General features: G+C 42.4%; 1 protein-coding gene across 1 annotated transcript; it reads right to left on the bottom strand.

Moving 5' to 3' along the window:
- Window positions 1–4,060: 4,060 nt before the first annotated feature.
- Window positions 4,061–114,090, bottom strand: GREB1L (GREB1 like retinoic acid receptor coactivator). Its single transcript, XM_056854721.1, has 33 exons — window positions 114,059–114,090; window positions 109,655–109,826; window positions 108,038–108,235; window positions 99,444–99,620; window positions 95,126–95,302; window positions 89,707–89,829; window positions 79,485–79,619; window positions 78,017–78,154; window positions 74,585–74,704; window positions 72,271–72,408; window positions 68,911–69,096; window positions 59,521–59,847; window positions 57,082–57,210; window positions 54,857–54,991; window positions 53,943–54,140; window positions 53,317–53,497; window positions 50,733–50,925; window positions 50,071–50,204; window positions 46,504–46,843; window positions 41,569–41,684; window positions 39,923–40,167; window positions 37,121–37,674; window positions 34,179–34,281; window positions 29,105–29,260; window positions 27,828–27,967; window positions 25,701–25,862; window positions 24,203–24,407; window positions 13,829–13,994; window positions 12,806–13,033; window positions 11,453–11,594; window positions 7,706–7,906; window positions 5,194–5,332; window positions 4,061–4,259 (listed from the first exon to the last, which is right to left on the bottom strand). The coding sequence occupies exons 1-33, from the start codon at window positions 114,059–114,061 to the stop codon at window positions 4,096–4,098; spliced, it is 5,925 nt and encodes a 1,974-aa protein (XP_056710699.1). The 5' UTR covers window positions 114,062–114,090; the 3' UTR covers window positions 4,061–4,095.
- Between the last annotated feature and the right edge of the window lie 30,089 nt (window positions 114,091–144,179).

Raw genomic sequence — 144,179 nt, forward strand, 5'->3', positions numbered from 1 at the left:
AAAAACATGAGCAGCTCACAGAATGGTCCATCAAGTAAGGGGTAAGGACTGAGTGAAGGAATTGTGCAGCTTTCAGAAATTATATCACAGCTTAATTTTATGCTTGTGATATACCTGCAACCACATATTTACAAAAAGTAAACATGCACAATTCAGAAGATGCATTACATTTTTCTATGTACAGAATATAGTGCTTGCTCAAAAACTGATTCAAAAGCATTCGCTTGAGGGAAGATGTGCAACTGTCTGCTACAAAGTTTTCCTTCCCAAACCCATGATTGTGTGAAAAGGACCTTAGTTTAGTACATAGCCTATCACTATTTTTGTACCTTTTTGCCAAGGGTCTATACAAGTCTCAGCACCTGAAATTTTAAGAACTTAGTGCAAACATCAAATATACACAATTTTGAAAGCTTTATATCTGCAATAAAATGGCAACTCTTTGGAAACTTTCATAGATTAAAATCATGTTAATTCAGGTATTAAGTTAAGCCAACATAATTAGGGAAAAAACCCTAGTTATCCCTAGAACACCAGCATTCATTATGCATCTTGTAGACTGCACAATGAATACCCAGGCCTTATAACTCCTAACTGTAGCTCTTACACAAGCTTCTACCCAATAAAAATTAAGGTATTCTTTAAAGTATAAGGCAGATTCTGTATGGTACAAAAAACCCCAAATAACCTACACTAAAGTAAACAATTGTTCATTTGAAATATGCTACATTTACAGCATTATACTTAAGCTATAATTAAACCAACAGGTATGAAAACCATTATTTTCCTTTTCAACGTCAATCAATATATTATGTTTTTCATTATTTGTAAACAGCTCTTTCAGAAAGTAAAAAAGTTTGCATGATTAACACTTTGTTCTAAAATGCAGTTTTGGCAGGTGCTTAAGTTGCAGGTATACAATTTCTGTATAGATCATAATAAATGCAATGCAGTGGATGAATAACCACTTTCACAATCTTTTGAAACAGTTTGCACACTTTAAATATTTGTAGAAGAAAAAAATAGTGTATGTATGTGTAGGGAAGAACTATTAATAAAGAATAGGATAAGCATGAGAGAACCTGGAAAGATCTGATTAATAGGGAGTGGAGGGAAGCAAGTGAACACTATCTAATTATTAACTAGTATGAAGGCCTGATTGTACTTAATTAATTGCAACTCAGTGTATTTTTCCACCAAATACTGGTGTAGATGAACAAAAAGTATTACATGGCTTCTGGTTTTTGGTGCAAAGAAGTTCATTCTGGAACAATTCAATGGTTGATTAAGATACATGACATCTTTATGAATTATATGACTACAGAGAAGAAATGAACTTAAAATAGAAATTTGATTAGAATAGAAATTTGATTGTTAAGAAAAAAGCAAGAATGGAGAAGACCTGTCCTGGACGCTAACCCAATAAGACAAGTTAAGAAAAATTTTCCTTACCCCCTTTTCCCCTTCCTTCTATGTATTACCCAAAAACCTAACAAAATATTTTTTTTTAAAAAAATACATGACATTAAAATTATCTAATTCTGAACCAGGCCATGGAACGTGGATCAAAAAAAATCTGCAAAATGGAGTCGGACAAACCAGCAGGATTTCTCTACAAACCAAAAGGAAGCCCCGGGTTTGCAGAAAAATCTGAAATCTTTTTTTTTTAAGATTATGAAGAAGATTAGAAATCCTCAAAATAACAGAAAAAACACCTCTAGCTTTAAGAAAAATGCCTATTGAGACTAGGTTTTGAGATCTCAGTGGTCATTTGGGAGTGCTAGGCAATTACAACAATATTGTCTAACCTCCCAAGTTTCTTTAAAGCAAAGCTGGAAGGGTTCTGGATTGGGGTCTGGATAATATCCCACCCCCCTTCCCTATCATGTCCCCTGATGGGGGGAAACTCACTGGGGACAGGCTTGGAGGCAACCACCAAAAACACTACCACGCAACTTGGCTGTTGACTGGTGGCTGATGACTGTGCAAACTGGCCAGACATTTCCCCAGGGAGAGGCTGCCACAGGAAAAGATGGAAGGAAAGAGGAAGTTGAGGGAGCAGATAAAGATAGGTGGCTGGATGGGAAAGGAGGAGGAACAGGGGAGATGCTTCGAGGGCTACTGAGAGAGAGAAAGAGGAAACAGTGGGGGAAGGACATTCAGGGGGAAATGAAATGCCCCCTACAAGTCCTAGCAGGTTCCCTACTTGTATTTCTACAATGCAAATAAAATTCAAGCTCTTGATTTACTGGAACATAAGCATACTGCTGACATGCAAAAGAGTCCTACTAAGACCAATAAAGTCCTGTTTTCTCCATTCCCCCACTCCTGCACCCATGCAAGCATGTGCAGGTATCATAAGAGGGCACTGCAGGGGTCTATGCATGTCTTTGACATGCACATTGATTCCTAGTCTGTGTGCAATGCAATTTACTTGTGCTCCAGACTATTCCCTACAATGCCATGTTGTCCTATCTCCATGAACGCCTGTAAGTTGGTGAAAGATGAGAAAAGCGGAAACCTATTGAGCCCAGTAAACTCCACACAGAGGTTTCTGTGCCTATGGACTGAACCCTAGAGAGCCAGCGTGGTGTAGTGGTTAAGAGTGGCGGAGGCTAATCTGGTGAAGCGGAGTGGTTTCCCTACTCCTACACATGAAGCCAGCTGGGTGACCTTGGGCTAGTCACACTCTTTCAGCCCCACCTACCTCACAGGTCTGTTGTGGGGAGGGGAAGGTGAATGTAAGCCAGTTTGATTCTTCCTTAAGTGGTAGAGAAAGTCGGCATATAAAAACCAACTCTTCTTAAAATGGCCAACTTTTTTCTGGTGTATGAAACACTTTTATAAAACAAGAGTTCCTGAGGTGAGCTCCGATTCACACAGAATTGATTTCCAATGATGTTTATTAACTCTCATTGCTTGGGGCTTCATTTGGACTATTCTATAGTCCTTTTTTCCCCATGGGACAGGAACAGCTCAATGAAAGTACAAAACAACACTATCTACTTTGAGAAATAGAGAATGTTGAGGCAAATGAAAGGCACCCACTGCAAAAAAGAATTCAGGCAGTTTCTGGTGTAAAACAAACTAGAAGATTGATTACTTTTAAGAAATCTCTGCTAGTACTAAGGGCTGGAATAGTTTTAGTGAAGTGTAAATACACTGAGGAGACTATGCATATTTAGGCTGGCTGATCAGAGCTGCAACAAGGATGATCCATGTGCAGGAACAGGTATCTGCATGGTGTTCAGTTTGTTGTTGAATCCAATTTCATATGTGTCACAAAAAAGAGGGGGAACCGTTCTCCCGTTGAGGACAGAAACAGCCCCTTCCACCCAAGTGTGCACTATCTGAATATGTGAATCTGTGGATTCAGACCAATACCTGAAACCCAAGTGGGTGAAATAAACATTTTCCAACAAACCTGCATGTGTGCGCGATGCCTACCATACATTCATTAATTTGTTCAGACGTATGTAGTAAACTTTTCAACTTCTGTGGAAATTTTGCCAAAACAGTGTCAACATATATAAAATTACAAACCTTAAGCTAACACTGAACAGAAAGTGAACAAAGATTACTCTTTTAAACACAAATATCTATGTTTGTCATTTCAAACCCCTGAGTTACACCGTACCAAAAATACAGATATGAAGAGTAATGGACAGCATTCCTCCGCATATTATCTTCAGATAATTCCACATCCTCAGTTTGAATTTCATGTAACACATTCAAGCTGATTGATGCCGAAAGTCATTTTTCTCCTGTTTAGCATGGTACAAAGAGACCAGGAGAGCTTGTCATCCGCCAAAATGTTGTTCTCCACACCATGGGTCACAGCATGTATGCCTCTGTGTCAGCTTCTGTAACAGTGCCCCATTAGGAATTAACTTGAATCAACATGTTCTTTCAATCACAAAAGAACAGAAAAACATGTAAAGGTGGGATCAGAATTTTGGGAAATCTTTAGAGTAGTGAAGATAAATATTGGTTGCACTTTGCTCCACAGTGATTGTACTTTAAAAGAAAGAAGGAGAACGACACAATAAAACTTGTCAGGCTCTCTTCTCCTCTTCTTTTGTCATTTTTGTTTCCTTATATATGGCGTCCAGTAAGAAAATAGAGTGGTTTATCGTCACTGCTGTTAGCAGTTTGAAATTCATCTCTAAGACGAAACTGCCATTCATCTTCCAGCTCTAAACGGACTATTGTTTGACGCAACGAGCTCCTGTCTTGGCAAATTACACACAGGGTTGCACCTTAGGTTAAAGAACAAAACACAAAAGTTTAGACTGCCATGGGCCTTTCAGGCTGTTGATTTGCTGAGATCTCTGCCCATTGCTTAGAAAAACTGCCCATACTAAGTTAAGGTAGTGCTCAACTTTGCACTACTGCAACATGCTATTGGTATTGCTCATAAACACAGAATCCACTTTCATCCCAAGCCTACTTGATGGACTACTTTGTCTAACGCTAAACTATTGTTTTCTATATCTCCCTCTAGAAAACATGGTTTTCATGTTAATATAGGAACAGATAAAAGTACATGGAAGAGGCATACAAGTCATCTGTCACATGAACACATGAAGCTGCCTTATCTTAAGTCAGACCCTCAGTCCATCAAAGTCAGGATTGTCTTCTCAGACTGGCAGTGGATCTCCAGGGTCTCAGGCAGAGGTCTTTCACATCAACTTCTTGCCTAATCCCTTTAACTGAAGATGCCGGGGATTGAACCTGGGACCTTCTGCATGCCAAGCAGATGCTCTGCCACTGAGCCACGGCCCCTTCCTCAGCATTACAGTGAGCAAGATAACCCATAAACAGTGAATGAGGAAGTAGAAGTGAACTGCTAATAAACGGTCTACCATAGTAGGCTGTGACATCATGACATTTTATTATTTATTTATGTATTTGGGAAATTTCTGTGCTGCCTTTCTGGGGAACCTTTCTGAGGCTGCTTACAAAATAAATCATCATAAAAGTTATTAAAACCCAGCATTCAAAAACTCAGCCAGAGCATAAAACTACATAATGGTGAACAGGTTTTCTAGTGGCAACCAAAATTTAATGCCCATTGTTAAAGGGAACTAATACTATTTCTATATCTACTGCCCATACTAGCCTAGTCCACCCTTTTAGAAAACCATTTTATAAAAAGAAAGCACAAAAGGTTGAGTACAAAAACCACATTACCTTTCAGGAATTTGAACTTCTTAAGAAAGTCTGCGCCTACAAATGAGTCACAAAGGTATAGGAGAAGTCCACTAAAAAACACCCCTTCACAGTTGACATTGACAGAATGTGGTCGCGAACTGATGTAGCAGAGAGCTACCTAAACAAACAGTAAGGGGGTGAAAATACCTTATTTACATTGTAGATTTTTTGTCTTTAAAAGTTCAGTATTATAATTTCACCAAATAGACTTTTAAGACTCACAACTAAAAAAGACTGTTCATAATGTCTATTCATTGAAAAAAAATCACTCATTTTCCTAACATCAGTAAATTTGCCCTATACATTAACTGTACAATCCTGAAGGGGGGCCTGGAGCCACATAGAAGCCAACGTGACCCCTAAGTTGGTGTCCGTGCCACTTGTTCCGTCCAAAGTGGCACAGACGCCAGCGCAGGGAGACGCCAATCAACACAGCAACGTGGGTAGAGGGCGCTAGCGCTGCCTCTCCGGCAGCCTTTTCCCGGCATAGGTGTCCGCGCCGGAGTCCGGGGGGGGGGGTCTTCCCAGGACATTGCTGGGGGTAGAGCAGCCTTTAGGCAGCTTCCAAAGCCCTTTCACCCCAGGAATGCGCTATTTTGCAGGCATGGAGTTACGCCTGCAAAATAGCTGGCGTAGCCCCATGAAATGGTAGAAGAAAAAAGAGGGGAATAAAATCCAACCTAGAAAACAGAAGCTGGGTACCCAAGGTTGGGTAGAATAAAAAAGATGTATATAAATAATTAATGAAAATATAATTTATTGGAAACGCTATGTCTAGATTAAAATTATTAAAAAACACATTGCTTTACTAGGTTGATAACTGTACACATTGTATAAGGGAGACATATGTAATTACAACTAGTCAATCTTATCAGATGTTTGAATAATTGGTAATATTGGTAATAATACAACCTATATACAGTTTGATTTAAACTGTTTGTATATGTATATATTTCTGTAAATGTGTGCAGGGATTACATGGGTTTTAATTGACCACTGATGAAGGCCAAATAGGACGAAATGCATCCGGCATGTGGTTAGAGACATCAACCTCAGGAAATGCCATTGTGCTATTTTAACGTTTTTTAATAATTTTAATCTAGACATAGCGCTTCCAATAAATTATATTTTCATTAATTATTTATATATATCTTGTTTATTCTACCCAACCTTATGTAGCCCCATGAAACCCAATGGGGGAGTTTCACGGGGCTTTGTTAGAAAAAGATTTTTTTTCCTTGTTTTTTTCTGGCCAGGAATGCCTCTCAAGAGGCGGCACAGCTGCGCCATTCCTGGCAATCACCTATCTTCCCCCCCCCCGGCCGCCGCCCCCGACTCAGGAATGGGCTGTAAATGTCCGAGCTATGGAAGGAGCAATTAATAATAGTGAATTAATTAATTGTAGGAACCTAAACAAGAATATGAATGTGACTTTAAAAACTGAGGGGGAAATTAATTACAATAGATACATTCAACAAAAGCAGTGCTAGTAATAATATAGAAGGCTTATACAAATTGAGAAAAATCAAAAGGAAGGAAATGTATAAGTATCCAGGGAAGTATCAACAGAACATTTATATATCTAATAGTGACGTGTGAACCCCATCTGTGAACACCTAAATTGGCAGATTGAGACCGCTCTGAGACTAAAGCGATTCTTCTGCAAACCCCGCCCCCCCAGGTTTGCAGAAAAATCTGAAAAGTTAAACAAATACATTGGGGGTTTAAATTCCGCCCATTTAAAAAATAGTGTTGTCGATTACCTTTTGAACTGGTGGCAGTGGTGACTGCCACATGGATCCACTCCGGGCCTGGGTCCTACCACGGCAGACACTGTGAGCAGTTCTGGACCCAATCCCGGGAGTGGTGGATGCCGGGAGTGGCTCTGGGCCCAGCAGCGACAGCAAGGGTGCCTGGGAACAGCTCTGAGGCCAGAGCAGCTCCCGGTGTCCTCCACCACGGCAGCCAGGGGCAGAGCTTAAGGTGAGTAGTGGGGCCTGGAGCCACGATGGGTGGAGATGGGATTCCCCACCCCCATGAATCTCGCGAGCCTCTCACTTGTTCACATAAAAATGATAGAAGAAACCAAAATTCAAGTCAAGTAAAAAAAAAAAAAGTATTCAAGTAAAGTTATCAGCAATTAATAACTAGCTAAGAGAGAAATACATAAAGATTGTGGAAAAACAAATCTGGGTAGAAAATATGAGAATGAAGGAAAGTTTTAAAGAATATTGTCACAGATAATTACTTACACAGGAAACCCAAAGAAAGTATTAAAAAAACGAATAAATGTTATGAGAGGTGGGAGAAAGAATTCATGTGTGACTAATCAAAGTTTTCATGGATAAGAAAAATAATTCTTCACCATAAACGGAAACTAAGGACTCATGTAAAATATACAGTTGTCTTGCCATGTCCAATGGAAAGGGAGAAAACAGGGTTTTGTTTTTTTAAGAAGAACTGGTTATTTGTAAGAATTCTAGGTATGTACCTCTGGCCCAATGTTCAGGTAGCAGTCAATAGCAAGAACAGGGTTCTTGAAGTTATGGATGGCCTTTGGGAAAAGCTTATAAGTGGCGTGTTGAAGGAATTTCTCTAAGAGGAACTGAGCAGGAGCTGCCAAGAGTGTGTGCTCACTGTCTGGAGCACAAACATATTGAAGAGGCATTATTGGAGTCAAGCTCTCTGACACCTGCAGAGAAAATGACAGGCAAAAGTACAATGTAAGAAGTAACGTTTAAGTCACGACAAAGCAATCAAAACACAATGACAACAGTAAGAAAAACCATAAAATTTCAGGAAAAAAAGAGTGTAAGTCTTTTGAAGGCTTCCTTTGTTTCAAGAAAAACAGGTGGACCTCTCCCCATGTTGTATAGCCGAAGTACGTCTCAAAAGCAGATATTTAGGCGTTGTAGGAAAACTGTACACAAGGGATGTGTGGCCTGCAGCAAGAGTACCAGCCAAATAGAACAACTATTGGGGCTAGGGCCAGGTATTCTTGTGAGCCCAGGCAAGTGAGCAGAGACCAGAATCAATACTGGGAAGACTCGAGAAGGGGTCTTAGCATTTTTTGCCACCCTTCCGCACAAAGGCTGCATATGAATGCCAGGCAGATGGGGAGGTCTAATGAAAACACACTGTTGTGTGTTGCCATTTATGCATGGGAGGTTTTGTCTTGGATTTGCCATTCTCTATTTTTTTTTTTAATTATTTTTATTATTTTCTACAATTCAACTAAAATAAACATATCTCAACAATATATTCAGTTGTAACTGCTTGTAACAAAAAAAGTTCATTGCTATTACTGAGAATATGTTATCTATAATATTCTATGCTATCTACTATATGTGACTTCCCCGCATCTTCTTCAGTCACTAATTCTACTGGTTAACACTTTTGCATTTCAAATTAATTTCTAATCCTTATTTTCTCTCATACAGACTTGCTTTAAGCTATCTATACTACTTCTATAAGCAATTTCAAGTCCTACCTAGTTATAATATTATCATCATTGTCTCTATATAACATTCTATTATTCTAAATTAAAGGGATTAGATCAATACATAAACAAATTTTCCCATTAAAAATTCATCAAAGTAAATCCACCGTGGCTCCCTTACACCCCCAAAATAAGCATCATTTTAGCCATTATCTTGTTTTGGGAGGGGATCTGCCAGTCCTTCTTTATTTCCCAATCCCCACCCCCCGTTTTTCAATATAGTAGCTGCAATTCTGGCCTCTGAAGATGTAAAAGAAGATCCCGGTGATTGTATCCATTGGCTTCTTGTTAAAATTTCCAGCATCTTCTTGGTAAAATCCTTCATCATGTCTCCCTCCATCGCTGGCTGCCAGGAAGTGTTTTCTTGGGATAATAATGCTCCTCCTGTCAGCAGTGACTCAGACAAGTAAATTGTAGAGGTATTGAGTTCTCTCATGTTGCTCTCTCTCCTTGCCAGCTGGTCACTTGCAGCTACCTCTTTAAAATCTTGGGTCTTCATATTGTGGATCTCCTCAATAATTGTGTCCAGTTTTCCATTAATTGATTTAAATAGGATATTCATCACCTCAGCTAGTTGAAATGCTTGATGTGAGAGCGCTTGTTGTTTTTCAAAGACTAAATCTTGTTGCACTGCAAACATGTCCATTTGTTTGAGTAACATCTCTTCCATCCTCTTGTTTGACATATCTGCTTGTATTCTTATATAGAAGCAGGCTTTGTAATTTTCAAGATATCCTCAATTATGCTTCAAAGCAGCACAGATAAAGAAAAGAAAGTAGACAGGAAACTGCAGTATCATAGACCCTGCGTCGTCTCCTCTCGGTGGTTAAGTAGTAGGAACGATTTGATGGTTACACCGGGGAGATTAACTTCAAGTCTTCCAATCTGCCCTGTCTTTTTGATGGTAACAAAGCCCTTCTTGTTATCTTCCGGTCTTAAGAGGCGACGTGGCTGGACATTGAATCAAAGAAGCCGGAAGTGGGGGGGGGGAGGTTTTCGTCTCCCTCCCTCCCCTCAAAGCATTTAATTGGTAGTTGTAAAGTCATTCAAAAGTCCCTTTTATTGCGTCTACTCACTGATCAAGTTGATAAGGTCTTAGTCAGTTCATTTAATGGCATTTGTTTATTTTAAAAGTCTCGTTACGCTGGGCAGGGAGTCGCCGGTTTTCGTAGGTGTTTTTATCGTCATTCAGGTCTTCTCAATCAAGATAAAGGCAAAAAGTGTCTTTTTACTCAGTCTGACTTCCAAAGGTGAGGCTTCTTGTTCTTTTCATAGATTATTTGATGTTAATGTATAGAGGAGGTCAAAGCCTATAATCCAAAGAGTCGTCCATGGCAATGGTAACCCCTATGCCGGCGGGGACAACTTCCAACTCTACGGGAGGCTTAAAAAAGCTCTCTCAGAGAATATGGGAGTCCAAACCGCTCTTGAAGGCTGCAGGGGAATTTCCTGCTTCCCGATTCACTATTTAGGACCGAGTTCGAGTGCTTTTTGCACTCCAAATCTAAACGACTCTTGGTGTTTCCTGGGAGCCCCCAGGAAACAATGGCGCTCGGACCAAACGCTCTACAGGAAGTCCGGATTTGCCATTCTCTAGATGCTCATTTTCCCCAACTGAATTCTCAAAACTCTGCATGGGGGCTTATTTTTGAGTTTTGAGAATTTGGATGGGGAAAATGAGCATCTAGAGAGTGGGAAATCAAAAGCAAATCCTCCCATGCATAAATGGCATAAAGAGAAGTTAGCAAACCCAGAGATACAGATTTTGATAATATTGTGGGTGGGACTGAGATCATGATTTGGATTGGGAAGGGAGAACAGGCCTCCCAAATCATCCCAATCTCAAATGAAAATTAATCTCTTCTTCCTTCCCAATGTTCTCCAATATTTAGTAGATCATAAACCTTTGGACAGTTCTATCTAGTCTTTTAATCATTGTTAAGTGCCTAGTTTGTAAATAATAAATAGTTACATAAATAATAGAGTGAGCTCCCACTAGTAAATAAAACCGAGTTCTACAAAGCCTAATGTTACTACTGATTAAAAAGAAAACCTAAAAAATAACAATAATCCTCAAACAAACTTGGTTTCTGAACATCATCCTCAAACTAACTTGTGCATTGACACACTTTTTGCCACCCACATGACATCAAAAGGGAATGTGTAGGATGCCATTAGTCCAAGAGACAATAAATTATTTCTCCCAAGAGGCATCAACCTCATCTAACTTTCAGCACCGTTAACGAGTACACATGAAAAAAGCACACAGCCACTCGAGAATCAGAGTTTGGGAAGGGGTAACCATACCCTCCATCTTAAGACAAAATGCCAGAACAAAAGCAAGACGACTCAGGTTCACATGTTGGTGTGTATATACGTGTCGACATGTACACACATGCAAATCTTTATATTCCATGATTGATAGAAAACCCGTTCACAGTCAAACAGAACTGGCACGCACACCTGAATTTTCTTTTCAAATATTGACAGTTCTGTACAATCAAATATTTCTTTGTATCCACAGTAAAGTTTAAAATATGAAATAGCGGATTTAAATGACTGCAGTTCATGGGACATAACACATTGAAATTGTTTTCAGTTCTCCAGTGAGCATTTTTAGGAGATGGTTGTTGCAAACTGTATGCCCTGGAGAGATTTATACATTCAATCATAAGAATGGCGCAATAGTCAGCCTTCATTATTAAGGCCACAAGACAACGTTATTAATACGATACTCACCATTATTTTAGGCTTAACAGCAAAATCCTTTTGCCCTCCAACCTGGATGTGTTTCTTCATGAGACTGAAGTTGTTAAAGCAACAGATAAGCAGGCCACTGCTGTTTGTCCTCAGATTAAAATCTACATCTTCACAGAAATACCTAAACAATTTGAACATTTAACTCATCAAGTGTTTGGTGAAGGCAAAAATCTGTATCTTGCACTATGCCCTTTGACTTCTCATAATAAATGTTGAATAATCACACTGCAACCAAAAAAAACCTACAACCCTAGAATAAGGAAACAAAAAGCTGTGCAGCTGTCACTTGTTCTTTGCAAATGATATGTATATATATTCATACAGTTTGTTCACACATGTTGATTGCTCACCTGATTGCTGACTTGGCAAAAGCCTTTAAAAGAAGCATTAAGCAATGAAGTATTAGGGGCAGTCTGAAATGGGCAAGGATGCCTATGGGAAGAAGGAAGGACCCTCTCTCTATTCAACTGCAGATATGACCATGGTTTGCGAGTTGGTTCTAAATGGGAGGTGGGTGTATTTTTTAATTTGAAAATGTATACCCTGCCCTTCCTGTGCTCATGGTGGCTTACAATCAGTCATAAAGGACATTAAAATAGAATCAAATACAAGGAAAAAAATCCAGTATCAATTAATCTGTAAATGCCCATCCCTTATCCGGAAGGGCTTGCACAAAGAAAGGCCCCAGTGGAGAAGGCATGAGCCCTTTGGGACTAGTCAACTGAGGGTATCATCAGCAGAGTGTACTGAGAGGATCTAAGATGGAGAAAATGCTCCTACAGGGAGAGATGCTCTTGTAGTAATTTGACCCTAGATTGTGAAGGACTTTATAGATCAAATTAAACACCTTTGAATGAATACGCTTGCTCTTTGGACCAACCATGTCCATCTCCTTTCACAGTCCAAACTGACCAAGTTATTCCCTAATGCAACCATAAATCACATGTGCAAACTGACCTCGATTCAATAACGAAATGCTATTCACAATCTGTGCTGTTCCAGAACTCCTTTCATTTCACTGAAGGTTTTGCTAGGAAAAGTTCTCAAGAGCTAAGCCTTCCTTCAAGTTACACTCAAATGTCAGTCTCTCTTATTAGCAATATTTTTCTTTCCTTTGTAAAAAAAAACTATGATTTTCAGCTGATATTGCAAAACAGCCAAATTGTACGTGGCAGAACTGTGTTATCAGGAGTAATTTGGATTGCTCTCTTGATGGTGCCTTTCTTACAGATTTGCTTGTAAGCTTCATCCTTATTTTTTTAAAAGAATCGGTTTAGATCTCTAAATTCTAGCCATTTGTATAACTAGAAGCAAAAGACTTGAATTGCTTACCTGTTTAGATCATATTGCACATTTTGAGTCAGATCTACGTTGAGCAGAATGAAGTCATGGATGTGGCACCTGGAGAAAAAAGCCTTTGGTGGCCTGGAATTCAGTTTGCTGTTCCACTTCTGAATGCCTAGTATTGCATAGTGGACGATTTTTGGTGTGGCTTCAATGTGCTGCAGGACACTCTTCAGAGACACATTTTTACTGGTTGTTCCTTGATCCATGGACTGACTATGAAAAGGAAAAGAAATACTGTACTAGATCATCACTGCATTCAGAAGTAGAAAGGTGTGGTTATATTAAAGCTCTTACGAGTGTAAAACTATTAACATCATTTTAAGTTATGCATGGTCAAATCATTAGTTTTCAAATGGCAGTTTTGAACTATTACTGAACAGTACTGACTCCAACTACCAATGGGCCTTTTCTAGAGCCCGATTTAAGCCCTGCTCAGCGGAAGATTTCAACGCTGTCCCATGAAGGCACAGTTATGCCCCTGCAACGCTAATGAGATTGAGTCAATCGAGCATATATTATTGAATTGTAAATTTTACAGAGATATTAGGAATCGCCTAATTCTACCTTTGCTGGCCAGGTTTCATGATTACTCTAGTTCTTTTAGATATGCTAGTACTTTGATGGCAAATTTTCTGCTTGAAGATAAGAACACCACTGTCTCATACACAGTGGCAAAGTTCTGTTACATTGCCATGAAAACACGGAGATAATTTTTGGCCCGAGAGGCAGCCCAATAAATGTTGGGGTAAATGTATTGTATTACTGCAATTGTTATGCTGGTCATTGATTGTATCCAATAAATGATGATGATAGTACAGACAACATTTCAGGTTATACTAGATATTGTTTTCCTTTTGTCTTGTAAAACCTCTCTTTATTGTCAAACATCAGAAGTGTAACAAAAGTGCATGCCAGTGCACCGAATCAATTTTCCAAAGCTTGCATTGATCCAAAATTCTGCTGGAGGCCCCAATTGATGCACCTCTCTGGTTAGGAGATATTGATTACCTGGATTGTTCTTGGACAGTATGGCTGTTCCATAAAACACAAGAATCATCCATAACAACGATGAAAGGCCAGACGCACTGACGCTTGACCCCTAGCTCTTCTAGTCGGTTTCTCTCCAATTCCAAGTTATGGTAAGAAAGCTCCTTAATAAGGAATCTTGCAGCACCTAAAACATGTAAAAAGATTATTTGAAAGAGAGGAGGCTAAAGCTCATCCATAGGCCCCTAATCCTCTTTATTTAACACAAAACAGTTGGACTTTGCTACGTATAACATAGAAACTGACTGTTATAAGCGTCTGGCAGTAGGATGACAGGGATATGTTTGCTGAAAAGGTGCCAAAGAACAATACATTCTGAAGCCAATACCAGTTGGACACTGGCAGATTGCCCAGTGAGTGTTCATTGCAGAGTCAATCATTTCTCTGAATCCATCCTGAGAAGATTCAATATAATGAAAATGTTTTAAGGATTATGTGGAGTGTTACTTGTAGTTTTCATTCTGGCTCTCCAGAAGGATATTAAAGTATAGCTCGAGCCATGAGCTGGGGCATCGTTTGTGCCTGGGTGAGGGGGAGAACAAGGATGACTTTGGGCTGCTGAGCCCAGCACTGGCTGTCAGCCAATGAGCTCTCAGGCAGCTTCCTGCAGCTTGCCCCAGAGGTCAGCCCATCATGGGATGGGTAGGTCATGGGGACCTGCAGGTGTCTCTCTGGTACACAGCTCAGACATTCAGCAACTCTCCCTCAGCAAAGGAATTTGACCCAGAGCTAATAGGCTGATAGGCCTTGGGGGTTTTGCCTTCCCCGTAGAAAAGAATATATTTACTGTGTATACTTCTGTTAAAAAGAGCACAACCGTCACAACTGGCTGCTGGCATTCAGACGTTGGCTGGAGAAGACAATGCAGGCTGTGCAGGATGGGCTCCTTGTATGACCAAAAGGAGAGTCCCCTTAAGGGGCTATGGGGAGGCAGCCAACCTCGGGGCTGGCGCACTGGCTTTGCCCCAGGTGGGTGGTCATGGCTAGGAATAGCGGTTTCCACCACTTCCAGCCCTAATACCAGTCCTCTGCCTTAGGTTACCCCAACAGGCAGGCTGAGAAAGATGCTGACAGCAAGTTGGGCTGTCAACTGCACCCACTGGCCCCAGCCGACGCTGCGCCAAGACCTGAGGAATCTGCAGTCAATAAAGTTGTAGCCTGATTCCTCCCTGCTAGCATCACCTGTTTAATTCTATTAGTTTCCTTTGGGACTTTGGGGAGGGGTCATGGCTTAGTGGTAGAGCATCTGCTTGGCATGCAGAAGGTCCCAGGTTCAATTCCTGGCATTTCCAGTTAAAGGACGAGGCAAGTAGGTGATATGAAAGACCTCTGCCTGAGATCCTGGAGAGTTGCTGCTGGTCTAAGCAGACAATAATGACTTTGATGGACCAAGGGTCTGATTCAGTATAAGGAAGCTTCATGTGTTTGACTTTATATTTTTACCTGGTTTTGAAAAGATTATGAGGTTTGGAGATGAGGTGAAAACTTTACAAGATCATCAAGCCATGTTTTGTTACAAAGGATTTATAATTATAACCAAAGATAGGAACCAACATAGGGCAAAAAGGCCCAGAGATAAGCGCAAAGAACACACAGAGCACTCTGCTTGAAGTTCCTTCGCCAGGTCCAGTAAAATTCAAGTGAATGTTCAAGCTGGAGTTTTAAAATAACATTTGTAAAATAAATTGAATTGTACAGCACTTACTTGAATGCAAGGCGACCCTGAATGAACCCCCCTTACAATTTTTTTTACTAGACATAACTGTAACTTGTATGCAAATGTAAAATGTTCCCCTCTTTTCTTTTCTTTTTCTGGAGGGGGGACGGCATACTTGAAAAAGAACCTAGTTTTGCATGGGAATAAATACTGTATTGAGGTACATGCTAGGAAGACCTAACAGACACAAGGTAACAGCTAGTGAGATGCACTGCTAAAATAGCAGAGTGGGGCTGGGGAGATATTGATTCAAATCCCTACTCAGCCATGACATGCATTGGGTGACCTTAGGCTTCAATCCGAAACACACTTTCCTGGGAGTAAGCCCCATTGCTCCCTCAGATCTCTCTTAGCCTAACCTAATTCATAGGGTTAAAGTGAGGATAAAATGGATGGCGGCAAAGAACCATGCAAACCTGCCGGAGTTCCTCGGAGAAATGGCAGGATAAAAACGTCGAGAGATCGAGTGTACGCATGCGCTAAATCAAGACGGTTGCTGTACTCCGAGCTCTCCTTTGAACTAAAGAATTTATAGCTCAAAAAGAATGTAAATAAGGGAGTCCTAGCATATACAACGAGATAAGAGGGGGGGGGGGAAACTAAGAGAAGCAGAGGAGATAAAGTTTGAAATTTCAACACCGGTAAGACTGCTTTATTTATTACACTCCTGGGGGAACGTCTTGAGGCCGAAAAAAGCCTACTCATTAACTCCCCTAATCAGCTTCTAAAGACGGCAAAGAATATTAAGGAATTATCAGAACAAATATCTGCTCTTCAAAACAGTGATAGCATTTCAAAATAAAATGAGCGAAGAAATTAAGTCTATAGAAGACGAGATCGGCAAAGTGGGAAAAGAGCTGGTAGGGATTAAGCAAATAGCTACTTCCGCAAAAGAACTGGCAACAGAAAACGTGCAGAAGATTGATCATTTAAACCGGCAAATTACTGAACTCTCTGACCGCAACAGAAGGGCTAATTTAATTTTGGCAGGGATTTCTGAAGAGGTTTCTGCCAAGAATTTAGAAGGGACTCTTAAGGAATGGCTTGCAGATAATGGAGTCAAGCTTCAACCAGACGAGATAGAACGAGCACACCGCTTGCAAGGGAGAGGGAGGGGTGGAGCCCCCTGTGATGTTATACCGTACATACTCAACGTATAAGCCGAGTTTTTCAGCCCAAAAAAAGGGCTGAAAAAGCCGGCCTCGGCTTATACGCAGGTCAATATGGTAGGGGAGGGGGGAGGGGGAGGGGGCAACTTACTGCCGCCGCCATGGCCGCCACTGCTGCCGGGCCCGCGCAGCTTCCCCCAGCCAGGAGCGCCCTGTGAGGGCCTCCTGTGGCCGCGGGAAGGCCATGCCGCCGCCGGGAGCGCCTGGCTCCCTCCGCCCAGGACGGGCCTGGGGAAGCCTCCTGCGGTTGCGGGAAGGTAAGCCTGCTGGGGGGGGAAGGGTTATAAGCCGACCCTCGGCTTATACGCGGGTGCCTAATTTCCCCCCATTTTTGGGGAGAAATTAGGCACCTCAGCTTATACGCGGGTCGGCTTATACATGGGTATATACGGTAATCAAATTTACAAGAGAAAAGCTTCAACAACAAGTATATAAAGAACTGAAAAAGAGGAAGGACCTGAGCTTCAGAGGAAAAAGAGTGTGGGTGAGACAAGACTTTTGCCAAGAAACTCTCAAGAAAAAGAATTTAATGCATCCCGATGCCCAAAAATTGCATGCAAATAATGTAAAATTTACATGGGGTTACCCATCCTCAATAATTATTTTCCAAGATGGAAAGAGTCTTATGGCATGAAATACCTCAGAAGCGACAGAACTACTAAAACAGTTGGGAATAAATACAAAAGATATGGGAGAGCAAGAAATGGAAGAAGCAGCAGAATCTGAACAGGACCCTGAGGAAGGAGGGTCAGGAAGAGCTGAAAAACGTCCTAGGACAGACCCACACAGTGAAACTACCTAAAAGGGAAGTATACAAATGTTAATTGAGCTAATGTATAATATGTAAGAGAGCTCAGGAGAGGAAGGGGATGCATGCACTCCAAGAAGTGGAGAGAGGGGATGCCTTTTTATCCCCAGTTGACTTCTTTTCCACAGGGTGGGAAGGGAAAGGGAAGGGGTGGGTTAGCAAACTATATAAAATATCCTCAGCCACGGTACCTTAAGACTCACAGTAATAAGGAATATGGATAGGTTAATAAGATTACTTACACTGAATGTCAATGGTTTAAATTCGGATCTTAAGAGATATAGGATATCTAAACTCGCAAGAGACCAAAAGACCGATGTAATGTGCCTCCAAGAAACACATAAGAAAAAAAATGATAAGAAGCCACCTTTAAAGGATATGGCCTGGGTGACATTAGCAGAAGCTAGAAGTGATTCTAAGGCAAAAGGGGTCGCAGTCTTGATTCACAAGAAATATAAAGTGGAGGAAGTGGGAAAAATAGTAGATAGAGACGGTAGATACTTATTAGTTAAATTTAAATTGGAAGGTAAGCGGTATACAATAGTAAATATTTACGCCCCGAACAAAGGACAAAAGAAGTTTTTATGTAGAATCTTTAAAAAAAAAAAAAACAATTTTCAGAAGGGGAAATCATTATAGCAGGAGATCTTAATATCGATATTACAAAAGATAAAACAATAAATTTGGGAAAATGGGGTCTGAAAGAGGCACATGAATATATGGGCTTATATCCCAAACCCACTCACATATCTAGTAGACATAAAACAGCATCAAGCATAGATTATATAATCCTAGGGAAGAGCAGCAATATGAACATAAAAGGAATTATAACTCACCCAATTTTGATATCTGACCATGCCCCAATAAGTATTGAAATAGCGATAAACCAAGAACAAAAAAAAAGTCACTGGAGGTACAACAATCTAATAAAGGAAGAAGATAGACAATATATGAAAGAGCAGATAAAGCTGTATTTTGAGGAAAACAGAGGGTCAGTCACTACTAATATCTTATGGGATGCTGCAAAGGCGGTGATAAGGGGATATTGCATAAAAAAAGAATTATAAAAAGAGAGTGGTACTCAAAAAGACAACTTAAAATCCAGGAATTGGAAAGGTTACAGAGTAAACAAACAAACAAATATAACCCTAATGTACTGAGACAAATTACGGAACTTAAAAAACAGATAGTGGCTTTAGATTTGGCAACAATATGGAAAAGGGATGTTATGGTGAGGAATGAATTCCAAAGAAATAGCATAAACTCAGCAAAAAGACTGGCTAATTATCTGAAAAATAGAAAGGAAAAACAAAGGGTCAAAAGTATAAAAGTTAATAACCAAACATCACAAAACCCTAAAGTAATTACGGAGGCGTTTGAGTCCTTTTACAAAAATTTATATAAGAAAAGAGACACAGTAGGTTTTGAAGAAGACATTAACTTAATATTGAAGGAGACCGAGAAAGTTAAATTGGAAGAGGATATCACATTGCAAGAGATAAGAGACGTAATTAAAGAACTAAAAAAAGGCAAATCACCAGGTCTAGATGGGTTTACAGGCGAATTCTACAAGGAAATGGCAGAAATCCTAGCTCCAGAACTTCAGGCGGTGTTTAATGAAGTCTTGAAGGGCAAGAAAGCTCCAGACTCGTGGAGACAAACAGAAATAATAGTGTCGAAGGCTTTCACGGTCAGAGTTCATTGGTTCTTGTAGGTTATCCGGGCTGTGTAACCGTGGTCTTGGAATTTTCTTTCCTGACGTTTCGCCAGCAACTGTGGCAGGCATCTTCAGAGTAGTAACACTCTGGAGAGACACTGTCCTTCAGTGTTACTACTCTGAAGATGCCTGCCACAGTTGCTGGCGAAACGTCAGGAAAGAAAATTCCAAGACCACGGTTACACAGCCCGGATAACCTACAAGAACCAAAGAAATAATAGTGATTTTAAAACCACAGAAAGACCCCGAAGAGGTAGGATCATATAGACCAGGGGTGGGGAACGTCAGGCCCGGGGGCCGTATAAGGCCCGCAAAAGCATTTGGTCTGGCCCTTCGTGGGTCCTGGCAGATCTCTAGCTCAGAAAGATCTAAGACTGGTGATCTGCCCCCTCCCGCAGACAGCAATACCCTTTATTCAAGGTGGATGTGAGTTTATTTTGCCAAGAAAAGGAACCTTTTTTCTGCCTTGAAGAAGAGTCATTAGCTATGGAGCTGCTAGGACTGCCCAAGAATATAGCAGGCTAATTTTAAGTTGATAATTCTGTATGGCCCGCAAATGATATTATAAATATCTACCGTATTTTCCCGCGTACAAGACGACTGGGCGTATAAGACGACCCCCCATTTTTACAGTTAAAATATAGAGTTTGGGATTGTCCCGAGTCCGCGGCTTGGGGCCGGCCCTCGGGACTGTGCCCCAACCCCGCGGCCACCCCTGGTCCTCCTGGGGCGGCTCAACCCCCGGGGAAACAACACCACTTACCGGGGCGGGAGAAAGAGGGGGCGAGGGCGGCTGGACGAGCTGGCAGCGCTCCGGGAGGGGGGCGAACAGGAGGAGGCTGGGGGCCGACCTCCCGGCATGGAAGAGTGTGTGCCGACACGGAGCGGTGGGACGTGGCTCTCAGGGGGAGTCGGCGAGGGGAGAAGGGAGCGGGGAAGAAGAGGGGGACGGGGGCGAGAGTAAGGGCCCTCGAGAAGGGCGAGGCTAAAGGCGAGGGGAGGACTGAGCCTACGGCCCATGGAGGGCGGGGCTAAAGGAGGGTTTGGAGGGGAGGGAAGCCCATAAAGACAGAAGCTGAAGCGGAGGCTGGGGAGGAAAGGGGGCATGTTGGGTGTGCTAGGCGGCAGCCAAAACACCCTGTGCCGGGAGAAGAGAGTGGCCACCCCAGCCCCGGCCAGCCGGCCAGCGAGCCGCATGCCTGCCTTGCGCTGCCGCTGGAGCACAGCCGAGCACTTCCCTCCGTGCACCCCGGCGCACCTGGCTCCGACTCCAAGCTGGGCAGTGAGCGCCCTCGCCTGGCTCGCCTCCCCTCCCTCCTCTGCCGGACATGGACAGAGCGGAGGCGGCTCCCCAGGCAGATTCTCCAGTCCGGCTCGGAATTCAGCATCCGGCGTATAAGACGACCCCCGGCGTATAAGACGACCCCCGACTTTTGAGAAGATTTTCCTGGGTTAAAAAGTAGTCTTATACGCCAGAAAATGGCCCTTGGCAGAAAAAAGGTTCCCCACCTCTGATATAGACCTATAAGCCTTCTCAACCAAGACTATAAGATATTCGCAAAAATATTAGCAAATAGATTAAAGAGGGTTATCCCAAATATAATAAAAGAGGACCAGTATGGATTTGTAAAAGACAGGAATATAGCACACCCTATTAGAAATATAATTAACGTCCTGCAACATGGCCAAAAACAAAAATTGGGCCTCCTGAAACTGGATGTATTCAAAGCCTTTGACACTCTTTCCCAAGAATACCTGTGGCAGGTTATGCGCAAATACGGAATAGGAAGTAATTATTTAAATGCAATTCAGGAGATATATAGGGATGGAACAGCAGTGGTGAAGGTTAACAATGATCACTCGCAAGTTTTTCAGATTCAGAGAGGAGTTTGCCAAGGCTGTCCGCTTTCGCCGCTCTTATTTATCATAGCGATAGAACAACTAGCAGAAAGGATAAGAAATAGCGCAAGGATAGAAGGCTATAAGATTAAGGAAGAAGAAATGAAAATTAATTTATTTGCTGATGACATTATGGTTATTATGACAAACCCTAAAGAATGAATAAAAGAAATAAAGATTATATTAGAAGACTTTGAAAGGTGTTCAGGGTTAAGAGTCAGTATGGCTAAATCAGAAATTATATATGTCAATGTGAACAGGGACGAAAAAAAAATACAAATATAGGATTGGGAGCTAAAAAGTTTAAATACTTAGGTATAGTATTACAAAAGAATATTAATAGAATATCAGAGGTCAATTATAATGACGTATGGAGAAAGATAGAGAAGGATATGAAAAGATGGAGAAATAAAACTTTAGGAATCTCCTCTAGAATCAGAAGTACTAAAATGTTTTGGGTGCCTAAGTTAACATATTTATTTCAGACGATACCACTAGGAATTAGTACAAAAAAAATAGAACACTGGAATAGAATGATAAGAGGGTGGATATTCGATAGCAAAAAATGTAGAATTCAAAAAAGGTTGGTATATAGCCTTAGATCAGAATTGGGTTGGGGTGTCCCAGATTTGAATAGCTATTACGCCGCTTTTCAATTAAAGTCATTATTAGAGATAGGAGAAGAAAGTGACAAAATGGGTTAGATTTGAAAATAAGATTAACAGTGACATAGGAAGATTTGGCATTTTCTCAAAGGCCATAAGTAAAGATTTAAAATTAACCATAGGGCCCAGACGCACAGCACTAGAGGTATGGAATAAATGGCAACCTTTATGGTTAGGAAGGACCTCAAGATGGGCACTGCTAGAGTCTATGCACACCGAAATGAGGGAATGTAAATGGTGGGAAACCCTAAGGTCAAAAGGATACTATAGACTGGGTGATATGTACAGAGGAGGAACCCTAAAACCTCTACAGGAGATAGTAGAAGAGATAGGCAAGCAACATTGGTTAAAAACAACAGGCCTTTATAGAAGGGTTAAAATGATTAAGGAAAAAGGGGAAATATGGTCAGAGGAACCAATGGAAGCAATATATAAAGAAATGCAAAAATCAAAACAAGGATTAGCAGGAAAAATCTACAGGAAAATGATATCAAATAAAGACAAGACAATAACATATTTACAAAAAACTTGGAGTAAGGAAGGTCAGATATCAGAAAACACAGCAGATAAAATTATGAAAGGATTAGAGGAAATTAAAGTGATTAAATTTAATGAATTGGAACACAAATTTTTCACAAAATGGTACAAAACACCAGCGCAATTAGCGAATATGTTTCCAGGTCTAAGCCCCATGTGCTGGCACTGTAGACAATCTAAGGGATGGTTCTCCCACATGTGGTGGGAATGCCCAGAGGTTAGAGACTTTTGGACACAAATACTAAAAATAATAAGAATATGTAAAGTATCCTTAACCGTAGATTTTAAGCTAATGTTAATGAGTACAACAGGGAACTCGGGGGTAAACAAGAGGGACCAGGCCACATTCAAGCCTATGTTATTAGCAAGCAAAGCAGTAATAGCTCTGGGTTGGAAGGATAAAAGTAAATGGACTATAGAAATCTGGCACAACTATCGTATATACCCATGTATAAGCCGACCCGCATATAAGCCAAGGTGCCTAATTTCTCCCCCAAAATGGGGAAAAATTAGGCACCCGCGTATAAGTCGAGGGTCGGCTTATAAACCACCCCCCCCCCCGCGCGCAGGCTTACCGGTACCTTCTGGGCTCCTGGCAGCGGCCTCCCTGCAGCCGCAGGGGGCCTCTGGAGGCCGCTCCCGGCCGGGAGAAGGCGGCGGGGCGGCTGGGCGGCCTCCCCGCGGCCGCAGAGGGCCTCTAAAGGCCGCTCCCGGCCTGGAAAAGGCGGCAGGGGCGGCTGGACGGCCTCCCTGCGGCCGCAGGGGGCCTCTAAAGGCCGCTCCCGGCCTGGAAAAGGCGGCGGGGGCGGCTGGGCGGCCTCCCCGCGGCCGCAGAGGGCCTCTAAAGGCCGCTCCCGGCAGGGAGAAGGCAGCGGGGGCGACTGGGCGGCCTCCCCGCGGCTGCAGGGGGCCTCTAAAGGCCGCTCCCGTCCGGGAGAAGGTGGCGTGGGCGGCTGGGCGGCCTTCCCGCGGCCGCAGAGGACCTCTAAAGGCCTCTCCCGGCCGGGAGAAGGCGGCGGGGGCGGCTGGGCGGCCTCCCCGCGGCCGCAGAGGGCCTCTAAAGGCCGCTCCCGGCCTGGAAAAGGCGTCGGGGGCGGCTGGGCGGCCTCCCCGCGGCCGCAGAGGGCCTCTAGAGGCCACTCCCAGCCGGGAGAAGGCAGAGGGGGCGGCTGGGCGGCCTCCACGCGGCCACAGGGGGCCTCTGGAGGCTGCTCCCAGCCAGGAAAAGATGGCGGAGGTAAGTTCCCCCCTCCCTCCTCCCTCCCCCCTCTACCGTATTGACCCGCGTATAAGCCGAGTTCGGCTTTTTCAGCTCTTTTTTTGGGCTGAAAAACTCGGCTTATACGCGAGTATATACGGTATCTGTTTGAATTTATACAGTCGGATATCGTCGAGATGATGCGTCAGAAGACTTCATGGGAAGATAAGAACAGGGAAATCACGAGTAAGTGGAAGACCTATTTAGAATGGATATCACTGGAAGGAAGAAAAGACATTCGGTGGAAGATTCAGACTTTGTGCCCGTGGCTGGGGTTAAGAGACTAAAAATTATAAGGAGAAGGAATGGGGTTAGGGAGGGGGATGGGTAGGATGGAAGGGAATGAGAAAAGTACGTCATACAAACAATGTATGTAGAAAAAGAAATATATATTTGAAACTTGTATAAAAAGAAATAATAATAATAAAAGAATTGGAGCCACCACACACAAAAAAAAAAAAGTCGAGAGATCTTGACCAGTTTCTCTGTCCATCTTACTCTCTTCCCTCCCCAGCAGAAATGAGAGAAAAGTCTGCACTTTGGCTTCTTATTTTGCCTCACTTACCAACGCCAGCATTGTTGAACACGCCTGGCAAAACCAGCATGATGTGGTTGGGCCAATACTTGCGATAAAGTGGCATTTCATATTCCTTCACCACTAGGAGATGAAGATGGCTGACACCTTCCATAGCATGGTACAGATTCAAGAGGCCATGTTCATGGCGTCCACTTGAAGGAGTGAAAATAGGACTTTTTACTGCATTCACATTCTGTTGGAAGAACAAGAAAAAGGAGATTACTCGCTTGGTTAGTTATGGAATACACCCATCTCTCCTAAAGGGGCACATGTACACCAGTAAGACAAGTATCCTGCCAAGGGGAGGCAATGCCCTCTTTTTGTATTTCACAGGTGTTTGAACTTGCCTCTCTCTTTCCCATAAAAATCAATGACTCCAACTGACTTTTAGAGGAAAAATATATGACTGCTATCCAAAAGGCTAAATGAATACTCGGGATTTCTTACTCATTACAGGTGTTAACCATCTTAGCACCCCTCCTCAAGTTAAATATATAATGAAATATTATGCAACAGAGTCTTCCCATGTTTCAGCCATCTGATTGGTAGTTTTTAAAATGTTTCCATATGACACTGTCCTCTGATTGTGTACACACCATTAATAGCATGTTCTTTCCACCCCCACACACAAATATGCTTTACTTTAAACTTGTAAAAAATGCTATTTCCTGGGCAGGATGCTACCTGGTGCGAGCAGTTTCTTATGTCTGAGGGGGAAACAGCTCGGTTGCAGGACTTTAGTGACGTGCTAGTCGATTACTCTGCCTTTTACACAGAGGGAAAGCTCTGCAAATATGAGTTTTTTTAATGTTGATAAAGTTTTGCATTATTCCTATCCATGCTACTCATGCTTGCTTTTTAAAAACAGAAGAGAATCATCTACAGCTCAGCGAACCTTTTAGGGAGGAGGGAGGGAATAGTTAGAAGTGTCTGTAAATACGTGTAGGGTGTTGTTTTTTTTACAGTTATCATGTTACTTCTATGCAGTGATTCATTACTCATGCTCCTCAAAATAAAAAATAAAATAAAATAGGGTGGGCAGAAAATCTTAAGGGTCAAGTGAGGGAGGCCTGTCAGGTGCATATCAGGTGTGTAAGTGTAACCACTGCTAAAAATGGAGAGAAAATAGATTGCCCTGGGCTGTCTTATTTGTACATTTATAACATTTTTTATGCCACCTCCAGGAACCTGCTCGAGGAGATTAAAAAATAAAAATAATAAAAACAAGACATTAGAAATTATTTAAAATCTAGAATTGAAAAAGTCCCAACCCAGCATAAAAACATATATCATAAAAAAAACCCACAGACGAACCACAGGCTAAAATAGCATCAAAAAACCAACCCCTTAATTAAAAGGAATCTCCACTGCAGGGGCAATTTCACACAGAATTGCATCAAAATTGCAACCAGACTACCATGGAAAATCACCCTGGTGTGAAAGCAGCCAGTATCTGTTTTATGCAGGCCGAACAGATTTAACCCACCTTATCAGATACAAGAGGAAGACGCATGCTTTCCAGATGCTTGCCCTGCTTGCTGAAGACAAAATAGCTCTCTTTGGATTTAGGGATTATAAAATGAAGCTGAATCTCTTCTCCTAACATTGAGGACGAGAATGTAAATGCATGTAGCGTGGAGTCGGACATCTGTATGCAAGGGAGAGAAAGAAACTGTAACCCACTAAGGAGGCATAGTTTGGTTTCTGATGGTTAAATGTGTCAACAACACCACTGGATTAACTACTGCAAAGAGTAATCAGCAGTTTAGAGGCATACCCACATTGGTCCAGTTTCCATACATCTGTTCTCTGAAAGCTCTTCAATTAATTTACTTTTCCTGCTTCTTATACCAGGCCCACAGTTTATAACAAGGGCAATTCTCTTTACATTGCTAGAAATACAGTAGCATATCAAATATGTAGCTATGGCCAATAGCCTTTTCAGAATGCTAAACTCTATGTATTGGGGAAAATATCTGGTGATTCTGAAAACTGCCAAGGGTTCAGGTTCAGTTTTATTGTATGAGGCCAAAGGATTGACAGTAAATAGTAAAATACTATAAAACTAGATTAAAGCACTCTAAACATTACAGTTTTTAAGACAGTTTTAAAACTCAATTCATTAGAGAATGAGAGACTCCAATAAATATCTGTCAGGTGGCTAATAAAGATTAGGTCTTTAAGTGGCCTATGCTGACACTAGTGTGGCTGGGATTTTCTTTGCAGCTAGAGCAAAAAGGGCAAACTTGTATGAAACCTCTGACTCCACATCTGCAAGGAGGAATAAAACTTTATCCATCATAGTGCCTTGGGGCTGAATAAAGTGGCCAAGGGAAAGGAATGTTTCAGAAGGCCAAACTACAAATTCCATTGGGGATCCATGACTGGATTCCATAACATATTATTTAGCTGAGGAAAGCAGCCATGAGACACAGAGATGTAGATTGGGGCCATCATATTGGGGAAGAAGTAGCTAACTCTTCCCCTCCCTGCATTACTCCTCCAATCAGAAATCCCCGCCCATACTGCTTTAAGCTCTAATAGGAAAAAAAGGCAGGACCAAGTACTGTGCTTTTGTTTTCCCCATAATGAGGTCTGAGTCAGCCATGACTGCATTTTGTAGCTAAATTATATGTCTGGAATATGATCACTGTTTTTTGCTTTCTCGTGTCGTTTGGCCCCGAGTGGGTATCCTTGCAAATTAATGTTTGAACAGAATAATATGTCTGTAAAGGTTCAGAGATTCATGAACACTGGAACATAATGAAGTATACCCATTGTCCTTTGAAGTCAAATGAACAGTATAAACTCTAAGCCAGTTTAACAATCATTGTTTCTCCAGTCCCGGAAGCTGAAGTTTGGTGAAGGCATGGACATATCCCTTATCCCTAGGTTGTTTATGCATGGGTACTTTCACTCACTTTCATCCCGGTCTGTCTTGGTTGTTCCTTGGAGTTATGCATGAGTTTTCCGTCCATTAGAGATGACCTCGCTGCCAGCCCTCACAAATCCTTCCATCTCCCTTGAGTTCAGCTCACTTGAAATCCCCATGCATAAGGCAAAGTGCAGGACAAGGAAGCTTGGGGGAGGGATGTTTCTCTCACAGAAAGAACTACAGCCAATTACAAAATGTGTCAAAAGGCAGGGATTCAAATGCTTCCTGCTTCCTGGGAGTTCTTTCTAAGCAGAAGAGAGGCATTTAGAAACAACACTTGGATTTCTCCCCCACCCCCATTTACTTTTAGGGAGCTCTGTTTTGTTTTTGTTTTTTAAAATGCTTTTTGACCCTGCACTTGGGTTTAGGGGAGGGGGGACTTCTAAGCACTACAGCCATTTACAAAGTGGCATTTCAAGGAGCTGGGACTTACAAGCTTCTTGTATTGAGCTTGGAGACTGCTGGTGCATTGCTTTGTGAGAAGAAATTGTGGTTCCAGCGAGCAAAGAACCTCAGGTAAAACTCCCATGCATAAGTGACCCTAGTCTTCATCACAGAACAACACAGTCTGAAGATCACAGGTGAAAGGAATGGCTATTAAATGAACTTAACTCTGAAATGAAAAAAAATGCCCTGAAAAAAACCTCTGTAAATTGTAATTGTTTTTGAAGGATGTACCTGGACTGAAGGATTTATATCCATGTACTGATGGCATTGTTCACAGTGATGAAATGTATTGTAAGCTGCATACTTAGTCAACATCATAGACACAGTATTCCTTTTCCTGGATTCATCAGTTTTGGTTTCTTTGTTTGGCTCTACAGACAAAGTTAAAGAAGGAAAGCAGCTAACGGATGTGAAATTTTACTTTTTATTTTAAAGTATGCAGAACATACCATAAGGAAAGATGGATTCGATTTAGACTAAAATGGACTGAAAACAATTTGAGATATACTGATGATACTACATTACTGGCAGGAAATAGCGAAAACTTGAAACAACTACTATTGAAAGTTAAAGTTCCAAAGCAGGACTACAGCTGAACATCAAGAACACAAAAGTAATGACTACTGGAAAATTACTCAACTATGGTGGACAATGAGAAAATTGAAATTATTCAAGATTTTCTATTCCTTGACTCCATCATCAACCAAAAGGGAGACTGCCACCAAGAAATCAAAAGGAGATTGAAACTGGGAAGGGTAGCCATGAAGGAGCTAGAAAAGATTCTTCAGGGTAAGGATATGTCACTGGCAACCAAGCTCAAATTAATGTATGCTACAGCCTGATCTCGTCGGATCTCAGAAGCTAAGCAGGGTCAGCCCTGGTTAGTATTTGGATGGGAGACCACCAAGGAATACCAGGGTTGCTGTGCAGAGGAAGGCACTGGCAAACCACCTCTGTTAGCCTCTTGCCATGAAAACCCCAAAAAAGGGGTCGCCATAAGTCGGCTGCGACTTGAAGGCACTTTACACACACACACACAGTATTCCCTATTACTATGTCTGGGTGTGAAAGTTGGGCAGTGAAGAACGCTGACAGGAAGAAAGTAGATTCCTTTGAAATGTGGTGATGGAAGAGAGTGTTACAGATACCATGGACCGCCAAAAAAACAAATAAGTGGGTTCTAGAACAAATCAAGCCTGAACTGTCCCTAGAAGCTAAAATGACTGAACTGAGGTGATCGTATTTAGGTCACATTATGAGAAGAAGAAGTCATTGGAAAAGACAATAATGTTAGGAAAATTTGAAGGCAGCAGGAAAAGAAGAAGACCCAACATGAGATGGATTGCCTCTATAAAGGAAGCCACAGCCTTCAGTTTGCAAGACTGAGCAAGGCTGTTAACGATAGGATGTTTTGGAGGACACTGAGTCATAGGGTCACCATTAGTCGGAAGCGACTTGATGGCACTTAACACACACACACAGCAGTAATAAAATCAGTTTTCACTTACCTTGCTTGATTCTTTGCAACTGCTCCGTATACACTGGGCTCATGAAGACATATTTTGGATCATGTACGCTGAGGTCAAAAGCAGTTTTACTGATGATTTCAACATCAGGCCACTGATCAGTGCTGGACTGTGCAATTTCATTGTCCTCAGTATGATCTCAAAAATTAAGATTTGTGAATAAAAAAACATAGTATTTATTAGTGTTTTTCTAACGAACTTTGTGAATATCACATTTATACTTTCAGTAATTACAACAGATATGGACAGTAAAGGATCCAGCAATTCTATTCTTACAAGAAAAAATGCCAACAACATGATTGGTATACAATCCAGATTCCACTAGGACAGTAACAATAATGGCTGTATGCATTTCTAATCTCCCAGATTATGTCCTAAATAGTCATAGATAGAATAACTTTTCAGATATACACTAGCAGTGGATAGTTTTCATTCAGTCATTTAAATATTTATACACCACTTATCCCCATGGCTCAAGTTGGCTTACAACCCCAAATTTAAAACATATAAAACACAATTAAAGCCCAAATAACTCATCTCCACCCTAAAAAACATGCTTACAACCTACACCCATTTAAAGTCCTAGCAAGTAAAATGGCCTTGATGTGTCTCCTAAACACTTCTAGAGATGGTGCTTAGCTCTTCCAGGATCCTGTTCCGTAGGGTGGGAGGTAAAATAGGAAAAGCACACGCTCTGGTCAATGCCAGGAAGGCTACCTTAAGGGGGGCAACAGCCAGCAGGTGGCAGCCTGAGGAGCATAGTTGGCACACTGGGACAAATATGTCAAGACTTAGAATCTTTTCAAAAGCCCACAGCATGGACTGGTCATCTCAGCTTCCATGGAGTATCTTCACAAATGCCCCTTGCTGTTGCTTTTTATATATCAAGGAGAATTTAGTTTTAACGTACATACCGAGGAGAACTGGTTTCAGCTTACATCTTTAGCGTAATATATAACTTATGTATGTATTTCAACTTTACTATATCCATGTTATTATTCCCAAATAACAGTCTTGATAAAAGGGTTCAGACATTGGTTCCTTGTCAATGAGTGTATGTTCATGGGGGGAAAAACATTATCTGTACGTAACTGTTACAGTTTCCACTGCAGAGAACTACAGATCTATTCATACTTTATTTTGCATACCTCATAGATCCTTTATTCAGTAAAGGTATTCGTATTCTCAAAAATCCTAAAGTTCAGGGCTGTTCTGACTGCTTTTTAAGGGGTGCCTTGACAAACTTGATTTAGGAAAAGCTGACAAGTTGTCAAGAGAATCAGCCCTAAGAGCACGACTCTCAGGCAGACATCTACAAAACCTGGAGGTCAGTGGACCCCCCAGGCAGAATATAGGGGGCAATGTGGGGGTCTGCAGTGGGAGGGGAAAACCAAAATCACTGGCTCCTCTTAAGAAAACTTTAATCTCCTTAAGTCTTGAGACTGTATTCCTCGCAGGTAATGGTCCACAATGAGCACAGAAGCTTCACTAGGGTGGGTTGCCAAAGCTATTTGCTATCCCCATTGAGGATTTCAAAGATGGATAAGGAGTAGAAGTTTGGTAACAAAGGGTGGGTAAGGCTGGGGGACGATGACTATTTGGTATACTTATATGAAGTGCTTTTCTTCCCCCCCCCCCCAGCCCCAGATTCTCGCAAAACATAATCACCATGCTGAGACAAAATCAGCACAACCTACTCTGCAAAACAAAGATCACACTCCTTATGTTTACCCCGGAGTGCATCCTCACAGCCCTTACCAGAATGATCCAGACCAATGTGCTACAATCAGGAACCAACCTGTCATGCTGCAGAGCAACAGAGCTTTGGTCCCTTTATCTACTCAGATACGTGCTGGCAACAATGAGCATCTGTTTGACCTACAGCCTGCCCACTCGCCTGACAGACACAGCTCATGCAATGCTTTGCTTTTTTTTCTCCAGCCCATCCTTATCTCTCACTCAAGGAAGATAAGAATGGCACTACAACTTTTCCATGAACCCGTAACAAAAGTTGCACAAACTCCAATGACTCTGGCTTTTTTCCTGCTTGTCATCACAGACAGAGAATGAAGGCTGGCTTTGACACCCCCCACCCCAAAAATAGGATGTTCAAAACTGAATTTCTTTCCACTCCCCAAGCAGGTGTTTACAATAGCAAGAGACTGCCAAAGTGAGACCCCCAGTGAGGAACGAGTGCCAGATCACCACAGGAAGTCATAATAGTGCCATGGAGCAGAGATGGGAAGCTTTGCAAACATCACTCAGTAGTTGCTTCCATTCCAGAAGTGGCAGAAGATGACCAAGTGTAGCCTATCTAAACTTGTGCTGCCACCAACCAATGTTAAGGGACTTAGATGTAGTGAAATTTGGGGTTTGGTTGGCCAGCATGAAGCAGGCCAGCACCCCAGCTAAGTCTCTAGCGAAGAGGAAGGGGGAAAGCAAAGGCGTTGAAACCCAGGACTGACCAATATAAGCCAGGATACACTGGGTGTCTGAGGGCTGAATCCTAGTTTCACAACCTAACCACAGTTAAAATAAACCACGGTTTTGCTTTGTATCTGAATCACTAGATGACACTATGAAACTCTGTACAAGGAATCTGGATATTTATAAACATTGGCCATTACAGCAAAGTATTATTGTCATTTAAAGTGAGTGCTAAAGTAACTGTGGATCAGATTAGCCACAGGAAATTCATATTAAACATCACATCAAAACACAATTATCTTAAGAACATAAGGGAATCTGAAGCAGATGAGCGAACCTGCAAATTGTATATGTCTAACACAGGAGTCCTTAACCTTTTTCAGCCTGTGGGCACCTTTAGAATTCTGACAGAGGGTGGCGACAGGAGGTGGAGCCAACAACAGAATGTCATGGAGTGAGGTTATACATAAGTCAACATTTCAAGTAGAAGCTCTGTTTAACGGGATGCCTTTTAATCTGCACAGTGAATCAGAAGCCCTGCTGGACAATGCCCCACCTAGCCCCTTCCCACTTTCTAAAAGCACTTGGCAGGCAACAGGCACCCACGGGACCACATTCAGGACCCCTGGTCTAAAGTATATGAGAATCATTAATATATCTCATTCTCCTTGTAGCTAAATCTGTTGCTACTTAACTCTAAAGATTGGAGCCATGAACAAACCAGACATATTTCTATAAACCGGAAAAACTCCCCAGATTACCCCCCTACACACACACCAAAATCATAGAATCAGCATCTGTTGCTCTAAGAAATAGATGCCCTCAGTGGCTGTAGCTAAGAAACCAAAAAGTATTGCCAGTCTTCAAGCCTTGGCTTTTTCAGTAAAAAAAACAGGAAGAGGGCAGGTCTTGTTTCCAGGGTTGTTTTTGCCTTTGAGGGAGGATTCATCAAGGCCAGGTTCACCAGCAAGCATTGGGTGACTTGCTACCACACAACTTTCATGACTAACCCAGGCCTGGTTGCTTGCTACTATTCAACAGCAGTCACCCCATGACAGCCAGTGTGGTGTAGTAAGTTAGTGTTCACACCAGGATTTGGGAGGTCCAAGCTCAAATCACCATTCTGTCATGCTGACCTTGGGCCATTGGGTGACCTTCAGCCAGTTACACATTCTCAGCCTAACTTAACTCACAGGGTTGTTGTGAGGATAAAATAGAGGAGAGGAGAATGAAGTAAGCTGCTTTGGGCCCCACTGTGGAGAAAGGCAGAGTACAAAAGAAAAAATAAATATAGCTGAAGATAGGTGGCAATTAAAAGGCAGGCAGGTGGGAGGGTGGAAGAAAAAGAAGCAGGGAAATGTGAAGATATGGGGATTGCCAGGTGGGAAATAGTAAATAATAAGCGGAAGGGGATACAGTGGAAGATGTCATGCCTCTCGCAAGTACTTATGGGTTCCTCATTGCACAACTGGGCCATAGTTTTCCGCCGGCAGGGGCCACTAGGGGGAGGGAAGGAGGAAAAGCTAAAGTCAGTAGGGTAAATAAAAGTAGGATGGCTGATGGATTGGAAGGAAAGAAGGAAGCAGGAAAAGGGGAGAGGCTATAGGGGATTTCAGGTAAGGAAAAGATGAAACAGTGGGGGAGGGGGAAATGAGATACCCCCATAAGGCATAAGAACATAAGAAATCCATGCTGGATCACACCAAGGCCCATCAAGTCCTGCAGTTTGTTCACACAGTGGCCAACCAGGTGCCTCTAGGAAGCTCACAAACAGGACGACTGCAGCAGCATTATCCTGCCTGTGTTCCACAGCACCTAATATAATAAGATGCTCCTCTGACACTGAAGGGAATAGGTATGCATCGTGACTAGTATTCATTTTGACTAGTAGCCATGGATAACCCTATCCTCCATGAACATGTCCACTCCTCTCTTCAAGGTTGGCAGCCATCAGCACATCCTGGGGCAGGGAGTTCCACAATTTAACTATATGTTGTGTGAAGAAATACTTCCTTTTATCTGTTTTTAATTTCTCACCCTCCAGCTTCAGCAGATGACCCCACGTTCTAGTATTATGAGAGAGGGAGAAAAGCGTCTCCCTGTCCACCCTCTCCAAACCGTGCATGATTTTATAAACCTCTATCATATCTCCCCTTAACTGCCTTCTTTCTAAGCTAAAAAGCCTTAAGCATTTTAACAGCTCCTCATAGAGGAGTTGCTCTAATCCCCTGATCATTTTCATTGCTCTTTTCTGCACCATCTCAAGTTCTGCAACATCCTTTTTTAGGTGTGGTGTACACAGTATTCCAAGTGTGATCTCACCATAGATTTGTACAAGGGCAGAAAGATAGCAGCACTTTTATTTTTTATTCCATGTCTAATTATGGCCAGCATGGAATTTGCCTTTTTCACAGCAGCTGCACACTGGGTTGACATCTTCAGCGAGCTATCTACTACCACCCCAAGATCCCTTTCTTGGTCTGTTGCTGCCAGCACAGATCCCATCAGTATATATGTGAAGCTGGGATTTTTTGCCCCAATATTCATCACTTTACACTTGCTCACACTGAATCTCATTTGCCATTTTAATGCCCATTCCTCCAATTTGGAGATATTCTTTAGTACTTACTGGTATTAATGGCCTCTTCATCATACACATCCACCTCCAGTAACCTGATCAGCATGCGAAAGAGTATTCGCAGGAACTGCAAGTAGGAGCCAGTTTTTCCCACCTAATCCAGAGGTGAAAAAACTCTCTTAAAAATCTGTATCATAAAAAGCAACCCTGCAATATCAGATACATTTTTGTTCACTGTTGAATCATTTCAATACAGGACCTTGAGGAAAATATGTCAATATACTTAATGGAAAACAGCTATATTTGAAGAAAATGATACGAAGATACCACACGATAATACTGGAAAGCCACAATAGTTCATCATCAATAAGCAGTAACTAGTTCACTGGGGTTTGTATCCATCAAACTTTTCCATTGTTAAAAGATGGTGGAGTGTACGCTTTTTGACTAACATAAAATATATGATGAAGATTGTAAGTCCTGCATGGGCAAAAGCAATGTGGGATGGGGGATGTATTCAAGACCGGAATTGTTAAGGTTGAATGAAAAAGTTGGCTGGAACCAACCCTGGGAGGCTACCTTCTTTTGTCCACAATTATTGTGGCACTCATAATTTATGACACACACACCCTCGGGGTAAGAACCCAGTTCAGGATTAGGGTCCATAGTATTCCAGAAATCTTCATGTCCTTTCATAAGGGTAGAAACAAACACCTCTTCATGTAGTTACAAAACCTCTGTTCTTTATTTAACAGCCATTGTGCCTGCTCTGCTCACTCTATGACCTTCTGGGCAGCAAAACTGGTACTTTACAGTTGGCTTTGAGATGTCACACTGGAAAGTAGAAAGCCACTTTGTTCCAGTAACTGTCAAGCAGAGCATAGGTGCCACTCTCAGGAACTGCCCTTTGGCTAGCCTCATTCCCCATCACTAGCCACTATGCACATAACAATTCTATTTTCTATTGCGGAATGATCTTCATAACCCAAAAGGGATTTGTAAGTAGGGTACCGTATATACTCGAGTATAAGCCGAGTTTTTTAGCCATGGTTTTTGGCTTAAAAAACTCACCTCGGCTTATACTCGGGTCAATACGGTAATTCGCCTGCCGGGCCCTCTCCTAGCGCGCTCCCGCCGGCCAGCTGATGGGCGGGCTGTCCCACCTTCTCCCCCCCACCCCAACCGATCGCGCCTACTGTACGGCGGCGACGGTTTCTTACCCCCCACCCGATCGCGCCTTCTGCGCGGCGGCAGCGGTTTCTTCCCCCCACACCCCACCCCACCCGATCGCGTGCGCAATTGCGCCTTCTGCGCGGTGGCGGCAGTTTCTTCACCCCGCACCCCACTCCACCCCGCCTTCTGCTGGGCGGCGGCGGTTTCTTCCCCTCACCCGGGCCGGTCCTCCCGTTTGCCAGCTGACCCTGCGGGGCCTCCTGCGCGCAGGGAGGGGGCCGCCACCACCTGCCCGCGTGCCTTCCCTGCGGGCCAGGAGCGGCCTGCGGGGCCTCCTGCTTGCCACCGCCACCTGCACGCCTGGAGCCCGGTCAGGTAAGCCTGCGGGGGGGGGAGGGGGTGCATTTCCCCCTCGGCTTATAAGTGGGTGCCTAATTTTTCCCCATTTTTGGGGTGAAATTAGGCACCTTGGCTTATACTCGGGTCGGCTTATACCAAAGTATATACGGTATTATTTATTCTTAGGGTCAGAAAATCCTACCCTATTAAAGCAGAGATGGTAATATGTACCTTCCAGCTACACAGCAATTGAGTAGTATCAGGCTCTTGAGTAATTCCACCTTTTTACCAGTTAGCAGAAATAATGAAATAAATATATTAATAACAGCATAAACATGTATTAAATTTTATTCTCTGCTGTGCCCAATATTCTAATCAGTCAATATAGAAGCAATTCATTTACATGAACCTATACAAATGAGCACAGGACTGCAAAAGGTTCCTTTCAACTGTCATAGTAACACAGCAGCACAGTGTAAGAAATCAACCCACAACATTTCACTGAGCTACCCATTTACTGGTAGTTAGATCTCTCTTTTTGTTTTTGTTTTTAATGTTGGTAGTGATAGCCTTCTTTATTGTCAAGGACATTTCTGCCTACACACGGATTTCTGGATAATACCTAAAATGTAACAGGCAGTTCACAGAGGCAAGATCAGAACTAGATAACACAGGGCAGCAGCTCTTCACGACAGAACAGGAAACGGAGAGGAGGTTGTAAAGGCACACTGAACACCTAAGGTAGGAAATGCATGGAGTTGGCAAAGTAACGACAATGCAATCATCACTGTAGTCTCCAGTCCAGATCCCAAGGCCGTTGTGTCCTGGCTCATAATGAACTGACCCAACACTGGTTAATGATGCATTAGTAGCTGCTGTTACATCACCCCACAAATTTGCTCCAGCTTTTCAAAATTGTCTGCATAGTGCATTATGGGGTGATGGAACCACATGTGTACAGAAGGCTGGAAGAAAATCATTCCAAGGCATTTTCACTGTTATCACGGATTCCTGCATCTTCACTTATATTTGTGCACCCTAAATCTAGGCCTTCAGTTTCAGCCAAGTTAAACATTCAATTACTCAATTAAAGAAACAGCATGAAGGTTCAATTCAAAGCTTAAGCAAAGTGTCTAATAAACACAATAATAATCCAAATAATACAAGCAGCCTCAAGTAACAACATGTCAACTTTAGACACAGACACCCAACACCAAATTCATAATGTAACCCTGGAGGGTCCTTAAACATTCAGGCTTGGAGACAGTGAACTGTGAGCAGAGTCTGGCATGTGGAACATGGCTTTCCTGTCTCCTGTTTCCCACAGCACCTCCTCACAAAAAGCACACCTTTGGCAACAGTGTGGATGTGGCATGGGAGGAGAAAAATCAGCCAATGGAATTCCCCTTTATTCGTGTAGAAGTGGAGGTTGGGTTTCAAGCCTGCTGCCATAGCCCCCCAAAAGCAAGTGATTCTTTTACCTGAGGAGGTCCTGTCAGAAGCAGCCGCCGTGGGTGAAAGCTCCTCCCACTGGCCGTTTCACTCTGATTTCCGTAGTCCGCATGGTGCTGTCGAGCTGTAGTCCATTGCCTGCAGTACAAAGATTGCTCTTCGCTGGTCATGTCCTTGTGCAGCAAAGGCCTCAGAGAGCTTGTCCAAGACACATCAGCATGAGGCAGGAGAGAGGAGGAAGAAGGCTGCTGCCCACTTTTCGGTGAGCCAAGGAGGCAATAGGCTGCTTTAGATAAGATCACAACCCGAGGCAAGGCCACACGCAAGCCCTTGCACTCCTTCACAGACTGGTTAGGCCACTGGAATGTCTGGCTGATGGAGAAGGATGATGTTGACAGTTTAGAAGTCGTACTGCTTGCTATCTGGTTGCCAAGAGAGTCACATTCTTGCTTCAAGGTCTCGCTAGTAGTGAGGCCTTCATCGACTGAGCTGTTGACCACATTCTGGAAGTTAAGGGATGCTGGTGGCTTCTGAGACTTGTCTGTGGCACTGGAGGAGCTCACACCATTTTCAGCTATAGAACCTGAAAGGTGTGTGTGTGGGGAGGGGGGACAAAGATGAAGAACAGTCGGCAAATTCCACTAACAATGCCAAATTCTTCCCACCAGCTGGCACCACCCCACCCATGGTTAACACTAACCAGGTTTTGCTGTTACGCAGGGTTCTAACTACTGCTCCTAACTACTATTAAAAGGATCAAGAGCTTTATACAGCATGTTTGCATCAGCTCTAACAGATGCACAGAAGGGGAAATACTACCAGACGCAGCATCTTGCTGTTTGTACCACTGGCAAAAAAAAGTGAGAGTGAAAAAAGACACACTTGGAGAAATTCTTGCTTTTGTGAACGGACTCTCTCTCAAGGCCTGGAAATCATACGGCGGCCACACATCCCAATACACAGTGAAGACAGGAGATTAATTTCACAAACTGGTTTAAATTTACCAGCCAAATCTACTCTAGAAGGAAGAAGATAAAGCAAACCCTGAGCCAAATCTGGCTTGAGTTGCTCTGTGGGGCATAAGAGACTGGCATGGCAGGCCGAGGCACCAGTCTCCACTTCCTTAACTTTATCCAGGTCCTCTCACAGGTGCAGAGAGGCCATTTCCAGCTTTTTTTAAAAAAAGTTTTATTATTGTATAAAGGAAGGGTACAAAAGGAAAAAAAGGGGCAAGGGAAAAGATAAAGATGTCCAACATACAGTTACAAAAAAATTAACTACAAGAATAGGTCAGGCAGACTACGTTGTCCTGCAATTCTACACCATTTTATGATCAAATATTCACTCTTATTATAAAATGAAAAAGATATTTAAGTGTATAATATAATCTAAAGATGATCATTTTATGAGCTATTAAATGTATTGGATATCTCTGTTATATCTCTACCATCTGTTATATTTCTACCATCAGGATTATTTCTTTACAATTCTCTGCTATTTTGTCTCAACAATCAAGATTCTTCACTGGGTGTAAAACTAGGTTAAATATCATTAGCCATTTCCAGCTTTTGAAACTGCTAGCTGTAATAAAAACCAAAAGTGATGGCACATTACAACAAATTCAGGCATCAAAACAAGTCAGACAAGTCGCAAAGCTTATTAAATGTCAAGAAATCACCACATGTCTAAATTTGAGGCTTCCCTTGGGCTTGAGGCCCAGGCCAAATGCCCCCTCCTCGCCCTGCCTCCATCCAGTAGCTTCGCCTTCTATGAGACACAAAGGAGACTGAAATGCAGTGAAGGAATCTTGGCCCACCACACTTCCTTTCTTTTTTTTTTGGGTTGCCATCCACAAACCACAACTGTGGGTCAGACCACAAACCAGAGGAAATGACGGCTCAGAAAATAAGTAGTTTTTGTGATGGCAAATTAGAAAGACATTTAATCCTCCCCTCCTACATTCAAGGTTAGATCTTGGAGTGCGGCTGTTCTAGTGAAGAAGCAGACATCCAGTACTAATAATACCTTGCAGTTGCCTTCCCTTGTCTGTTCAGTAGCAGTTATATGGCTTGCTATATTTAGACAGAAACCAAGCTGGCCAAAGGCCAAGCCCCAAAGAAACTGCTACACTCCTCCCCCTTTCCCATGGGCATGGCTTCAAAATCAACTTTCTCCCTAACCATTAAGTCATACTTGGTTGCTACAGTTTGTAATAGGTTTCAACCTCACAATTGCCAACATGTGCAGTTGAGGCTTTTGTTTGCAGTTATTTGCCCAAGTAGCAGAGCTGAGCCTAGGCATTTTTTAATGTCCTGGACAGGACCTACATAATTTCTCTCCTACTTCTTCAGTACCTTACCCTTCCCTCTCCTGAAACAAGCTATCCTATTTGCATTTCTTCCTCTTCCAATAAACAATGCATTACCTCCTTCTACGTGGTGTAGTGGTTAAGAGCAGTGGTTTGGAGCGGTGGACTCTGGAGAACCGGGTTTGATTACCCACTCCTCCACATGTGCAGCGGACTCTAAGCTGGTGAACTGGATTTGTTTCCCCACTCCTCCACATGAAGCCAGCTGGGTGACCTTGGGCTGGTCACACCCTCTCAGCCCCACCTACCTCACAGGGTGTCTGTTGTGGGGAGGGGGAAGAAAAGGTGATTGTATGCCGGTTTGATTATTCCTTAAGTGGTAGAGAAAGTCGGCATATTAAAACCAACTCTTCTTCTTCTTTTTGCTTAACAGCTGGCTATTGACCCTCTTTAGCCCAACATCCAGTTTTAAAGGGGCATTAGTTGAAAGGGGCAGCACTGGAGGGTAAGATGAAAAACCAACCTGAGGTTCCGGTTATGGCACTACTGTTACTCTGGGGTCTCTCCAGGTCAATTAACAGCTCATCGGCATCATTCTCAATAACATTGGCCTTCTCCTGATCTTTCTCACTTAGATCAAGAGCCACAATGGGCCCTCGGATCGACTCCTTCGAAACATAGCAGCAAGCCAGGCCCACTTCTTGCTCCAAGGCAGTACGAGTTAAATAGCTTGAGTCAATCAGTCGAAGGTCGCAATATTTCAAGGACCTAGAAAATCAATGTATAAATATATATAAAGAGTTCTGAAAATAATTTACATTTTTGCCATTTAAATGTGAACTTCTCATCTGCTATTCTGGAAATGCAATGGCAAGGATTGGCTTGCCTGTAACAGAAAAGGACACTTTGTTAGTAGTTGAGACAGGCCTTTTCTATCAACCCACACAGCCTCTTGTGATTTTGGGGGACCGGGTTTGTTTTGAACTGTAAATCCTCCCCTTGGTTGCCAGATGTTCTTAAAGGAGCAAGTATAAAGGCAAGTATTGGGGTCACTGCTGTGAGGTAAGTTTTGTGATGAGCAAATAGAACACAGAGATCACTGAGGCAGGAGTTCTATATAAATAACAAAGATTTATTTATTTACAGGCTGTTTTTAAGGAACAGATCAGCAGCACAGGTCACCAGGTAGACAAAGGAGAAAACTGGCTGAAGCACATAAATTTAAACTAGTTTAGAGAGTAGTCAGAATCTTCTTTAATGCTTGCAGGTACAAACAGGCTTTCACTGACTAGCCCCTAGGTTGGATCCTCTCACACATGTAGGATTCCACCCACACCTGCCTACCCTATCGCAAGAGTCAGGCTAAATGGTACAAGGTCTGCTTATTACCAGAGACAGACCTAACAATCAGGTACTCTATTCTCTCCAAGCGGTGAAGTTAAACCACTCTGCCACACTACCTGGCAGAACTACCTTTCTAACTGTCTGCTCTTTTGCTGAACCAGACCTGAGCTATCACTGCTCTCTCCTTGAGGCAGACCTGAACTCACTACTCCTGCGCTTCCCTCCAAGATTCCATCCCCCCTCTGAAAGGTGATTGGATGCTGCAGCAGCACTCCCATAGGCTCAGCTGAGAGTCTGTTTTCCCCTTCAGGGGCAGGACAGCCTCCTGTCAGTAACAAGTAATCTCTTTGGATGAGAAGTGCAGTCAAGGTGCAGCCAACTCAGATCGACCCTGTAGAGTTTTCAAGGCAAGAAGACATTACCATTCGTTGCCTCTGCATAACGACCTCGGACTCCCTTAGTAGGCTCCCATCCAAGTACTAACCATGACTGACCTTGCTTAGCTTCCAAGATCTGAGGCAATCAGGCTAGCCTGGACCATCCAGGGCAGTAATCTCTCTGCTACCTCCCAATTGCAATGAGACACAGCATATAGCATATGACACTGACTCATATGGAATTTGAGGGTAACAATCTCTTTGTTACCTTCAAATTCCATATAAGCCAGTGTCACACCCTATATGTTGTATCACATGGCAACTGGGAGAGACAGACTATCATCCAATATAAGGATAACAGTGAGGGTTCACAGGTAAGCCAAATGTTATTGCTTTAATTATGGGGGTACAGAACACAATGTCCAATATTGTTACATCTTGAGCATACCTGGGAAAGGTTTCCCCAAGTGGGTCCTTGCCAGTTAAAACAACGATACAAGGTAGACCTTCTAAATCCTGGTAAGTATGAGGAAACCAATCCTCCTGGTCATTCCCTCTCCATGCCTGTAAGAAAAGAACATCAGGAAGGTTTGGAATTCATTTTCCAAAATTATATCTTTTATATCTTTGGACTACAAATGCTCCTTCACATAGGCACCCAAACCAAGCCATCTTCTGTAGCTAACAGCTTCCCAATCAATATTTGGGGGTTATGCTCAGGTATTGGGATGATATTCCTGGTAACAGAAGTATCCAGGTCCCAAATATTTCTGGAAATATGAAAGATATTCAGGAATATCCAAGGCTAACGTTTTAAGGGCCATAGGCCTGTTCTCCCCCTCCTTCCCTCATTTAATAGGTTTCTCCAGGCATCCCTCCCAGGAAAAAGGGATCATGTGTGAGGGAGAGCTCTAACTATCTGCAAAATCATGATAATTCTCTCACAGCCCACAGTTTTTTTACCTTTGACAAAGACGATAAAAAGAAGGCCTGGCTGCAAACTGCCTCTATTTCAGGGTGGAATTTTTTGAGTGTTGCTAATGTGCTTCTGGCTACTATGGTATATCTGTGCCTTGGATTAATTCTTCTGGTTGCTGCTGTCTGCCTGGAAATACCCTTTTCTTGTTTTATACTAGGATTGGTTTGCACTTAGTTTAAAACATTATTTAAATTATTATTTCTGTATTTTTCAGTGTATTTTTATTTTTTTCCTGGTGGGTTGTTGTAGGGGGAGGGAGTCTTTCTTTCTTTCTTTCTGGTTCTTTTTAAAAAATAGTTTTACTGGTTTTGTTTTTGTGCTGTTTGGGTTTAAAAGGATTGTGCTGTTTTGTAGGGGTCTCTTGGCTTGTTTTATAATTTTGAGGTAGGTGCTGGTACTGGGCAGGGGTCTGCTGCTCCGGCTGCCCCCTCCTCCTCCAACTGTTGTAACTCAGCAGGATGAGCAACCTGAGCTGAACCTGGGGGACAAGAGTCTTCTGCCTCTCGCATTCACCCCAGGGCAGAGAGGCTGCCCTTGCTGCTCTCCAACCATCCAACCCTGGACTTTGAGAATGAGTGAAGTAAGAACGTACCCTCGCAGTCTGTGTTAGGGAGTCACAGAAAAACACCAACCCCAAATCTTAAAACTCAGAAGCAGAAAGAAACTGCTGGGAAGTTATCCAATTTGATTGGCACTCTCTGAAATCCAAATTCCAAACTGTGTTCTAAAAAACCTACCCCACCAAAAACAAAACCTGCAATTGAACCCCAGCATCTCTTGGCACAACTCTGTACAGAAAATAAATAAATACAGTGCCAAAAATATTGCTCTTGCAACTCGGGTGCCCCAAACTCCCTCTCCTCTTGCTTTTTGAGGCCTTCCTTGAAGGAGTGATGTTAGTATGTGTGTGTTCCCTGGTCTGGTTATCTCTCTTGGTTGGCTTTCCAGGTTGATTTGGAGAGGATTCTCTGGTTTGATATTGGTTCTGTTGGGCTTGCAGAACTTGGGTTCTGCTTGGCTTCTGTGATTTGACTCTGGTTCTGTTGCGCTTGCTACAGTGTCCCTTGCTTTAGGTGGTTTAGCTGGGGTTCTCTGGTTTGATGCTAGTTCTGTTAGTCTTGTTGGTTTTATTAGCAAAGGCCAGTGGTTGCTTGCTGTTCTATGTCTGGCTATTGGCTTTGCCCTGGAGAAAGCATGGAATTTTCCCCTACAGGAAACAATGGAGACAAGTAGGATGGGAGGAGGCACCTTGTGCAGGGGGCCATAGAATTGGACCCCTTAGTCCAATTAGCTTGAAACTTAGGAGGTCTTTAGTAAACAGGAAATACTAGGTCCCCCTACCATGTTGGTGTCATTTGGTTGAAAACAAGCTACTACTCCCCCCAAAAAAAGTCCCCTGTAGAGAATACTGAAATTTGAATAGTTCCAGAACCCAAACATGAATGCCAAAATGATATTGGAAGAACCCAAATTTATTTATGAACTTTCCAAAATCCTCATCCAAAAATGCTTTTTTTTAAAAAAAGGACACACCCCTAGTCATTATCCCTCAGCGCTCAGTTAAATACCTGAGATATGAGGGAATAAATGTGAAGTCCTGTGAAGATAAATGAAGAATAAAAACTTGTTACTTGCTTGGGATTAAAAGTGATAAATAAAACAAAAAACACAAATATAAGCAAAACAAGGTCAATGTTAAACTTGTACAAGAAGGGCGATAAAACCTGTGCAATGTATACACTGTTAACTACAGCAAAGGCTAAAGATAATCCATCAGATATCAATGTATGTATTGTGCTGGGAAGTGACACAAGAAACCACTTAGGAGGGGGACATTTTTACACAGACAGAGACAAACTGACATGAAAGAGACACAGCAGCATGATTTAATAAGAAAGCCAGGGGTGTTAGTCTCAACACATTTTACAGTGCAGTCCTAAGCAGAGTTAGAAGGGTGTAAATCTGCTGAGGACGGCACTAACAGTTATTCAGAATAAAAAGCACCAAGTACCACTAGAAGTAAAATTATCTTGCCTTTGCAAACTCTAAACGTCAATCTACAGCAGACGGCATATAATAAACTGTTTTCCTAGCAATCTAAGGAGTTGCTTAAAGAGAGTCAGCCTTACTCCCCTCAGTGATTCCTTATTAGAACAAAAATTAAACTATTGTTCCTAAAGAACTAAGTGTTCTACCCCAAAAGCAAAAACCAGTGAGCACAAGTATAGCCAGTGTTGACAAGTGGGACATTTTCTGTCATGTAAATGAAAAAAACATTCAGTCACCAAACTGTACATTGTACAACTACACATTAAGCCAAGGGAAGCTTTCTGGTTCTACACAGGAAGTAGCACATACTGAAAAGAACAAGAAGGGCTGGGCAGACTGCGATCAGTAGGACAAGCAGAAGGATGTCGAGCCCACGCGAAGCCCCTCAGCGACTATAATGGACCCAGAACCCTGTAACAGCTGGCTATTGTAGCTGAAGTACAAACTATAAAATGGTCATCTGAACAAAGAGGACAATGCATGTTTTATGAAAAACTGAAGAGCACAAAGGAGCCAGCAACGTGACCAATAGAAAGTGCTACTTTACAACTGGAACTAGAGCCTTGGTACTCCATGAGGTAATAATGTCCTCTTCCAAGCACATTAACAAGAGCTCCCTGAAATATGGGATGTACAATCCAGAGGAAACTTCCAGTGATTGTTTCCTCTTAGCTCTTCGCTCCTCTCCATCTGCCCATTTTCTCTTTCACCCCGAGACAGATGCTGCGTATTATGAATCATTTCTTTTGAGGCAAAAATAAACGGTCTGTAAATGGAACACTTAACAGTGGATCGATGAGTCAATATGCTGCCCTGCTTTTCAGAAATTTCCACTGTGAAGAGGCCTATGACTAATCCCTCTCCTAGGATTGGGAGCAGAACTCATCTATTAAAGATCTGCTTCCCTTCATCACTCAGTCTGCCTACAGTTTCCAGCACTTTCAGTGCAGCATATTTTTGAAAGCAGTACAAGTTGCACCAAGCACATAGGATAAACTCACACAGTCCTTTCCTCCAAACGGGAAAGAAAGCTTCTCTCATCCTTCTCTATAGAATCAACACAGATGCATGAAGCCAAATACCACCATCCTGATGGGAACGTATGCAACATTCTGATTACTGGAAAAGCAGATTTGACCAGCATTGAGAAGACAGATATTGAACAAGATTTTTTGGGCTTCGGCAATCGTGGCAAACCTCAGATACAATTTGTTTCCCTTCAGAGTGTGTCCCTCAAGTGCTTCCTGCTCTTATAAGGGCCATCCTAGCCACCCAGCTTATATCATAAACAGTGAATGCAGTGTTTTTTCTCCAAGTGAAATATGTTTCCAACATTGTTTCATGCTATTGTTTTATGCTGGATAGAAAGTCACAAAGTGTAACCTCTTCATACACAAGGGCCTCAAGAAGGTAGTAGTGGCCACTATCTTAGAAGGCGCTAAAAGAGGGTTATACCAGTTCCTGGTATATCTATCGGTAGCTTTAAGCCATAATGGCTGAATGGGGCCTGCATGTATAGAGAGGGTACACCTCTAAATGCAGTTGTTAGGGAGAGAGCAGCAGCAAGGGAAGGTTTGGCCTCTACAAACTATGGCACTTTGTCAGCAGTTGCAGGAAGCAGCATGCTAGACTAAATGGACCACTGCTACGATCCCACAGGGCTCTTCTTATATGCTATACTGTCCTACAGAGGTCATGTTGCACCAACGCAAGCTGATCAGTATCTTACTCCTCATCAGCATACTGTGATAAGGGCTATGGTCCTTATCACTTGGGTCTCATGAATCAAATACTCAAATGTTAATAAATGTTGTGGTTGCTGTATGAGTAGAAAACCAGGGTCTGTAATCATGAATAAGATTATTTAACATTGCCTCTCTGCCTCCATATCCTCACCACAACTTGCTTGTGTATTATTTCTACAAGACTTTCCACGCCTTTGCTGGAGCAGTTGAACCTGTCTCCAAAACTATCCTCTTCTGCGAAATTCTAGGTAGTTTCCTATGGCGGTATACCCCCAAACATATGGTTGGATCCCATCTAACTTTTTTTTTGCACAGACACAACTTCCCTGCCTCCCTATTCCCACTGCAACCTGAAATGCTTCCCTCATGCTGATCCCAGGAGCAGAGAACCCCAGAAGCAGCATGAGGAGGGAGCTAAAGAGCTGCCCCAAGAGGGGAAATATCATTGGCGAAAACTCCCAAGTGTATGGGTTGCTTTCCACTGCACTGACTATGCCCCCTTCTCTGGGTGAATTCAGCACACAAGCCTGCGAATGCACAGCCGCACATTTGCATGCAAACCCAAAAAGACTTCTGCATCATTTATGTAATAACATTCTTCGACGCTAACCTTCAGTCGCTTCACAAAGTGCTTGGCGACAATCAGTTCTGAAGCTGGGTTGCCCAGGATGATCTCAAAGCGATACTGCAGCCCGAGTTTATCTCGCGCTTCCTGCAACCTCTCTTTGGCCAGCATCGCCAGCTGCACCGAGGGAATCCTGATGACAAGCATGTGGCCACGCCCACTCTTGTCCTTGCCAGGTGAGGTGATGATGTCATCTATGATGCTGAGTGTCTCAGGTGTGCTGTGGTCTCTCAGGGAGGCCATGGTAGTGAGAGCCATCAAGGCTTCCAAATACTGCTGGATAAGCAGATAGCAGCGAATCACCATGCTGTGCAGCCTGGGGTACCTTGAAAGGAACACAGCTTTCTTTTAGTCTGTATAAAGAAGCCTGAAGCCAGGTCTAACACCATGCAATTTAAAAAAGGGGGAAAGAGGGCTTATGCAATGCATAATTCAGGGTTTCCAAACATGTTCTCATTTTTTAAAAATATAATTTTATTGAATTTTTATAGTGTACAGAAAAGGAAAAGGGAAAAAGAAAAAAAAAGGAATGAAATAAGACAGTTTCAACATGAACCATGTCCGGGGAAATCCACGCCCCTTATCTTGCCCCCAGTAATGCATTAACCCTTATTATGCTAATGGTGTTCACAATACTTATATTGACCGCTTATTCAGATTACATATCATATTTCCCTATCTATTTTCATCTTTATCTCATCTTCATGCCCTATACTTCTTGTCTGACCATAAACTTATTCATACTTAAAAACTGTAATGCTATTGATCTATAGTCTTCATATACTTCTTATACTTCCTCTATTAATTATATTCCATAATTTCCCATCCAAATAAACAAATGGTGGTCATTTCGCTCTAATACTACCCCTATCACTTCAGTCTAACATTTCAACATATTTTGTATATACATATTTCATAAACATGTTCTCATTTTAATTAATATGAAACATTATATAAGCATTGTGTCAGTATACATTGAGGTCTCCGTGGCTATAAGAAACACAGATGCACCTTAGAAATCACTAACCAAGTCTGGCATATTACAGCCCCAGTGTAGATATACTAGGACAGCAAGATTAGAATACTAACTGGGAGACAGGAAAGGTGAATGGCCGTACTCTTTTCTTCACATGCTGACTGCAACTATAAGGTAAATGACTGCATTGTGTAAAATGGCTACTGCCAGGTTAGCCACCACTGAGATGCAGCATGAAACACACCAACTTCATTGTTGAGAACTGGCTGTCTGAATTCACCCTGCTGGCATAGTATTCACAGGGTGCAAAGACAACCTTTGTAAAGACTTGTATCCATGCTGTCACTCTAAACATGTCAGTTATCTTATCTGGGTTGGTAGTGACCTAAGAATCTACTTCACATTGAATGAGTCCATGACAGCAGGTCTCAGACCTGACTCTCTCCACTAGAGTGTTGATACACATGTTATAAAGCAGTAAAACCCAAATTTTGCTGTCAGATACACCGAACAAAGGAATGGTAGCCAGTCCCAGATTCCTGACAAGCATACACATCATATTTTATATTTAAGATGTCCCTTAAAACATCTTTCGTATACACTAAAACGAAAAAGCAGCCCTCAGACCTGTTAAATTAGATCAAACATAAGACTTCGTACATTGCAAATATATGCATTCAAAGCTATTGCACGATTCCCCTTTACTGTTTCCCCGTATTTAACATGTTGGGCAAGGAATGAGAACTTGATTGTATCCATATTCAATTTAATTGTAAAATACAATACCAATGTACTTACATTTCTTAAGGTGTGCATGTGTGGCAGGGAGGTCAGTAGGTTGCACTGTACCAGTTACAGCAAGGGTAAGCAGAAGATAGGAATGTGGTAGGTTACCAGCCCATTTCTGGGGGACCCCCTATTGGTGCCTGGCAACTGCAGGGATTCATTCAAAACTGTTGCACTATGTGTTGACCTTGGTCACCTCCATCAGCACACTTTTGTTCTTAACCAAGCCTGCATATTTACAATTAATGCCTTAACTGTTAGGTGACTGTGATACCGGTAATTTGCACCTGCCTTGTAAATTTGGGTCCTAGATTTTCTTTTAAAGGTCACATCTGCTACATCTATCACTGGCTTTCAGCAAGTTCAATATATAGCCTATAACACTGTAATAACATTTTTAATAAGTTAGACGTTGCCAGCTTTTTGCACTAGCTTTAATGGAACAAAATGTTCTTGGCAATGAAATATGACAAGGATCAATATATGCTTTTATCATGCTCCAAAGAATAACAAAAATACGAAGCTTTAATTTACAATACTGGGTACACAAAAGAGAGCATAAAAGCCCTGAGAATCACAAAGATGGTGAAAAGCTCAAGTAGTTAGCAGTAAAGATCCACTACCACTCACAAATTCTTTTGACTCTTATCAGTCTTTATTCATTTTCTAGACAATCATCCATTCTTTGCCACACATGGTTTTTGCTGTACGCCTCAGGCACTTCAGCTCAAGAGGTAAATAAATCATAAATATGCTCTAAAATGTTATTTCTGGAACAGAACAGCAGAGTAATCTTTCCTGCTTTATTATTCAGTGCTTTGTAAATCTGCATTGACTTCTTTGTTTATTCTGAAGCAGGCACTTAACAAGTCATACTTCTGCCCCTCTCTGGTCCTGTTCTCAACCTAGGTCTGTACCACTTCAGACTGCTGTAGAGGAGGGACAGGGGCTCCCATGACTAAGCGCTCATCTGAACAAAAATACTTCCATACAGAAAACTTGATAATAGGGAGAAGAGTTCTAGAATGATATTCTCACTAAAATGCTAGTTTTCTTTCTGTTTTCTCAGATGGAAAGCTTTTCAGCTATGCAAAACCCCACCTGAAGTTTGAAGCAGTAGAACCCGGATACAGATTATCATTTGAACTGGATCTCATTCCCAATCTGGTTTGCCTAAAAGCTGTTGGGGGGTGGGAGGACGACAAAATTCGAGGGGCCCATATTATCAGGTTCTCTGAATTCCCAGCTTTCACTAAAAAAGTATCTAGCTCTTTCCATGCAGATATGCCTTTCCCCTTATATCTCCAAAATGGAAGGGCTAGAAACTTCCTTTAAAAAAAAAATTTCGATGCAGAGAACTAAGCACATGGATTTGCTATAACATTATATCAATACACTATGGCAGGGGAAGGAAATGGCCACTGCAGGGAAAATCTCATCTCAGAGAAAATGGCTGCCCTGTGGGTGAGGAAAATCTAATTTTCCCACTCACAAAGCAGCCATCCAGGCTTTACTGTTATCTTTCCCAAAAACTTCAGAGCAAAGCAGGTTTGAGAAAGATTACATAAACCCCAGCAAAACCCCGGGAGGTACAGAAATGTGCCATGATGCTGTTGGGAACCAGGAAAAAACCCCTACTTCCCAACAGGATTGACGTTGAGGCAGATAACCCGTTTGGAAATCAACATCCAAATGATTCTACACTAAATATCTATACCTATATAATGAAAGCACACTTGCAAACACCCACATCTGTGATCATGGATGAATACTATTCCAAAAATATTTACCTCTCTAAGAGCGTATGCACCATTTTTTCAAAGGTTTCATCACATCTCAGAAGAGGGCTTGTGATTCCCCACTGCAGAGATTTGCCATATTCATTCAAGCCAAAATATAGCTTCTCATCTCGGCCTAAGTCCTCCTGTTTCAAACAGAGATTGGGTTAAAATGCAACTTACCAATGTCTACTTTTCTTCCTATACATTACCAAGTTCTTTTCTCCTCCAAAAACACATAGCATTATTTGCATACATCTTAAAAATGACTTCTTCCATCATGCACAAGGTATTAAAACACATTTGTGCAATGTTCAATATAGTCATACTCTTACTGCCCTGAAATTTCTGTACCTGAGATAATCCTTCGTAGAAGGAACACAGTTCTTAAAGGCACCAGTACTAAGCAATTTCTGGAGCCTGACCAGGGCAGATCAAGCACGTGGTAGGCTGGTTAGTGACCTCGGTAATGTAATTTTCACTATACAAGATGAGCAGTATCTATAGTTTCATTTTACTCAGATGCCCTTTTAAAGTTTGTTTATAAGCCATTCATCAGTAGAGAAAAACATTTCCTTTAGGATAGTTGTAGTGCCAGAGGCAGAGACCAAAAGATGTTCATGGTAGCAAACACTATTAACATTTATATTATATCATAATATTTAGACTCTTACCATGTTGCTAAACTGTATCCAGTGTACCTCATTGGAAGAGCTGATTCTAGACTGCTGAGTTTGAAGGGCGTATGGAAAAGAACTCACTTGAAGGACAAGGAGGTTGAAAGCTTCAAGGACCTCTCTACAATTAATTACTCTGTCAGCAAGTCCATAGCTGGGCTCCCCATGGGATAAAGAGCTTGAGATTGCACTAGTGGAAGGAATCAAAACAAATCAAATTGTTTCAAATGATTTGGATTAAAAGAAAAAGACCAAAACTGAGACTAGAAACTTGTTCAGGAAATGCTCCCGTGTAGGTCTACAAATACTGGCAAAAACAACAAAAGGAGAGTTCACATACTCTTTGACATGTCATGCCTGCTTAACACAGAAAGTGTGCCACATGGTGGCGCTAGCTATATGCAGAGCTGCTCTGTGGTCTTCACCCATTTACTGAATGAGATGACCATTACAACAGCTCTTACTTCCACAGATTTTCAAATGGGTGACGTGGTCTAGTAAAATTAGTTTGTTTGCCACAGCGGAGCAACATACAGACCAAAAAAAAGCTAAGTATCAGACTATGTTCAATCACCGGGTCTATGCTGAATATCTGGCATCCGCTGCTATTATCTTGGAGCTACAAGGTCTATGATTTCCCCTCCTTTTTTTGTATGATGCAATATCAAAGCAGTCAGTGATGACACCGAATCACACAAAGTGAGCAAAGCGTACCAGCACAGTAGTACAAGTCTTTAAAATCAATGGCAAAATGGAAATCAATTTGCCCAAGAAGTTGCCCATTTGTTATAGAGAACATGTCAGCTACAATATTATACAGACAATCTACATACAACATCTTTTTGCCATTATGCTCCTGATTTTGTAAACATATTTCTTCTGTAATCGTTATTTTTCTACTGGTGGGTATATGGTAATCCTGTAAGTTCACAAACAAGATTCTTGGGCAGGCCCCGGGAAACATTACATTAGTGGAGCAAAAGAGTTCAGAAGACTGGCTTTTAGTCCTCTAGGCAACTGCAGTAAAACAAAGAACATGCACCACTATCTTGCCACCAAAACAACGCAGCACATCGTGTACTTCAGCATGATGCCCAAGAGGGGAGGGGAAAACCACACCAACTTAAAGCCAGCCAAAAGGCAATACAGAGTTACCTACTGTTGAACAAAGATGTTTTTTTGCCTTCAACAACTGCATAACAGGAGCACATTTGGCAGATATGGATTAACCTGCCACAGTGACAGGAAAGTTACAATTCCTTTACCTTGTGTCACACAGCTTACTAAAGGTTACAGAAATATCCTTCAGGGCTTTATTTATTTATTTAGAAAATGTATTCACTGCCTCTCCAGAACCGGTTTGACATGGCTTACTCAAGATTTGAATGAAAACACAGAACATAGTAGCAACATAAAATAGGAGTCCAGTGGCACTTTACAGACTAACAAAATGTATCCCAGCATAATTTTTTGTGAGTCCAGGCTCACTTTATCAAATGACTCATTTCACACAAGTGATGAAGTGAGTTCCAATTCACAAAAGAAGAAGAAGAGTTGGTTTTTATATGCCAACTTTTCCCACCACTTAAGGAAGAATCAAACCGGCTTACAGTCCCCCTTCCCCTCCCAACAGATACCCTGTGAGGTAGGTGGGGGTGAGAGAGTGTTACTAGCCTAAACTCACCCAGCTGGCTTCATGTGTAGGACTGAGGAAATAAATCCAGATCACCAGATTAGCTTCCGCTGCCCATATGGAGGAGTGGGGAATTAAACTTGGTTCTCCAGATCAGAGTCCACTGCTACAAGTTTATGCTTTAATATATTTTTTTAGTGCTACTGGACTTCCAGTTTATTTTGCTGCTACAAACTAAGATGGCTGTGCGGAACTCCTCCTGCCCCTGGCCCGCCATTTGCCTCAACATTGCGACTGGTCTTACCCCAAGAGGGCCCACTAGGCCTCAGTCAGAAAAGGGGAGGGGGCTGCAACACCAGGATCCTCCTCCACTGGCCTCTGCTCCCCAGTGCTCTGAGCATGATCAGCTACAAAATCCCTGACCTGCTTCTGGATCCTAATAACCAGTGGGATGCCATGCCTTCTTGGCCACTTCCATCCCACCCATGTGATCTGGAAGGCCTGGGGACTGGAGGAAAGCTCTCCTTGGCCTGGGCATTATACCAGATGCCTTTCCCCACCACCTGTCTGCAGGGCTGCCTCTTACTTCACAGGCCAGCCCCACCTACCAGTTACACCCCTCCCGCCCAGATGGCTGCTTGGTTGCTTCTTTCCTCAGAAGCCATTCTTGAAGCCTGTTTGCTGTCCTGCCCCCTGCAAGCCCACCCTGGGTGCACTGTGGCTTGGGGGTGGTGGTACCTGGGTGGCCTGACACCTGACCAAGCAAAGACAGGCTGGAGAGCACAGCCTGGCTGGTGGTACAAGAAGGTTGTCCTGGCAGTCCATTGTACCCATGGAGGAAACTGTGGTTGGTAAGGTCAGGTGGGGTCTTGCCGCCCGACAGACTGCCTATCTGGAATTATATTATATAGCAATACGTGTTCTATTGCTTTGGTTTGAAGAAATTACCTTGTCAAATCCACGTGAGCATTGTCATGGACAAGCACAAAGAGAGTATATGGATTCTGCTTCACCCGCCTCATGAAAACTTCAAACTTGGTTTGAATCTCATTGTCTAGCCGCACCACATATTTTTCAGCTCTTTGGTAAGCTGCTCCATTTTCTTCAAGGCCCAAGTCTACAAGAACACCTGTTGAAAGAAATGGAGGGCACCACACTTTTCATTTTTTACAATCAAGTTTATTATGTTTACGGCTGTCAAGAAACCCTTGAAAACGGATGAGGAAATCTCAAAACCTGAAGGGAGAAGCTGTGCAGGCTTCAGTGCTAGGGAGCTACAATTATATTATTACAGAAAGAGTAGTTTTAAATGAATCAACATTTTAAACAAACAGATAACACTCTCTATATTGTCTCTGTCCCACCCTATGACCAGCATTAAAAAATTCTGAAAAAATAAGCAAACGTATGTAAATCTTTCTACCTTGCATCATAGATACCAAAGAAATATTTTCTTGACAGAAAATTCGTATTTACTGTGCAATTACACAACAGAAAATACACACACTAATTGCTATGTTTGTTTACAAAAACTGCAGCTGGAAATCATTCTCTATTCTCTCCTCATTTTTTACCTGATTGTCGAATCCGTTCAATGGTTTGTTGAACCAGCACCTCTGAACGAGGGACCACAACAATGAAATCTACTTTGCTGAAATGGCCCAGATCCAGGCTTTGGTTGCCACTGTCCGCTATGGCACAGACCTGTGACAAGAGCTTTCTGGCAACTGTGAGCTGCGGTTGGTAAATCTGGAAGGTTTCAGTGTCCAAATCTTAAAGAAAGCAAAGCCATAATTTAGTTTCTAGGGTGTAGAAAAAGTGTAAAGATGCAGGATTACTAGCTTCCACCTCCGACAGTGCAATCCTATGCAGAGTAACTTCTGTCTAAATGCATTGATTTCCATGGTTTTACAGCTCTGGGCACTTTGCCATTCGGGGAGAGGGTGGAGCAGGGCACAGCCCTATGGAAGGCAGCAGCGCGGTGGCAGAGCCCAGGAGAGAGTTATTCAGGCCTGCAAGTGCAAAGGAGGAGGAGACAGGAGGAAGGCCAACCAGTACTAGGTCCCTATGAAGCAAAGGGGTCCTCTGAGGTAAATGCCTCCTCAAGAGAAAGGGCCTGCTTAGGAGTAGAAGCAGGGAACTGAGAGTGGCCCAATCCACAGAATTCTTGCATATTGCCCAACCCACACACTAGTACAGCCAGTTGTCAAATGCCATACCTAATGTGAGTCTGGAAGCCAGATACCAGAACTACTGACTTTCTCCCTTTGTGGCAAGAACAGAGGAGCTCTGGGAACAGTTGTGCAGCTGTGGCAATTAACTCCCAGGTCTTCTGAAGCTCCACTGGCTGGGCTGGCAGTGGAGTGAAATGAACTGGGGTACATATTGCAGGTACCTATAGGCTAGGCCCTAATAATCTGTGGTTCCTAAACATTTTCAAATCAGGCTTGGATCAAATTTCTTTCCATTCTAGTGAGGTAAAGTTTACCCAGTTCTTGAGTGGCAACCATGTCAGCTGCTTCTTGAGATGAAATGCACTCATTAACATCTCCATTGAATGGAATTACAACATGATCTCCTCTTCTTTGTTGCATTGTCTCCAGCAACTTGTCCAATTCATCACCTAGTAAAAGAATATGCTTTTAGAATTAAAAAGTATCTGAAAAACAGAATACACTAACACAAATCTTAAAAAAAAAAGGCTTCAGGATATAGTCCAGTGCCACATCATCCAGAAAGGCAGTGCATGGTAGTGGGTAGAACACTGGATTAGGTGTGAGGAAACCCAGATTCAGATCCCATCTTGGCCATGCAGCCCTCTGTGATCTTTTTCTCCCTCCCAAGAAACCTGCCTCACGTGAGAGGATAAACTGGAGAAAGTATACTAACCTGAATTTATGGGAGGCAGGATGGGATGATAATGTGAACACGATAGATCCGTGTTGGCGAACCTATGGCACGTGTGCCCGACTCGGCAAGCGTAGCCCTCTCTGCCGGCACGCACGGAGCCATCGCATCTGCCTAGGACGCTCTCCTCCGCTTTTCCTCCCAGAAGAGGGTGTTATGGCTTTTGCCCGGCACACCCAACTGTCTCATTCCTCCTCTGCCTCCGCTTCCGCCTTTATGGGCTTTCCACCCCCTTAAGCCCTCTGGGCCCCGCCTTCCCTGGGCCATCAGACTCTTGCCTTCCCTGGGCCATCAGACTCTTGCCTCCCCTGTTCACGTGGTCTCGCTGCCGTGCTCAACCGCCCTATTCCGCCTGGGGGTGGCCCCTCCCACTCAATGTTCCCGCCAGTGTCGGGTGGCTCTGCGCAGCTCGCTCCTCCGCTCCGGTGCGGAGCTGCTCCTCGCCCAGTCTGGCCCAGCGGACTCCCGTCTCCCTCCTTCCTGCAGCTGCCGCCTTCCTCCCCCTCCCCTCTTGCTCCAGCTGAGCGTTTCGGGCGCCGTCTCCCCCCACGCCATTCCCTCCCCCTCCCGCAGGGACGCAGCGCACACATTGCCCCCTCGTGTGCAGGTGTCCCTGCTTCGTCCCCGGTGGCGGGGGCTGCCGCCATGGGACGACAAGCTCTCTCTCAGGGGGCAATGTCGGCGCTCGGTGTCTCCGCACCTCCCCAGACGTTCCCGGCTTCGGAGGCGCCGCCTGTGGGCAGGGTCGCCTCCATCTCTTCCTCCTCCCAGCCAGGTACGTGGGGCTTCTCCTCCTGGGGTCGATGGTTTCCTGGAGGGTAGGGCTCGGCGTCGGGATTGGGGAGTAGTCCCGAGGGCCCATCCCAGGCCGTGGACTCAGGACAAATCATACCCCTCTTTTCGGACAGAACCCTCTGAACATAGACCAGGTTTTGCTTCATCTATTTGCCTTAGGGTTGCCAGGTGTCCCCCCTCCACCCAATCATTTACCTCTTTTCCTGATGGTTCAGTTACAAATATAAAGTTTCACTTTGAAGAAGAAGAGTTGGTTTTTATATGCCGACTTTCTCTACCACTTAAGGAAGAATCAAAGCGGCTTTCAATCACCTTCCCCTCCCCAAAGCAGACACCCTGGCAATTTATGCATGGTCAGTTTTGATGCTCACTCAAAGCACTTTTTAAAAATGCAACTTTAAAACTGCCTATTCACGGTCTCGAAGCAAAAGGAGAAATTCCACCCCACCCACTCGCCTGCTCCTTTGTTCCGGTTTGCATAGCCATTAGCATGTGCATAGCTAACCCGCTGCTGTTATTTTGCATGGTTCCTTCAGGGGGATTCTTCAGGTTAAATTGCCGTGTTGGACTTCGCGATAAATAAGTGGGTTTTGGGTTGCAGTTTGGGCACTCAGTCTCTAAAAGGTTCGCTATCACTGTGATAGATATACAAGACCCTTCTGCCATAGTTTGTCCAAAGCAACAAGTAGACAGCAAAACAAGTAGACCATCATTACATAAAACAGGTTTTGGAAGGAGACAATTTTAACATTTTTGAAGCAGAACCAAGGGAATACAGGTCCCTTGTGTTTCAGCTTCCACTTGCATATGCTTTTGCTGAATGTGGAACTTTCTCAAGCCACTTATATGTTTCACATTTTAAAAAAGCTTTCTGCGGACCTCACGACATCACTAAATCAGGTCCGTGTTTAGTCAGGAGTCAAGTAACTCAGGCAGGCCAGTTACGTCATTGGTCCCAATGGTCAGGTTTACAATTCACATCAGCAATGTCAGAATCGTGGATCTACTCACCCAAAGATGTGTTTTTGAAATGCGATGCCAGGAAACTAACTTTTCCTGTAATGAGTTCATAACTGATTTCTTTTAAAAACTCGCTGGTAGTAAGCATACTTTCAGCCAGTGCCCGAGACTGATATTGACCTAGAAAACAGAAAGGTCAGGAAAAGGTTACATGGTGCTGAAAATATAAGGAGCTTGACTCCCGGATGCTCTGTTTCTCAGCTTGGGTGTCGTTAACAACAAAAAGGTCAATAGAAATTAATTTTGCATGCCTCACTTGGAATGATTTCCTCACAGTCCATCTGCACGTATTGATTCATATGAATAACCTGTTTATACATAATGTAAATTTTACTCTATGCCGTACAATAATCATTGCCTGACCCTCCCCCCTCCACTGTTAGAAGTCATTTTGTTAAGCCCCCATGTTAGCGTAATGTACTTAATGAAGACTCCTGTACATGTGAACTTCTTGTTCTCCAAACATTTGCAAAGTGCCCAGACATTAGCATACATGAAACTGAATACATATTTTATATGCAGTAGAAAGTATTGTTTTTAGTGAATAGCCACAGCAACTGCTGGTAGTTCACATTCAGACAAAAGAAGCCCTCTACACACAACCACTCCACTCATGCAAAAAGCAGAAGCAGGCGTGGACATGTTGGCCCCACCTCCACAAGGCTGTTGGCACATGAGGATGGCACCTGTGCCCCATAATCAGGAACATCTATCATACGGAGACAGTGTACATATGGACACTTCCTCCTCACATAGGTGTTGGTGCCAACATACATTTGCATACTCCTGCTCGCCACCCATTCTGTCAGTGTGTGGAGGGGTTGCACACTAACATGTACATTGCAGCCTCCTACTTTTCGCTAAAAGCACTCCACACTATTCCCTTGACTGCTCTGGATTTCTCACAGTTCTCTCTGCACTTTCTTAAGTCTGGCATCTGTGATGCCAGTCATATCCAGTCTTAGTGGGATACACATGTACTAGATTTAGGTTTTATATATAACACTAAAAGTGCCTTCTGAATTTCTGGTGTCTACAATGCAAATGTAACACCTACTGTGGCAGAAACATTCAATCGGGAAATGGATCTCTTTCCATTTCTTTTTGTACTCACAACAATGGCATGTTCACACAACTGGTGTGAGGAAGGCTAGAAGGTTTTTTTTCATGCAGTGTGAGAAAATACTGTGTCAATGAGAGTAGCGTCGGTCTGCATGAAGATGCTTCAAAGGAGTATAGCCCTTAATCACAGAAAGCCTTCTGTGAGCAATTCCTACACCTTCTTGTAGAAGAAAAATCTCCTGCGTTGTCATATCAATTCAGGAAACAATTCAGGGACTGCTATTCCCTGAGATCAGGCAGCCTTGTGAGAGCTACTCCAATTACCAGAAGTTTGCAAAGAGAGAATTTTCTCAAAAGGAGTGGAACATGAGGCAATAAACATCTCTGAAGTCAAAACATCAGAGAAAATTGTGTTAAAAAAGCAAATTATAGTTTCAAATTAACCTTTCCACAGAGAAGAATTTTGGCAGATTTTGTGCCTTGAATTAAGTATTATGCAATGAAATAAATTTCCTCTGTACCAATCAAGGCAAGCAAAATAATTGTCATCTTGATCAAAAGACACTTCTGGGCTACTTCCACACAGCCACGTTTCACTGCATGGAATACAGGAAGACCCCAGGGGAATATCCACATGACATCTGAGCATGATTTGTGGCATTCCCAGGGTTTCCTCCTTTAATCTGAAGGGGGGAGTGCCTGTTTTTCCTTCCCATTTAAAGGGGAATCTGGAGGATTGCTGCAGGTGGGGCGTCCATCTGAATGCTCCCCCACTGCCACTACGGGGAGGGGGAGAACAACTAAACTTTCACTTTCATAATGGACTTTTCCCCTTTCCTTGATGAGCTGAAAGAACAAAGAGATAATCCCAGGTGTGTATGAGCAGTTTGAGACAGTTTATGCTGAGTAATACATTGAAGATAAAAATCTAAAAAAGCTGCAGGGTTCTGCAGAAGTAGAGTAAGCACATGGCTACATCTGAAAAGCAGAGTACTTGCTGCAACTTGTTGGCTACTTCCCTAGCAGTTTGACTAACCCAACACATTCTGAATTTGAAAATCAGGTTATGACAAAACTTCCATTTGCAATAAAAATGGATCTAACTCAATGTATTTCATGAATACACAAATATTAATAGTTTAATTCCATACTCTTCAATTTAATTCCATACATAGCAGCAAGAGGGGTATTAAACAGGAGCTGTTTGATGAACCACACAGTACAGCTGCATATGTACAAAATGGTTCTTCAGTCCACCAGTGAGATATCCAAAATCTGCATTCCATTTCATTAATGAAAGCTAGGTCAATACAGATCAGTCATCTTATCTATGTTGTGTCTCTAACATGTGACGGAAAAGGTACCCACCTAACACTACTACACAGAACTCGTTTCCTCTGATCTTTGATGCGCAGATGGCAACCACATAATCTGGAAGCTTCTGCTGGCGTTTCATTTCACTCAAAGATCGCAGTGTTTCTGAAATGCCTTCGGCGAGCGAATTCTGGGTAACCACCACATGCACCATGTCCTGGGAGACACTGGCGATTAACCTGGCAAGCCATGGGAGTTGTGCTGGCGACAAGGAGATGTACTGAGCATTCATTTGTAAGGACTGCTCTCTCACAGTGAATTCCTGCATAGCTTTCAGCATGATCTGTTCAAATTCTTCCCTAAGAGGTATCTTATCAGGACCTGCAATTTTAAAACAAACAGACAAAGGATCAAATCTTACTTTCCAAAGCCTTTTCCTACAAGTATTGTTAAAATAACCAGGTATTCAGACATGGAGGTGATATTGCTGGACTCAAACTACTGTACACAAAATGTACAGCATGTCCCTCAGGGGGACATAAAACAATTAGGAAGCCTTTCTCTGATCAATTTTCTTTGAAATATTTTTTTTCAAAGTATACTTAATAAGAACATAAGAAATGCCATGCCGGATCAGACCAAGGCTCATCAAGTCCAGCAGTCTGTTCACACAGTGGCCAACCAGATGCCTCTAGAAAGCCCACAAACAAGACGACTGCAGCAGCATTATCCTGCCTGTGTTCCACGGCACCTAATATAGTAGGCATGCTCCTCTGATACTGGAGGGAACAGGTATGCATCATGACTAATATTCATTTTGACTTGTAGCCATGGATAGCCCGATCCTCCATGAACATGTCCACTCCCCCCTTAAAGCCTTCCAAGTTGGCAGCCATCACCACACCCTGGGGCAGTGAGTTCCACAATTTAACTATGCATTGTGTGAAGAAATACTTCCTTTTATCTGTTTTAAATCTCTCACCCTCCAGATGGCCCCGCATTCTAGTATTGTGAGAAAGGGAGAAAAGCTTCTCCCTGTCCACTCTCTCCACACCATGCATAACATGAAGCTGCTTTATAATGAGTCAGACCCTGGGTCTATCAAGGCCAGCCCTGTCTACCTGGACTGGCAGCAGCTCTCTAGGGTGTTAGGAAGAGGACTTTCATATCATCAACTATCTGATTATTTTAATCAGAGATGCTGAGGATTGAGCCTGGGACCTTCTGCAGGCAACACAAATGCTCTGCCACTGAGCCACAGCACCATCCCTACACTTGTACTTGCTTTAGGCATACTATACTTTGAACCCCAGAAATGTGATTTGGGTTGGCGGATAGTTGGGCCAGAAGGATTTCAAGTTCTCTCACTGTTAATGAATCCACAATGCTGTTTAATAGCTCAGCTCCATAGGGGGGACTCATTAGGAAATTATTCTGCTGGTTTACAGAACAGTCAATTATCAGAAATGGAAAACTGGGACAACCACTATGCCTTGTGTTAAACTGACTGGGATTCGGAAGCCGACACATCTACACTCTTATAATCCCAACCAACATTCTCACAGAAGTGGAAGAAAAAGGAACATTCATTTTACCTGGCTACCTGACATCACTGCTGGGAGGATTGCTTAATGTTTGAGAACTTTACATTTAAGGTCCCTCTTGGCCACTAGCAAGAGGTTTTTGTAGAGGAGCCTGGGGAGGGCGGAGTTTGGGGTGGGGAGGGACTTCAATGCCATAGAGTCCAGCTGCCAAAGTGGCCATTTTCTCCAGGTGAACTGATCTCTATCGGCTGGAGATCAGTTGTAATAGCAGATCTCAAGCTAGTACCTGGAGGTTGGCAACACTATTCATATCAGTAGAGCACCCACATGAAACCTCCAAACACTTACTATTATAACATGGAGGCCAGTCACATAGGGATGGAATGTTTATAATCTTCTTAATGTATGCATTAGCCCAGGCATGTCCAAAGTCCGGCCCGCGGGCCAATTGCGGCCCACCGACCGGTTAAATCCGGCCCCCGGGGAGAAGGGTGTGAGGCGCTCTGACTCCCTCGGACATGCGACCCCTCCCACCGGCGGAGGAGGAGGTCGGGTCAGGGGAGCCACCTCGGCCTCAGACCACTAGTCTGAACTGCACTCCCCCTCAGAAGAAGCCAGGGTCTCTGTGCGCTCTGCTCAGACGACCCACGTGGCTTCCATCCTCCCTGGCCTACGCTTCCCCCGACCTTTTATCCTCCTCCCCAAGGAGCCGCCCTCCTCCCTCCCAATCCCGACCCTTCCCCTCAGGTGCCGTAAGGGAGCACTCCCTGCTGCCACCCTGCCTCCTCCCCATCCGGTGTTGGGCGTCCCCGCCCCTTTCCCCGGCGCACCCGCCCGACTAGTAGCTGTCCTGCGGGCTGTCCCGCCCGCCGCTCGTCATCTGGGCCGTCTCCGCCGCCTCTGTCATCCCCCGGGGTACCCGGCCTCCAGAGCTGCTCGGGGCTGCCTGTGGAGGAGATCGGGTGGGCAGGCGAGGCGTTGTCGCAATCTGCCCTCTCCCCTTGTGCCCCGCCCTTGGCCATTCTGGGCAGCACTTCCGCCGCCGGCCCGGTCTCCGCCGCTGTGCTTTGTGGTGTCTCGGGCGGCTGTCCCCATTGTCCCTCTCTGGGCGGTAGAGGAGGTGTGTGAGCGGGGTGGAGTCCGGAGACGCCCGTGTGCCCGGGCGTCTCAGGACAAAGGGCAAAGCTGCTGAGAAGCCCGGGGGTCGGCCGTGGCAGCCCAGCGCAGAGCCGGCGCGCCCTGGGAGCCGGCTAGAAAGCCGCCAGCCAGCTGGGGGCGGGAGGCCCCTCCCAGCAGCCGCCCAGCGGGAGCCGGGTGTGGAGCCGGCGCACCAGGGGAGCCGGCTTTAAAGCCGCCAGCCAGCTGGGGAGCAGGAGGCCCCTCCCAGCCGCCCAGTGCAGCGGCAGCAGGGCACAGAGCGCGGCTGCCTCGGGAGCTGCCAGCCAGCTGGGGGGGGCCCTCCACCCCAGCCGCGGGAGCCCGGAGTGGAGCCGGCAGCCAGCTGGGGGGCAAGGGTCTCCCGCTCCACCGCACCACAGAGCGGCAGCAGGGCGCGGAGCCGGGCCACCCCGGGAGCCGGCTGGTACGCCACCAGCCAGCTGGGGGGCGGCGGCCCTCCCCCCAGCTGCGGGAGCCCGGCACGGAGCCAGCAGCCAGCTTGGGGGCGGGGGTCTCCCCACTCCGCCGCCCAGCACCATGGGAGCCCGGCAGAGCCAGCCGCCTCAGGAGCCGGTTTGGGGGCGGGGACCCTCCCCCCTCCCCCTGGAGACCGGCACGGAGCCACCACACCCCGGGAGCACGGCGCGGATGCCAACCCCCCTGCACAATGTAGGAAATTCACAACTACCTCCCCCCACACCCCCAGTGACCCCTACTCCATGCCCAAAGATGGCCAAGAGTTGGACGGGACCACCAGGGTCATCTAGTCCAACCCCCTGCACAATGTAGGAAATTCACAACTACCTCCTTCCGCATCCCCAGTGTCCTACTCCATGCCCAGAAGATGGCCAAGATGCTGGACTTTGGACATGACTGGCTTAAGGTCACAGAGGGACCAGGAAGGAGCGGGACTTCCGCCCTGAAGGAAAGGGGCGGAGCGAGGTTAATTAGCATTTAATTTTAACTTTAAATGCTAATTTTAATTTTTAATTTAAATTTAATTTAATGTTTAATTTAATTGTAATGTTTCAAAGAATGTCAGGCAAAATGGTCGGCCCTCACGCATGTTCACTTCATCAAATCTGGCCCTCTATGAAAAAAGTTTGGACACCCCTGCATTAGCCCAATCACAGGAAAAGTCTCCAATCGAGGGCTAGCTGAGGCCAGAAACATGGAAGATCCAACCCAGCAGGACTGAGCCAACACAAATGCTAACAACTTTTACAGTACAGAGCAGCAGCACCATGTAGGAGCAGCTTTAAATGCTTCTATATAAGGGCAGTAACATATGAGTAACTGACAGAAGGAATCAAAATCACTCAGAGTTCAAAGTAGAAAAAAAACCCCAAATATTACGACTAAACATGAGAACAGGATTTTTATTCACTACTTTTCTATTTCCTTATTTACTCTCTGCATACACATAGATTACAAGAAAAATTAGCACACGAAGATGAAATATAAATAATAAAAAGCATGAAGGATAGTGCTTGGTTGGAATAATCAAAGATAGTGCTGCTTCCTCGCATTTTGAAAAACAACAGCACAATTCACTCAATTCCAGCACATGCCTAACTTCTCCCCACTGATATCCCTAGGATTTAGAAGTACTCAACTTAGGTGCCAATAGGAAGAAAGTAGATTCCTTTGAACTGGTGTTGGAGGAAAGAGTTACAGATACCCTGGACCACCAAAAAAACCAAAAAAAAAAACAATCAGTGGGTTATAGATCAAATCAAGCCTAAGCTGACCCTAGAAGCTAATATGACTAAACTGAGACTATTGTACTTTGGTCACATGAGTCACTGGAAAAGACAATCATGCTAGGAAAAGTTGAAGGCAGCAGGAAAAGAGGAAGACCCAACAAGAGATGGATTGACTCTATAAAGGAAGCCACGGCCCTCAATTTGCAAGACCTCAGCAAGGCTGTTAAAGATAGGACGTTTTGGAGGGCATTGATTCATAGGGTCACCATGAGTCGGAAGTGACTTGATAGCACTTAACATACACACAACTTAGGTGGATTGTGCTCCTGCTATCAGGGAAACCTCTGTCCTACAACAGGTATAAGAATCTTACTAGAACAAAATGGATATTACAGGATGAGTAACAAAGAATAAGTTCCTTTACCCTGTTATTTCCACCAAATATTTACAGCAGGAGAAAACACTAACAGTACAATTCTAAGAATACTTTCCTGGGAGCAAGCCCCTCTGAATAGATATGAGTCTGCTTAGGACAGCTCTCTAAGCCTCACATAGGAAACAGCTAGCAGGCTGCCAAGGAATCTGTTATCACATCAGCACTGCAGCAAAAGTTTGCACTCTGTATTGATAAGAGGCCTGAACATCGGCACAAAGGAACAGAAAGCACTTCAACGAGACCAGTGATTACACTAACTCTCAGATTCTGAGGACACCCGAGGAGCTGGAAATGCTGATGGTTTAATAAAAGTATCAAAGATATACTGAACAGCAATGACAGCACTCACTAGTCCATCTGCCATTATAGCTGAACCACTGGAAGTAGTCTACGAGGAGCAAAGTACAACATGCTCCAGACAAATCTATTAATTTAAGATATTTTTATAACTCTTCCTCCAAATCAACATGAACAACTCTCAACAATAGCTAAAAATTCATATCACAACATACATCCATTCAAAAAGACCTACATTAAATAATCACTAAAATCACATCAGCAGCAATAAAACAACAAGCAGCACTGAAACAAAAAAAAATCCCACTGTAGCAGCAATGATACCATATTGAAACCAGCAATAAAGATTTAATCAATAAATCAATAAATCAATCAATAAATGTCTCTAAAGTGATTTATACAAGGCAGGGCAGGACAAAGTCAAATGAACAAACACCACAAACATCACAACAATCGACCCAAATCAATAAAAGACCTGGAAGAAAAAAAATCTTCACATGGTGCCTCAATGTCAAAGTGTTGCCACCAGGAAAACCAATGTGAATAAAACATTTCATAATTTAGGCACTTGTCTGTAACGTTCACCCACAACTCAGATGGTGAGGGCACAGGCAACAAGACCTCTGCTTAAGATCTGGGCATGTTTATACGGCCTTTAGATATATACTTGGATCCCAGAATATTTAGAGTTTTTAAGGGGAAAATTAGTATGTTGATCTATGCCCAGACATAAATTGGTTGCCACCACGGATGCTTTAAGATTGGCAGGATATGTTCTGTAGAAGTGGGCCTAGCAAGCAATCTGGCTGTGTAATTATGCTAATGAAAGCTTCCAAAGGAAGCCCTGAGCAAATGTAGTAATCCAGCCTGGATGTGATCAGAACATTAGATAACTGTCACTAAATCATGCCACTTAAGGAAGTCCCACAGCTGGAACACCAAAGTTAGCTCAAAGGAGTTACCATGCCACAGGGGAGACCCATACCTCCATCTCCATCTGCGGACAGTACTAATAGCATTGCCAAGCTGCTTCTTCAGGGGAAGCATAACCCAGTCTCAGAACAGGCTACCTACTCATGCTCCGGTTGGTCATGGTGTTCACCAACAGCACCTCAGTCTTATAACAAACAGGACTAGGTATAGATCACGATGGGTTAGTCTGTCACTATAGTAGAAAAGAGCAAGAGTTCAGTAGCACCTTGAAGAAGTCAGCTGTGGCTCATGAAAGCTCATACCCTGCCAGAAACTTTGTTAGTCTTTGAGGTGCTCCTGGACTTTTGCTCTTTTCTAGTACTAGGTATATTTAACATTTTGAAGCCATATTAAAAAGAAACCTTTTCCAGTTTTTTCTCCCCAGAAAAGAAACCCCAGAAACATTGGGGGAAATTGAAATACATGCATTACTTCCTAATCAAACCAAATCTTTATTGCACAAACATCCTAAAATGCATAATCTAAATTTTTAACAACAGTATCTGGTAAATTATACTATTTGGGTATATTTATGAAATTTAAAAAATATAAATGCCAAGCAAAATTGCAAATATATCCAATCCCAGAGAAAGGAAGAGCACTGATCTGCTCTACGCTATCTGAGCACATATATCTTAGTTTTAAAAGTCACACAGGAAGGCAAGCAGCAATCCATAAGCAACGAAAGCCCGGTTTGCTCTCCTTGTGAAGATGCTAGCACCTTCTAGGTGCAGAAATGCATCTTGAATGTGAGAGTTGGATATGTCTATAACACAAAAAAGAATTATAGCTCTCTAATATGTAGACTGCCCTACACAAAACTATTCATATTACATATTTTGAGTGAGTAAAACTACTAATAAATAGTATTCACTCAGTTCATAATACAAAATACTTCACAGGAGGTATTTTTCCCTCTCACTGCTCCTCCAAAAGGCCAATATTTCTGTGGGGGGAAAACTGAAAAACTGTTCAGTAGGGGAGAGAGAAAAAATAAGGAAGTCCCCCCCCCCCCCAGCTGAATTCCAGGACTTCACATCTCTAGTCAGGACATCTGCCATTCACTTGACTCATCAGCTTCTTATACCAGTCTTGCCAAAGAAGGATGGAACTACTGTATCATGATGTCCTAATGCCACTCGCTACCGATCATTCTAGAAGAATACCATGGCAGATGGTATCAAAAGCTGCTGAGAGAACCAGTATCATCAATAGGCTCCCAGTTTCCCTGTGTGTTTTGATGAAGGCCATCCATCAAGGCAGACCAAAACAGTGTTAGTTCCACACCCAAGTTAAGAAACTAGATTGGGTCTAGATAATTCATAAGCCTAGAGTTGCACAGCCACTGTACACTCAAGCACCTTGCCCTGAAAAGGAATAATTGCTCAAATGGTTAGGGCTGAAGGAAAGGTTTTTCTGGAGAGGTTTCAAAGCTCCCTCCTACAAGGCAGCCAGACTGCTTTAATGAAGCATTCACCACCTCCTGGACCCAACCAGGATAAACCAAAAAATTACACATGCTTCAGTTATTTAAGCAACAGCTTTTGCTTATCTCTGTTTTATTGGATACTTTTATATATAAAATTGTGATTGATTGCATCTTACTAGGATCCCAATAGCAATTTTTTTAGATCACACACACATATATACACGAATAAAACAGACCGTCAGGTATAACAAAAAGAGATACTGGTCTGCATTTTTTGTTAAATTTTACGGCTTCGATCCAGCACAGATTTTGGGTGGACAAGAGGATCTCTTCCTCTGTTTCTCACCAGTGGAAAAGCTGGTTGGATCCAACTCTTCAATTCCCACTTTGTCAGTAATACAGAGTTGTTAGATTTTTAAAAATGAAGTGTAACATATACACATTTTCCAATTGTTTAGTATCTATTTTAGTTTAACTTTTCCCTCCAATCTTTTGATATATATTTTGATACATAGTTTTTGCCCCTACCCATGCTCCATTTAAAAGTTTGTATTATTAGTGGTATTTTACAGTTCTTGCCCACCTTTCTCAAACCAAGACCCCAGGCAAAAACTCTGAGGCATGACAGTAAAATCTTTGGACATCAGACAAAACACAATTGGATCTTCTGAAAAATCAAGAAGTGAACCTGCAGAGCAATCTTACAAGATAAAGAATAAGTATAGGAACTGTGAGGCTGGAATATAATGAAAATGTGTTCAAGTAGGGTTCCCCCACATCTGAAATCTTGTGGGAAAGGATGAACATTTCTATGAAAAGTGCTTTTTTTAAACACCAGACTTCTCTTTGATGGTAAAAAGAATGGTGTGTGGGGGAAGAGGGAACACACACTAGTACAGCACTAATGGATGAAAATGCTTTTAAGAGAGAACCTTTGTATAAGACAATTTTAAGCTCTTGGTTTAAAATAACCATATATGTTTCTGAAAAAAATAAAGCTTGTAAGAGAAGGCGTACATGGCATACCTATATGCATTTCAAGAAAATCCCAGGTATATAACACTAGCCATTAACACCCTCACAAATACAGGTTGGACCACCCTCACAAATACAGGTTGGACATAATGGGTAAGGCCTTCCTAGTCAAAATGGAATGCGGGTGCATGCCAGAAAATTCTGCAACTGGCAGGCAATCTTCCCTTGATTGTTACTTTACAAAGTCTAAACATTTCATCCAGGGGAGCAACTGAAATGATCTAGGCAAAAGCATGGGCTTCAGAGACTCAATACTACTGTCTTCCCAATGAGTCCCTTTTCACCAGTAAGTTCCTCTGAAAGAATTCTATGAGCCTACACAGGGACAGAGAAATAACAGCAGACATGCAGCTGCTGCTTTGCACAAGGATTCCCTTAATCCTTAGATACTAAATGGTGCCATTTACATGGCAGACATAGGTTTCATGTAATCAGTTACTTGTGGCTCCTGAAGCAAAGACCAATCCTTCTGAATGAAAAGAGCTTGCAATAACTGAAGGTTATTGCAAACATGAGACTTGCATTTCAGGATCCCAAAGACTGGGCTGTGTGTTTGTGGGGGCAGGGCTGAGTGCATGTTAGACAAGGTATTCCAATGTTTTCTGAACAGCTGCTGTGAAGAACTGGCCCTCTTTTACTGAGGTAAACCAGACCCTTGGAGCCAATTTGCTCCAGAACGGAAAAGGCATGCTCCACATTTCAAATGCATGCTCATTCTCAGTTCTGCTTTCCCAAACGTAGAGTGCAGAACAACTGATTTCTTACACAAAAACAAGCAACAAAAGCCTTATTACCAGTAAAAGGCCATGATTTGTAAGAATTGGCATTAAAAAAGGGGGAAAATCAACACACAATGTAATGTCTTACCTAATCGGACAAGATACTGTATTGTTAAAATAATCATGTTCTCCACACTTAGTAACTGACTCCCTGTCAAACCAAAAAGATCCAAATCCTTGTTTTCCAGCTGTGGAATTTTATAGCAATTGACTAGTAAGGGACTCACTACAATGTCTCCAACATTCCCATAGAAATACGGTAAAGTGCCATAACCTATAAAAAGAAAAAAGAAAAACAATTTTGAAACAGCTAATCAGTACCATTATATAGTACGCATACTAAAAGAGGTGTAAGAGGCCCATGATCCATAAGCAGTGAACTGGGGCCCTAGAATGCATCACTGAGATCTCACAGATGGATGGATTCTGAAGACCATGTTGCAAAAACTGGATCACATATATATACTCATCTGAGTCTTACACACAAACTCATGTGAAGATGCCCCAACTCTCTTGGTGTTTGTTCTTACATAAAAAAGAAAAAAGAAACTTACATTAAAAAGAAACTTACATAAAATTTACATTAAAAAAACTTACATAAAAAAGAAACAGCAAATGGAAGAAAAATATGCCTTTTAATTCTATTGTTTTTTACATTCCAAATATCCCATCTAAACTTGCCTTTGCCTTCTGACATTCCAGATGCAGGTTGAATCTTGTAAACACCTACCCAGTATCTAGAGGGTAAAAGCAGTTTGGTGTAGCAATATGAAGCAAAAAAAAAAAAAAAAAGTCCGTTGGTTTACCAAGGCCATTGAGAGCCTGGGCACAGAAATGTTAGACAGACACTTACAAAGCAAATGCAACTGAACATGGGTGAGAGCACATTATTGTGCCTACTCTGTGGTAGTGATGGTGGTGAAATGAATGCACTTCTCTGCCATAACTGTGTCTGTCCAATGCCAGCCAGTGGACCTTTTCTGGGTTGTGAATGAAATCCTATCTTAGACCCCCAAGGATGTAGAAAAATGCTCATTGTGAATCTTTTGTTGTGCATTTTGCAGATAAGATTACTCATACTAGGATGTTACTGGAGCACAGTCTGGTCCTAACTGTATGGATTACTTTCAGTTGGTCAGGCCTGATGAAGCAGACAAGTTGCTTTGAACTGTGTCATCTCCCACATCTAGGCTCAGTCCTTGCCTTTTGTGGTTGACTGTAGCTAGGTGGATCCGGCTAGACAAGTGAGTAAGGGAAGGTAATAAATACCCCAGTGGCTTCAACTTACTTCATCTTACTCCATGCATTTAAGGAAAATGTAGCGTTTGTTAGTCTGGTGCCATTATTCTAACTTTCCAAGGCAGCTCTGCTAATAGATTTTGTACTTGTCCCCCACTGATAGACTCAACATAACTGTGATCATCTCTTGCAACCTGCTTTTGGGAGGCACTTTTTAGTAGCACTGTGGGAAGAAATACAGTTTTTTGCAGAACATTCTCTCTCTCTCTGTCAAAGCAACCAACCAGTGCATCCTCAGGAACTTCCTCCACCTGCCCTCCTTATTTAATAAGGTTTACTTATTATCTGAGCTGTTTTCTTGGGAGGAAGCTGAAACTCCCTACGTAACTCCAAGTGCAGTGGTAGTAGTAGTTGTAGGAGAATGTGGTTGAAGGGTGCCCAAGTGGTGCGTGAGGTTTTGGGCTGGGAATGGATTCCTGAGTCAACTTTGATGGCTGGCTTCTGTACCACTTCTATGATGACCGAGTTCTCTGGCACAACACCCGCAGCAATCAGGGGTGACTCCTTTTGCTACCACTGGACAGTTGATACTATTGTAGTGGGGCATGGGGTTTTGGGTTTCATGCCAAAGATCTTGTTGTGCATGGTGGTCTTCTTGAACACTTCTCAGGAGATTGATCCTTTCACAGCATTGCAGAATGAGTCTATAGAATACCACCTTCCTTGCAAGACTGGTCAGTTAGCCCTTCTTGGGCTTCTTTACTCAATCAGTCAACTGTCTGGCCCTCATTTATTTGCCCCTGAAGTCCTGACTGTCATCTGCTGTCAGCAAATGAAACTGTGATGCCATGGTGTGCCAGAGTAGGCTCTCGGATGCATAACCAGGAACTGCTCCTTGACGCATGTGAGACATCCTGGGTACCCACAAAAGTGCGGTGCTGAGGTTTGCATCGCTTGAAGAAAAAAAAAGTAGTGTTGCACTTACTGGCTCAGCAGGCAAGGCAACTGGTGTCCAGAGCATCCACACCTAATTGTTTCAGTGGAGCCTTCCTGGGTAGGTGATTTCCAAGGTGAATGGGAAAGCATGCACAGGATTACAGACCTCAGGGATGACCCCAGCACAGACAAACTACCACTCATCTCCTTGTGCAAGGCAGAAAGAATGCTAGAGTGTGGGGCATGAGAAGAAGCTTTCCTTTCCTTCTATGTAGTCTCCTCCAAAAGTCCTTTGCTTCTGGAGAATAAGTGTAAATGGGTAAGCCACTTTGTTCTTGGAGTACAGGCTATTAAGAAAGCTGAACCTCCATTGGTGTTTCTTTCTTACCCTAGTATGGAAGAACGGATGGAAAAAGAATGCTGCTTTGTTGGACTAAGAGCCTAGGAAGAGCCTGAGAATTTCATTGGTTGAAATTTCTCCCCGGTAAGTAATGTCTGAGAAGGCCCTTATTCTTGTTCTTCTAAATAAGCTGGTCATTTTGTCTTTCTATATTTAACAAGGCAGAATCCAGAGTCATAATGCAGAGGCAGGCAATGGCAAACCACCTCTGTTAGTCTCTTGTCTTGAAAACCCTACGGGGTTGCCATAGGTTTGTGCAACTTGAAGACACTTTACATACACATCCTATATTAACATGTAATTAAAATGCTCTACACAAACATAAAACTTTCCTAAAATGTACTTTTTTTTGGTAAATTATTTCTATAGCCCATTTGTCATGGTGAAATTTGAAAGTAGGAACCCAAAATAAACAGTTTTTTGTTTTGGTCAAGTTCCCATTTTTATTCTTATGCCATAACACTGAACTCTTTAAAAATGCTTAAGATACCCATTTTTTTTTGTTTTTTTAAACCACCATTCTAACAGCAAAGAGAAATGATTTCACTGATTGTGCAAAAAACTTATTTCTTTTAGTGCTGTGCTGAAGGGCTAGTTTGACCTACCCATGACCTCTTGCATATTGGCTTGATTTTGAACAACCAACATTCTGCAGTTAATGAAGGATATTTCTGGGATACCTGGAAATACATTGGAGTGATTCCTGTTATGCTGGAGTCACTTCACATACCTCTGGGATTGATCACTTTATAGAAAATGGCATGGACCAGATTATAGAAACCTTGTAATTTTGTGCATGATTGTGCAACAGGACCATGATGGTGAAATTTTCACAATTTTAATCTACACCAACTTTTCATACGATGAGCTTACCTATCAGAATCACTGGTCTGACTCCTGAGCTATTCAGCAGATTTTCAGGAACTATTACAGTTTCCCCTGCAGGAATCGGCTGAGGCTGCAAAATTCCAGGTAACATTGATTGAGGAACCGGGACTGACAAAACAGGCTCTATAAAAGAAAGAAAAACTTCTGTTAGTAAAAGACTCATACTGTGATTTGGTCTATGGACAATTTAAGCGGAAAGAAATCCCCTCCCACTACTCCCCATCACTAAACATAATAAAATTCAAAACACTGTTGCATTTCCCTTTGTAGCTATACGAAATTTAAATAAAGAACTAATATCTTTCCCTAGCTCTTGTGCTTAGCTGAGGGAGAAAATGCTAAATACGCATTTTCCAAGGTGCCAAGCTAGATGTCATCTTAGAAGTAGCCTTTCCTTGCTACCTGTAAGCATAAAGAAAGGAGATGAGTTATTCCTAACCTATGGTTTGCAGATTAGATGGCCAAATGTGGGGTGTAATGTCCACATGAATATGGATTTACATAGTTCTGAAGTCACAAACATTAAAACTTTAGACTTGAAGGAGCCACAGCTGGTTTCATTAAAAGGAAGCCCAAAATCCTCTTAAGAACAAGATGAAGTCCTTCTTTTAAAATAAATTGCAAAGATGGACGATTTATAATAATCGAGAAAAAAAAAGGAATAAAATAAGGATAGGGAGGTTGAAACACTGGAAATCTTTTTTGCTTGTATACAGTTAAAAAACAGTTCTCTGTCATCTGGAACTCTGATATCCATTAATGTCAATGTTTAAAATAATCCCATAGAAATAAGAAAGGGAACCAAGGCCCCAAGGTGCTCTACAAAACAAATTTGGTCCCTGTGCAGTACATTTTCAAATCATATGAGTTTACAAACATTAAATGTTACCCTTTTGTCAATGAAGTGTGTCTTCTAAGCGTCAACAGTTTTTTAATAGAGAGATTGCTTGCTACCAACATTAACTCACACTTTTAAAAATGTATATTTATTACATTTGTACCCTGTCTTCCTTCCAACCCCTATATAGGGGCCCTATTTAAGCAAACAGACATGCATAGATGCACATATTCACCAGTTTGGGGGGGCTTCTTATGTTTTACAAGCAGCAGTACACTAATCATAATCTACTCTTCCATCTAACAACTGTCTTTTTTCTGTTTTCTGAAAAATGCTACATTAGACAGTCATCTGAATTTGTGATAGGCCTAATATATTTTCTCAACAACCTGTTAGCCAGGAAAATTCAAAGGAGAATGCAAAATACACAGAGCATCTAGCAGTCAGCAACAGCGGGAGATGGAGTCTGCAAACAATAAACACCGGAGACAGGACCATGCCAGAATACAGGACAGCAGAAAGCAACAGTCACACAGCAGATACATGGAAGACTGAAGAGGAAGAGAAGACTGGGTATGTGTATGGGGAGGTGGACAGATGCAAGTATATTTGTACTTAAATTCCTGTCCAAAGTGAAGCATCAACTGTATGGCCCCACTGAGCTTAAAGACTTGTCATTACCCAGGAGGAGAATGCAATTTAAATGTGGTGACTGAAACCAATGGGTGGCATGAGGCTGAATGCAGGCACTGGATAATGTTTTGAAGATAAGGAGTAAGATGTTGCTTGCAAAGGAGAAAGGGAATGCTGATATACAGAAAAGTGTTGTAGCCAACACAATTAACTCTTCCAACTCAAAACTGTATTTTGAGTTGGTATAGTGTTTAAGAGTGGTGGTTTGGAGCGCTGGACTCGGATCTGGAGAACCGGGTTTGATTCCCCACACCTCCACATGAGTGGCAGACACTAATCTGGTGAACCGGGTTGGTTTCCCAACTCAAAACTGTATTTTGAGTTGGTGTAGTGGTGTAGTGTTTAAGAGCGGTGGTTTGGAGCGGTGGATTCTGATCTGGAAAACCGGGTTTGATTCCCCACTCCTCCACATGAATGGTGGACACTAATCTGGTGAATCAGGTTGGTTTCCCTGTTCCTACACATGAAACCAGCTGGGTGACCTTGGGCCAGTCACAGCTCTCTCAGCCCCACCTACCTCACAGGGTGTCTGTTGTGGGGAGAGGAAGGGAAGGTGATTGTAAGCCAGTGTGATTCTTCCTTAAGTGGTAGAAAAAGTCGGCATATAAAAACCAACTCTTCTTCTATTTGTGACCATTGCATACAATACTTTGAAGTAGGTCTGAACAAGATTTGCAGCATTTCTAATGACCTGTTTTGTGCACTTCAGCAAAAAGAGAAGTGATGCCAAGCTACTGTGCTGTCTGAACAGTTTTATCAGAATCTTGCCTGTTCTCGGAAGAGGCCGAATAGCAGGAACAGGCACAACTAAGCCAGGAGGAGGGACTGGTGATCCAGGAGACCATCCCCGGTGTCGTTTCTTTGGGGGCCCAGAACTGGTCACAGATGCTATGATGAAAAACACAAACATAAGACAACAAAATGTGAGTATTTCAACTTTTTAAAATTTTTAAGAGAGAAACTAAATTAAATCCTTGCTTGCTGTAGACCATTTGTTGTTAGCATCAAAGAAACAGAAAGGCAAAACTAACATAGCAATCATCAGGCCAATTTTCCTGTGCATTCCAGCGTGAAAGCATACCAGTTACACAGAACTTCACAACCTGACAGTAGGAAGACAGGTTTATTCACTATAAAGCAGGTTACACACACAAGTGTCTTAATCACTTTGGAAATACTGTCGCTAAACCTAAGAATGTTTAGTAGACCTAATACACATGATAGCATCAACCCATGAAAGGGTTATATACATTCAATCCTATGTGTACCCGAGACAGTTTCCATTCATTTCAATACACATCTGTGAACCAGGTCATTTAAATAAAGGGTAAAAACAAAGGCCTTGATGATGGAGGAACATGCTCGCAGCCCCACGCATATTTCAGAGTGCCCATTCCTGTAAGCAATCTCTTCTTTGGAGGAGATGTTGAAATACATGAAATTTATTATTAAACAAATAAATTTATTGGTTCTTGTAGGTTATCCGGGCTGTGTGACCGTGGTCTTGGTATTTTCTTTCCTGACGTTTCGCCAGCAGCTGTGGCAGGCATCTTCAGAGGAGTAACACTGAAGGACAGTGTCTCTCAGTGTCAAGTGTGTAGGAAAGATAAATAAATTTATCTTCGTTACTGATCACTACAATGACCCACAGCATCAAATGAAGATCTCAGATCATTAAATTAATCTGTAAAAAGCTGCTGGACTTTGTGTTACCTGTTGTGCTTCCATCCCAGTTCTAGCACAATCTGAAATGACTAAGAATATTTTTATTGGCAGATAACATTACACCCCATATACCTGGGACTGTATGTTACCCTGGGCTTACTATACTCCACCTAGCTACTACAAAAATAGGCAAAACTTCAAACTGGTACTCAGAAATAACATAGCATATATACATTCAAATGAGAAACCATGCATTTCAATGATGAATCTTCTCCAGGAACAGGAAATCTTGGAAGCATCCTGGAGCAGAAAAAGAGCAAGAGTACTTCACTTTAGATTATTTCTACAGGAAGTTACTTGACTAGACCAAGGCTCACCAAGTTATGTTGCCCATAAATAACAAAATGTCATGGGTCCTCTACATGTATCAATAAATCATAATTTGGGAGACTAGTTTAAGGTTTCACTACACTCCCCCCCCCTACACCCACTACTCTTCTCTTTCAAATTTTATATTTCTGTTATACTAGATGGAAAAAAAATTCTATGTGTGTATGCTCTATTGAATCTGTCAAAGTCAAATGAGGCAGAAGAACAAATCCTCCAAATCAGGTGTCTGTGCACCTGTATATTTTCATTAAAATACCTCCTAAGTTCGATACCAAATGACGAATTCCTCCCAGTTTATTTACAAACCTTCTGTGCTACCTTTCAGCCTAATCAGGGCCACCAAGGCAGCTAATAGTTAAAACAAAAACATAGTAAAATACATCATAAAACAAATAATAAAAACAATTAAAACCAGAATGAAAATGCATATTAAAAGCACATAAAACAGTAATTAAAACATTGGGCAGAAAAGAGGGATCACTGAGGGAATGCCTTTAAGTCTTCACTCGCTGGTAGAAAACAATGACAGAAGAGGGACAGGCACATTTCCCTGGAGCGAGAGTTCCATACTTTTGGTGTCAATGCAGAAGAATCCCTCTTGGGTTGCCATCCATTTAATCCAGAAAGTGGCGATCCAGAAGCAAGGCCTCTGGAAATGACCTCGGCAGTCAGGTATGTTCATATAGGAGTAAGAAGTCCTTCAGGTATGCTGGTCCCAAGAAGTACAGGGTTTTAAAGGTCAACAGTAGCATACTGACTTAGGACTAGAAACAAATTGGGAGCCATTGTGGACTGATCTGATATGGCCTCTCTGACCCACTCCAGTCAATAGCCTGGCTGCAGCATTCTATACTATTGAAGTTTCCAAGCACTTTTCAAGAGTAATTCTATATAAAGCACAATGCACTAATCTAATCTAGATGTTACCAAGGCATGAACCAAAGTGGCCTATTAGTATATATTGGTAACAGCAGAGCCCAAATCGCCAGATGACCCAGCGGTTTCATGTACATGCCGAAAAGTATGGGGGACAGGATGGAAGCTTGCATGACCCCACAGACCAGAAGCCAAGGGGCCAAGCAGCAGTCCCCCAACATCACCATTCAAAACCTACCTTCCAGGTAGGACTAGAACCACTGCAAAATGGTATCTCCCAGTCCCAACCCTGAAAGGAGGTCCAGAAGGATACCATGATCAATGGTATCAAAAGCCAGCGAGAAGTCCAGAAGAATCAGCAGAGTTGCTCTCCCTAGATCTCCTGTGCCAGAGTGACCAAGGCTGTTTCAGTCCCATAACCAGGCCTGAAACCAGAATGGAAAACATCCAAGCAATCTGTTACAACTCCACCATCTGTTCAATCATTGTGCTCAAGAATTGAAGGTTTGAGACTAGTCAATTTAAATATCCTGCGTCCAGGTTGAGTTTCTTTAGTAATACATCACAGCCTGTGATGGGGCAACAACCACCCCCCTGGTTAGTATTAACTACCTCCCAGAGCCAATCATACACATATAGATACAGATTTACTCTCTCTCTGGAGATCTCACGAAGATGCATTAAAGCCATCAAAATGCCCAAGTATCCATTCCATATAGAAAGTAGCTCTGAAATAATTAAATTAATTTGCGTGGAATGTGCTGCATGCTCAATGAAAACCCTTGGACATACAACAAGGCCTCCGATCCTTATATTTTACAGCCCCATTCTACACTTTAATCCTGACAGAAAGACACCTCCTTTTATAGCATGTATATCTGAAGTCACATATATTCTAAAGGTAGAAAAATACACTCCAGCAGAATTACACTATGGACAAATCTTCCACTGATCTGACTTTATATTTTTGAGGACTGGTTGGAAAAAAGTCATGGGTATCATGGACTCATGTTTTCAAGGAACAAGAAACTTTTCTATCTATCTATCTATCTATCTATCTATCTATCTATCTATCTATCTATCTATCTATCTATCTACCTACCTACCTACCTACCTACCTACCCACCCAGATTAAAATTTTGATTACCCAGGTATTATTTCCCCCACGGTGTGATACAGCATTCTGGTTAATTCAAAGCTCTAAAAGTTTTAATTCAAAAAAATCTGGCTGCATTTTTTTAAAGTGACAACCGCTGAGGTTCTCTTTACCTTGTTCCCCAGACACGCAGCTAGGGCCAGGAGACATTGAGTGAGGAATAGGCCGAGAGACTGTAGAGTTCATGACACTAGTTCGTCCTCCATTGTTGTTTCCACTACCAATATCACTGGCACGCAGAGAAAGGGGACCTAAAGGAAACCAAATACAAAGCACCCTTTAGGTGACTGTTTGGGAATGAATAACTGTGTTACAGAATCACAGAAGGCTACAATAAGATTAGACAATGTTTACAAAATTAAATTTAACTTCCATGAATCTCAACTTTACGCAGGGATTCCATTTTGCCAGCACAACCTATAAAATAAAAAGATCAAATGGTACTTCGAGGTTAACTGAAATATTTTTTTAAAAAATCAGACTGTAAGAACATTTCAGAGTGCTCATCTCCTTTCTTAGAAATGGACAGCTGATGAAAAATTCAGCTACAACTAATAAAAAGTAGGGCTTTGGGTCTTAAATGTATTTCTTTAATAATTTGGGGAAGCCAACTGTAATCTGTAAATGCAATCTGCTGGCAGAAAAGCACTTCCCTCTCAGAAAAGGAGAACTGAGAGTGGCACTGCAAACTCCCACATCATGGCCAGTGATACTCCTGGGGGTCCTCCGAACCCAGAGACAAAGGTTTGAGTGGTACAGTGGGTTGCACTAGCAGATGGGGAAGTCCCATTCTGCAACCAGAGTTCTGCTTGCTGCTGGTTGGATACAACCTAATGAGAGTAAATTGTAAACCAAGGGGCTTTAAGTTATGCATTTTGAGTCAGATGTAGGTAACAAAGAAGAACATGGTTATTCTGTCTAACAATAACTGTTTATTAAATAGTAAGTTATCTTATAGTTCCTTCTACATCTAAAAAAGTGAACCTATACTGAGATCTGGGTAATATAAAAATGTATTTCTCACCCATTGATCAGTTGATTTAGAAGGTACAAGATTCATTCAAAGTTATTTAATCCGTTGACAGCCTTTAAAAAGGAATTTAGTAATTTCTTTCCCCATTCTGTTGTCTTGCAGTTTAGACTATTCTTTATAAACTGGAGTTTTATTTAATGTTTTAGCTTGGATACTATAAATGGTAGCCATCATCAAAACCTTAATATTTCAGGCACTGTTTTCCTAAAGAATATATTAAAAACCTAGACAACACTACCATGAAAGTTTTTGAAACCGAAAGGCAGTTATAAATAATTACATAAATAAATAATACACTGAGATTTCAATTTGGATATGGAAATCGTTCTAGATCCATGAGGGAATGCAATCCACTAAGTATGGTTGCTTTACAATAATCATGTATGATACTGAATGTCGGGCAGGAACAGGATTTAGTGGATTGCACCCAGGGCTATAAACCACTCTCTAGAAGCGGGATCTGATCTCCCCACACTTGGCACTAAGGAAATCATGGTCTACTTTTTGTCCCTTGTCAGACAACAACTCTTGGGAAGATAACATGTTACCTGTTGCAAATGTCTTTCCTACATGTTGCACAGGAAAAGCAATTGGTTTCACTATGTTCTTATTCCGAGACAAATCTTGTGTTGCACTTAAATTAACAGCAGAGGAAGATTGTGCTGGATTGAATATCGAGGAGTCTGTCAAAGAGATTGTTGTAACTACTTGACAAAATCTATGTTAATCTTTGTATTTTCCTAAAAATGTCCAAATAAGTTATTTTAGAAATAATTATTAAATCCAATAACTTACAATAAATTCTTATCATCACACTTATCATAAATAATACATTTCCTACACTGAAGGCATTTTTCATATTATTTAATACTTATTTTAATTGTGTCCTAAATTTTAGAATTCTTTACTTGAAAAGGACTACTTGTGAGCAGGTGGTTTCATATTTCAGGAAAATACTACATCTGGCAAATAGGTATACTATTGGTTTTACATAAAGGTAAAACATAGCAGAGAGGAGTAAATAAATATTCCAATTGAATAAAGATATTATAAAAGCTAAGATCAGAACTTAGATGCAGTACATGGACCTGTCATACTAGCCATTTGACAAAAAGATGGCTAAATATTAAAATCCTCAATACACGCACGGGAGGGGGGGGCAAGTTGCCCAAAATTAGATTAGAGACAAGGTACTATTTTTTTCAGAGAGTCATGTGGTATGAGAGAGGCATCACTGTCCGTGACAAGTACAGTTATTCAATTACTGATTCTAGTAAACAGGTTTTACAAGTTTTAGCAGTTTTTCAGAAGTCTGCAAAACCTGCTGGAATAGAGACAACACTGAGACAAAGAGAACAATGTATGTACATGGCATGTACCTCTATCAAACTTCTTTCAACTGTCTTTTAAAAATATCTCCAGCCTTGCATGGCAAAACTTATATAACAGTCTGAATTTTCCAGTCATGCCATGCAAGTTCTGAGCTGGAACATGCATGTGAGGCGGCTCAATGGGAGGTAAAGCCAATCTAAATCAGGAAAGCACACATGGTTTTCATTAGTATTTGCTACGGGTTAGCTCACCCAAGTTCTCATTATAATGGAGAAAATGTTCCATTATTCCATAACGCTTCACCAGAATAGGCATCTTTCCCTCTAGCTTCTCATCAGTGCTATCATGGTTCCCCAAGATGAGGTGCTCCATTATCCTTATCCAGCTTACAAAAAGTTGTCACTACTGTCCTGCTACCTCAGTGCACTTTAGCTACCTGGAGTCACCAAGCTCAGAACCACCAAGACTTGTGCTGGACTGGGATGGCTTGAAGTGGCTCCCCACTGCCTTATCTGGATCTCAAGCCCCTGAAGCAATAGCTCTTGCTGTGTGGCTTCCTCCTTTTATGCCCACATTAGCAATGCCCTCTTCACCTGTGCCTTTCCTGGTCCTCCAGGCTTCTCTCTGTGGCCCTGACGCAGTCCAATGTGATGGGGTCTTCAAGAATGCTTAGTCAACACTTATGGCCAAGCAAAGCACTCTTACAGACTGCAGGTAGGTTTTAGTACAATGCTCAAGTTATCCAATTGTGACAGCACAGAAAATAGCATCTTAAGAATCTTTGCCATTAAGACAGACGGTAAAACTGGAAAGTGTAAGGGAAGCAGCCCATGAAAGTCAGAGGCAGGAGGCTGGGCAACATGTTCCCCCAAGAATGGTTTTCAGTGCGCCTCCCTGTAAGCAGGAGAAGAAAGAGCCTTGGCTACTTACCGTGAAGGCTTCTTCTGCTCAGAGGGACGAAGGGCATCTTCATTATGGGTGTTTCCTTTTCCTCTTATCTCGGGAGGCAGGAACCAAATATTTAAATTTTTCTGACCTCTGAGGGTAAACGCCCCCTTGTGATCAGTTAAAGACTTTCCGAGCCTTATATATTTAAGATAGACTGAAGAAACATGTTAGTTATAATTCTATACAAGAAATAAGTTCCTAATAAACATTAACGATGAACCTTTAGGATAACTATAAGTCATGAACCAACAAACAGCGTTTAACTTGAATTGAACGTCAACTGGAAGTTAGATGTAACCATGATTACCTGTAATTTTATTTTATTTGTTTTATTTATATTTTACTGACGTCTGGGCGGGCAAGATGCCCTTCGTCCCTCTGAGCAGAAGAAGCCTTCACGGTAAGTAGCCAAGGCTCTTTCTCGCTCAGAGGGAGAAGGGCATCTTCATTATGGGACATACAAGAGCTGTCCCCCGCCCTTGGGAGGGTTAGACGTCCTGAAGTATACTTTGCAGTACTCGTCTGCCTAAGGCGGCATCTGCTGACAAGTATAGATCTAATTTGTAGTGTCTCACAAATGTGGACACCGAGGACCAAGTTGCAGCCTTACATATCTCTTCCATAAAGCACGGCAGTCGAAGGCTGCTGAAGTAGCCGCACTTCTTCCCAAGTGGGCAGTAACGCCCGCAGGAGCAGGTAGGTTACTTATTCTATAAACCTGTGTTATGTATAAGGTGATGGTCCTACTAATGGATGCCTTGGACATATGCTTGCCCTTGTCAGGTGGTGAGATATGAACGAATAAGGAGTCAGAGTTCCTAATAATTTTAGTAAGATAAATGTAAACAGGTAGTGCCCTTGTTAGGTCTAGCTAGTGCCAGGCCTTCTCCTTAGGATTCTTGGGGTTAGTGCAGAAGATGAAAGCACTATGTCCTGCTCCCTGTGAAACTTGCAGCTACATTTTGTCCTATCTCAGTGATTGGTTCGAATGGTAGTTGTGTGAGTGCTGTCAAAGCTGTGTGCAGGCTCTAGTTGTGAACCTGTGTCTAACAGGAGGAGCTAAATAACTGACGCCCCTTAAAAAGGCTTTTATGTGATGGTGTTTGGTTAAGCGGTATCCAGATACCTTGGGTACTATGGTAGCTATAGATGCCAGTTGCCTTTGTAGAGTGCAGGTAGCTAGCCCTAAGCTCTGTCCCTCCTGATGGCTTCCTTGTTGTCAATATGGTAGTGACGGCCACCGGGCTATAACCTAGGGCTATAAGTCATCTCCTTTCAGTGCCCATGCGGTCAGTTTGTACCACCCTGGATTGGGATGGCATATTGGGTCTTGTAGAGGGAGATCTTGTCTGTCTGGAAGTCTCCAATGGTTCTGTATGGACATCTGAATTATAGATGGGAACCACGGTCGTCGCAGCCAATATGGAGCTATGAATCTGACTGATGCTTTTTGAAGTCGTACCTTTCTCAATACCCTTGGAGGGAGGGGGGGAACCCGTACAGTAGGTCGTGTGGCCCTGGTGACATTAAGAGGTCCATTTGTTCCACCCCCTGTTGACGGTACATGGAATAGTACCATGGCAGCTGGTGGATGATGCTGGATGCAAACAGATGAATCTGTGGCGTGCCGAATCTCTGAGTAATAAGTTGAAAGACCTCTGGATGTAGAGACCATTCTGCCTCGCTGATGTCCTGTCTGCTGAGCCAGTCTGCTTGTATGTTGACTGTGCCCTGAATATGTTCTGCTGATTTTGATGAGAGGTTGGACTCGGCCCAAGGAAAAATGTAGTCGCTTCTGAGGATCATCCTGATTTCTAGGGCACTGATGTGAAGATTCTGTTCTTGATGGTCCATGTTGCTTGAGCCATTGTCCCTTGAGCGTGGCTTCCCAACCTGATAGACACGCATCCGTGAAGATTTGAATTGGTGTTGGACGGAGATACCAACTTCCTTTCGTCAAATTCTGAGACTGAAACCATCATACTAGTCTTGATCTGACTTCCTCGGTCAGGATGAGATTTCTGTCACTTCTTCCTTGGTATGTCTCTTTGGTATGGCCTTAAGAACCATTGAAGAGGTCTTGCTCGTAAGCGTGCCCCTTGAACTGTGGGAATGCATGCAGACATGTGACCCTTCAGTTTGGTCAGGGACATTAGAGAAGGCGACCGGGAATTAATCGCTTTCTTTGCTAGAGATGAAATGTTGTGGATTTTTGTCCACTGGAAGGTATAAGGAGTTTGTCAGTGTGTCTATGTCCATCCCCCATCTCTCTCAATCGTTGGGATGGAACTAAGTGGGTCTTTCTGAAGTTGATTATGACCCGTGTTCTGTTAACCTCTTCAGAACTCTCTCTGAATGATCTATGCTCTGCTAGTTTGAGCTTGCGCAAATCAGAATGTCGTCTGAGAAGGGTGATTCTCACGCCCTCCTTGCGCAGAGATGTGACTGGTGTGTCCAGAACTTTGGTGAATACTCGAGGAGGGGCGATGATAACCCGAATCGTAAGGCCCTGAATTGGAAGAGGTGTCCCTTGTACGGAACCGAAGGAAACAACAATGTGCCGGGTGTATTAGAATGTAAGAAAATGCTTTTCCCTGAGGACCTGTGTGACTGACTTTAGTGTCTCCATCCTGAAGCGCTTTAATGGGATAATCTGTTCAGAAACTTGAGGTCTAGGATGGCTTTCCATCCGCCGCCTTTGTTGGGAACAGTAAAGAATACTGAATAGACTCCCAATGTATGCTCTAATGGTGAGACTGGCTCCATCGCCTTGATGTCTAAGAGGCCTCTGAAGTTCTATGGATTTTTTTTTTTTTTTTGGGGGGGGGAATGTTGGAGATATTACTAGTCGATGTGAAGGAGTGTAAGAAAAACTCTATCTGATAGCCTTGTGAGATAATGTTTGTGACCCAGAGGCCTGGTTGGGAGGTGACCACTGACGGTGTAATAGGCTGAGCCTGCCTTCCACTGACTGGTGGCTGGCGTCACTGTTTGGTTGGGCGGTCGGGTTTATCCCCTTTATTGCCCTGGAAGGTGGAGGATTTTGGAGATTTATTGAATCGTCCTCCTTTACTAAAGGAGCTGCGATTCTGGTTCCGGTGGTTTCTAGGTTGATCAGGTCTGTATCTTTGAAGTATATGGTATGCACGAAAGGACATAGGGGGAGTGATCCCTTGGATTCCTTGCGTAGAAACTTGTCTTTGGTCTCCACTGATATGGGGACCAAATTGTCTCCAAGCAAGGTCTTTCCCTGATACAGGAAGCCCATAATAACCAATTTTGATCTATATACTCCGCTTGCCAGGGGCGTACCCAGAGAGCCTTTCTGGCAGCTGAGGCTGTGGCTAGTGTTCTAGCTGCATATGACATGTTATCTAAGGAGGAATCAGCTAGAAAGAATACCACTCTCGAAAACATGGATGACATGGTATCTAAGGTAGAATCAGCTGGAAGGATACCACTCTCAAAAAAAAAATGGATGCCCTTCTGGCATCTGATGCTGCGGCTAGTGTCCTAGCTGCATATGGCATGGTATCGAAGTTCGAATCAGTTAGAAAGAATACCACTCTAAAAAAAAACATGGGTACTCCTGTAAAGGCGTTTCTTTCTTCCTGTGGAAAAAGTTGATATAACTTCCTAGTCCAAATTATTGCCGCTCTGTATACTAGGGCAGATGTGATAGAAGCGCTTGATAGTGAGTGCCAAGGCCTCTGAGCATTTATGCCTGCTAACTCTGCCTTCCTATCTGTAGGGTCCTTAATCATGGCAAGGCCATGTAACAAGGTTGAAGGAGTGAAGGCAGTGACAGGTGATTCTACTGAAGGCACTTTTAGAATTTTAGAAGCACCGATAAACCAAATATAAAGGCTTCCTAGAGGCTGTGGAGCATTGTATGGGTGCCATTGGTTTCTCCCGCTCTGCTTTCAACAGAGTTAGAAATAATCAAGCGCTGGCACAAACCTATCTGGAGTCTTTTCTCCCACTCTGAGTCCTCTGAGAGATCAAGAGTAGCTAGGTTTTTATGCCAATGCAGAAGGAAATCTTCTGCGTTAAATACTATAGACAGTCTGGGTACCAATTGGCAATTTTGGGACCGTGAATTAGCTTTCAGCGCTGCTTAGGCTGGCCAGCACGTACTCTCTTGGTACTACTTGGACTGGTGATTGGCTCACCAGGATCTCAGGCAGAGGTCTTCCACATCACCTACTACCAGAATTGGCCCTCTGCATGCCAATCCGACGCTCTGCCACTGAGCCACAGCCGTTCCCCTGCTTTGGCTGATATTCTGCCCTTTTAGCAATCAGATTACTGTTTGTGGTGCTGGAGGGTGTGATCCCTACGATCCCTGTATGGATGGGGCAGGATAAGGAGGTTGTACTGCCCTTAAGCCATCTGAGAAGGCGTTTTTAATCAGGGCGGAGAGCTCTGCTCTTATAGGAGTAAAACAGGCTGCATCTATGAGGGGGGGGGGCGAAGTCACCTTACCGGCAGTCGATGTCTCCGTTGATGCTTCCCGTCCTTGAATAATAATAGGCGAGCCGCCTGAGGACGGAGCATTGCGAGGCAAAAAGGCGAGCCGCCAGCCTCCTTCATTTTCCCCGTTTGTGCAGTGTGGGAGAAGTGGCTATAGCCGCTGTGTTCTCCTGGCTGCTTCCCGCTGCTTCCCGTCCTTGAATAACAATAGGCGAGCCGCCTAAGGACGGAGCATGGCGGGCGAGGCAAAAAGGCGAGCCGCCAACCTCCTTCATTTCCCCCGTTCATGCTGTGTGGGAGGAGCGGCTACCGCCGCTGTTTTCTCCCGGCCGCTTTCTGTTGCGATCTGGCAGTCGCGTCTTTCAGGCGCGGCAGAGCAGCGTGCGTTTTGCAGCAGGCATTTGGCGCGCTTGTTAGCGGTCGAGCCAAGCCGTTTGTACTTGCCTGCGCCGTTCTTGCCGCTTTTGCCTTTCCCTTTTGAGTTTTGGTCCTCAGGTCACCAGAGTGACTGTCCGAGGGTTCATCTAATTGTAGTGGTAAGGCCACTAGCAGGCTAGGGTCTAAATTGGCAGGTGCTATATAGCTGTCCTGATGCCAATCCGCCTTTTTTTTTTTTTTTTTTTTTGGCGGGAAAAGACCCTTCTGAGGAGAATAGGCAGAAAATTAAGACAGTAAATAGAATTGAGTAGTAGATTAGTTAGGTTAAGTTTAGGTTTGTTAAAATAAGAATATTTTTAGGTCTAATAAGTAAGGTTAAGGTTTCTCTATTATTTCTGTAGCAGAGAGCTGCTAGAAGGCTGCTCTCCCATTCAAGGCAGGAAATAGAACTGATCACAAGGGGGCGTTTACCCTCAGAGGTCAGAAAAATTTAAATATTTGGTTCCTGCCTCCCGAGATAAGAGGAAAAGGAAACACCCATAATGAAGATGCCCTTCTCCCTCTGAGCGAGAATGAGTTATGCAGGATAATAAAATATAGGAGAAATTGTTTACTTTCCATAATTTATAAGGCTTTTCTTGGCACATAATTAGAACTGCTTTGGAAGACAATCCAGTGTTAGTGCAGACTATTGTTCACCACTGCTGGGCTATTATTTTCTGAAGCCAAGTTCCAAATATGAACTATATGAACTATATGAATGACTTCTTTTGTCTGTAAAGGTTACATTTCAGATCAGATTAATCTTCCCTTTAGGCTCTCGATACCCTACCAACTTTGAAATTTTTGTAACCTAACAATGAACTTTTCCTTGCAAACAAAACAAACTGGATTTCACTGGATACATTAATCTGAGAAAAGCAAACAGGGCATGCTCACATCAAACCTACACCAGGCCCAGTGAAACTAGTCAGGGAGAGGAAAAAAACAAAAAGCAAAGGGAAAGGATATTATTAAAAAGAACTTGCAAACCTGATAGACCTTGGAGATTTAAAAAAACACACTCTGAGAACAAGCGGAGGGCAATGGGTAAGGGATAAGAACATAAGAACATAAGAAAGGCCCTGCTGGATCAGACCAAGGCCCATCAAATCCAGCAGTCTGTTCACACAGTGGCCAACCAGGTGCCTCTAGGAAGCCACTAACAAGACGAGTGCAGCACCACCATCCTACCTGTGTTCCACCACACCCAAAATAATAGGCATGCTCCTCTGATACTAGAGGGAATAGGTAAGCAGCATGACTAGTATCCATTCTAACTAACAGCCATGAATACCCCTCTCCTCCATGAATATGTCCACTCCCCTCTTAAAGCCCTCCAAGCTGGCAGACATCACCACATCCTGCGGCAGGGAGTTCCACAATTTAACTATGCGTTGTGTGAAAAAATACTTCCTTTTATCTGTTTTGAATCTCTCACCCTCCAGCTTTAGCAGATGACCCCGTGTTCTAGTATTATGGGAGAGGGAGTTGTAATAGCAGGAGATCTCCAGCTATTACTTGGAGGTTGCCAACCCTAGCTACAATGAAGTATGCTACATTTACCCTTCTGGAAAGAACTCTCTCTCCTTTCTTTCCCTCTCCCTCAGAACTGGTACACAAGTGAGTCAATAAACAAGGTCTTGGTAAACTTGACTGAGCTGTGCTACCTTCCCAAGCTAAGCAGATAATGGCAAAGTTCTATAGTCTATACCATAGTTCTATCAGTTATGTTAGTGTGATGGCTTGGCATAAAAGAAATTCATGCTTCTATTTTTCATATACTAATATCTACAGAAAACACTAGTAAGGAAAAGTAGAAGAGAGATTAAAGAATAATACAATTACTAGAATCAGAGTCAATGTAGAAAAAGCTATGTCCAGGCAACAGTCCTGCTCTGTACTTCCTAAAAGCCACAAAACAAATAATCTACATATCTCAGCTAAATATGCAACATTTTTAGAACAAGAAGAGATTTGCAAGGAGACAGGTGTTCAGGTGATATGGAAAAAAATAAGCGGTATCCTGACTCACAAGCATTGGGTAGTCCATGGATTAGAATCCTCATTTTTAAGGAAGAAACTAAAATTTATTAAATCACCCCAATTTGAATGTCACAATAAACTTAGGTTGGCTTCAAACCAGAAAATCTTCAGTCTTGGCTCTAGTATAAAGACATGAGACCATGGAAAGGGACATGTGAGCCTGAAAACAAACTAGGCCCATTCTAGTCACAAACATAATGGAGTTTGCTCATGATGTCTGAAGGCAGCCAATTTGATAATGTATTCATTGGAATAGGATGTCTAGCAGCAGACAGAATGGGATTGGCAATGCAAGCAGCAACACAAAATAACATATAAGAGATCATGATACATTGAAAAGGAATAAGCAGAGCAGATGAGGCTATGAGGCTTAAGTTGTAGCACAGTCACTACTTTGCCAGTCCTCAGGCAGATCTATTAATATAGCTGGCATCACCCAATATATAAAAATATTGATCCTTTGTTATTTCAGATAGAATGGTATCTTTTGACTATATATTTCCATGCCAAGAAACCTCAAGGTCATGATTTCATAAAATAAAAATGGAATTGTGTTTAAACATTTGTAACCCCGTTTAGAAGAGCAGATGAAATATCACCCAATCCATTAAAGTTTGCAATTTGGGACCATAAGCCATTGCAGATAATATTGTTAACATTGATACCAGTTTAGGCATAATGAAGACAGGGAAGCAAATTTTGCTTACTAGGATTTTGCTTACACACAGCCCCATTCACTCACAGTTTTTTAGTCATGGTTAAAATATATATGTACATTAACTCTGTGCACCCTGCTGGCCTTTATATAGCAATACAAATGAAAATAAACCTAAAATATATCAAAATTGTTGAAAATAAAAAACCCTATTGTTTTCAAGATAACTTTTCTAATGGCTGTATGTATATGCAAATTTCAGACTCATATAACCATGTGATCAAAAGAACTGCCCACCCCTTTGGCCTGTAAGGAGGTCATATGAAACACGTAAGTTGCACTTCTCAAAGCACTGCTGCTAAGCAACTTTGATTCATTTTAGAGGCGCATGTGTGTGTTTTGTCATAAGACACAAAAAGGAACATATATCGGGCAACTGCCATGCTCCAGACACTGAACCTCTGACTTTAAGGCACATAAACAAGGGCTCGACAAGCACTGCCCCCCGGGGGCCCTCATCCCCACTTGGCCCCCCCACTACCACCATCTGCCTCTTGCTGCCCCTCCACTGCCTCTCACTGTTCCCACCCCTACACAGCAGCTGCACTTTCCTCTATCTTGAAATACACCACCAGTCTGTAGCTTGCCACACAAAGATACCTGAGGAATGAAGGAACATTCACTGTTCTAACAGCTGAGTGGAAGGTGGCAAAGAAAAGTAGTAATTGTTATGATAATGGGGGTGAAGGCAAGGTATCCTCACAGACTGCCATCCCCCAACATCTGCCACCCAAGGTCACTGCCTCACCTCATACAACTTGCTATGAGGCTTAAGTTGTAGCACAGTCACTACTTTGCCAGTCCTCAGCTCTAGGACACAATGCACTTTCAGCTCCTACCTGTCTGAGTGAACCCTGTCTTGTATCCATTGGCTGCTCCACTCTCAGGGGTCGTGGATGGAGATGCTGAAGGATTAGGTTTAGCAGAATGGCTAACAGCAGAAGGTTGCCTGCTTCTACATTCTGCAAGTGAAGTAGCTACAGTACATATTAAGGCAGCCAGAGTTACAGACAGTTAACAACAGATGTTAAACACACAAACAATAAAAAAGGACAATGCAGCATATTTGGGGGGAAAATTATACAGTAAGTAACAGAGCTCAGTCAAAAACAACGTACTCAGAATTTTGTCAGCTAAAAATGATATATTCCTTTATATTCAGTGCAGCAAATGTGATACTGCACTTTGATAGGACGTCAAAGAAGGAAGAGCTTCACAGAAAAAGGATTGAATACCAAATACCACTAACAGCACTATCTTAGGATCCTTTGCACAAAGGCAAAAAGTCAGTAGGATTAAAAGCAAGGACCCCTGCACCACTGCAATAGCAATGAGTGTTATGCAGGTACACCAAAAATAAGCCAGGATATTGCACTATGAAACTACACAGGGCAGTGCATAGATGTTGCTGTAATGTACAAGCCTTTGCAAAAACTACATACAGGAATGGAATGGGCAGCAACACAAAACACAATCCCATCCATACGAACAGGATTAGTTTTTGCATCCATGTTATCACATGAGCCACTCAAAAAGTGTATTTTATCAGCCAAGTCACATACTGGTAACTACACAAACTGTTAAAGAATAGCATGCCACTTGATAGTGCCTGCTCAAGAGCAGGTGCAGTAAAAGCCTTTTGTAAGCAGCCATAAAATGGTGTGGTAGGAATACTTGCAGATGGCCACGGTTCATCCCAAATTGCTGGTTACCTCTAATCTCACACCATATGTATGGAAGACACACACTAAGATGGACAGGTTGAAAGTGATCTCTTAGTAAATTTTAGCATCAGGATTGAAACATGCTAATCAGCAATTGCTTCCCTTCATCATGTTCATGGGATACAAATATAATCTCAGATTCCCTGCAACTTGATCTTCATCTCTGGCTGCATTCAGATGTCGTGTGGAAGAGTTGTGGTTGGAGATGTGAGGGCCCAGGAAAAAAGAAACAGAAAAAGACCTCTTTTTGTTCCCCTGCGGACTTTCTCAGTTTTTCTAATAGAAAATCAGGAAAATATACTTTTTATGTTGCTCAATCAACAACATGTTTGATAGCTAAGTATTTATTGCATTTACTTCAATTTCCCTCCCCAATCTTCTTTTCTTTTGGGGGGAAGGGGTAGAAAATCTTTGTTCTTTTCCTGTGGGCTCAAAATTCCTACAAATTTTACATCTCTAACTATGGCTCAGTGGGAGAAAAATCTGCTTGGCATGCAGATGGTCAATGCTTTAAATCCCACCTCTGGCTTTAAAAGGATCAGGTAGCAGGTTATGTGAAAAACTGCTGCCTAAGACCCTGCAATGCTGCTGCCAGTCTGGGCAGACAACACTGACCTTGATAGACCAGTGGTCTGATTATGTATAATAAACCACAAGATAATTTGTAACAAATAAAGAAGGGGAATAAGAAAGAAATGAAGATAGGTAATCAAATGAGATATGTAATTAGGGTTGCCAGCTCCGGGTTGGGAAATAGCTGGAGATATTGTGGGTGGAGCCTGAGGAGAGTGGGGTTGGGGGAGGGGCTTCCAGGGGGTATAATACCATAGAGACCACCCACCAAAGCAGCCACTTTCTTCAGGTGAACTGAATTCTGTCTCCTAAAGATCAGTTGTAATAGCGGAGATCTCCAGCTACTACCTCGAGGTTGGTAACCCTAATCATAATATTGAGATTCCTTAACTGTAACCTAGGGATAAGTCTAATTCTTACATATATTTGTAATTTCATTCTTTATGACATCACCTTTCTTAAAACAGTGATGTCTTAAATTGATTTGGTATTCTGTAACTATAAGAATTTGCTAGGAAGGAAGGAAGGAAGGAAGGAAGGAAATCAAGTTGCAGCAAAAATGCCAAAAATGTTTCACTGGAGGGACAAGTCTACCATGATGCATAAACGTTGGCATCAGTTTTATGACACCTTCTCCAATAAATATAGATATTTATATCAGTATATGCTCTGACCCACTAAATTAGCTTAAAGACTCTTCTTGTTAATAAATTGACTATTGTTTAAAAAAATTCAAAGGTGCAGACCTTTCTATTGTACTACATTCTTGTGTCTAAATTAATATTGTGCGGTTTAAAATGAGAATGCATCTCACAATCTGTAAAAGGCAACTTTAGCCCATGTACGCCAAATTTTGAATGCAGCAATGTAAACAGATTATGTAATTATGTAATTACTGAACTATTTAGCCAATTCACTGAATAGAATATTTTGATGTTGAAATTTTCTATATTGTACCAATGCACACTGGCTTTAGAAGAAACAAAGTTTCAAATGTGGAATGATTCATACCAAAGAGTGATATTGTGTGTGTGTGAAGTGCCTTCAAGTCGCAGCTGACTTATGGCGACCCCTTTTGGGGTTTTCATGGCAAGAGACTAACAGAGGTGGTTTGCCAGTGCCTTCCTCTGCACAGCAACCCTGGTATTCCTTGGTGGTCTCCCATCCAAATACTAAACAGGGCTGAACCTGCTTAGCTTCTGAGATCTGACGAGATCAGACTAGCCTGGGCCATCCAGGTCAGGGCAAGAGTGATATTAGCAGCCCCAAAACCTGGGGTGCAAAAAAATTAATCTTAGAAAGACAGCTCTGTCAAATTATGAAATATATAGTTTGTACCATCCTCTAAGGTCTCCCATTTTCTTTTTCATGAGATGAAAGTGATTCATTTTAATCAAAACCAGAAAATTTGGTGTAATATGTATACCTAGGTATTTCCAAGGTTTTAATGAAAACTTGAAAATTTGTTGTAATATTTGCAGGGTTTAAATGAGATATTTTGAACATTTGCTAAATTTTGTTCTTTTCTTATTTTAATATATCAGATATATCTAAATTTACTTTACACCCTGAAATATTACTGAATTTATTAATCCCTTTCTGAATGAGTTTGAGAAAGTTCTCAGGGTCAGATGTGAAGGCAACATTATCTGCATACCAACTGATTTTATGTTCTCAGTCATTGACAAACCCCTTTAATATCTGTGTGTGTGTGTGCATGAGTAGATCCAACCATCCTCCAAGTATACTGCTGTGACGGACAAGGGGTTAATCTGCAGGAAAAGCTCACAGAAACCAAAAGTGAGCAGAGCCAGAAAGCTGACACTGAGCTCTGAGGGAGAGAAAAGATTCGAAGCTTGGTAACCAGCCTGAGAGGAGTCTCAGATTTGTAACCAGCCTGAGAGAAGGCTGTGATAGATCCTGAGCTTGGTAGCAAGACTGAGAAGAAGCGTGACTACTCTGTGAACCTAAGGGTTCTGTAAAGCCTAAGCTAGTAGAATACACAAACTGTGGAGTGACAGGATTGAGAACTGGGTGAGAGGGCCCTTTCTCAGGTCACAAAGGGGAACTAGTCTCTAGCGCAGAGCTATTCCGGTTGCAGGGAGGTGTGGAGGATTACTGCCACTGATGTGGGGTAGTCAGTGAGAACTGGAAGAGGGATTTTGGATATTTCCCCATACTTCTGGAAGTTCTCTGAGGATTCAAAGTCCCTTCACTCCTGTTAGCCAGACTGGAAACAGAGTCTGTGAAACTGAATCTGTGATAGTTCTGAGGGACAGAACTAAGCCTGAAAACTAAGAACTGAAGAAACCTAACTTGTGAAACATCTAAGCTAAAGACAACTTAAGTAATACCTAAGCTAAGCTATCTCTCTAAAGTAATCTTGTGTACATATATGCGATCTTGCGTTTTCCCTCCAATTCTGCCTTTTCATCAAAAATCCATCTTGTGAATACTGTTCAATAAACTTCAATAAACTTCTGTTTGTTAAAGTTAAGAAGCCTCTTGTGTCAAATCTCTCTCTGAGGTAAATACTGGTGTGGGACTGAAGGAGGAGAAAAATAATCTCCTCACAAATACACTCAGGCTAACGCTTTCCCCTCAGCATACACAGTCAGGCTGAGAGTGGGGTATTAAAGAGTGTCATAACTGCTTTCCTTCAACCCAGACCCTGCTTTCCAACAAGTGCCTCTTCAGCCGACAAATGAGCTACCCAAGCTGAAAGAAGGCTTCAAACTTGAGCCAAATGGGAAAATGGGGTATAAATATTTTAATTAATAAATTTTGCTAAGTGGAGTGGTATGATAGGGGTAGGATCCACCCCATTATATATATGAGACTAGAGTTAAGCTGTTTAAACTTCAGCTGCAGAGTTATCAAGCAATTTTAAGCATCTCTTCTCTATTTGATGATGAAGCAATCTGGGTTTCAAATCTACCCCAGTTACCCATGACATTTTAAGGTAGGCATATGGAATCTGAGTTTCTAAAGGCTGAACCAGCTATTATGGCATCCATGGGTCCAACCTGTGGATGCTGCTGATATTTCAGAGCTGAATTTGGACCATTTAAAAATACTGTGAAGGACTGGTCCTGACTGTGCCCACAGCATAGCTGCACCAGAGCTGTTTCAGTACTTGAAAAGGTACCGGAGGGGGGAATAAACAAGAGCACCTCGTCCTGCCATGCTGTGGTCCTGATCAAGATCAGCCCTCATGGCATTTTAAATGGCTTAAATTCAGCTCTAAAACGTAAGACTGGAGTAAACCCTATTTTAGAAGCTAGACTTGTGGGGAGAAAACTAACTCCAGTCAACCTGCTTGCCTGCATTTGCATGTCGTGTCTTACTGGAGTTTGCTCTTCTAAGCCCCACTGATTTACAGTTCAGTCTAGTATCTAACAGATTTTCTAAATTATTATAATATTATTATTATTTTCTCATTCACAGCGTCACCCCTAGTTTCCACAACAACTCTCCAGTGAAATGTGTGAGGAAGGAAGCAGCTCACGCAGGCGTCTCAAACAGGAAAAGCTTTCAAGGTCTATGTGAAAATCTGCTGTGAGCCCCTGATCAAGCAGAAAAGTGGGATATAATTAAAAAATAAGTAAAATAAAATAATTTATGTATAGACCTAAAATACGCGTTGCAAATAAATGTTTGCAAATTTGTGCACCTGTCATAGAGCTGGGATTAGCCACAACTCTCTGTTGAGTGTATGGAATGCTTCTCTGGTAGCTGATATATGCCTTGAACTCATAACCAAAGACACTCAGACCAAAGACTCCTGCACACAGTTGAAATTATAACTCAAGATTTCATAACAGAGAGCCCTCCATTAAAAATTAAGATAATGAAAATTAAGATAAATAGTTTTGAGGTCTATCTTAGTTGTAGCTTATGAAGCTCGATTTAATGCTCCCTAACATTCAGGCATAGGTCTACCAAACAAGGCATCTATTACCTTTCCAGCATATGAGAGGTCCCTTTGACAGCACACCTTGGGAGCTTCTAACTAGGTAGTACTTTAAGTGCTTCTGCTTCTTTGGCTGAGTGGTAAGCTTCAGATTAATGTGGTTGGAAAATTCAGTGAAATATCGAAATCCCTTTTCTCCACAGCCTATACAGTTTCCAGAAAAACCTGCAAGAAAAAAAATACATTTAGCTTGTCAATGCATGCTGCAAACGGCTGTTTTATTGCTCCTGGCTAATTTTGCTTTTATTAACTGGATGCACCAGTTAGCAGCTTAGCACCTACTGTACTCTGTATTTATTAATATGCCTCTCAATTGTATGCAGCTAGGAGGCACAATGGAACAAGACATGAATGTCTATCACTGTTCCTAAGAATTACCAGTCATGGTTCTATTGGTCCTTACATCTTTACATCAACATCTCAAAAGGGAAGCAAGCATCAACCCCCCCCCCCAAAAGATATCATGTTGAACAGTTCTATTAAGATCCTTTACATCCTTTCACAAACCAGTCTTCCTTTGCCAGGGTTAGAACTAATGTCCTGTTTTATTCCTGGAACCAAACATTCTTCTGTGTACTGATGATGCTGTCTTAGTTTGCCTTGCATTTTTACTTTTCTCTTTTTGGCTTTTATGTGGAAAAAGGGATTTAAACTAGTCATACAGGATGGAAGGGAGGAGGGAATAAATATCCTGTCTGGCCTATAGAACTTCTTGATGTAAGAAGTAATCTAGGTTGTCACAGCAGACTTTTGCCCCCTTGGAGGGGTGGGGAGATTCTGCTAGGACATAAATAAGTAAATATTTGAAGCAAAGCACTTAGTCCCATTGAAACAGAAGTTGAAAGCTCATCACACTAAAGAGTACTGTAATCTCTTCTAAACATGAAAGACTTCAGAAGAAAGGTCAGCAGGGCAAACTAGTTTTGCAAGATGGCCTAAATTACATTGTTGATTGGGCTTCACTAGATATAGTCAGGGCTATATATTATCCTTGATCCATTGTAGATTTCCCACATTTCAAAGAGAGTTTTGCAGAAGGCAAATGACAAGGCAGTGACTGAGGAGTAACAAAAGGCATCTTCTCAACATATTCCTTTAGGGACTATAAAACACGATTAGGCAATTTCTTCACCATCAACAGCTACACTGAAAATGCCTTATGAGTCGTATTGTCCCAGTTAACGGGGCTATTTTAGATCCCTGCAGTTAACAATTCACTTTTAGTTTCATAACGAGCAGAGGTCAACTACATGTGATTGTCAAGATAAAATTATTCTACAGCATTCTTATCTTTTTACAGTATCACACATGAAAAGTTTATCTTGAAATATGATGAATTACAGCCAAAGAATAATCTGCAACACTTTTTAAAAATGGTGATTCCTGTTGCATGGGAATTTTTGCAAACACAGTTAATTTCGACTCCTAAGGGCAAGAAAATGAAGTACAAGTTTCTGAATTTTCTAACACTGCACAGGCCAGAAAGAAAGGTTTCCTGGATTGAAGGATCCTGTTATAACCTATCTACATTTGAATATAAAAATAGGCTTGGATACCATAGACAGGCAAAGTGCCATCGCTGACTTGTTTGGTACAAATGCCGTCCAAGTCAGGAAACAAACCTCTCGCCTTCAAAACTTGGGACATGAAATCTGTCTTGTAAGAACAACTAGAACTCTAGCACAAAGCAAACCAAGGCACAGGCGGGATGGAAATGCACTGTGGGAACACCAAAGCAACCTCAAACAAACTGATGCACGGGGATTGGCAATAAAAGTCAGGAATGCAAAATAGTCCTCAGAACATAACTGGAACAGACCTAGAAAGCAAGGTTCATGTAATGGTTTTTTTTCCCTTTCTATTCTAGGGTTGTGGAATTTTTCTCAATTATTTGAACAAGTATTCATGTCGTTTCCTTAGTAGTCTGTCTTTTAAAAAGGAGTGCCATCGGACAATGAGAGAGATTGGGCATGCTACTGGAGAAGAAACTCAGGGCAGGTCCTCATGTTATATGGCAAGCATAACTGCTGCTCGTATCTTGCTGAGAAAAAAAACCCTGGTGGTGGTGGAGGAGGAGAAGGCGACGGAGGAGGAGAAGGAGAAGGTTTTTATATGCCGACTTTCTCCACCACTTAAGGAAGAATCAAAACCGGCTTACAATCACCTTCCCTTCCCCTCTCCACAACAGACACCCTGTGAGGTAGGTGAGGCTGAGAGAGCTCTAAGAGAACTGTGACTAGCCCAAGGTCACCCAGCTGGCTTCATGTGTAGGAGAGAGGAAACAAATCCAGTTTACCAGGTTAGCATCCGCCGCTCATGTGAAGGAATGGGGAATCAAACCTGGTTCTCCAGATCAGAGTCCACTGCTCCAAACCACCACTCTTAACCACTACACCACGCTGGCTCCGTGTAGATAATCTATCTGCATTAGTCTGTATCCATACATGCATGCTGTCCTGTATTTTGCAGGCAAGTCCAGTCAGGTCTCCTCGAGTGGTGTGCTGTCAGGTCTAAACAGTGAGGCTTGGGTGTTGATGGGAGGTGGAACTGGAGGCAAGGAGCTACATCAGGAACACAGGCTTGCACCTAGTGGACTGGTTGATCTAGCAACCTTCCCCTCCCAGCACAAAGCTTAAATAGGTTAAGAGGGCAGCAGTACAATTTGCTCTGGAAACCACACCTGGGCCTCATCTTGCCAGGCTAACTTGGGGCTACAATCCTTCAAAGAATTACATCCACCACGATCTGGCCCAGGCTGTCAGCCTGACACTGCAGCTTTGCTGGGATATCTTGGCATGAGCTCTCTGCTTCTGTCACTCCTGCAGGGTAGAGGCAGATTCTGGTGGACTTGTGGACCGAGTCCTGGAATGACACTTAGTTGCCCCAGGACCTGGGAGAGAGGGAAATGCTGGCAGAGGAGCATACCAAGTTCTGCATGTAACCTGCTAGACCCAAGGCTTTTCCACATTCTTATTTTCCTTGCTTGTAAATTCCTGTTTCTTCAAGGGGAGGGGTTCTGTTCCACAAGTGGTTTGCTCCCTCTAGTGATTGATTCCATATTACACGGGTTTATGTCCAGCACATCTCCCTGTAGATTTGCACTGCAGGTTTTTATGCCAGACGTAAATCAGCGTAATATCAAATTTACCACTAGAGGAAGCAAACCACATGTAGAAGAGAAACACCCACCCCCAAAGAAACAGGAACTTACAAGCGAGGAAAATGAGAATGTGGAAAACCCCTCATCTCATTAATCATCGTAACCTCCCAAAGAATTTCTTGTCACATCCCATTCGTCTTCAGTTGTACCACAGCACTTCCCTTGTTTTATTGCATCCTACAAACCAACTACCTGTCTCTGCTATTGACCTGGATCTGATTCCCACTCTCCTGCTGCAAAGTGACTCTGCTAGAGTGACATGTGGCTGATAATCTTGTTTATTTAAGCCTACAGAGACCCAAACAAGACTTGACTCCTCCCCCCTCCCACAGAAACAGTAACGGGGTATTACTGAAGTCATGACTGTATTGTAGCACTCTATACAGATGACGCTCATAATGTTTAGTGCCAGTCCTATTTAGATTGTCTCTAACACAGTCAAGATTGAACTCTGATTTTGGCCAAGAAGGAACATTATATCATTACCACATCAGCCAAGCAGTGGAGGAAGAAGAAAGTGGTCTTACATGTGTACAGCCACAATAGCGCTGCTATGGTTTCCCTGGACCCAAGGTGATGAACACATGAAGCTGCCTTATACTAACTCAGACCCTTTCTCCATCAAAGTCAATATTGTCTACTCAGCAGCGGCTCTCCAGGGTCTTTCACATCACCTACTCGCCTAGTCCCTTTAACTGGAGATGCCGGGGATTGATCCTAGGACCTTCTGCATGCAAAGCAACCACTGAGCCACAGCCCCTCCCCCGATTTATTTAGCCAGAAAAAAATACCCCTTACTAAGAATCACTAAGATGAGGTGCTTCCATTTATCCAAGACTGACAACTCTTGGGAACAAGACATGGGTCTCTCCACCACCAAGTAAAAAGTGTATGGATAGATCAATAGCTGGCACATGAGAAAGCAGGGTATTTTGACAGCAAGAAGCCAATAGCTACCTATTTTAAAATTACTGAAATACCTATATGGGCTACCACTGACATTAGCTTTATTGAAAAGGGCTTTCAAAATTAATTTCAATATACTGCTGTGAGAAATTCGTACCTGAATTTGGCCTTGTAAAATATTAACCGTATACTTGGGCATTACACATTATCATGGCATAAAGAATAATAAAAACCATTTACCTAAAAGTGCATTTTTCCCATGGTCGTCTGGCAAAAACCTCTTGTCAACAGCACAGACAAGAATGTGCTCAGGAAGATTTGGAGATTTGGCTCCTACCAAAAGGAATCCTGGTGGGATATCGATCTGTTCCATACACAGGGATATTAACCTCAAATCCTTGCCTGCTTGACAAAAACCTGTGGGGGAAAGACATTTCATGAAGCACATATGGATGATTTCCTGTGTGTGTGTTTCTTCAGTCCACTCGCTCAGAACAACTAAAAAGGACTCTTAACAAAAAAACCAAACACAATACAAGGCATATAATGATCAAACAAGCGCCTGCCCCAGTTCAGCATTCAACCCTCTAAAGTCTGCAGACAAAAGTGACCGGATAAGCTAGTCGCAAGTAAAACAAGTGTCGGACCCATGGAAAAAATTGAGGGTGGAGGAAGAGGAGAGGCAGGACAAAAAAAAGAGAGTAACTTTTTGTCCTCTTACCCATCCCCATACATACTTTCCTTAAGTCCACTAAGGAGATCCACACAGAAGCAGCCTTCCATAAATGTCAGTTGCTGAATAAGGGGCTGCCATTACAAATCAGATGATCGTCTAAATGTATTCCACTGAAAGCAGTGCAGTGCAGACAGAATGGCACTTTGCACTCACTTTGTTATTTGGATGAGCATATGACTTACCCCCAGTTCATTATCCACAAACTGAAACATGCACGGAAGCCTGCTCCTGAACTTGGATCTCACTTGCTCTGGGGACTGACCTTTCCTTCCTTCCTGTGAAATAGAGAGAAGTCCGAGAAAAACTTCTGCCCACCTTCCCCAGGGCTACTGCCGCTTAAGGGGAAACCCACAGAAATACCCAGGGATGGAGAATTCATACCTTCAACTCCTGAAGAGATGCCCAATGGCCTGAGGCCATTTCTGCTGTTTATTGATTTATAGTTTTGTCTTATGATCTAATTTATGGAAAAACAGCTTTGAGTGTGTTGACAGAAAGGCACAATGTAAGCCAACTGCATAACTCAACTGGAACATGTCCTGTTTGAACAGAGGTGTAATTGTGGTTTGCTTGGTGTAATGGAATTGGGTCTCTGTGTCCTCTCTTTGTGGCCCTTTAAACTGTGATTGGGAAAGATACTATGGAAAGGAAGTTATCCTGAGAAGATATGTACCCTCCACTCAGCCTTGCCCCTTTAGGCCCTAGGCTGTAGAGTGGAATGATTGCGTTGCCTCACTGTGACTCCCAGCTCCAGCTACGTGCTGGAACCTGCGTGCTGTTCTCTGCTGCCAACATACTTATGCAGCACGGTGTGAATATGCATGTACAGTTCTTGCCTTCTACTGTGTGTGTGTGTGTGGTTTTTTTTTTTTTAATTTAATTTTGGGAGCAACCAGTGGCCTTTTTCTACTGTGCAAGAATCCACTCTGACCATCTTCTGCTGGGCCGGTTTGGGACCCACGTCCACACAGAGGAAATCCACTTTATGAGTCATAATCATGAATATGCATTTGATACTTAAAAAAATAGAATCCTTGTAACCACTGGAAGAGTACCCACAGATTTTTGATGAACTCAATATGTTCAAACAAGGATAAAGGGAATCAAACCAAACCCAAAAAAACCCAGCTTAGGAACCAAAAAGGTTGAGCTAGCATAAATCCACAAAATAGTAGTTTCTTTATTGTGGGCACAAATTCATAAAAAGATTAAAAACCAAAGCCTCTGAGATATTAAAACCACCATATATAAACAATGCAATTGGGTAGCATGCATAAACCACTGTGACCAGATGCATTTTGGCCAAAAGGCCTTCCTCATTGTTCTCAGAACATACACTCGTACAAAGATAAATATACAGTTATTGTTCAAGCCCTAGCAGGTTACATGTTAAAAGAAAAACAAAAAAGATGATGTTGTAAATTAGCTGGGTTGAATAAGCAATCCCTTAAATATATTTAAATATACACAGCCTTTAAAAAGAAAGAGAGAATAGGCTGTAAAGAAGGGTATTAAGGAACACATTTCTTATCCCTTTGGGGCTTGGTCTGGTATACAGAAACTTTGGGGAAATTCCTAGAGCTTTGTCCCCCCACCCCCCGGGTTTAATTTTTTTTTTTTTTTACTGGCACTTTTTCAATATCACTAAAAACATTTTTTTAACAATTTTTTATTTTCAGCTAATTGGAATGTGCAGCCATGTAACAATTTTTTTCAAAAAAAGACAACAGCATCATTTTTAATTTTCTACCCCAAGAGAACAAGATTACTATTTTATATATATATGCAAACATGCAGGTTCACTCACACACACACACACACAGAGTCATTTTTGCCACTGTTATAACACTGAAATACGATCTTGGTGTTCTGTGTTTACTCTCTTGTTTGCTGGGACCAATCATTACAGCAATCATAGGCAATGGCATTGCTCCTGTGGAACACAAGAGCATTGCTATGGCCAGAGGCACTCAGATATGACCGATAAGCACAAGAGAAGCACATACCATGAGATAAGGAAACAGCATGAGGGGGTCTTAATTATTGTCAGCATTATTCCATAGAAGGGGGAAGACTATTAACTCTTGCAAGTTCAAAACTTTATTACAGTAATGTTACTAAAGTGGTCCGAACTGAGATTTTATACATGCTGTTTGAACAATGTCTCCTCAAAAGGTAGTCTATAGGAAATTTCCTTCAGCACAAAAACTGACAGCTGACAGCCACCAAATAAAAGGGCTTCAGTAAATACATTAAGCAGCCTTATGCTGAATCAGACCATCGGTTCATCCAAGTCAGCATTGCCTACTCAGACTGGCAGCAGCTCTCTAGGGCTCATGGTAGAAGTCTTTCACATCAGCCCAGGCTAGCCTGACCTCATCAGACCTCAGAAGCTAAGCGGGGTCAACCCTGGAAAGTATTTGGATGGGAGAACTCCAAGGAATACCAGGGTCATGACAATGGCAAAACCACCTCTGAACATCTCTTGCCTTGAAAACTCCGTCTGGGGTTGTCAAAAGTCAGGTGTGACTTGATGGCCAATAAAAAGCAAATGAATCCTTTCAACTAGAGATGCCTGGGTTTGAACCAGAGACCTTCTATGTGCAAACCAGATGCTCTACTGCTGAGCCATGGCATCTCCCCTATAGTGATTTGTCATGTCCCAATTGGGAGCATTATTTCTATACTATTGACTATTCTTCAGGTGAAGTAGGGGAAAATGTCCATTTGCCCTATCCTATTCCCCTGTCAGCCAGTGTGGTGAAGTGGTCAGAGTGTCACACTGGGATTTGGGAGACCCAAATTCAAATCCTGGCTCATACATGGAAGCTTGCCGGGTGAGCTCGATTCAATCACACACACTCAGCCTAAGCTGCCTCACAGGTTTCTTGTGAAAATAAAATGGAGGAGAGGAGAATGATGTTAGCTGTTTTGTATTTCCCCTGGGGAGAAAGGCGGGACATAAATGAAGTAAACAAAAATCCTTCTGTCCGGCTACCTTGACAATTCATTCCTTAGCTGTAGTATCTCAAATGATGTTAAACACATTCAAATGTGTTCTGTTTTAAGTGGAAGTGTACAAAACTTTGCTTCTTTAAATGTTTTTATTCATTTTCCCTCCTCCTTCCATAAAATTGCGAGCTATTTCTGAGAGGGCTACCGCTAATATATTGCCATCCTGTTCGTAATCAATAATAACAGTGGGAAATTCATCTTCTGGTCAGAAGGACCTTTTTACCTTTATCATAATATTATACTCAGTTGAGATACTGGTAAGGTATAGATAGTCTGACTAATGTTTATTGTTATATCAGATTCTTTTTAATAATAATAATAATAATGTGGGACTAACTTATAATAACATATTTATGTACCCACCTTGCAAGGGAGAAAGGTGAGTACATAAATATGTTAAATAAATATATAAATAAAGTGAAACTAAGCCCAGGTAAGGGAATTTAGAACATATTGCAATTCTGTGGATGCTGTTAAATTGTTGCATTATGTTGTGACGTCTTTAGACTTGCTCCTTACATGGAAAAAATTAGGGTAAAGGATGAGATCTGGAAAAGAGAGGAAAAAGCAAATACAAATAAAAAAAGCATTCAAATGAAATGTGCCATTTCCTTTAAAGAGGGAAAGACTTCCAGAACAGAAGTATTTATATAATATCTTTAATTTGCAATGGTTTACAATCTTTCTATTGGTTTTCCTCTTATCTACTAGTTTAAACCTGGCCTTTGGACTCACCTTAAACTTATAGAATACCAAAGTCACAGAATTTCATTTAGATTCTTAAGAGTTAAACATTGAAGAGTTCACTTACTGAGCAGCATGTGTGTTTGTTTCAGCAGCTATTAACCACTAGTGTTGTTGTGTGTGTGTTTTTTTAAATAGAGACACTGTGTTTTTTTTCAAGAATTCCCAGTTTGTTTGCACTTCCACTATTGTCTTGATTTACCATTTCAGACCAGGGATTTCTGTGTTAGCTCAAAGCAGGAGATAATTAGGGGATGCAAATCTACTTCTCTGAAGTACAAATCTTGCATTTTCCTCCAAAGAAATGCAGATGGTGCTCTCAGAAGCCATTCATTAGTCTTCATTTCCCAAGCTTTCAGTCCCACAAATCATTATTTAGGGTTTAAGAGCCTGCTGCTTTTCAAAACTGAATCAACATATCCCATAGCTCAACAAGATAATCTTGTATTTTTTTATAATCACAGTAATTGTTTCTAGTTAGCAGAATGCTCAAAGAAATGTGGATATTAGCATGTTAACCCTAGACTCTTTATGAAGTTTTAACTTTCTGCTGATAAACTAGATAGAAAGTATATATACCAATTATCGGTCTAACACAGACATGATTAGAGCACTAACCCAGAAAAAATAAGTGGCACTTAAAAAAATTTATTCCAGCATAAGCTTTCACACAAGTCTAAATTGATATTAGATTCCTGTTTATTTTTGCTGCAGCAGATACATATGGCTACCACTCTGGAATTCAGAGAAAGTTAGTTATGCTTAATTCCCATGGTTAATTTCCATTAACTCAAATCTCAGTGTAATCTTTAACAGGTGTTTACTATCTTTTGGGCAATGTAAGAGCATTTATTGGTATGAATAAAGGGGACTCTCCAAACACGGTAACTTTTATTATTGTTGCTAACATGTTTTTCAGTGCATTCCTAAGGAGAGGTACTCCAGTTTAAGTCCATTCATTTCAACGGGCTTAGACTGGAGAAACTCTCCTTAGGAATGCACTGTTTATCTTGTTTCTTACATGGGTTCTAGACACACAGAAATTTCACCACATAATCACACTGTAATCATCTTGCAGTTTTTCCAGGGGTCCCATTTTTTTTCTACTTATAGATTATCTTTGGATCCACTAGAACTACTGAAACACTCCTTTGACAGTCGTACATACAGCCACAGGTAACATCTCAGAAAAAATTATAAACTTCTCAAGAGTTTGCTAGCCAATGAACTGAAGTGAGATTTTAGACATCTGTACAATATTTGTAAGAAAAACTGACAGATACTAAAGCAATCCTATTACCTTTCCTTTCCTTTCCTTTTATCCCTTAGAAGCTCCTTGATCAATTGATCTTGAGCAGCATATATCTAGTGTTGGAGGGATATAAGGACTGAAACAAATCTTGCCACTGACAATGTAGCCTTGGGGTCCCTGTCGCTTAGTAAAAAAGGCATTATGTCAGTCACAGAGGCATTGGATTTGTATATTAAAAGGGGGGAAATATAGTGCGATTCGAAGTTCCTCGTAAAAGCGGCATTCCAAAAGGGCATGGGCTAATCAATCCTATTACAGAAGCCACAAATTAACTTTGAATGGCCTGCAATTAAAAAATAATAATCTGGTGACTTGCAGAATCATAAAGGCAACAACAGATTAACAATAAGATGGCTAATAAAAGCCATTCCTTTCTTTCCAAGAAAGGCCAAGGTCTAAAGCTTTACTCCTATACACACTTATCTGGGAATAAAGCAGGATTTACTGACTTCTGAGTAAACTTGCACTTGCTTTAGTGAGCACATTTGCTTTCAACACTCATCTCCCACTTTAAAACAGCACAAAAATAATGGACCAGCTAAAAAGGAAAAAAAAACTTTGGCCAACACAGCTGTGAAAATAGAAACAAAAGTGATGCTGTGTAAATCAAAGATTTCTATCCCGTTTTTGTTCCACAGTAACAATTAACATCTCCTGCATGGGGTACAGACCTGTCATTGTGCTGCCTTAAGATAAGGAATATGCATAAGAAGTTGCCTACAAAGATTTACATAAGACTTGCAGTTCACAGTCACTTCCAATTGTAACTTCACAGAAGCTGACTGGGTATTAATACCTGCCAAGCTAATTGCCCTCTGATATTAACCTCTGCACTTGGAAAGTGCAGAAAAATGGGACATTTTACAACCATGGGCCAGCTGTGGTCATTGTCAGTGATCGACCCACATCCTGGACGCTTGTATTAATAATACTAAACCACAAAGCTAGCAGCTAGCAGAGCTCCTGAGCAACTGAACTGAAGTGTGCGGGTGATGGGTGATACATATAGGAAAACTGCCCACACCAAGTTGCACATTTACTGGGATAAAAAAAAGCTGCTCACTTACCCCTTGCATTTTCACATATAATTTTAATAGTAGTGCTAAGATGATGCAATAAAACCTTCCCCCTTTTATAGCCTTCCACTTAAAACACTTTATAATTTTACTATGGTAATTTGTCTGAAATAGACATCTATATCAAAAGTATTATTAAGCTGCATACTATTATTTCAGAGGGCTTTGGGGACAGCCTGGGCATGGGCAAAGGGTCGAGGCGTATTTTTAGAGTGATCTTTAATGTATTTTTATATCTGTTGTTTTAATGTTTCTTATTTTATTGTATTGTTTTTATATTGTTACCCATTTTGGGTCTTGAGGTTCTTGGGAGAAAGGTATGCATATAAATATTTTAAATAAAACGAATATTTAGCTGAATCATAAGTACAGATCCTTAGGTGCTTGGAATAAAATGTTTAAATTAAACAATCAGAACAAGAGCTTTTCTCAACTGGAAAACAAAGCTGGTATACCTAAAAGGGAAAAGTGGGAAAGAGAGGGGCAAGAAAAAGAAGGCAATGAACACTAAGAAGGCCAAACCACTACTACTCCGAAGTTTTGTCAGCAAAATTATTACTTTTGAAATATCGGTTTTAATACCAGTATTATCACTTATTATTTGAATTTTTTTAACATGAATGTAGTAGCATGAATCCTGGTAATCTGATCCACTAGCAGAGGTGCTGTCCTCTAATGAAGAAGGAGCTTTTCTCAAAAACAAAACACAAACGTCCTGCATCATCCGGGAAGACTCCTTTCATGGGAGAAAAATGCCTCTATTAGTGTAACAAATCTGCAGCATCTGACTCAGTTTTACAACACAAAATTCAGAATCACCAATTCTTGTCAAAACAAAAGATCGATTCTATGATTCTAGATTCAAAAGACCGATTCTGTGACTCCCTTCTGCTGGACCAGGACAATTAGTGGGAGGGAAACAAAGGCTATTGTTAGGGAAGCACAGAGCCCAAGAGGCAAAAGTTAACTCTTTCTGTCCCAAGGTTGTGTTGTTCCTCTGGGTATGCACTTGAGAGCCGGGAAGCAACAAGTGGAGAGAACAGTGAAGGACTGTGTCTATAAACCATTTATGCATGGGAGGTTTTGTCTTGGATTTGCTGCTCTCTAGATGCACATTTCCCCCATCCAAATTCTCAGAACTCTGCATAGGGGCTTGTTTTTGAATGTGGAGAATTCAGATGAGAAAAACGTGCTTTTGAGAGGCAAATCCAAGGCAAAATCTCCCATGCATAAACAGCCAAAGAATACAACTTAAAGAGATGAAGACAGTTCCATCAATTAGCCACAATAAATAAATGGAACCTGACCAGAATTCTCTGTCTCGAGAAATCTTAGTTGCCTTCCCAAATGTACCTACTAATATATTGGCTAGTCAGTTTTGCATAATCTAATCAATTATTTACCTGGTTATTTATTTTCAGGCTTTAAGGCTTGAATACTGAAGATGGAGAGGTATGTTTTCTTACCAACTTTTGCCCTATGTCTTAATGAATTTTTTTGTTCTTTATTTTTTCAACAAGGCAAGTCAGTCTCTGTTTCTCATGCAAGTTTCTAATGCAAAACAAATAAGGTCTGTGAGGCTCTTTGTAAAATGGTACAGTTATTACTACTAATAAAAACGGACTTAAATGATTTCCTTCATGGGCACTCCCTAAAATACTGTCATGGCATCAGATAATACAATAATCCTCATTTGAACTGTTCCCACTATTGCTTGTTTCCCAGCTTTGAACTACAGAAACATCCACAATCGAACATGCAGTTCATATGTAAGTAAATTTCTTTCAGATTATACAACAGTTACGAAGATAAAACTGCACACAGGATCACAGTATTATATGCCATTGTTGTCATACGCATGTATTTCTTCTAATTTCTTTATTTTTGAACAACTTGTGCCAAAAATATTTTAATTAAAGTTAGATTTTAAATAAGAAAGGTTTAAACCAACCATCAGTAGTGCAAGACCCCTCTGGGGCAGGTTTTTGTGCATATGGGATTGGTGGGCTACTGGAATCAGACATATCTTCATCATCCTCATCTTCATCCATCTCATTAACAGGTTGGCAAGTGGAAAAATCCAAACTTCCATTCTGGGTGTATCGATGCATCAATTCTTTGTCCAGCTCTTCCACTTTTGGTTTCACATCTGGAACACATTCAGGGTGGGGAAGAACATATTTACCCATGAGAGCTACTGGAAATAGATAACTACAAGCGGGAACTTGTAAAGGACTTGCGGGACATATCTCATTTCCTCCTCCCCCACTATTTCCTCTTTCCCTTTCCTGACTATAGAGATCAGTTCCCCCTTAGGGTTTCCAGCCCCAGGTTGGGAAATTCCAGGAGATTTGGGGTGGAGCTGTGGGAGGGCAAGATTTGGGGAAGGAAGCGACCTCAGCATGGTATAATGCCAGAGTCTACCCTCAAAAGCAGCCATTTTCTCCAAGGAAACTGATCTCTGTCATCTGGAGAGCAGTTATAATTCTGGGTGATCCACAGCCCCCATCTGGAAATTGGCAGCCACCTGGAGGTTCCCTGCCTCATTCTCTCTTTGTCATCCATTCATCAACCTACTTTTCATCTGCCTCCCATCTTCAGCTACATTTATTATTTATTTACTTCATTTATACCCCAACTTTCTCCACAGTGGGGACCAAAGAAGCTTACATTATTCTCCCCTGCTCCTTTTTATCCGCACTCCAACCCTGTGAGGTTTGTAGGTTTGGTTAAAAGTATGTGACTGATTCAAAATCATCCAGTGAGCTTCTACAGGAAGTGGGGACTTGAACCTGGGTCTCCCAGACCCTATTCTGAAACTCTAACTGCCATATCACACTGGCTTTCATAGGGTGGCTGCTGCTGAACAGCAGCAAGCAGCCAGACCTAACTGAGTCATGCAAGTTGGGTGGTATCAAGTCACCCAGTGGTTGCTTCCAGGCCTAGGGTTGCCTGCCTCCAGGTGGAACCGAGAGATCTCTCAGAATTACATCTGAGATGTAATTGACAGTTGACAGAGATCTGTCCCCCTTGACAAAATGACTGCTCTGGAGGGTGGACTCTATGACATGATATTCAACTGAGACCTCTCCCTTCCCCAAATTCTGTGCTCCTCAGCCTGTACCACAAAATGTCCAGGAATTTTCCAATGTGTAGCTGGCAACTTTAGTCTGGCCTGGCTCCAAGGTGCCCTCCCTCAAAGGCCCAAATATGCCTGGAAAGGGCCCTGCCACTCCCCCTGTCTTTTAATCACAGAAACTGAAGCTTGGAATGCTGTGGTTGCCTGGCAACAGCCACTGATGGAATCCATTGCTTAAAGCTACATGCGCTCCTTTTATCATTTTACAATTTTTTTAAACTCATCAATGTGGGCTTTTTTTTAGATTTCACATTTTTCTGCAAACATAGGGCCCATTTCAGATTTGTAGTGAGATCTGTCTTGCCCATTCACAGCTTCAGTCATCAGATTTAGCCAACTTCGCTATTAGAATATTAGAAAGCTTTCCAAAATGAGAAAGCATCCAGCACTTTCTACAGAATGAAGAAGCGCAATTGAAATACACCATACCTGCTTGATTACCTTCCAGTGAGAAGGAAGGCTGCTCAGGATCAAGATAGAGTTGCGAGAAAATGGGCCGAGGGACAACACTATTACATCTTAGAGAGGCCTCTATTGAGTTGTGAAGGGCTTCTTCAAAACGGGCAGATTTCAGTTGCCCTGCATACGAATTCCCCATGGTCTGGAAAGCAAATTTTAAAGTTGACAGGAGATTTAGGGTTAAAATAAGAAAACACACACACATCATATTTGGAAACATTTACTACATGAATGAATAAACATCTTAAATAGAGCTCACATAAAGGATAAAATATGAGCAGTGGCAAAGACAGTCATAAAATAATATCTTAAGAAAAGCACTGTTTGTTCCTGCTTTTGTTTAAGACTGCCAGTCTGCTTTTCTCTGATGGAGCTCTTGACTGTCATTGAAAAAGTACTCAAATATCTGAGTGCACATCAGTGTTCCTGTAAAAACAGGGCCATTTCAAACTTCAACTGGGGTGGAGAGAGCATGCAACAAAACCCAAAGGCCAGCTTGTAGATATAATCAAGGTTATACAGTGAAAACAAAATCTATTTTAGGAACATTTGTTTTTTCTATCTTTAATATTTCATAGGAATTTGATAAGAAGTATGTTTTGGCTGGTCTGACTTGCTATTCAAAATGGAGCCCCACAGAAATGTCAATTAAATTGAGGTTAAACTGATTACACATCTGGGAAAGAGCAAGAAGGCCCCGCTTAACCTTCCCAGCTGTCATCAGTGAGCAGGAGCATAAGGAGTTGTTGCATCTCTCTGAAACAAGCCCAGCCATGGAATGCTGACTGAGGAGAGAGGGGAATGAGCTGAAGTAACTGGAGATATCCAGGAGCACAAGAAAACAAAAAGGAGCCTTTGAAGGGAAGCCTCTGAGGAAAGATTTTCCAGACAAACTCAGTTATCGAGATAAGGGCTTGATTGCACTAATTCCTTAGAAATAATCAACTTGAATAAGAGTTTGAGCACTGGGAGAGAAGGTGCCAAGTCGTAGGGGCTCATCTTCCCCTCTGTACTCATTTCCAAGCCTTTCTCATTTATTCATTTGAAAGGTATCCTGCTCTTCCTCCAGGAAGAACAAAGAGGCATACATTCTCCTCACACGTATTTTATTGTTACAACTTTGTGAGGAATTTGATAATATTCCTTTTCTTCTTCCCCCGATTCCTTCAGCTGTTCCTTTGAATCCATTGTGGTTCATATATTTTCTGGATATTTAGCAATGAGGCACTCACATCTGTAAATACCCAGCCCTTATTCTGACCAGAAGTGGGTAAGACTATTCTCCTGCTTGAGATTATATTGGGGAGGGGCTATGGCTCAGTGGTAGAGCATCTGCTTGGCATGCAGAAGGTCCCAGGTTCAATCCCTGGCATCTCCAATTAAAGGGACCAGGCAAGTAGGTGATGTGAAAGAAAGGTCCTACCTTTCTCCCATCTTGGAAGTCCAAGTGGCCTGCTTAAGCTTCCCAGGCAGTCTTCTAAGCATGCACTGGCCTGACCCAGACCAGTTTTCACATGATTGTTCTATCGTTCTTTCCTCATACCATTCTCCAGGCCCACAGTTGTGACAGTGCCTATACCTTGTACAACGGTGTGCCTGTTATTTTATGGGAATGCCTTGTTAATGAGCTAGAAATAACAAAATTATGTTTTTCCCATCAGAAATCTTGACGTTATGCATATGCACATTTAATTGGGGAGGGGCCGTGGCTCAGTGGTAGAGCATTTGCTTGGCATGCAAGTCCCAGGTTCAATCCCTGGCATCTCCAATTAAAAGGACTAGGCAAGTAGGTGCTGTGAAAGACCTCTGCCTGAGACCCTGGAGAGCCGTTGCCAGTCTGAGTAGACAATACTGACTTTGATGGACCAAGGGTCTGGTTCAGTATAAGGCAGCTTCATGTGTGTTCAACAGTATGATTGTCTGGTGTTTTCAGATACAGTTTCTGTTACATTGTCTAAGTCTAAGGTCTAGTCTAAGTATTACCACATTCCTTGTTGATGATGTGTGTGTGGTATAAGTACAGGTACATGCCACACGTTGATCACTGCAATGATAACATGCTTAAAGGATTTTTTTAAAAATCCATTGCTGCAATGTGTTGCCTACCCTCCTCCCATAACTCCAGAGGCTTTACTTCCCATGAATTATCGCTAACTTGCCAACAGAAGTGGTAGAAGTGATATCTGAAGCTTTTGCCCTAATGTAACATGGCTACTGTTTCATGTTTTGAAAATATTGTCGGTATGTGAAAGGAGAACCACTGACACAAAGATGGTTTCCATTCTTATGGAGAATCTGGAATTAGAATACAATGGCTGAATTGATACATGATGTCACTGAAAGCCTCATCCACCATGAGCACAATGCAAATGTTCAAAATGCCATGGGTCAAAAATATTATATCAAATCATCATCATTGAGGTGGATTCCTGAGGCAGCCAGCTAACAACTCAACATGCCATACGCATGTGGCAGCCTTTGCAAATGAACAAACATGTCATGTGACAACAGAATACCCATGTGGGAAGTGCAATGTTTAGACCAAGCCTTACAACCACAATATAAAACATATTTAACAGACAGTTGGTAAGACTTTGGCCTCTATAATATCGCTACACTGCTTTTTTAGTGGGAAAGGAGCAAGGCAGGTGGGTTGATGACTGCATAGCCTCACTTAGCCTATGCAGAAGTCTTCATAAGCTGCAGCATGGGCTGAACCTACACTATATGAATGAAGCCTGCTTCCTGTCTTCCCAGCACCTTTTTGTAGGGGTGGCCAAATGGTGCATGGATGCCCTCTATGACACTTGGTCAGTGGAAGATTAAAAGAAAAGTATAGGTTGCCATGTGGGTCACTGCTGGAAATTTTATTCGGTTGGATCTAGTGCAAACTTTCACACTACACCAGAGCTCTTGTGAAAGTGGGGGGAGAAAGACTGCAGTAGCCATCCACACTAAATCAGACTTATTGCATCCCCACTTGGATTTCCACTTGTACAAAATGTTGATGAGACAACTAATTTCTGGGCATTATGAAATATAAGGAGGAAAGTGGTAGGTGTTGCACAAGATCTTGAGCAAGTGGAACTGTGGTAGGTCTGCTTCTATGTATGCTTGTGCATTGCTGGATCCAGGCCACTGTGTTTAAATACTGTAGTATCAGGAAAAGTAGCAAGTAGCCATGATTAGTAACTGGACACTGGCTATAACTTCAAAGTGTATGCTCTGAATACAAAGTGTCCAAGAGAATGAGAAGAAGAGCTTTGTACACTCTCACCCGTTCAGTATGTACAACCAATATTTTAAATCAGATATTTAAGTATGTCTGCAGTTTCTCATACATAATCTTGTATTTTATTCTGCCCATCCTTCAGCTTGCTCAAAGCAATGTACATGATTCCCTGTACATCCATTTTATCCTCACAACTACCCTGTGAGGTAGGTGAGGCTGAGAGAAAGTGACTGGCCCAAGATCATCCAGCAAGTTTCCAGGTCAGAGTGATGATTTGAACTCAGGCTTCCTAATTCCTAGTCCAACATTCTCATTATTACACAGTGGTCAGTTGTGCATGCTGGTTTGTCTCATGATTCTCTTGCGATTGTCTTGGTACTCTGTTGGGGTTATGCATGATGTTCTTCTCCCTGTGAGCTCAGCTCATTTTCATCCTGCGACATCCCTTGGTTTGCCAATCCCCCATTTTCTTTTGTGGATGCAGATCTGCACTCCATTTTGCAAGCAGGGTTGTGAAATGGCCACTCATGGGGGGGAGGGGCTGGGTGATGTTTTTGTCAGAGTAAGCACTGCTGCCAATAACAATGCGGGGTTTGAAGGGGTGGGGACTCAGGTGCTTCCTGATTTCTGCTTGTGATTATGCTTTGCTCCTGAGAATCCCAGGACTTTCTTCACAACAAGCAACATAACACAACGAGCATAAGGTTTTCCAGTCTCAGGATAGAAAAATGTGAGACAAGAGAGGGATGAACCAGGGACATACTAACCATGCATAAATGATCAGTGTGGCCTGGCTCTGAGTATTAACATGGCAAAACCCACTTTCTAGAATTTTCAGGAAGGAGAGTTTTATGTTGTTACAAGTTAGTCACAGTTGGTAACACACACTGTTCACTTTACATAATCAAAAAGCATCTATCTGAAATTAAGTGCATGGAATGCCAGATTTACAAGTTTAGACAGTGAAACAGTAATAAATAATCAAATGAAACTTGACTGCTAATGTTTCTATTAGTCAGGGATACCCAAAGTTATGCTTCAGGACTTGTTATGGTTTTCAGTGCCAAGCTCAGGCCTGGAATACTGATAAAACAACCAAAGACAACAATCCTCTGAGAATATATCAAATGTCTTTCCCTCACCATTGAATAGCCAGAGACAACCCCACAATTCTGGGATTAGAGCTTCCAGGTCAAAAGGTGTATCTTCCAAAGTAAACTTCAGCCTTGGCAGCTATTAAGAAATTAACAGACACAGGTAAAATAGTTGACGAGACAACTGACTATTCTATAACCCTCTTGTTTTGCTACTGCATGGGGATTTCTCTGGAAGCCACATTCCCATATGCACACAATCAGCCCTACCTCATCACCGCCTCCTAATGGTTGCTTGGAACAGAATGCTGTCCCAACGTCCCTTAATTATTGTGCTGTGGTGGTGGGATATAAACCAGCAAACTGTCTCACCTGCTGATGAGACAAACATTTAGAGAAGAAACCAACTCTTCCCCATGGTTTCTTGGAAAATAGCTCAATCTAGACAGCTAAAAGAGGTGACAAGAGTGCCTCAGAGGTTACAACTTGGTTCCATACGGGATGGGGTAATTACTCAGCATTTCAGAAAAAGCGCAACAAAGAACAATTGTCTTATTAAGTTGGCACGGGGGTATTGTTCAGTAACCTATTTAGAATTGACTATTATAATAGAACATGAATACTGTGATTGTTGTTAGGCTAAATACCCTATGCTGTCTCCAAAGGTGAACTGCTGGACCCAGTCAGATGACACACGTAGCAGGGGTATCTTGGAGAACACCAGGACCTAACTTGGACAATTTTATGATAGCTCCTTTTATATTATTTTACCAATGATAGCTAACATTGAGCACCGGTATCAAAAGGTTGCTTCTCTAGAACAACCAACCTCATCTAAAATAACAAGTAAAAAACAAGAGAAAGAAAACTTAAGATGAAATGGAATCACTGTCATAGGTACATGCATACCACAGAATCCGACCATGGGTCTATCAAGGTCAGTACTGCCTGCCCTGATCAACATCACATCACTAGGGTCTTTCACATCACCTATTAAATTATCTTTTTAACTAGAGATGCAGTGGATTAAACCTGAGACCTTCTGCATACAAAGCACCCCATCCAAGGTAGAGAATTTTTTTAGTGCTATTTCCAGTAGATTCCAGGACTGAGTTTGGAATTTTTGCATTATACTCAGTGACTGATAAGAGTCACAATGATATTTAAGATTTGGTATGCCACTTCTTATTTCTTTAAAATGCATGTATAAAATAGCTTTGCTGAATCTCAGGTTTTTTGTTTAATTAACAAATAACATTGTTTAATTTGAGTAGTTGGGGTTTTTTAAAGTTCAGATAATGGTATCACACCAGCTAGCATTTAGAACAGGAATCTGAATTTGAGTAGCACAGTTCCGCCTCACTGGGAAAGTTTAAGTGGGGTCCATTATTATATGTTTGATATTGAAGTTCAAATATAGATTTGTGGAATGGATTTGGGGATAAAATCCCAAATGACTAAAATGGCCTTCAGGCCAGGTATCTGCCATAAATAATTAGTGATGGCTCTACATTAAAAAATATGATTTTAAAAAACCCTCAGGTATTGCTTCCTTTTGGCTGGTTAAATGACTACAGGTTGAGTACCCCTTATCCGGACTTCTTGGGAGCAGAAATGGTCTGTATTTCAGATCTTTCCGTACACTGGAATATTTTGGAATATTTGCATATACATAATGAGATATCTTGGGGATGGGACCCAAATTCATTTATGTTTTATATGCACTTTATACACATAGCCTGAATGTAATCTTAAACAATATTTTTAATAACTGTGTGTACACTGAACCATCAGAAAGCAAAAATGTAACTCACTAGAATACCTGCATCAGCTGTTAAACAAGACAAACAACAAACTAACTAACAATGGCAGGCTTTCAGTCTCCCCCTATGATGCAGTGTACACTGTATTTTATTTTTTAAAGTGAGAAGAAACACTGGAAACAGGCAACACGGATCTGCCTATATGCCGGCTTCAAGGGTCCAGTTTTCGGATCGGTCCGGATATGGGCTATCCGCATAAGGGATACTCTACCTGTATTATATCATTAATGATACATTAATTATAAGAGTTTATTTAGCAAGTATCTCCTCCAAGAGTACAATTCTATAAACTATAGATATTGTTTTTTAAATGTTTTAAAAACAATTATTTAGTATCTAAAGGTCCAGTCTTCCAAGGAAAACAAATATTTTTATTTTAGAAATGCAGGTTCTCCTTCCTAATATCTACTTGATAATGGCACCATCTGGCTAATTTTAAAGACTATTAGGTCTAATTTATTTCAATGGATGAAGCATAAACATACATTCAACTTTTCCATTGAGAGATGAACCTGGTACCTTCAATGAAACACTTCATTTGGACATAAACATAAAAACCTGTCCCTGACTACAGGGAGTCAGCAGCACATAGCTAAATTTGGGGTGTATAAAGTTCCAAATTACAATGAGGATTTAAAAAAAAGTCTTATCAAACTAATGTAAATGTTTGTTTAATAATTAACATAATCTCAAACATTGAAATCGTAACTCTGGAAAGAAAATGTGCATGTATGTTATTTCATTCTCTAATTATGCTTTCCAGTCTTACAGCCGCCAACATTTGGTAAGGAATAACCTTTAATTTAGACAAAAGCAAGCATTCCTTCAATAACACCTTTTTTTACCATCAGACTCATAAAACCTTTTCACAAACAGATTTCTAGTGAACCCTTTAACGTTTTAGGATGTTTCTTCTTTTACTAAGTAACAAAATACACCCCATGGTGTCTCATTGACCACACTCATCTGTCCTTTGACCTCTTCAATTGTTGTAGCCTAACTTCAGGGGCCACAGAACTTGCCTTTCATATCAAAAAAGGCTAATGTTCCTTCCTCCTAGCACCTGGTGAAACAAAATGCAAGAGCCTTCCCCCCCCCCTTCCCCACTATTTCTACTACCCTCCAGATGTTCCTGTCTAAAATCTTACTGAAAGCTAGTTTGGTGTCTGTGTGGTAACCAAGAAGCAACAATTAGGACCTGGACTATGGCAATGACCCTCTTGTTCTATTGGGCCTCCAAGCTCTATTGGGCCTCCTGCCCCTAAGGATACAACAGGTCATAAAAAAGGAATAGATCTTTGGCCTCCTGGAAATATTAGGGCATTTAAGTACAACAGGAAACAATAGGAGTTCCATGTTCCATATAAAGTAAGTCAAGCCTCTTTAACTGACCCATATCAAGGGGAGGGGGGGTCACTCCCCCCTGTGAGTTATTTGCCCTCCCCTAACTGATTCAGTCCACACTTTTCCTTTCAGTTTCTTATACTGAATCTTTCATAGATGATTACTTATTTTATTTCTTAGCGTTACAAACTTCTTGTTCTTTTTTAATTAAATACTTGATTGAAATAAATCAACTTGACAGGTTGTAACAAAGTACATGAATTTTGGAAAGGATACACACCTGACTCCTCCTTATCACACAGTGTGAGCCTGTAAGTCCTTTCTTTGCAAAATCAAGTTAAAGCTTTCAAGGTCATCAGCAGTTTGTTTTTAATCCTTTAAATAAAAGCTACCTATACAACATTATACTTATTTACATACTAAATAGAGATTTGCCAGGCAGTCTTGGCGCATCCAGCAGAAATCAAATGTGAGCAACAAAAGCGGGGGGGAGGGGCTGATACGCTGTTGGGTTTTTTTGTTGTTGTTGGGGCTTTTTTGCTTAGCATTTTCAAACTTTGAAGAAGCTTATAAATAACTGGGTGCAGCGCAGGTGCCTAGGAACAGGACATGCTCTCAAAAGATCATGAAGTGCAACTTTGTGCAGGTGTTGTGATAATTTCATAGAGACATACATCAACAAATGTTTGGGATGAGCCTAATTTATTAATAACTTCTTTTTTCAACTACATTTTCAATTTCCAAGCAGTTCTGTTTCTAAGGCAAGTGTCTGGGTAGGGAATGCGACAGAAATATCAAACCCAAGTTTTAAAACAGTGCAAACGCATAATCACTCAAACGGAATTCTGTACATAATAGCAACACTACCTTCTTGGACTCTTTTCAGCCTTTTTTAAATGCATTCATGATGGTCGGCTGTTAGAAGTTATTCTGACACCTGATCCAAGTTGCTGAAAATTTTAAAGGCCTGTAAAACAATAAATGGTTAAAATACTTTAGGCCAGCATATATCCAAAATATTTTTATAATTACATTATCAATGTGTCTAGCAATGGATATCCTTATGAAAATTCCATATGGCATACCCAGTTAGCTTTTCTACGTTTTGTTTCTAGTTAGGCATTCACAGACCACAGTGCATCCATCTTTCCTTGTACAATCCAAATAATTATGATCAGTATAAATACAGATGTATTAAATAAGTTTATAACAACAGATAAAACAATCAATTAGTGTAGCTCGAGTAGAATTATGGCACACAAAACCCTAATACAGTTCCTATAGTAGGTAACATAAAACTGAACAAAACTGAGAACCAAAACAATAAATCTTCAAATCTAGCCTTGGAAACAAAGAAAATCTGGAAACCAATCAATATAGCATCCTTCTCAATGTTATCTACAGAAGTTACACATGAATGGCTACTTCTATTATGCATTTTGGATTTCAGGCGGTTGGCACGTGGCTGCCTGTGTGTCAGCCTGGCCTAACATAGGGATCAGTGGGTTCAAATATCCTAAAGCAGAACTTAAGAGAACACACGTGCCACCATCTCTATTAAATATAATACAAACAGCTGTCACTCACAGCCAGGAAATTCTTAAAGCATAACTAACAGGATTTACAGAAAGAGGACTGAGATATCAAACCTCCCCTTGAATAGCAACTGGAATTACCAAGAAGGAAAAAAGTATAATAATGATAGCAACCACTACAGCTTGATTTCCAATAAGTAGCTGTAGATGCACTGAATTCTGCATCTCTAGTATGCCGAGGTCAAGACACAGATATTAGGATCCAGAAAGGAGATGTTCTTATTTAATATTTTATTACATTAACTAGATCTATCTTGGATATAAATGCCAGCACTAATATTATGGAAGAATATTTTAGTGTAACAATATGATAATTAAAAGGTAATTAACTTAAACCATGCCAAAAACATGATGTTCAAGACTTCTACAGTAGCCGACATACTGACAGTATTGTATCACTTTAGCTAAGTCAGTAAGAACTTTGCATTTGTAAAGTCCAAATTACACGTTATATAGTTCAGCGTTATAAAACAGATACACAGGGTGCTGAATATGGATGGGCACAGTGTACTGGGGATGGTTGATTAGCCTCTCTTCCCCAGTTACTTTTAACACTAGTGTGTGTGGGGGGAGACAAGCAAAGGAAATATGCCTGCCTTTTCCCCTCCCTGCTGAAGCTAAAAGCTACTTGGGTTTGGGCCACTAAACAATGATCTGTCATTAAGTGAACAACAGTCACAAAATTCCTCACTTCTCCACAATGTAATTAGGCTTGTGATAATTGGTAATATCCACCACTGGAACATGACCTTGAAATAACAGTTCAATTATCCCAAGTCTTACTGGGTAGTTTTTAAAATTTTTGTAATGTATAATTTTTGTAATGTACAATGTATAATACAATAGCTTGATCCAAAATAGGGTTTCCAGGTCCTCCCTGGCCACTGGTGGGGGATTGGGGGGGCTAGGGTTGCCAGCTTCAGGTTGGGAAACTTCTGGAGATTTGGGGGTGGAGCCTGAGGAGGAAAGGGACCTCAGTGGGGTACAATGCCATAGAATTAGGGTTGCCAGGTCCCTCTTTGCCACCGGCGGGAGGTTTATGGGGTGGAGCCTGAGGAGGGCGGGATTTGGAGAGGGGAGGGACTTCAATGCCATCGAGTCCAATTGCCACAGCAGCCATTTTCTCCAGGGGAGCAATCTCTATCGGATGGAGATCAGTTGTAATAGCAGGTGATCTCTAGCTAGTACCTGGAGGTTGGCAACCCTACACAGAACCCCCACCCTCCAAAGCATCCATTTTGTCTAGGAGAACTGATACCTGTAGTCTGGAGAAGAGCTGTAATTCCAGCAGATTCCCAGGTCCCACCTGGAGGTTGGCATCCCTAACCCAAAATATCGAGCCGTATGCTTCAAATGAACATTTTTGAGAATGCAGAACGTCTGTTTCCCACAAAACTGTGTGATGCTAAGAACAATTTTGGAGGAAAGCCTCTTAGAAGAACAAGAGACATGCGCATCACTAAGACAGAAGAGCCTTGAATCAAATTTGATACACCCTGTGCTTTATTCCCCTTATTCACACATGCTCCTCTAAGCTGCTCCACTTTTTGCACCTCCAACGTTACAACTATTACAGATGGTGATCAAGGTCAAGCTACACTGCTTCTGACTGAACTGAACTATAAAGACCTTGCAATGACTTTAATTATTTTCTGAAAAGTCCATAATCCAATTGAAACAGCATCAGGGCTGAAATTGCTATTTTTTGGCCACGTGCTGAACATTTCACCTGCTAGTAATGACATCTTTGTATTTTCTTCTAATTACACTCAAAGCTAAGACCTTTGGCCCTGGGCCACAAAAGGCTGCACACATTCTCTTAAGCACCCTGATCCTTTGTTGTCATTCTCAGTCTTTCATCTATTATTTACATCCATTGAGAAGGGAGCTACTCTACCATTTGTGAAGCTTTAAAGCTTCTAATCATCTTAATTTCTTTGCCTTTGCCACTCCTGCTTCCCACTCTTGGTCCAACAGCAAGCAATTTGACAAAATAATTTTTCAAGCTGTTTCTCAATACCTCCTAAAGCTTGCCAGATATAGGAGAACGCTTGTAAGCTAAAGACATATTCTTCTCCACAAAATCTGACCCTCTGCAGCTAAAAAAATTATCATTTTTGTTTACTAAAATGTCAAACACAATTAATAAACTCAGAAATCGTGCCACTACTTTTTACATTGAAACATCAGGGAGTAATTCTTAGGTGTTTACGATTTAAATGCTTTAGTTTCTTCTAAAATGTGAGAAGTAATGGTATTGCTAGGTAAAACCACTGAAGAGCATATACCAAAACACAAGGAAGAAAACCATGCACAAATGCTACCTCTGAGACACAGTTTGCCCGCATGTACATTAACTTTAAATTTGAGGATTATATTTCAAGAGCACAAACAGTACCTAAGTGAAAGAGCAATAAAATAATCAATATTACAAAATGAAGTGTTTCTTCCTTCTATGAACACATGAAGAACACAGTTTTTGCTCACAGTTCTGACCAGTCCAGTAATGACAACTTTAAAAAAAGCTTATGATGAGTATTTAGATAATTAGGTCTGATTATATCCTCTGAAGAATATAAAGGTCCAAATATTATAGCATGTGATCCATCTTGGTGTTTGCTTTCTGTATTGTCTGTGTCTCTCTTGATTTCTAACAGTGTTTCCTTGTTGTCTGCCCTTTCTGAAAACCTCTAGCCCCTTGTCTTCTCTTATTTTCATCATTTGCTTCAACCAGCAGTTCACTTGAGACTCATCCATCTTATAATGCCTCAAGTGACAGATGCTCTTAGAAATGACCACACTGTTGAGTGAACAAAAGATAACATCACCTCTAGGAACTCAAGGGAGAAATACAACAGCAGCCTTAACACCACGTTCTTCTGATGGATGCTACATCGTAAACCTATCAAAAAAGGGGGGGAAACCCAAAACAGTTCCAAACAGAAGAATCTTTTACCCAAATAAAGGCATGCTTATCCCTCCCACTTGAAAAAAACAAACCCTAGAAAAGAGAATTCGCATTGCTACTTAACAATTACTTTCTACAGCATTTACTCATTAAGAGTAATACAGTCAGATCAAACATACTGATGTCTGTCCAGAAATATTCCACCACAAATATCATTTTAAGTTAGTCTAAAAGCTATTAATAAGTTTCATTATAGTTTTGAAATAACTCATATGGAATATGGACATTTCCATATTCCAGGCTGAATAAGTGACCAACAGAGGACAAATTTACACTCAAAAAGGCCATTTCAGAAACAGGGCCATTTGCTGATTATTCTATAATTCAGTGTAAATAAAGGATATCTGGCAACTCCAATAAGGAGTCATACTTCCAGAATTTTTTGCTTCAAAGCAAGAGATATTGACCAATGTTACATGTTACTTGAAACATACACAAAATGGAAATAGCATAAGTTTAATAAATATGTTTTCCATTTGGGCTTTAAAAGCCTGAAATACATTTATATCAGAGGTTAGCTGATTTGGAGCATATTTGTTTCCTGTAACATATTGTAGCAAAAGTAATTTGTTTTACTGAATGGTACAACTGCAAACTTAGAGCATTATTCAGTTTGTTTATTCATAAAATAGTGCAATTAGTCATTTAAAAAATGGTAACTTCAGCAGTTAAAGAAAGATGCTGTGATCAGCTCTAAATCATTTATGTAATAAAAAGTTCATAGAACATCTCCCAGCAATACGTTAATAAGACACTATATAAATCAGTTCCCTCCAAAAGAAGAGAAGTTATGGATTAAAAAAAAACCAAAAAACAAAACACCTTCTTTCTCTGAATCTATAGTTGGAAAAAATATGACCTTGATTATAGTTTTTATGTTGAATAGATCACAGGAGTGTCTATTTTAGTTTGTTCTCAAGTATGTTACCGTTATTTTTAAATTTCTTACAATGGGCCAAACATCTAATCACAAGTTTTGTGAGCTTTGTGAACAGAAGCCTTTTTATACATGGGCTGTTTCCACTGGATATACTGCTCTCTCAGTGTACAGTATTTTCATTCAAATTCTCGAAGCACTGTGCACAGGGGCTTTTACACCCGAAGAAATTCCCAGAGTAATCAGAGCACAATTATGCATCAGCTGCAAACATGCAAAGTTTCTGAACTAATGGGGGAGTGGTCATAGATGTCATCATCGTTTACATGGCTAGCCATTCCACCTTTTAGGTTTTGTTTGTTTGTTTCGCACATGTATTCTAGTGATAGATCGCTAGTGAAAAAAGGCACCTGCATTGGCACATGCATGACAGAACTCCCCCCTGCCCCCTGCAAATATTAATTTGTAATTGGCTGTGATGTATTTTCTTGAAATAGTCACCAGCCCCGCGGTGGGATTCTTTTATGTGAACTGAACCAGATAGCCATTTCACAGCCAAGAAAAGCACACCAATGCACCATTTGATTAAACATTTCTTGCCATCTCAACACAAGGGACATAAAAACACTCGCTTGGCCATTTTTACTATTTCATCATTTGATCACTAGCCTTGTGCATGCAAAAAAAAATCTAAGTGAGCTGGTGGGGTGGTTGAAGAGGGCAAGCTAAACGGGGTATGGCGGTTGTGATACAATCCCACTGAAAATGACCAAAAGGAGAAATGTCACCCAATGCACTATTCAATTAATCATTTCTCATGAGGCGATCACATGTGGCACACCAAGGGGTTTTATGGAAAGCCTGCAATTCACCACAAGTTTGAAACATTATGATAGTGATCTCGGACAAAACATCCCACCAAAAACATTTGTTCCTTGAAATCTCAGTGCAGGGGACATAAGAACATGACTTGCATGGTCTTTTGTACTATTTTAGTGCTCTATTGCTAAACTTGCACTTGGAAACAAAACAAAAAAATGTTATTGGTTCTTGTGAGTTATCCGGGCTGTGTGACCATGGTCTTGGTATTTTCTTTCCTGACGTTTCGCCAGCAGCTGTGGCAGGCATCTTCAGAGGAGTAACACTGAAGGACAGTGTTAAATTAAAAATGGGCAGAGGGGACGGCTAAAGAGGACAAGTTTAATGGCAATTTCTGATCATACCATCATTCACGTGTTAACCCAAAAAAGGCGAAAGATGGCTTTGGGGGAGGTGTTGAATAAAGACTGGGAATGAGGAGTGGGAGGGAGAAACAAGAATGGGGGTATGGGGAGTTAGCTCATGATCACGTTGGAGCAGATAAGGCCCTGGCAGAAATCTGCCACTGTCTTCCAGATATTTTACAAATATAATTTTGTATATAGCTTTAGTTACTGTGTATTATATGGAGTCTAGCCATTTAATATATTTGTGATAGTACTGGCATGTCCAACAGTTTACCAAACACCATCCTTTCAACTGTACTGCCCTGGTTCACCACTTCCAAGTACACCTATTTGTTTATCTTCCAGAAACAAAGGCAGAAAGACAATACAAATCAGAAACAAGGCCTTTGATTGACAGATTGACTGGATTAGGGTTGCCAACTCCAGGCTGAGAACACCTGGAGGTTTTGGAGGTTTGGGGAGGGGAGGGGAGGGACTTCAATAGGGCATAATGCCATAGAGGCCACTCTCCAAAGCATCATTTGTTCCAGGTGAACTGATCTCTTGTCACCTAGATATCAAGAGATCTAATAGCAGGAGATCTCCAGCTACCACCTGGAGGTTTAAAGGATAACAGCAAGCACTGATGGCACACAACTTATATTTATATAAGCACAATCCTATCTAAGCATATAACGATATACAGAAAATCCCGAAATCTATAGATGTAAACACTGTAACAAATCACACCAAAAGGCGAAGCGGCTCCAATGGACTCTGCGAGAAGGCAAGCTCCAAAAAAAAAAAAGGAAAACCCGGACTGTATTTCCTTCGTAGCCCTAAACACCAAGACCGTGCCAGCGTAATAAAGATGCCACTGCGGCTTAATTTGATGAACTTTGATCTTTATTACGCAGGCACAGTCTTGGTGTTTAGCGCTACGAAGGAAATCCAGTCCGGGTTTTCCATTTGTTTTTTGGGAGCTCGCCTTCTCTCCGAGTCCATTGGAGCCGCTTCGCCTCTTGGTGTGATTTGTAATAGTGTTTACATCTACAGATTTCGGGATTTTCTGTATATCGTTATATGCTTAGATAGGATTGTGCTTATATAAACATAAGTTGTGTGCCATCAGTGCTTGCTGTTATCCTTTAAACTTCCTACTTAAGCACGAGGTTTGTGTTTAATTTTCACCACCTGGAGGCTGGCAACCATAACTGAACCAATAGAAGTCTCAAAGAAAGAATGCAATTACTTAGCCAAAATCTGATATGTGATTGAGAAAGTGAGTCAAACTCATAGCAAACTCTGTCTAACCCAAACCATGTAATGGTCATCCAAACAATCAGGCAAACCATGGTTTAAAGCAGCTTCTCTACTTTCACTTTCTGTCTTCTCAACATTTTCATCTCTAGGTATATTGGCTTATACCAGTGGTTCCCAAACTTTTCGGGCCACTGCCCCCTTGGTTCCACAAACTCAACCCCAGCGCCCCCTACCCTATCCAACAACACAGCTGAAGGGGCCCACCTCTAGCACCCCCCTGCTGCCCCCTTGCCTCTGAGTGCCCCCCTAGGTAATTCCACTGCCCCCCAGGGGGTGATACTGCCCACTTTGGAAAACACTGGCTTATACGGCTGGAACAACAGCAAATTATGATTTGTAAATCCAGACACTGATCAGACCAAACCATAATAATCACATGCCATGACTTGTAAATCCACTTCAAACTATGGTTTCAGATTCTGGCTTGCTAGATGATCACAAACCATGGTTTGTCAATTCAAATATTGTACCGAAGCATAAATCAGCTTCAGCCATGGCTGATCCGATATCTGAACCGAACCAGTGTCTATTCAAATGGAGAAACTGGTTTGATTTCTTCAGAAGATCACCATAGAAAATTGCAGTTCTTTGATCTAAAATACCATCATTTTCCAGAAGTGCAAATCCTTAACCCATGCCAAAAGGTATGACTGGTATGCAACCAGATTTGGGGAGTTTGTTTTTCCAGTGCTCCTCACATAACACATTATCTTTGTTAACATAGTGTAGTTTTTAAAGAATGTTTCAGACTGATAAATTTGAAAATATTTCTGTGCAAGAGAGGCCATGAAAAGAATATTCTTTGACTATCTAAGATCATGTCTCAAATATGTAAAAGTTGAGTATTGGCCACCCCAGTTTGAAGATTAAAATTTTAAAAATAGATATTTAGTGTTGTGCACACTATGCTCAGTGACATTCACTTCAATGTGAGTATGCATAAGAATATAGCATTAATATTTTAAAATCAACACACACAATTTTAATTTACAGGCTGTTATGTCAATCTTTATTTAATTTGCATAATACAGATCACATATGATATTAGGAAACTTCTTTCTAAAGCATAAATCAAAAACAAAAAAAGGTGATTAGATCATAAAATCCAGGCGTTACATTCCATTAATGGAAAAGATACTTCCCACCTCCCTGTATGTGCTGTAGTTTCTCTCGCTCTCTCACACACACCCATCCAAAAAAATTCTTCTGAAAGTTGGATGGCCATGAGGACTGGGGTTGCCAGCTCCGGGCTGGGAAATACTTGGAGATTTTTGGGCAGAGCCTGAGGAGGACAGGGTTTGGGAAGGGACTTCAATGCTATACAGTCCAATTGCCAAAGTGGCCATTTTCTCCAGGTGAACTGATCTCTATTGGCTGGAAATCAGTTTTAATAGCAGGAAATCTCCAGCTAGTATATGGTTGCCAACCTCCAGGTACTAGCTGGAGATCTCCTGCTATTACAACGGATCTCCAGTAAATAGAGGTCACTTCACCTGGAGAAAATGGCTGCTGTGGCAATTGGACTCTATGGCATTGAAATCCCTCCCCTCCCCAAAACCCGCCCTCCTCAGGCTCTGCCCCAAAAACCTCCTGCTGGTGGTGAAGAGGGACCTGGCAACCCTAAGCTAGTACCTGGAGGTTGGCATACCTAATGAAGAGCTGTATCTCTGGTGGGAAATCTGTAAATACTGCAGAGCAGACTACCCTCTCAGTGCAAACCGTGTGCCTTTTACTTGCAGAGGAGCACTTAGAATCCAGTCCTCTGTTGATAGATACAAGCACCCATTTTGGCATAAACCTATAAGTGGTATTGTATATCAGTTACTTTTCTAATGCAAACTGAGCTTAAAGTTAGATTTATTATTAATTCCTGAAGGCCGTTCCCCATTTCTAACAGTCCATTACATCGCTTGCTTGTTGCTTATAGTATTTCATTACCATACATATGTAGCATTTGCACATGTATTCAAATGAATACATTGAAAGGTCAAATTATTTTCGCAGCCTAAGAAGGCATTCATTAGTGTGACTGTCTAAACCAGGGATGGGGAACCTCAGGCCCGGGGGCCACATGCGGCCCCCGAGGACATTTTTGTGGCCCTTGGGAGCTCTGGGGCCCCGCCGCGAAGGAGTGGCATAGGGCGGCCCTCCCTGAGGGTGTTTTTGGGGCCACGGCTTGCAGGGGTGCTGCGGCGCCCTTTGGACCTCCTCTCACCGACTGACGGCTGTTGGTCGACAAGAGGAGGGAGAGGGACGCTTTCCCCCAAGGTTGCCTCCTATAGCCGCAGCATGCAGGAATGCCGGGGCACACTCTTGCTGCCTGTCGGCTGTTGAGCAGTGAGTGGGGGGGAAACAGGCCCGCAGCTCCCAGCGGCAGAGCATGCGCGCAGGAGCCGATCGGGCTTCAGGGGGCCTTTTGTGGACTCTGGAGCAGGGAGGGCATGGAGCCTGGGGCCAGGTCGCCTGGGGCCGGCGTGTGTGTGTGTGTGTGTGTGTGTGTGTGGGGAGGAAGGCTTCTCTCCCCCCCCTCTCTTTCTGTCTCTTTCTCTGTCTCCCTCCGTCCTTTTCTTTCTCCCCCCTTTCCATTTCTTTTCCCCTCTCTCCCTTTCCCTCTTTCTCTGTTTTACTTCCTTCCTCCCTTGCCGATTGACCGCGGGCTGTGCCTCCCTGGCGCCTCATTTGCTTGGGCCCACCGCTGGCTGCCCTCCTGCCTGGAAGGGGTGGAGGACTGGGGGAGCCCTCTAGGCCTTCTCTGCGTGGCCTCTCCTGGGGTTTCCAACCTCTAGGTGGTGGCTGGAGACCTGGCAATCCTAGCCTCTCCCCCCCCACACCGGGAGATCTACACCTGGTATGGCCCCCGAATGATGTTATAAATGTGCAAATGGCCCTTGGCAGGAAAAAGGTTCCCCACCCCTGGTCTAAACACATTTTCTGTTTCAGGGACCTTTTGACTAGTTTCCTGCAATGGAACATGACCTTGGGATGACAGCTCCATTAAAACCACGTCATACTGGGGATGTTTTTCAGAGATCTATTAAGTTAACTGCTTCCAAACACAATAGGATTAATATGAATGCAGAAAAAGTACACCCCCATGGCAAGTCTTTATTGCATGATTGATCAAAAACAAAAACAACAAAAAACCCAACCCTGGAGCCTTCTAGATCACAGCCAGCGCCAAAAAATCCACCAAGAAACAAAAATCTATCTAAATGAAACTCTGAAAGGGCTTACCCTCCACCAACCTATTTGCACTTCAAAAACTTCACAAAGTCCCTTCAGCTAAACCCCAAGGCTGAAGCCAGCACAGAAATACGAGAGGGGGTGACTGTCATTTATCTTCCTTTTGGCCTCTGGTCAGAGCTGTAAAGTCTGCCAACTTTGGAAAAGAGAAGAAAATAATTGTCTTTGTATGACCCACTTTGTTTCGAAGAAAACCTCCAGACTTGATTCTTCCACAATTTGTCCTTTAAATCAAATCTACAATTAAGAGCTATTTGTAAGCCAGAACCGAAAAGTAACAGGCCACTGATGTAACGTTTATATTTGTGTGAATAACTCCTTGCCATACCGCATATATTCATGTACTTCTATCGTATCATTAGGAAGCACTGATTTAATAGTGATCTAATACATAAATTGATTTCAATAACATGAAATACATAAGCTAGTAGTACAGAATGCATTTTAAACTTTCTGCATTTTTAAGATACATACCTGCTTTCAAGGAAAGTGAGGATTTCACGGGTCATGGGGACCTTTTAAGGCATTGTCAGGGCACTTCGACTCCATCTATTTATAAACCCTACCCTTATTATTAAATACATCCTGTAACTACATTCTTCAGAAGGATATTTTTAAAGCAAAGCAAGCAAACGGGCAGCTGGAACAAGGAGCCCTGTGCATTTAAAAAATAAATAGGTTTAGTGTAGCACACACATTCATGGACTAGTGACATAATTATAATGCCCAGTATACATGTCAAATGCCAAAGCTACATTATCTGATATTTTTATTTATTTTATTTTACAAAATGTATATCCTGTCTTTCTGCCCTTTTAAGAGCCACAAGGTGGCTAACAAAACAAAAACATACACAATAAAATCACACATAAAAAACCATGAAAGCCAACAAAAACATCATTGAAACAATTAAAATAAGAGCTAAAATACATACATTTTTAAAGCAATTAAAACACTGGGCAGGAAGGAGGGATCACTCAGGGATATGGGGCTCACACAAAATACAACAAGCCACAACTGCTACTTCCTTTTGACTACAGAGAAACAAAAATTCTCTGCAGATCAACACTCAAAAGTGTTTAGACAAAAATTCTGGGGAACAGGTAAAAGCACCTGAGTTCAGTGGTGTGATACTTTCATCTGTTCTAGAAGTAGAAATAGATTTCTGGCAAATTTAGGAGTCATGAGGGGGGAATATTCCTTCAGGGAGTAAAAAACCTGAAATTTTGAAAAAGTGTAACTATATACAATTCCTACTTTTTCATCAAACATATTTTACTGCTCCAACAACATAAAATGCATCAGTTAGACAGCTGGCATTTAAAATTATATTTGTTGGCATATTTATGAAATTTAATGGTATAGCCTTAGTTTTCTACAAGCAAGATTGAAAATATAGCCAATAATTGAGAGAGCTACACCCTATCCTACTTAAACATGTGGTTCTTACATTTTTACCATCTGAGAGGTAGGACAAAATCAAAATTAGGAAACAGATTTTGTAATAAACAAAAAGGAAGTGTATTATCTGGACCAAAGCACTCTAATAACATATACCAGCATATTTACTAGGGACACTGAATCCTTAATATTGTATCTTAAAATACATTATAGCATATTAACGACTATCAAAATGATGCACATTTAAAGAGTAAACATTTAAACAGAGTCCCTGTGCACTCTTAACTTCCGGGTTCTCTAGCTAAATCAGAGACGAATATGTGGTTCTCAAAAGTGGATTGGAAATTATAAACAATAAGTGGGGAACCTGCAAGGACTTGCAGGAGGCATCTCATTTTCCCTTTCCTCACTATTTCCTCTTTCTTTTCTCTTAAATCCCCCATAGCTTCTGCCCCTTTCCTGCTTCCTTTTCTCCTTCCCACCCACCAGCCAACCTACCTTCATCTGTCCCTGTCTTGAGCTTTCCCTCCTTCAGGCAATCTATACTCAGGAAAACCAGCCGCATGGCGCTGGCCACTGGGCTGTGCCCAGTTGAGTGGTGGGGAACCTGCAAGGACTTGCAAAGTTCACCTCATTTTCCCTCTACTCACTCCCCAGACTATTTGTTTTTCCCTTCCTCCTGGCAACCCCCATATCCTAACCTCTCCCTGCTTCCTTCTCTCCTTTCCACCCACTCAAACCTTTATCTGACCCCATCTTCAGCAATGTTTATTATGTATTTTATTAGACTTTTATAACCCTTTCCTAACTAGGGTTGGGCTCAGGGCAGCCCATATCAATAATAACAACAATACATTCAATTTAAAGTACAGTACAACAGTATATAACATATCAGAACATGGTTAAAAAACCTGAAGTAAAATTCACCTAACAGATTATGACCGAGAATCTAGATGGTGCCTATAATACTAGTGGCAGACCAGCCAGGTGAGAAAGTGGAAAAAGAAGGACCAAGGTGGAACAGGGAGGTCCAATCAGCTATGTGCCTTTCTCCACAACAGGGGCCCTATCAGCTTATATAATTCTCCTTCTCTATTTTAGTTTATTTTATTTATTTTTACTCCATACTTTCACGGCCTAAACCAGGCTCAGGGTGGCTAACAATGCTATAATTTACACCACATGCCAGCAATTAAAACATGAAACACATATAAATATATTCGTAATATTAATAGTATTAACATTAAAATGCTAAGTGAATTTAAAATGGCGCCCTAATAATAATTCCCTCATCGCACACAATTTTAAAACATTGTATACAATTTGAGCAGATCCTTAGTGGGGTGAGGTTAGTCCCAGGGAGTAATAGCAGGGAGACCTAAGGCACAACAGAGGACAAAGCTTTAATAGGTCTATTAAAACCAATAGGAGCCAGCAAAAAAGGAGAGGGGAAGGAACAACAGGGAAGGGGAAGAAAAAAAAAGGAAGACACAAACCCTTGAGGTAGATCAGACTGAATGTGTGTGACTGCACCAAGGTCACCCAGTGAGTTTCCATGGCAGAGTGGGGATTTGAACCTGAGTCTCCCAGATCCTAGTCTGAAAAATCTAACCACTATACCACACTGGCTTTCATTCAGTGGCTGCTGTTGAACAGTAGCAACCAGCTGGGCCTGGTTGAGACATGAAAGTTGCAAGGCAGCAAGTTGTCCAGCAGTTGCTGCCATGCCTGGCCCCAATGAGCCCTCCCCTCAAAGGCCAAAACGGATCTGGAAAGGGCCTCTCCCCCTCCCTTCTACTGACATAAAATATGGTTTGAATGCTGTGTGGTTGCCTAGCAATAGCCACTGAGGGCCTTCATTTCTCAAAGCTATATATGCTGCTTCTATTATTTGCGGAGGGAGGTTAACTCCCAATGTACTTTCTTTAGAATTTAGTTTTTTCTGCAAACCTGCAGTATTTTTCAGGTTTATAGAAAGATCTGTCTTGTCTGCTCAGGGCCCCAGTCTCTAGATACAAGTGCCCACATTTGGCAATGTTGAGAATTAGATATATTGATATTTAAGACTCAAGAACCACAACTGAAAATTGTACCTGCGAAGGCCCATACATTGCTCAGTGTGGACAGGAACACATCTTCCCATTTTCTTGGGAAATGGATAAAAATATTAAGTCTGACCTGAGGCTACTGAGTCCCAGGTTTGAATCCCCACTCTGCCATGGAAATTTGTTGGGTAACCTTGGGCCAGTTGTAGGGTTGCCAGGTCCCTCTTTGCCACCGGTGAGAGATTTTGGAGGCGGAGCCTGAGGAGGGTGGGGTTTGGGGAGGGACTTTAATGCCATAGAGTCCAATTGCCAATGTGGGCATTTTCTCCAGGTGAACTGATCTCTATCGGCTGGAGACCAGCTGTAATAGCAGGAGATCTCCAGCCGCTACCTGGAGGTTAACAAACCTAGTCAGTTGCCTTTTATTAGCCTAACCTATTTTACAGCCCTGACCTGGATGGCCCAGGCTAGCCTGATCTCGTCAGATCTCAGAAGCTAAGCAGGGTCAGCCCTGGTTAATATTTGGATGGGAGACCACCAAAGAATACCAGGGTTGCTGTGCAGAGGAAGGCACTGGCAAACCACCTCTGTTAGTCTCTTGCCATGAAAACCCCAAAAGGGGTCGCCATAAGTCGGCTGCGACTTGACAGCACTTTACACACATTTTACAGGGTTGCTTGTAAAACCTTGGTAGAGATGCTGCATAGGTCTGAACTCTCAGAGGTCTGTGTGAGAATGATATAATCAGGTATGTATTATACCAGTGTGAACATTAGGATTACGTGGTTATTGTTTATTATTTGCAAGGATTTCGCTTTTGTTTCCGTTTACTTAAAATCAGGCTGATGAAGCTATGTGATTAGCGAAAACGTGGGACACAATTCCGGAAGGTGCGTTTTCTGGCTCTCTGGCTCTGGTGTTCAGTCCTGGTGTTCACCTGGCGCCCTGTTTGGCATTTCGCCAGACTTTATGCCCAGCACTTAGCTGGCCATTGAAGAACTTCCATTTTTTGTGAATTCATCACCCAGTTTTGGGATTCAGAAGAAGACTTACCCGGTCTCGTACAGTCTAAAGAAGAAGACTTTGTTTGTTGGAGCATAATTATTAAGACTTGAACAGACATTAGTACACAAGTACTTGTGATATATGATCTTTGTATTGTATTATTTGATTCTTTTGTATTATTTACATGTCTTAATATATTTACAGAAGAATTTCGTGTTGTGATTATTTCCTCAACCTCCAGGTGGTGGCTGGAGATCTCCCACTATGACAACTGATCTCCAGGCGACAGAAATCAGTTCCCCTGGAGAACATGGCTGCTTTGGCAACTGGACTCCATGGCACAAACTTCCAAGCAAGTGACCAAATCTCATCTGTCCACTGAAGTTTTCTTTTAATCCAGAGTTCACAGCAGTCAACACAACAGTTTTAATTTAACTTACTTATAATATACATTTTTTGAGATTGTATTTATTTGCTATAGATTACTGACATAGTTCTGGTTTTCATAACATAATCTGTTTGGGTTTTGTTTGGTTGGTTTTTTGGTATGGCAGTTGGGTTAGTATCTAGAAGAACAGTGGTTGCTTTAACATTTGTTTGTATAACACTGAAATACAGCAGCATCTCTGCCCTTACAGAGGCAGTCTAACGATGTCTTCTTGTTAAGTGGGGCTGTTGTGATCGGAGCTTGTGTTTGAGAGGTGGAGGCTGTGAGCATTTCAATTCCAAGGCTCCTGCTTGCCAGAGGCTGCATTTTGATTCAGCTGAGCTGGGGACTACAGGCAGGGGTGAGTTTAAACTTTGCCTTTCTTAAAACGCTGGGAAACCTAATTAAACTGAGAATTTAATTGAGGTTTGCTGGGAGAGGGTTGTGATTGTTTTGCCAGTGGGTGATTAAGGTTGATTGCTGCCTGAAAGCTTGATTGTTACCTTGTTAAGTGGGGTTGTTGTGACTGGAGCTTGTGTGTGAGAGGTAGAGGCTGTGAGCATTTAAATTCCAAGGCTCCTGCTCGCCAGAGGCGCGAGCCAAAGGCCCTTAGCCTGTGGATCGTGACTGGGGATTTGTAGGGTGAGTATAAAATCTTTTTATCTTGGCAGAGTAATTCTCTCCATCCAGTTGGAGTGCCAAGCAACTTCAACGTCTATGTGAATTAGCAGCAGACAGCTGCAGGGCAAGGAACTTCGGCACTCAGCTCTTATTTGGTACAGGAAGAGTGCAAGAGAATAAAGGGCAGGGTTACACCACCAAAGAATAATATAATAATTAATTAATTAAATACCAGTTATGAAGGTAGAAAGCCAGCAGGGGTCGGGGGGCTATCCAGTGCGCTGCATGGAGTGTCACATGTATGATTATCTGCCTGCTGGACAGAAGTCATGGGTGTGTGCTCGGTGCAGGGAGCTCCTGGCTCTCAGGAAGCGAGTTCACTTCCTTAAGGCCAAGGTAACTCAACTGGAAGAGACAGGCAGAGAGAGCGGTGACTAAGGACTCCGCGGATGATATAGTCACATCCCAGTCCCAAGGTGACGGCAACCTGCCAGTCACGGATGATGGAGCCCTTGGGGAAGGAGGCCATCTCACTGAGGTAGGGGATGTGGTACCTTAGAAAGGACCTCTTCCTTGGTGGATGAACAGATATCCTCTCGTACTGAGGATATGCCTCAGAGGGGAGGGGGGCTTCTTGTACTGGGGGATTCAATCCTTAGGAATGTAAAAAGCTGGGTTTCTGGTGGGTGCATGGACCGCATGGTGACTTGCCTGCCTGGTGCGAAGGTTGCGGACATTACCCGTCATATAGGTAGTCTGGCAGATAGTGCTGGGGAGGAGCCAGTGGTTGTGGTGCATGTTGGCACTAACGACATGGGGAAATGTAGTCCGGAGGTCTTGGAATCCAAATTTGGGTTGCTAGGCAGAAGACTAAAAGCCAGGTTAAATCTCTTGAAAAGGCTTGGGTGTTACTCAAGTCCACATTACTAGAGGCTCAGCTAGCTTGTGTACCGCAGGTCAGGAAAGGTAGTAATAAGTCCAAGAGTTCACCACCATGGCTAATGGGTAAGTTAAAGGAAGCAATTAGAGGAAAAAAGTCTTCCTTCAGAGACTGGAAGGTTTGCTCAAACGAGGAGAACAGAAGCAAACACAAACTTGCACAAAGGAAATCCAAGCAGATAATTAGAGATGCAAAAAAAGATTTTGAGGGGCATATTGCTAAACACATCAAAACAAACAATAAGAAACTCTTTAAGTATATTAGGAGTAGGAAACCAGCTAGGGAAGCGGTTGGACCATTGGATGACAATGGGAGGAAAGGAACTCTAAGGGAGGATAAAGCGGTTGCTGAAAAACTAAATGAATTCTTCTCATTTGTCTTCACTGTTGAAGATACAAGGGCAGATTCCTTCTCCTGAACAGAGATTTTGGAGAGGGGAAAATGAGGAACTGAGGCAAATAGTGGTAACAAGGCAGGAAATCCTAGAACGTCTAGACAAACTGCAAACTAACAAGTCACAGGGACCAGACGGTATTCATCCTAGAGTTCTTCAAGAACTCAAATGGGAAATTGCTGAACTTCTAACAAAGGTATGTAATATGTCCCTTCGATCAGCCTCTGTACCAAAGGACTGGAGAATGGCCAATGTAACACCCATTTATAAAAAAGGTTCCAGGGGGGACCCAGGAAATTACAGGCCAGTTAGCTTAATGTTTGTTCCAGGTAAATTGGTGGAAAGCATTATTAAAGATAGAATGGTCAAGCATATAGAAAGGGCAAGGTCTGCTGGGCAAAACCCAACATGGCTTCTGTAAGGGTAGGTCCTGTCTTACTAACCTATTAGAGTTTTTTGAAAGCGTCAATAAGCATGTGGACAGGAATGAGCCTGTGGCTATTGTGTATTTGGATTTCCAAAAAGCTTTTGACAAAGTCCCCCTGCAAAGACTGCTAAGCAAACTTCATAGTCATGGGATAAGAGGACAAGTCCTCTTATGGATTAAGAGCTGGCTGAAAAATAGGAAGCAGAGAGTAGGAATCAATGGCCAGTTCTCCCAATGGAGGGATGTCAGCAGTGGGGTGCCTCAGGGATCTGTGTTGGGACCGGTGCTTTTCAACCTGTTCATCAATGACCTGGAGTTGGGATTGAACAGTGAAGTAGCCAAGTTTGCAGATGACACCAAATTATTTAGGGTGGTTAAAACAAAATCAGACTGTGAAGAGCTCCAGAAGGAGCTCTACATACTGGAAGAATGGGCATTAAAATGGCAAATGAGATTCAATGTAAGTGTAAAGTGATGCATATTGGAGCAAAAAATCCCAACTTCACATATACACTGGTGGGATCTGTGTTGGCAGCGACAGACCAAGAAAGGGATCTTAGGGTGGTAGTGGATAGCTCAATGAAGATGTCAACCCAGTGTGCAACTGCTGTAAAAAAGGCAAATTCCATGCTGGCCATAATTAGACGAGGAATAGAGAATAAAACTGCTGATATCATACTGCCCTTGTACAAATCTCTGGTGAGACCACACTTGGAATACTGTGTACAGTTCTGGTCACCACACCTAAAAAAGGATATTGCAGAGCTTGAGAAGGTGCAGAAAAGAGCAACCAAAATGATTACGGGACTAGAGCAACTGTCCTATGGGGAGCGGTTAAGACGCTTAGGGCTGTTTAGCTTGGAAAGAAGGCGGCTAAGGGGAGACATGATAGAGGTCTATAAAATTATGCATGGTTTGGTGAAAGTGGACAGGGAGATGATTTTCTCCCTCTCCCATAATACTAGAACACGGGGTCATCTGCTAAAGCTGGAGGTTGAGAGATTCAAAACAGATAAAAGGAAGTATTTTTTCACACAACGCATAGTTAAATTGTGGAACTCCCTGCCCCAGGATGTGGTGATGGCTGCCAGCTTGGAGGGCTTTCAGAGGGGAGTGGACATATTCATGTAAGAAAGGGGTATTCATGGCTATTAGTTAGAATGGATACTAGTCATGATGCATACCTATTCTCTCTAGTATCAGAGGAGCATGCCTATTATTTTGGGTGCAGAGGAACACAGGCAGGATGGTGATGCTGCAGTCATCTTGTTTGTGGCTTCCTAGAGGCACTTGGTTGGCCACTGTGTGAACAGACTGCTGGACTTGATGGGCCTTGGTCTGATCCAGCAGGGCCTTTTTTATGTTCTTAGTGCACATGGTAGACTAGTTAACAACAACAGGTAAAAGAAGATTGGCATGAAAACTGTGCTCTCTAACATACATGTATCTAATCCAGGTTGGTCTCTGGACCAGTTCACCCAGGTCATTTATACATGGTCGCTTTAACCTCCTTTATTCCCCATTTCAGCCAGGATGAAAATAACCCGGGTTGGGGGGAAACTGTATGCATTGGCTGGAATGATCAGGGACCAAACTGTGTGCTAATGGAGGCATGAATACAGAAAAGCAGTCTCCCAAGTTCAAATCAAGTCCCACCCCTTTAAATGCTGCTCTGTAATTGGCTTATCTCATGAGAGAAGATTTCCTTCCCCCCAAACCCAACTGCCGCATAAAAAAGCATTTTAAGAACAAAAAACGGAGCAATCTGAAAGGGGGGGAATCCAAGCCTCGTTTTAAAAAATCCTTTCTTTTGCTCAGAAAGAGCTCCGAGGTAGCAGGAAGCACTTGAATCCCTGCCTCTTTTCACACTGCTTCATGATTGGCTGTGAGAGAAGCCTATCTTCTGTGCTTCTCCTGTTTGGCTATCTGAATGCTGCCTTGAAGAGGGGTTTGGAAAAAGGTGGGGCGAAGCTCAACCCGAGAAAGTTGTACGCTCGCTCAGTGATTCCAGAATGAGCCAGGATCCACGGTTTAATTCAGGCAAGAAGAGGAATGGGAAAAGCCGGGTTCGTTTTGTGTTGAAGCAGCGTTGAGCTTCCAAGGAATGAGGTAACATGCATACTGAAAAATTTGATCCTGGCTGAAACAGGGAATAAAGGAGGGTTAAGCGACCATGCATAAAACACCCCAGTGCAGTTGTTGTCTCTCTTCTGGGACATGCCTGCATGGAAAAATGGAACAGGCCCTCACAGATGGATGGTCACAAATACAATCTGCCATTAATTACTGTCATTGTTTTGGGCCTTTTTTCCAGCCAGCCAAGAGCACAGACATTTCTTCCAACTTTATTTGTGGTCACTGGGTTCATACGTTACATTTGTTCAGGAAAGTGAGCAACTAGCAACAGCTGAGACCACCTCTCTGTACAAAAAGGTTCACTGTTTACTCACCGAGAAGGTCCTTTCCGCTCTGAAGTAGAAGGTCAGCTTGAAGCGTTGGGTGTTTCTCGTCCCATTGCTTGGAGAGACAGGACTAAAATTAAACTATTTCCTGTCTCGGGGCGAGGAACGCCCACACTTCCAGTTAGTCTACTACAAGCTCATTAGAGACAAGGAAGAAAACAGGAACAAGGTATAATTCTAACAATAAATTGAACAACACAAGGAACTGGTTGAACGATAACAAAACAACAGTAGGGTAAGGACTTGGTGCCCTCTCATGTATGTCTGCTGTAGCTTCGTGTAAGGTTTAAATTGGCTGAAGAAAACTTGTCAGCCACCCTGAGAAGATGACTCCTCACGGGTGGGCAAGCTGACCTTCTACTTCAGAGCGGAAAGGACCTTCTCGGTGAGTAAACAATGAACCTTTCCCACTCTGAAGGAAGGTCAGCTGAAGCGTTGGGATGTCCAAGAGCCATTCTTACGGGTGGGAGTCTGAATTGTCATCTTCTTCCACCACGTGTTGTAGTACCCGCCTACCGAAGGCGGCTTCTGCGGATGCCAAGGTGTTGATGCAGTAATGTTTAATGAACGTGGAAGGGTTAGACCACGTGGCTGCCCTGCATATTTCTTCTGATGATGCCTGTTTGAAGAAAGCAGCCGAGGTTGCCGCGCTCCGCAGTGAGTGAGCAGTGATGCCTGAGGGGGCCTGTAGGCCACTTGCGATGTAAGCCTCTCTGATGCAGCTTCGAATGGTTGAGCTGATAGACTGGCGAGACATTGGCAAACCCTTGTTAGGTGGAGCTATAGAGATGAACAAGGTTTCAGTTTTTCTGATGGAAGCTGTCCTTGATATGTAAATGTGTAGAGCTCTGCGTAGATTGAAGGTGTGCCAGCTGTGTTCCTTGGGGTTGGCCGGATTTGGACAGAAGGAAGGAAGATTGATTTCCTGGGCCTGATGGAATTGTGATTGAACCTTAGGGGTGAATGATGGGCCTGTTCAAAGAACCACTCTGTCCTTGTGAAATATGCACAAATCCTTACGAATGGAAAGTGCCCTGAGCTCTGACATGAGGCAGGCCGAGGTGATGGCCGTCAAAAAGAGTGTCTTCATCCTGAGTATTCTGATTTGAACCTTTCTCAATGGTTTGGTGCTATCAGAATGATTTCCGCTCTCTCCATCCTGATCTTTCGGATGACCTTCGGGAGAATAGGTAGAGGGGGGAAAGCGTACATCAGTCCATGGGGCCACAGCATCAGAAGGGCGTCCACCTGTTTGGCCCCTGGGTGGAAGAACCTGGAGAAGAAGCGATCCACCTGTCGATTCTGTGCCGTAGCAAAGAGATCCACTAACGGGACTTCGAACCTGTCTGTCACCACTTGAAAGATGTGTGGATCCAGGGTCCATTCCCCTTCCAGAATCAATTGTCTGCTCAGCCAATCTGCCTCTAGATTGTGGATGCCTCTGATGTGCTCTGCTCTTAGAGAGAGGAGGTTCTTTTCCGCCCAATTCAGTAGGGTTGAGGCTTCCTGACTGAGAAGTTTGGATCTGGACCCGCCCTGTTTGTTGATGTAGGCCTTTGAGGCCACACTGTCCGTACAAACTAGGACGTGATGGTTCTGCAGAGTTTGTTGGAACTGCAGGAGTGCCAGCCAGATTGCTCTCAGCTCCAGGATGTTGATGTGGAGCTTGGTTTCTGAGGGAGACCACGTTCCTTGGGCAAAAGAGCCTGGGACTGTAGCCCCCCAGCCTTCGAGACCGGAGTCGGTGAAGACTTGTATGGGAGTCTCGTGGAGGTATGCTTGACCTGAGGTGACATTCTGTGCCTTGGCCTACCACAGAAGGCTGGTTCTGGTGGGTGCGTCTAGGGAGATGCGTTTGTCTATCTTGTGTGATATGAGTAGTTGAAATGGCTGGAGTGCTTTTTGAAGTGGTCTGGAGTGAAGACGAATCCAGGGTCCTAAGCCTATGCAAGAGATCATTGAACCAAGAAGTCTTGCTAGTGCCATGAGCCGGTGATGTGGGGCCTTGCATAGCCCTGGCCACGTTGGCTATTTTGAGAGCCTTGTCTTGCGGGAGATAGACTTTGTTCTGGCGAGAGTCTATGATGGCTCCGAGATGAAGGATGCGCTGGGTCGGCACCAGGGAACTCTTGGCTCTGTTGACCAGATACCCGTGTTCTTCTAAGGTTAGTAGGACCCGACTGGTGTGCTCTGTGGCCAACTCTATGGTTGGGGCGCATATGAGTAGGTCATCGAGATAGGGGTGGATCTGGATCCCCTCCTTTCTCAACGATGCCACGATGGTTACCAGAATTTTGGAGAAAACTCATGGGGCGGAAGCAAGGCCGAATGGGAGGGCTTTGAATTGAAGGTGGGGTTCCGAGTAATTGAAGCGGAGTAACCTGCGATGTGAAGGATAGATAGGCACGTGAAGGTATGCCTCCGTGAGGTATATGGAGGTCATGTGAAGCTTCCTTCGCAGTGCTTCTATGATGGATCTTAGAGTTTCCATGCGGAAGTGCTTCTTTTGGACTTAACGATTGACGAACTTCAGGTCGAGTATTGCTCGCCAGTCCCCATTTTTCTTTGGGACCATAAAGAATACAGAGTAGACTCCGGTAAATCACTCCAAAGGAGGCACTTCCTCTATGGCTCCTATCTGTAGGAGATGTGAGATGGCTTTGAGTGATCTGTTGTGTTTGGCTGTGTTCCGGTATTGTGGTGATGGAAAGAACCGGTCTGGTGGTGTTGCTCGGAACTCTATTAGGTACCCGTGTTGGATGAGCTGTAGAACCCAGGCATCCGTCTGGGTTCTGTTCCACTGTGGGAGGAATTGCTGTAATCTTCCCCCCACTATGGCCTGTTTGGCGTCACTGTTTGTTCCCTTTGGGGAACTTGTCAAATTTGTCCCCCTTAAACGGTTGGTATGGGGGGGGGGAGCAACTGAATTTATTGAACCTCCGAAAGGAACCTCGTTGAGGCTGCCAGGTGGGGCGCCTTTGATCCTGTCTGAATCTGGACAGGGTATGTGAGGATCTAAAGGTCTGTGGATATTGATTACTTCTAAAATCCTTCTTGATTTTTGAGCATGTATTTATTCTTGTCCTTAGTGTCAGTGAGCATTTGGTCTAGTCTATCCCCAAAAAGCTTTCGCCCTTTGAAGGGATGAGCCAGGAGAATGGCCTTGGATCTACAGTCAACCTGCCGAGGTATGAGCCATAGTGCCCTTCGAATTGCTGTGTTAGACACTACAGCTCTGGAAGCACAGATTAGGGCATCTAATGATGCGTTGGCCATGAAGGAAGACGCTTGAAGTACTCTGGAGAGAGTACTTCGGCTACTCTCTTATCTGCTGTAGGAAGGAGTTTGATGAGTTTTTTGGTCCAGGCGTTGGTGGCTCTGGCAATGAGTGCAGTAGTAGTGTTAGCCTGAATGGCCAGGGCTGAGGCCTCGTGAACCTTTCTAGAAAGAAAATCCATTTTTCTATCCAGTATGTCCTTAATAAAACCTCCCCCGTCCTCTGTAAAGAAGTCAGAAGACTGAAGTACAGTGACCGGAGCATCAACTACTGGCAGTTCAAACATGTCCATGGCGTATGGAGCCATGTCATACAACTTTCTTGCCGCACCAGAGAACTGCTTGTTATGGAGGGGTTTGTCCCACTCAGATCTAATGAGGTTTTCAAAGTGCTCTGGTAGAGGCACCTTAATGACCTGGGAATCTCCCTGAGGGAAGTAATCCTTGGAGCTCTTGCGTTTTGCTTTGGACTTGGGTTCTTCAGATGTCTCTGGTTCACTAAGTAAGTCTAGGGCGAAGAGAGCCTTGGCTAACCGTGACTGGTAGTCATCATTGTTAAAGAGCCTGGGTTGTTGTTCCTGGACAACAGGCAGCTCTTCATCGGACACAAACTCTCCTTCCTCTCTCTCTTCAGAAGGAGAACCCCGACTGACAGAGGAGGCATTCTCTCCCATGGTCAGATCTTGCCTATTGGGATTGGATTTCATTGCAGCCTTGGTTAACCACTGTTTATTGGAGGGATAATTGCTGCACCCTGCTCCCAGTATAGGTTCAGAAAAGGCAGATGACTGAGAGGCTGATTCTAAGTGTCAGGATTTGGGGCGGACAGCACCAGGGCTTGTAACTTTTGGAAGTGATTTTCAAAAGTATTCTGGATCAGTGTATTTACCCTCTCTTCAGTCAATTGAACAGGGGCCCCACTCTCAGCAGAGGGTAGGGGTATCTTACCCTTAGGCGTCTTGTTGGTGGGTTTGTCTTTGGCTGAGGAACCGGCAGGGACCTTGGAGGTCGAGGCGGCACTCGATTTTATGTGGCGTTTGCGCCCCGATCTTTTCCCGCTCTTTTTGGCGCCATTCGCGCCCGATTTTGCCGCCACAGTACCGTCCGCGGTCTTTTCGCCGATAGGGGGAGGCGGGGGGGCTTCTCCCTGCTCCCTGTTCGTTAGTCCGCCAGGCGGCCAACGGGGGGGGGGGGCAGTTTTGGCTTGGCCACAAAAAGTATTATCATGGTCTATGTCTGAGAGGAGTTCAACCTCCTCAGACCGAAGAGCTGCGGCGGCCATTTTGAGTCTTCTCCCTCTCTTTCTACAGCGCGTCAGCTGACCAGGCAAGCGGCGGCGGCGCTGCGAAGGGGACGCAGCCACAAAGGGTAGGTAAGGTAAGTGATCCGTTAGGAAGGCAACAACAAAGGAAGGTAATCACTAGTTTTAGGAGCTATCTAAAGGCTAAGGTCCCTGCTATGGCTGGGACGATTCTCTCTCCAGCAAGGCAGGAGAGTAACTGGGAGTGTGGGCGTTCCTCGCTCCGAGACAGGAAATAGTTTAATTTTAGTCCTGCTTCTCCAAGCAATGGGACGAGAAACACGCAACGCTTCAAGCTGACCTTCCTTCAGAGCGGGAAATATGTACTCTATGACCTGTCCCTCTGTGACCTATTATAATAGTCACATAAACACTTTCCCCCCTGCTCAGCTTTCGTTATCCAGATATTAAGGCACAGAGTTTGCAACAAAAATGGAATATATGCAGCAGCTCTGACAGTCAGAGAATTTATAATCCATTGTTATAAACAAAACCTCCAAAATATTCAAGAAGAAATTGGGGCATTAGACAGAACATTTTATAAAAATGGCCAACATATTTGACAGGTTTAAATTTAAAACCAATATGAAGACAAGTTCACGTCTCTCAACAGAATAGTAGAAAAGAAAAACAAAAAGCTACCCTGTGGATTCACTGGCAACCAGGGTGGCAGACCCCAGTCTAATTCCCTAATAAAGGCTCATGACAACCTGCAGAGCATAGGAGTGCAAATCACATTAGTGGGAGATACCAGATGACCAACTAAAGCACTGGAGGCCTGGTAAAACCAGTAAACAAAAGGCTACATTCCAGATAAATGCCATTGCTAGAGTCAGCATTGTGTGATGCCGGGGCCTGATAATACAAAAGAAGATTAGATGCTGGCAACCGAAGAATAAAGTAAGAAACAAAAGGGGTCATTTTGACACATCAAGAAATAATCTTCATTAACCCAACGTATGTTTACTGTGCAGTTATAAAAACAATTCTTACTTAAGGAGCATTTGAGGCAATGGAACTGTGACGACACTGAGACAGAAAACAAGCTACAGAAGGTGACACTTTCTTTCCTGGATCGAATTTAGCAGGCAAATGGGCCCCTTTGATTTTGAAACTTGTAATGCTTTAAAGGCTTGTAATGATTTTAAAATTTGTTGTCCAACCCACTGCAAGTTTACAGCAGACTCCAACCATGCAGTTTGTTAAGCAGATGATTTAATGTGTTCCAAGGAAAACAAGCTGTGTCTTACACAGTGTATAGTAATAATAGTGGTTATGGTTATGTAAACAGTCTGCTTTCATCATAGCCAGGATAGAATCTAGTGCACAAGTTATGTTCGCTTGATTCCCACAGAAATCATGCTCACTTGACTGTGCCCTAGAATGTGGCCATAGTCTTTAGATGTGGTTGTACATCTATGTATGGAATCCTGCACATTTATAACAATCCCACACAACTGTAACAATTCTGTTTATAACAAGAATCACCTTTA

Source organism: Euleptes europaea, chromosome 8 (genome assembly GCF_029931775.1).
Source record: "Euleptes europaea isolate rEulEur1 chromosome 8, rEulEur1.hap1, whole genome shotgun sequence".
In the NCBI taxonomy this organism is placed as follows: Eukaryota; Metazoa; Chordata; class Lepidosauria; order Squamata; family Sphaerodactylidae; genus Euleptes; species Euleptes europaea.

What these genes read in the sequence shown, in the direction of transcription:
- GREB1L (XM_056854721.1), bottom strand. An exon ending in ACTTTGTGAAGCGACTGAAG is followed by an intron (nt 41,685 to 46,503) that starts GTTAGCGTCGAA and finishes CTTTTCTTACAG; the next exon opens with GCATGGAGAGGGAATGACCA. An exon ending in ACTGTCCAAGAACAATCCAG is followed by an intron (nt 13,034 to 13,828) that starts GTAATCAATATC and finishes TCCTTTTCATAG; the next exon opens with TCAGTCCATGGATCAAGGAA.